Genomic DNA, 142,067 nt, shown 5'->3' on the forward strand with positions numbered 1-142,067 from the left:
AATCTGGCCTCAGGTGGTCTCCTGATGAGCTTCTGTGGGTCTGGAGGTTGTCAGACTGTGACCTTCTCTCTGCAATGAACAATGCTTCATCAAGTAGTTAACCCCTTCCATTTGTTGGGGGTTTTACTTCTGCAGAAGAGCTCAAAGATACTGTTCTGTGTATCCCTTGAGGCGGGGCCAGGACCCTGCCCCAAGGCTGCACTGTTGTTTCTTGACTGCCCCTCCCTTGTCTCTGCATCCCCTCCCTTCCCTGATTAGCAGCTGTTTGAACCTGCCCTTAGGAACGCAGGGAAGGTCATGGAGGCTGAATGAAGCCTATTTCCTACAAACAAGGAACAGAGACACGGAAGGGCTTCCATGCCCAGGAGCCCCATAGGGTCCTGCTCGGTTTCACTTTGGGGATTCTGAAAATGTTGGCACTAGACAACATTTGATGTTGTCAAATGATGTCTGCACAGCATTGCAAATATACTAAATTCCAGTTAATTGTACACTTTAAAAGGGTTTATCTTATACTTTGTGAATTTCACCTCAATAAAATAAAAAATAATGAAGTCAGAACAAGGAAAGCTACCAGGAATAAAGACAGACAATAGGTAATAATAAAAGAGTAACTTCACCAAAAAGACATAATAATCTTAAATGACTGTGCACTAAACGACAGAGCTTCAGAATATGTGAAGCAAAAACTAATAGAAGCTCGAAGAGAAATATACACATCCTCAGTTATATACAGAGATTTCAATACCCCTGTAGTATAAGTGCCTGACAATTCACTTTTTTAATTGTAGGTGCCTGACCTTAAGCTTTTCACTGCTAAGGCATCCATTTCAAAGACACATTGCCAGCTACACAGATAAAGAACGGGGCCACCCCACCCATGAAGTTCCCTTTTAGAACGCCCTGGGTCATTCAGATAACTGGCCCTTGAGTGACATTGCTTTTCCCTTCTCATACTTTTAATTCCTGCTCTTACTTTTATGTTCACTAATAAAGAGTGAACCCATGAAACCCTAGGCCCCCATTCTCAACCTCAATAAAGGTGGAACCCAAGGCCCTGCTCTCTCTCTCTCTGCCTGCATCTCTGTGTGCCCTGGATGTGCCAGTGCCCTCCAGGACCTGTGAGTAGTAAACCTTGTTTCTTCCGAGTTCCCTGCTGCTTGTTGCTGAGGTGCACCTTGCAATCGTAGTAAGAACCACAAGGGCCTGTCCGGCCACAAATCGGCCCTGGTGGAGGGTGGGGGGCAGTGTCTGTAGGGCCCAGGTGAGTGCCCTCAGGCATTCCTGGCCGATAGCATCACTGTCAGTCGGCTGAGACCAGTAACTAACAGTGTACAGAAAATCTGCAAGGATATAGATAACTTGGAGGACACCAGCAATCAACTTGACCTAGCTGACATTCATAAAACACTTTCTCCCGGTAACACTAGAGTACGTTTACTTTACAGCACACACTGAAGACTTGCCAGGAGAGACCGTATCCTGGCCACTAAGCAAGTCTTAATGAATTTTAAAACATTCAAATCATACAAAGTATATTGTCTGACTATAATGGAATTAAACTAGAAACCGGTGACAGAAAGAGATCTGGAACCTTCTCAAGTATTTAGGGACTAAATAACCCACTTCTTTTGTGGTTGTTGCCATCATATTCTTTATTTAAATAAAAAATTTTTTTGATTGCTGCTCATTTTTTTTTAATTTTAATTTTATTTAGAGTATAGTTGATTTACAATGTTAGTTTCAGGTGTACAGCAAAGCGATTCAGTTATACATACATATCTATTCTTTTTTAGATTCTTTTCCATTATAGGTTATTATAAGATATTGAGTATAGTTCCCTGTGCTATACAGTCGGTCCTTGTTAGTTATCTATCTTATATATAGTAGTGTGTTTGTGTTCATCCCAAGCTGCTGATTTATCGCCACCCCCCCCCCCCATGTTTCCCCTTTGGTAACGATAAGTTTGTTTTCAATATCTGTAAGTCTGTTTCTGTTTTGCAAACAAGTTCATTTGTTTCATCTTTTTAAAAAATTAGATTCCACATATGAGTGATATCATATGGTATTTGTCTTTCTCTGTCTGACTGACTTCACTTGGTATGATCATATCTAGGTCCATCCATGTAGCTGCAAATTGCATTATTTCATTCTTTTTTATGGCTGAGTAGTATTCCATTGTATATATGTACCACATCTTCTTTATCCGTTCATCTGTCGATGGACATTTAGGTTGCTTCCATGTCTTGGCTATTGTAAATAGTGCTGCAATGAACATTGTAAGTAACCCACTTCTAAATGACTTACTGGTGAAAGAAGAAATCAAAAGGGAAATTTAAAAGTATTTTGAATTGTATGAAAATAAAAACACATAATCTCAAAACTTGCTGGCTGCAGCTAAATTAGTAAACAAAGGAAAATTGATAGCACTTAACGCTTATATTACAAAAGAAGGACTCAAGTCAGTGACCCCAGATTACACCTTACAAAAATAGTAAAAGGAGAAAGTAATTGAATCCAAAATAAGCAGAAGAAAGAATATAATAAAGATAAGTAATCAATGAAAAAGAAAACCAAAAAAATAATAGAGGAAATAAAAATAACCACAAGGCGGTTCTTTGTAAAATCAGGGAAAAAAGAGAGAAGTCACAAATTACTAATAGAGAGGTTGAAGCCGAGCAGGACCCTGTGGGGTTCCTGGGTACAAGTCCTTTCTGTGTCCCCCTGATTCTTGTTTGTAGGAAACAGGCTTCCGTTCAGCCTCCACGACCTTCCCTGCGTTCCAAAGGTCAGGTTCAAACAGCTGCTAATCAGGGAAGGGAGGGGATGCAGAGACAAGGGAGGAGCAGTCAAGACACAATAGTGCAGCCTTGGGGCAGGGTCCTGGTTCTCCTCAAGGGATACACAGAACAATATGTCTCTGAAGTTCTTCTTCAGGAACTCAGGCCCCCTCCCAGGCGGAGGATGGAATGATGATGATGACCCTCCTGATTGCAGTCAACTAAAGCTTGGACTCTGTTGACCTTTGCCCCAATTCTATGCTGAATTCTCCTCTGCTCAAGCCGCCTCATGAATATGCATGTACTCTTAGCTTAAGACATCCCCAGTTTTTTGCTGTTTGGGTAGACACTGCTTTGGGAAGGATCCCCGGTGCTCTCCTTACTTGCTGCAAGTAATAGTAAATCCTTTCTTCTCCTGATCTTGGCTTGGTTGTGTTCGTTGGCTCGACACCCACCAAGAGGCAAACCCAGTTTTCAGGTAGCAAGGTGACATCACAACAGAATCAACAGATCCTGAAGAATAATAAGGGGGATTATATGAAATCATGCATGTGAAACTTTTGAAAATCGTAAAGCCCTGTAGAATTTAAAGAATCTTTCATTCAAGAGAAACAAAATAAATTTTAAAAATTTTATAAAAAACAATAAGGGAACGTTATGAGCAACTTTATGCCGATAAAGCTGACAATTTAGAGGAAATGGAGAAATTCCTTGAAAGACACAAACTACCAAAGCTCATTCAAGAAGAAATATGGGCTTCCCTGGTGGCGCAGTGGTTGAGAATCCGCCTGCCAATGCAGGGGACACGGGTTCGAGCCCTGGTCTGGGAAGATCCCACATGCCGCGGAGCAACTGAGCCCGTGAGCCACAACTACTGAGCCTGTGCGCCTGGAGCCTGTGCTCCGCAACAAGAGAGGCCACGATAGTGAGATGCCCGCGCACCGCGATGAAGAGCGGCCACCGCTTGCTGCAACTAGAGAAAGCCCTCACACAGAAATGAAGACCCAACACAGCCAAAAATAAAAATAAATAAATTTAAAAAAAAAAAAAAGAAGAAGAAATAGATAACCTGAGTAGTCATATCAGTATAGAAGAAATTATGGGAAAAAAACAAACTGAGAAAATAAGAGTCTACGGTAATAGTGTTAGGCTGGAGGTGAAATAAGCCTTATAGAAGGAGTTAACTGTTGGTATTTCTAATTTACAGATAAGGAAACTAAGGCTCATGAGTGCTAAGTAACTTTCTCGGAAATTTCACTTAGGAGGAAAATATCTGAGATTCATATGTAACTCCATCAGTCAACTCTTAAACTCAGGCTTCATCCACTAAACCAGGAGGCTGCAGACTTTTTCTCGAAAGGACCAGATATAAATATTTTAAGCTTTGCTGCCCATATTGTCTCTGTTGCAGCTACTGTCAGTATCGGACAAAGGAGCTTCAGACGACATGTAAATGAGCAAACAAAAGAAAGTGTATTTGTAGTTAAATGTCTTCCCACAAAGGAAACTTCAGGCCCAGATGGTCTCACTGGAGAATTTTAACTACCATTTAAGGAGGACATAACACTCATTCTGCACAGTTTTGCAACAAATGGAAGAGGGAATACCCACCCCCCAACTTATTCTACACGGCCGGCATTTCCCTGTTACTCAAACTAGACAGAGACTTAACAACAGAAAGAAAACTACAGACCAACATCTTTTACAATCACAGGTATAAAAAAATCTTAACAAAATTTGAGCAAGTTGAATCCAGTAATACATTGAAAAGGATACGACATAATGACGAAGTAGGATTTATCCTGGAATGAAAACCCATCAATGTAGTTCACCGTTCACCCAGGTCAGGCCAGTGAGATGGGAGGAGAAACCTTCTGGGAAGGGTTTCCTCGTTCCCAGCCGAGAGCTGGCGATGAGATGCTCCCTTGTTTCTCCGACCCGGCGTCTGGAGTGGCTGCGGCATCTTGGGTCTAGGCTGAGGGTGAAGCCACCGCGAAGGCAGCAGCAGACAGAAGGATCCTTGCTAATGTCATCAAGCTACTGAATCAGTGGGCTGAGAAGTCAGTCCTGTCCTGGGGTTTACAGTCATGGAAGATAATATGTTTCGTATTGCTCTTTTTTGAAGGCAACACAAACACTGGAGACAAGTAATAAAGAGCTCGAAAATCCCAATCTTTACTTGAAGTTAACAGAGAGAATTTTCAAAAAGACCTGAAAGGTGAGAAATCTAGGTATTCAGGCACATTGGGCTGTGGCCAGCCTCACCAGAAAGATTGAGAACATGGGTGGAAACACATCCCATTTCGAGTAACTGTGACCAAAACAGCCGTCAAAAATCCATCAAGAGAAAGAAGAAGTGCAGACACCACTAGAAGGTGCTCTGGAGGACAATCCTGTCTTCAGGGAAGCAGAAGCAGCCAGAGGACGGAGAGGAAGAGCGCACACTCGGGGCCCGGAGAGAAAGGCGAGGGGCAACTCGGGGCGCGACGTTACGACCGAGACCTCCTGGAAGGTGAACCCTTGTTCCAGTTCAACCCTTATTTGAAAACTGTTGCAAAAAGGAACAGGAGAGGGAAGGCACACCAAATTACCTGAAGAAGATAGAATAACGGACCACTTGAAGATCATAGTAAAAACCTCCAAGCTGAGAAGTCCACGCCGTAGCCAGAAAAATCGCCGTTGGGAAGGGGGAGGTAGGAACTTCAAGTCCTTCCTGAGCTCGCGGGGAAAAGGGTGAATTTTCACCGAGTAGCCGTCTTTCCGAAGCAGCTGGGTCTCTGCCCTCCCAGGGCGCCTTCTGGGCGCTGGGAGTCGCAGCCGTCGTGACGGTGCGCGTGGGGCTCTTTCGGAAAGGGAGCTGCCCCGTGGGGCTGGAGGGGAGGAGGCCCGCAGGCTCAGGGCTGAGGTGGGGCTTCGCGCGGTCCTGCGCCTCCCGTCTGGCCCGTCACGGGGCGTTGCAGGAGCCCCGACGCGGCTGGAGGCCTGTGAGAGGGCTCGTTGCTCAAGTCTCTCGGAGGCCCCGTGGGGCGCGCGCGGGGGCACGGGCTGCAGGAGAGGCTGCAGGGGAGGCTGGAGGGAGGGCGGGCCCGGCCGGTGCCGGTGCCGGTGCCGGTGCCGGGTGATGGGAGGCCGTCCAGCCCCCGAGCCGCGGGGGCAGCAGGGGCGGGCTCGCTGACCTGGGGGACTTGCTGCCTGGGCTGCTCTGTCTGGCAGGTGTGGCCCTTCTGTCCCCCTCCAGGTCCCCGGCCGTCGCTTTCCCACGCTCTGTGCGCCTTTGAGCTGAGCCCCTCCGGCGCATCCAAACTCAGCAGGATGGTCCCCGAGCCGGAAGAGGTGCCGGGGCCCCTGTGCGGGGCGGGACACGGGGCCGCTCCGGGTCCCCACGCCCCTGCACCGAGGCCCGCGGGGCGCTGCTGGGGCAGCTGCGGGTAGGGGTGGCAGGGCTTGGCCATGGCCGGCAGGTGCGCGGCCCCGGGGAGGGGCTGCCGTGCCCGGCTCGGCTCGCCGGCCTCCCGGAGGCTGACGGTGCCGTCAGACCCCAGCCCAGGCCGTAGCGCCCTCTGGCTGAGCAGCCTGTGTCCCTCCGGCAGAAGCTGCTCTGTCCACGGAGATGGAAGGTCCAGGCCGCACCAAGAGAGCCCTGGGCTTGGCCCCGCCGCTGGGGCGCGGAACAGACTTTCGGACCCTGGTTGGCCTCCTGGGGCTGGAGGCGGCGGCCTGCGGGTCTAGAGGCACGTCTGCACCAGGTCAGCGCTGCCCTGGGAGCCCGGGCTTCAGCGCACCGCGAGGCCCCTGGCCGTGCCTGGCACGGCCGCGTCAGGGCTCTGGCCGGCCTTTGCCCGTCTCTTCCTGTGGCCTCGGGAGCTTTGCCCTCCCCCCCGCCCCCGGGCAGCCGAGCCTCACGTGTCTGTGAGGGGCTCTGGGTGCTTCTCACCACCCTTGCTTCCCGCGCCCCGACCTCCCGTCTCTCTGATTCTGCTTCTCCCTTCTCGTCCCCCCCCCCGGCCCGTCCAGGGGATGCCGGCTCGGGAGCTAGTGCCATGCCCTGGTTCACTAATGTCTGTCCTTCAGCCGCAGCGTGCCAGGCCCGCCGGAGACGGACAGCCTCGGGAGGCCCCGCCCCGGAGGGGTCAGCTTCTGGCCGCGGCGGGCTGAGCGCTGTGAGATGGCTGGGGAAGCCGGGGACCCTCAGCGCCCCCAGTGGGAAGGAGAGCTTTCCGGGGGAGGCGGTGCTGGCTTTCACCATCAGCTGCAGGCCTTCAGCAGGACCCCAAGCAGAGAGCCCTGGGGTGAGGCCTGCAGGTGTGGCCGGGGGTCTGGCAGCTGCCGGCCTTAGCAAAGGCTGCGGCCCTCCGCTCCGTGCAGCCGGCTCTGAGAGGAGCGATGGGGTGGGGGCCGCAGCAGCCCCTCTGGTGCCTCTCTGAGCTTCTGCAGACAAACCAACATCTGTCACCTGCCCACAGCCCCTGCTCACGCTGTGAGCCCTGCCTCTCAGTGCTCCGAGCCCTGCACCAGCCTGGTTATCCGGATGAACTTACCCGGGTGGGGTTTGAAGCAAGACCTCCCGACCCAGGACAGTTCCGCTGTTCCCATCCCGGCAGTGATCCTCGAGTCTCGCCTGCAGGGGCCCTCAGGTGAAGGGCGACCTCTCTGTGAAGGGGCCCGTGTTGTTTGGGGCCGGCTGGGAGCTCCTCCCCTCCTGGGGGGCTGGGAGCAGCTGCTGCCATGGATCCCAGGGAGGGCAGGGCCCCGTCGCTGTGGCGCGAGCGGGCGGCCGTGCCTCTCACCTCGCCCCGACGGCCAGGCCAGGGAGAGGCGTCCCGAACGGGGGCGGGGAGGGTCCCCAGCAGGCCTGGGGGGAGGTGGCTCTTCCAGTTGAGAAAGTCTCCCCAAACTGGCAGAAATCCTGCCACTTACAACTTAGACTCACTAGCTCCTGGAGGTTGGGGCCGCTCACCACGACCTTCGTGTTGGGGTGGGATCGCGCCCTCCAGAAAGATCTGGTCAGGTCCTTACCCCCGATACCTGCCATCTTGACCTCGTTTGGAAGCGGGGTCCGAGTCTGGGAGGGTCCCAAGCACGGGAGCTTCTGTCCCCGTGGAGCCTGGGGGCATCGCCCTCCTGGTTCCTCCACTTGGGCGCTCTCTGACCACAGACCAGTGGGAGTTGATGCAGGGAGTTGATGCTCACGTGGGCGGCACCCAACACTGACTCCATTTCCAGCCCCTCTCCTCTCTCTGGGGGATGGGGCGAAAATTCCAAGCGTCTAATCACAGTTTGGTCTTTCTGGTGACCAGCCCCACCCAGGAGCCACCCAGCGTCACCTCATGAGAACAAAAGATGCTCCCAGTACTTTAATCACTTAGGAATTTACAAGGAGTTCAGGAGCTCTGTGTCAGGGACCAGGGACAGAGACCAGTGTATATGTTTTCTGTGATCTCACATCACTGCACTTGGTACTCGGAAGGTGCTTGGGAAATGAGCTGAGTGTTAGGCTTGGTCCCCTGCCTTTGGGCCTTTCGTGCTTAGTGGGTGGGACTGAATTGTGTCCCCCTCCCCCCCCCCCAAAATTCATAAATCGAAGCCCCACCTCCCAATGTGATGGTAATGGGGACTTTGGGAGTTAATTAGGGTTAGATGAGGTTGTGAGGGTGGGGCCCCGTGATGGGATTAGTGCCCTTATACGAAGGGGCACCGGAGAGCTTGCTTCCTCTCTCTCTCTCGTCCCTGTGAGGTCACAGCTAGAATGGGGCCATCTGCCAGCCAGGAAGAGAGCCCTCACCAGAATCTGAAGGAGCAGGACCTGGTCTCAGATGTCCAGCCCCTGGAACTGTGAGAAATAAATGTGTTGTTTATGTCACCCAGTTGTTGTTAAGTCACCCAGTTGATAGTAGTCTTTCGTGGCAGCCTGAGCTGAGACTGTATTTTGGGCACATGGCTGTCACTTGACCTTGTGTGTGGGGGCTGCTGCCCCCCGAGGGAGGGGCCTGCGCCTTCTTCCTTTCTGGGTCTTTCCCTCCCACGGACCCCTGAGGCTGGCCCCGGGCCATCAGTGGAGCACTGGGTGGCCTGCTCTCACCTGCCAGGAGTCCTCAAGCAGCGTCTATAGGGCAGCAGGGTCTCGGGGACGTCCCAGGCAAGGCCCCGCCACCCCACCCGTGACTTCTGCCCAAAGCCTCCGGGGAGGATGGTGGCCGTTCAGAGGCTCCTCCGCCTGCGTGTTCTGGCCCCGTTGGCCTCTCGAGCCTGGGACTTGGGTCGAGGTGGCCGTGGCCCTGGTCTCCCAGCTCTTAGGGCTGTGCCTGATGCTTCAGAGCCCTGTGGTTACAGCATGCACCCCTGGTCTGGGGCAGAGTCTGGCCTGGTCCTCAGGGTCAGCCGGCAGACCAGGCTCAAGTGTCCTGTCCCAGGGGACAAGAGCTGGTCAGGGACCAAGGAGGGGCAAGTCAGGCCTTGTGTGGAGAAGGGGCCTTAAGTGATGCTCAGAACACTTAACCACCAGGACGGCGGGCCCTGCACCCCCCAAGCGAGAGTCCTGTCATCCAACAAGCTCGCTGGGGGGGGCGTGGCAGGGTAGCCCGGGGTCGGGGGTGGGAGTTGGGGCGGGCCACAAGGGGCGGGACTTCAGCCACGTCCCATTGTCCTTCCAGAGAGTTGCTCAGGTCAAGAAGCGGATGGGTGGGGAGGGTCGCGGTGCAGAGCGGAGGACGGAGGGCTGGCAGCACTCGTCCAGGAGGGGCAGCCCCTGCGACCCGGCCGTGAGGGGACCAGCAGGGGTTGGGGGGGACGAGAGGTGCGATGGAGCACGTGGCCCCAGATTCTGCACAAGGTGTCTGGACACAGGGTGGAGGCTGGGGGCGGCAGGGGAGCCCTGAGCCGCTGGGTGGAGGGAGGTGTCGCAACCCGCTTCCCCTCCCCGGCCCTTCAGGCAGCGATTTAACCACAGGACATCCTGAGAAGACAGAGAAGGTGGCCCGTGAGCACCAGGGGGGCCCGCTGTCCACCCCTGCTTCCCCTCGGCGGTCGGGGTCACTGCCCCCCCAGCCAACGCAGCCGCCCTGGGGGGGCTCTTGGGACAATAGTGTTGCTGCCACAGAAGGAGCGGGGCTTCTGGCCAGAACCCCGGCGCTCCGCCAGGCCCCTCATAGTTTTAGGTGAAATTAAATGAAAAAGCAACAGGACCAGCAAAGGGCTCGGGCCCCCCTCCCAGAATGAAGGTGAGAGTTACCCCACCGGTTACGTAACCAGACCACCCGAGGTGCCCGCGGAGGACAGCAGGGTGGTGGAGGGTCGCAGGGGAGGGCGCACCCTATGAGCCGTGCCCCGTCCGCCACAGCACGCGGAGTTGAACGCGTTTCACCCGATGTTCATTTTCCTTCCTCTCTCTTCCCCCCACTGCAGTACAGGGTAGCGGTTCTCAAAGTTTCTGGTCACGGGGCCGCTTCAACACTCTTAAACATTGGTGAGGACCCCAAGGCGCTTTTTTGTGAGTCGTAGCAGCGTTTTCCATGGTAGACAGGAAAGCCGACGACTTTAAAAAATATTAATTCTTTTAAAAACAATAAGTCCATTACATGTTAACTTTTTTTTTTAATGAAAAATGACAAGAAACGTGGTGAGTAGAGGAGTGGCATTGTTCTTGCACATTTGCAAACCTTTAGCGCCTGGCCTGGTGGGAGGCGGCTGCGCCCCGGACCTGCGCCCGCGTCTCACCTGCTGCAGAGCGTCGTCTCGGCTGAAGAATGAGGAGGGTCTGCTTCCCCCAGAGGTGTCGTGGGGAGGGGGGTGCTTGTGGACCCTGGGGTCCTCGGACCAAACTTGGAGGCCTGCTGTGGTGGTAACTTTAATCCACACGTTCTAGAATATACGGAGAACATGCAGAAGGAGAGGAGTAGGCGGCCTGCATTAAGAGGAGGACGAAGGAATCGATGGAGCAGCTCTGAGTCGTCCCTCCTCCCTGGGGGAAGGCGGAGCCCCTGCTTGGCCGCGAGGCCAGCTGCGAGGCCAGCTGCGTCAGGCCAGACGGGAGCCGTGATTTTGAAGCGTAAGCTCGTGAGGAGGATGAGCGTCCGTTTTCGTCATTGGCCTTGGTCACCCAGCAGATGGACGCCCTTCCCTTCTGGGCAGATCCTCTCCGAGCGTGTTTTGGCCGAGTCCGGCCTCCTCGTCCTCCGAGCGCTGAGGGAACCAGCTCACCTCCCGCCTCAGTTCTGGGGTCTGCGGGGCAAATGCACACCTGAGGTTTGCCCATCACACCTCCCTCCTGGTACCTGAATCTTGACCTCATGGCAGAGACGCCTGGGGAATTCCTCATAGCAGCAGGGGCCACACTGGTGGCGTCTGTCCCTTTGGTGGCAGTGTCTCGCGGCTGGTGGTGGGGACCGGCTGCAGCATTGCACCAGGTGGCCCCTGAGGTGCGAACCTGCTGGGCTTTCCGGCAACACAACTTCCCTCTGTCCCCACGTGCCCGCTGAGCTCGGTGCCGGCCTTCCTGCCAGCGTGCGAGCTCCCCGGATGCTCCTGACAGCGTCCTGTCCGGCAGGCCTGGCGGGAGGCTCTGCTTCGTCCCTCACCAGCTGTGCCGCCAGGCCCGTCTAGACTCCGCTTCTTCCTTGTCTCCCAGTACCTCCTACCTGGCTGGTCCCCCTGAGCCCAGGCTGGACCTTTCCAGAGCATCCTGCAGGGCCCCCAGAGAAACCCTCGGAGTCCAGCACTGTCATAAACCCATCCCGGGCGGAGCCCCGGTGACCCTCCACGCTTTACAGAGGGGTGTGAATGCAGGCTCTTCCTCATCTCACCTCAAATCCCCTCCCCGCCCACCCCCAGAGTCCCTTCTAATTGTTATTACAATATTAAACAGTGAACTTTTTAAAACGGGGAAAATCATTCATGTTTTACCACAAATTTTGTGATTCCTTTCCAGCCTTCAAAACTATCTTGTAACATCTTTGCAGACTGTGCCTTTGTTCCTTGGGCTTGAATTGGCCACCCCCTGAGGTCGGGCTTGGCCTTGTGCTTGGGCCAGCGGAACAGTGCACTTGGCATACAAGAGCAGGGGCTATAGGGGTGCTTGCGGGATTGGCTTGGCCTCTTGTGCTTCTGCCTTGAGAAGGGACATGGCCCTGGGAGCCGGAACAGAATCAGGGATGCGGGACGCTTCGTGGGACACACCTGGACCACAGCCATGGCCCGGAGTGTAAGTGCCAAACGCCCCAGAGCGAGAATTTGTAATTGGTAGGCCGCTGAGATTTTTGAGGTTGTTTGGCAGTAAAAGCTGACTAAGCATCTTAACAGGAGAAACTAGAGTTTCTCTGTAACAGAGTTACAGAATTTGACCCATGCTAAATACTGTGGATAGTCAAGAGATGCAGCAGCAATTAAGTAAATCCCCAGGCACAGCTGAGACTGTATTAACTTTTACAGATGAAACAACTTTCTACAAGCTGTGACTCCCCCTGTTTCTACTTAGTGGACTTGAGGCAGGAAAGAGGCCTGATGGGATAAGCAAGCTTGTCATTGCATCCAAGCAGTGGCTCTCCAACACCGGGCCACCTGGGGGTAGGAAGAGAGGAGGTGGGCTGGGTGAGTGTGGGGAGGGACCCCCCCAGGTTAGGAGGGATCGTTTTAGGTGTCAGCAAGCCCCCGGCCTCAAACTGTTAACTAGGAGGGGCTGGTTATCCTCCTGCTGCCCCCAAACCTGCCCTTCAGTCCCTTCACCAACCTCCTCCTTTGCTCCCATATCCTACCCAAGCGTAAGCCAAGGTCTTTGAGGTATCGTTCGGGGGCGGAAACAAAGGCGGGCCTGAAGTTCCGGGCAGAGGTCACCCCGAGGCCAGTAGCACCCTCCCAGGCGCTCTGCATACCCTGCTCTGGGCCCGGCCCCTCCCCCAGGCAGGCTGCTAGGACGAGCACCACCTTCCCGTCAATTTTAATTGTGTGCTTTGTGCGTGCGGGCCGGGGCCACATTCGAGTTGCTTTCCGATGGATCTGCACATCCATGTCTGGCTCAGAGTAGGTCCTCGACAAATGTTTGCTGAGAAAGCAAATGAATGAATCCTTGCTCATGAAATGTCACACCCACTGCTGCTCAGGGCTGCCGCCCGCATCCTGACGGCTGGCAGAAGCTGACTGTGGGCACGTGGTGACCTCGGTGCAGTTCTCCGTGACTAAACTGAGCTGCGGCACCCTCAGGCTTCCAGGGACCCAGGTTCCCGTGGGCCGGCTTTGCTGCTAGCGTGTCCTCTCACCAGGTAAATTGTTTGCTTAATTCATATGGAGCGCAGCTGAGATCATTTTTACTAGGCTGCTAGTTAAGAGAAACGGGTTCCCTCCAGCCTTCTCCCCAGTAATAATATCAATACTCCTTTTAATTTTAACCTTCTTTTGGAAGTATTTATTTGTTCTCAGTCACAAGAACATTGCTCTCCCAGGATCTGGTTTTTGCCCTTCTGATTCCCTGCTACCACCAGTACCTAAAGCAAAATTTAAAAAATAACCTGAACTATTACTTCCCTGTCGCTGCCAGATCAAAAAGTTTGGACCTTAAAGTAATACTTGATCCTGCTGACCATGTCCGGTTAAGGCCGCTCTCTCCAGCTTTCCAATGACAAGCACAAACACCACTTTATATCATGGCCAACTAATATTCTAAGATTCTTAGAAATGGACAAACCACCTTCTTCTTTTGGTTGTTCCTGAAGAGAAGAATTCAAGGTGCTAAATAAGTGTCACTTTAGGGTCTGGTACCACACTGGAGCATGTCACGTGTTCCCAAAGGATGGTGGCTCCTTCCAAGAGAGACCTCCAAGCTGCGCAGACGGAATCATCTAACACCTGAATATGAAGATCCCTGGGACTTTCAATCCCCATATTCACGCCCAGAATTTTAATAAGACCCCATGCCAGGTACATATTCATGTTTTAAGCAATCTTTAACAACCTCTGCAGTAGGCATCTCTCTTCACATATAAACTTAAAAAAATACTTTAACATAATACACCGTACTGCACAGAACTAGAATTCAACACATTACAGTGCTAAAACAGTCATATAAATATCATATATGGATGGATTCACTGCATTAGAAAAATTCACCTATTAGGCTGTTAAAGACCAGTATCGGCAAAGCCCAAAGAAAAACCATTCTAACAGTAGCAACACTAAAAATAACAACTATGAGGCTTATATGCAAGTGGTGGGAAAGAGAATGCTTTACATTTGCTACTATGTCACAACAGGCACAATCTGAAATACAATTTTACATTAGCAGTGTATAAAAATACTTTTCAAAACAATACTTTTGATAGGTATAGTACCACTTTAAAATCCCCAGCTGTGTAGTCACTGCATCTGAGGACCTGCCTGAACAACCCTATTCACTGCTCGCGGCTGGCTCACGACACCAGCCTGGAGAACAAGCGCGTCACAGAGGCGCACCGCGCACACACAGCCGCACAGTAAAATAGCCTCCTACGTCTCTGGTGAGTGCTGATGAGTCACTGATAGGCAGCAACCTCAAACGAGGCATGAAATGATGTTTGGAGCCTGTTTTCAGTTCCAGGTTTGGCATGGATGAGCAAAGAGGTCAAAGGAAGGTGGATTTTGTGTGTATAGGGTTTCTCTTCCACTTGTGGACACGCCCCAGAAGACGAGTTTAATCTGGCATATCAATACTTAACTTGGGGGGTGGGGGAACATATTTCCCAGGGCTCTGGGTTATCACCACCCTGGCCTTCTTTCCAAACATCGGAGCGATTTTAGGCGCTTCTGACGCCGATGTTTCTTCAGCATCTTCATTATCTTCATGATGTAAATCATAGGAAATGTTCCCATATTCTCTTAAAAATGGGAAAATTTCGAGCAGAAACTGACAGAAATCTCTGCGAATACCAAACCACCAGTGGTTGCCCCCTTTCCGCCTAAACGTTGTGGCCATCAACGTGATTAGCGAAAGCCAAAGGGGGACGAATACGGAGATGAAGGAGAACGCGTTGTGGCCGTCCAGCCTGTGCACCAGCAGAACCTCGAAGGTGAGCAGGGGCACCACGATCGTTATCCAGCTGATGGCCATGGTCACGTGTGTTCTTCGCTGCTCGGCAACCACATCCAGGGAGCGCAGAAACAGGAGGGACCAGACGATGTAATACAGGACCACCAGGCAGAGGAACGACATGAGGATCCAGAGCGGCACAAACACCACCAGCCACGGCCAGTGGATGATCCGGTCCAGCCTCAGGGCGATGAAGATGAACTGCAGGATGTTGACGGAGCACAGGATCTCCAGCTCCAGGGACCGGTCGTGTCGGAAGCCCCACACGCAGGCGGCCACGGACACGGGGGACACGAAGAAGAGCGGCATGAAGACCAGCAGCCAGAAGTGGGTCCCCCGCTCCACCCTGTCGCAGACCAGGACCTCGAACATGAGCAGCAGCAGATGGATGCCCACGGCGATCAGCATGGCCTTGAACTCTACGCAGGCCTCCCCCTCCGTGCGGTAGCGCGGGTTCCGCGCCCAGACGCCCGCGCCCACCGAGGCGCCCGCGAGGACCAGGAGCTTCCACAGCCAGATGGGGGCGAACACGGCCCAGCAGCTCCACTGGATGACGCCGTCCAGGCGGAGGGGCAGCAGCACGGAGAAGAGCAGCAGGCAGGCGTAGATGAGAAACTTACTCGGGTTGAAGTCCTGGAACAGGCCCCTGGGGTTCATGGCGAGGCCGCTGCCCGCTCCCCGGCGGGCGCCGCGTCTGCGCCGTTCCCGGCTCGCCGCCTCCCCCGCCGGCCCGCGACGGTTCTCGGCGGGCAGCAGCCGGGAACCCGCCGGGAGCAGCTTCCGGCCCGCGGCGCCGAGGAGCCGGAACACGTGCGCGCGCGGTCACGTGGCTCGGCCGGAAGCGCGTTGGGCGGGGCGTCCGCGCCCGCCCGCCGTCCCCCGGCGCCCCGCGGGGTCGGCCGGCGCGGAGTCGGCGAGCGGGGTCCTCTGTCCGTCCCGCTGCCCGCCTTCACGCCGTACCCATTTGCAAAGCAGCTACTGCGTGTGGCGCCGGGAGGGTCGGGGCGGGCGACTCGGGCCGGGTGCCTGGCGCGCTGCTGACGCCGCGGCCGGCCCGTTGGCAGCGAGCGGGCCGCGACCTCGGGCGGACGCTTCCTGGCGGCGCCGGGAGCAGGGAGGTGGGAGTGACCTCACATCCTCCGGGCCGGGCCAGGGGCGGGGCCGAGGAGCGGTGGGCGCGGCCTGCCGCGGGTGCCCCACCCTCGCCCGCTGCCGACCCGGGGGCTCCTGCCCCCGCGGGGGAGGCTCGGCGCCGGGCGAGCGGAGGCGGGGAACGGTGTGGGCGCGAGGCCGGGCGCGCGTGGGGGTTTGCGAGCGGGGCAGTGGGTGCCGTGACTGAAAGCGCTGGGCGGGCGCGCGCACGTGAGGGGGCGGGTCTGTGCCTGTGCCGGGGCGGGGGGCCCCGTGTGTGCGACCTGCGCCCGGGGCGGGTTGCGGGGCTGTACTTGGAACGGACGGCTTCCGGGGCCGGGCCCCACCTGGCGGGGCGCCGGCAGTCGTCGGGCTGCCTGTGCGGTGGCCGAGGCAGAGTGCCGGGGCCGTCTCACCCCAAAGGTGGAGGGTGGGTGCCGGGAGGGCGCTAGACGCCGCAGGGCCCCGCGGCTGAGTTCGGGGCAGCGGCTGCTTCCCGGAAGCCCCGGCCACCCGGCAGCCTAGGAGCAGAATGGAGATTCCGATTCAGGCTCTCACCTTTAAGTCCCTGATACTCATTTTGACGTATGTGGCACAGCTGCAGTCTGACTCTCGCAGAACGCTGTCGGGACAAGGGCTTTGCGGCCGGAGATCAAGAAATCTGGCTTCCAGACCCTGCCAGCCAGCCGCTGAGAAACCTGGGCGCGTTCGCCCCGTGCTGTCTTGGCCTCAGGGTCCTGGCTGGTGAGTCGGGGGCCGGCCGGGTGGTCTCCAGGGGCCAGCAGCGCCGCAGCTCCCCCGCTCCCCAGCCGGGCAGGCGCTGGAGGCCCCCTGCCTTCTCCAGGCTCCCGTGCAGAGCCCTGCCCTCCAGCCCCCCTGCCATCTGCCAGCACAGTGCTGGGCTCCGACGGGGAGGCCGCCAGGGGGACGCAACAAGGAAAGGGTTCCCGAGAGACAGGTGGGGGCCACGGTCCAGTCTCGGGAGCTGGCTTCCCCCAGTCGGCATCCACATGGTGTTGGTGAGGCCCGGTGCGGGGGTGGACAGTCCCAGCCCTCGGAGCTCTCCCAAAGCTTCGCCACCCTCACCTCAGCCGGGGCAGTCGGGGCGGCCTCGGGGGCGGGACTCCCGGCCGAGTGAGCCCTGCCAGGCCTCAGGGTTCAGCCCCAATCTCAGACACATGTCTTCAGGGCCCCTAATTTGTGAGGAACCCCTTGGGAGTCATTGCGGGGAGACCGTTAGCTGAGTGGGGTGCCAGCCTCTCACCCTCAACCCCTTCCTTCTATCCTGAGTCGCTCTAACCTGTTTGCCTTGCATCTTGGATTTTCTTTTACTATTCCCTTTCAGAAAGGGATTTGTCAGCTAAAACAGAATTTTAAATTCCAAACCCCTCTACCAACCCAACTATGAAGTGGGCTAATAGAAGCACTTGGGACCGTTTTGAGGATGAGATGAATCAATACATGGAAAACACTTTGCATTTAAAGACACGTGAGATATCAGTGCTACCACAGTGGGGAAAGCAAAGCTTCCAGAGGGGAGGGGCCGGCTGGCAACTCCACAGGGAGATGGCGGCCGAGCCCGGTCCCCTGGACCCTGTGGGGACAGGCAGGAACCCTGTGCCAGATGACCTCAGGGCCTTTGCTGCCAGCGTTGCGGCAGAGATGGGAGTTTGGAGGGTGTTTTCTCCTCTGCAGCTGCTCAGGACAGGCGTCTCGTTCTCCTCATCCAGGAGGGGGATCTTGCGATGGCCCCTCACCATCTGATGTGTCCTTGCTGCCCCCCTCCTGAGAGAGGTCGGAGCCTGCTTCCAGGTTTGAGGTGGAGCCACAGGGAAAGGGCTGCTGTCTGCCGCCCCCTTAGCCGGCTTTCCTGGGCCCCCAGGCCTGGACCCTCTGTTCTGTACGTGGACCCCTCTCCTTTGCTGTTTTCCCTAATGCGGTCAGTCTCTCGGGGACCTGCTCTTGTCCTTTTAGTTTTTTGGCCGTGCCACGAGGCGTGCTGGATCCTAGTTCCCTGACCAGGGATCGAACCCAGGCCCCCTGCGGTGGAAGCATGGAGTCCTAACCACTGGACCACCAGGGAATTCTCTGCCCTTGTCTTCATGTTGACCGTTAAAGCTAACAGATTGTTTGCTCTGTGCCAGGTGCTGACGACCCAGCCACCCGTGAGGCTGGCACACACCCCAGAGCGTAAAGGCTTTCATTTACAGAGCGCGTGTGTGTGTGTCCGTGCCCGGGTCCCCCAGCGCAGGCCTGCCATGCTGAGTCAGCGTGGGGGCCCGAGATGTGTCCGCATCCCACCACCTCCCCGCTGCTGCAGCATCCTCAGCTGGCCTGGGAGGCCGCCCCGAGCCTGCTCTGGCCCCCCTGTGGTCCCCTGCCAGCCTCCCGCCCTTCCCCGGAGTGTGCCGTGCTGCTCTCTCAGTCCTCAGGGCTGGCCCGCTGCCCCAGCCCCCTCCCTCCCGGCCCCCCAAGACCCAGGGCTTCAGGCCCGGGACAAGCTTCTCAACCCCTGCTGGACTGAGACCCTCCGCTGACCTCCCTTCACATCGGGGCCTTGGTTCCTGGGGGACTCCGTTCACTGGATTGAGTCTGTGTGCCCATCTTTCTGCTCCTGAGATTGGAGTTTGGACCCCTGGCCAGCACTTAGGTCATAGCGAGTGCTTACGGAGTGCTGGTGAGTGACTGAGTGAGCTCATTTGCGCCTGCTCAGGACGGGGTTTCTCCGGCCCGGGATCAGCTCTGAGCACGCGGGGCCGGGAGCCAGGCCCAGTCCCCAGGCCAGCATCGCGGGCCCTGTGCCATCCCCTCCCGGGCCAGGGCCAGCTGACTTGAGAGAACTCACGTATTCGCTCTCAGTTTCTAGTTGTGGCCGGCACAGCTTGCTGCAAACGTCGCAGCACAACAGTGCCTGTGAGTCGGGAGTCTGGGCGTTGGGCGCTCAGCGGGTTCCCTGCTTGAGTCTCACAGGCCGGAATCGAGGGCTGCGGTCCCTTCTGGAGGCTCTGGTGGGAGTCGGCCTCCAGGTTCATTTAGCTTCTCTGAGTTCAGTTCCCTGGAATTGTGGGACTGAGGTTCCCATTCCCTTGCCAGCCGTCAGCTGAGGATGGCTCTCAGCCTCCCGCATTCCTGGTCGGTGACCCCTTCACAGCCACCGACGTTGGGTTGAGTCTTCCCACTGTTGAATCGCTCCGGCTAAGCCTCCTGCGGCCTCTCTGCTGCCTGCCTTTTCTGTTTTTAAGGACTCGTGTGATTGCGTTGGGCCCAGCTAGATGGTCAGTCCCCCTGCCCCGACCCTGAGCAGCTGGGACTAGGGCAGGAGTCTGGGTGGGACCACGGTCCCCTGGCCCCAGGAAGCAGGATCCCCCCGCTGAATGTCCTCCAAGTAGGTGGCTGGGGCAGCGGGGTGACCTGGACAGAGAGCCCAGGGACATCTTCCCTTTCAGGCCTGTTTGGCTTTGCTTCCATCGGCTTCTTCACAAGGAGGCCGCAGCCCACCTGGCCCTTCGTGTCACCCTCGGCGCCCCAGTGCCCCTTGTCCCCCATCCCCCAGGCTAGCGTGCAAATCCTGGCGCTGATGTCCCCAAGCTCCGTGACCTTGGCAAGCAGCCCAGCCTCCGGCCCCCATCTGTGACATGGAGATAACCTCACAAAATTGTGAGCGTAAACCAAACAATGTGCTCACTGATCCTGTCCCGTGGGCGGCTGTCGTTTCTGTCTTGGCCGTACAGGAGGCGTCCCTGCTTCGGGAAGCCTGTCCTCCCTGCCGTGCAGTCAGTCCCGCGGCTCACAGCACTCTCCTTGCTCGCCCGGCTGTCCCTGGCACCCGCTGCATCTCCCAAGGGCAGGGCCCCGTCTTTCATGTCCGTATCCGCAGTTTCTAGCACAGGCCTGTACACAGTAAACGTGTCCAGGAAAGAACAGGCGGGCAGGAAGGACGCAGCTGACGCGGCATCTTTTCCACGTGCTGAGCAGCGGGCCAGAACAGCTTGTGAGCCCAGAGGTGCTGGCTTTGCAGGGAGGAGTCTGGGCTCCCACGAGGACGCCCTGGAGCAGCCCAGCCCCTCGTACCTGCGCCGGGCTCAGTATTTCAAAGCTCTGTGTCATCTGAAGCTCGTGTGGTGGCAGAGGTGCGACTCTCATTTCACAGGTGGGGAAACTAGACGCGACCACAGTCTGCTGCTGAACTTGCGGCTGCAGACTTTCTTCTGAGCCCTGCTGTTGGCCCGGCTGGTAGCTCGGCCTGTGCGGTAGCTCAGTCCGGTGAGAATGGCCCCGCTGAAGACCCAGACTCTGGTTGGGACCCCTGGAGACTTAGGCTCACGTTTTAGCAGCTTTTCCTCAACGAGTGTATTCATTTAAGAAATACGTATCGAGCATCTGCCCCGTGCCCTGGGCCCCGTCCTGACATGGGATACAGCATTGCTCAGCTCCGACCGCTTCTCCCATGCAGGTCCCTTCCCAGTTCAGGAGTCACCTCCTCCAAGAAGCCCTCCCTGACCAGCCCCTCCTTAACGTACATCACCCTGTTCTGTTTCTCCTGTTTCCTATATGGTCACTAAATACATGCTCACTTTAGGAACATCCAGAAAATGAAGAGTTGTTTAGAGAGAGAGAAAACTCTGGTCTTACTTCACTACCTACAGAAAATGCATATTAACATTTTAGTGTAGTTCTTTCCAGGTGGTCACCTCTGCAAAGACAGGTCATTATCCACCTGCCATTTTATTCTGCTTTTTGGTTTGACACGAATTCTGTGACTCACTTATTTGCATGTCTCTGGATCATGCACCGAACAATTGATGGTGTCTTACAGGCGCCGTCAGCCTGTGTTGAAACCCAGCTCTTCCAAAGGGGTCCTGTTTGCTTCTGACGGTCACCTGGGGGCACTGCCAACTCCAGAAGACTTTGCATTAAATTTCAAATAAATTCGGTTACAGCATTTGCTCGAGGGGTTTTCAGACCACGTCTGTAGCGCAAACTCAAGACTCCAGCCTGCGTGAGTCCTGGCTTGTTCTTGGTGTGTTCCCTCCCCACACCCGGGGCCGAGGTCGACACGCCATTTCCGTCTGACAGGGCTGTTTATCATTCCCCTTCCGTGCAGGGAATAGCCCCTTGGAGTCCCAGCTTTACTTACATGCCTCGTACTAGCTACCCCATCCGGGGAATTCTTTTTCCTTCGTGGTGCATGAGACAGCGATGTGTCTTATAATCAACGGTGTCTTCAGTGTGATGAAATACCGTAAAGAGAAACGTGTCTCAGATTCCCGTAAACACGTCTTTATGAGCATCTATTTAACGGCTGCACATTACCTCCCAGGGTTGCCTGCCGTCCTCGCTGTGTCTTGGCGTAATTTCTGTTCTTTTCTGTGGTCTTTCTTACTCCACACAGCTTCCTCTGCACTCGGATGATTTCTTTTGGGTAATTCCTGGAAATCGAATTGCCAGACTGAAGAAATGAATATTCCAAAGACCCTTAACACATAAAGTCTAGAGTTTTTGGAGGCTGATGTTTTTTTCTTTCTTCTGTGTCATCTTTGCAGAAACAGAGTTGGTGCGAATCTGCCTATACTGGCAGCAGCTGGCCGAGTGCTTTCGGGCTGGGAAACTCCACAAAGGTGAAGAATTAACGTTAACGAGGCAAAAAGGCCGAAATCAAAGGTAGACTCAGGTGTCGGGCTGCATAAGGTTGAACGTCAACTGAAAAATAGGACTGGCTTGGACATGCGTGTGTGCGGTCAGTGGTTAACTGGGGTCGATCACAGTGACCTCCAAATGTTAGGAACCCATAAACTGAGCCCCGGGATAATTTAATTTGAGGCATCCGAATAGAGTTAAACCTTATTTATTTATTTTTGGCTGCGTTGGGTCTTCGTCGCTGCTTGTGGGCTTTCTCGAGTTGTGGCAAGCGGGGGCTACTCTTCGTTGCGGTGCACAGGCTTCTCATTGCGGTGGCTTCTCTTGTTGCGGAGCACGGGCTCTAGGCGCACGGGCTTCAGTAGTTGCGGCATGCAGGCTCAGTAGTTGTGGCGCACGGGCTTAGTTGCTCCGCGGCATGTGGGATCTTCCCAGACCAGGGCTCGAACCTGTGTCCCCTGCATTGGCAGGCGGATTCTTAACCACTGTGCCACCAGGGAAGTCCCAGGACTTAAACTTTATTAATTCAAACTTTTTTGTGTGGTTGTGGGTAGAAGCTTCCTGAATGATGGAATGTTCAACAAATGGTAGGCCACTCAAGCATCCACCGTTTGTACTTAAATTGGCACCACCAGGACTTCCCTGGTGTCCAGTGGTTAAGACTGCGCTCCCAGTGCAGGGGACCTGGGGTTGATCCCTGGTCCAGGAACTAGATCCCACATGCCGCAACTAAGGAGCCCGCGTGCTGCAACTAAGACCCGGTGCAACCAGAATAAAAATAAATAAATATTTAAATAAATAAATCGGCACACCTCGGTGTCTTCAACAGTTTGCACGTGTCGTCTGAGCGTTCTTCTTCAGTCTCATGTACGCTATTAATTTACTCGGCCAAAGAGTCCTCTGTGGTGCTGAGATAACCCTCACTCCTGCTCTCACCTGGATTTGTCGTAAATTGCGGGCTGGTGTGTCGTGGATGGATGCTGTCTTTACTGGGGCAGAAACAAGACTGTCAAATTTGGGTCACAATTTCACCCTGGGTGCCTCTCATTCTTTCACTGACTGGTGTGAAGTAGCAAACGATAATAAACAAACAAACCAGTAAATACAAGAAATGCCTCTGCCTGTCCTTCAGAGCCAGGCCCTGCAGTCACCCCAGGAACCGTAGGGGGCTCCTGCCTTTAGAAAGCTGTCAGTCTGGCGTGTGGGGCACAGGGGAACACGGGGTCACCAGGCGTGGTGTCCCTGCTGCACAGCTTCAGTGGCTTCTCGTTTCTCAGGACCAAAGCCGAGCGCCCGCCCTGCCCTTCAAGGCCTGGTGGACCAGCCTCCGCCAGTCTCTCTGGCCTCATCTGACCGCTTGGCCCGCGGCTGCCTCCGGGGCGTCGTGGGCTTGAGTGCCTGCGCAGATGCCTGCCCGGGGGACGTGGCACTGAGCCTGGCCCCGCACACGAGCTTCAGGCCGTCCGCGCGTCCCCCCGCTGTGGTCGCCTCTGGGACTGGTACATGCCAGGCCCGTGGCCTTGGCCCCAAGGACTGCTGACTCCGTCATACAGGCAGAGGGCACAGACGCGGCACACTGAGCCACCCAGAGAGCCGTCCAGAGGCCCCCGGGCTGAAAGGGACTAAAAGTCAGCTGAAAACGAGAGGAAAAGAAGCGCTGGGAGTACGCCGTAGGGTGAAGATTGGGAGATGGGGGCAGGAGGCTGGAACAGAGCCTGGAACTAGACCGATGCTGAGACGCCCCTGCGGCGGTGATCCCCAAACTTCCCGGCACCAGGGACCGGTTTCGTGGAAGACAGTTTTTCCACGGTGAGGGGGGCACGGGTGGTTCAGGCAGTGATGCGAGAGCCATGGGGAGCGATGGGGAGCGGCAAGTGAAGCTTCGCCCGCCCACCCGCCCGCCACTCACCGCCTGCTGTGCCGGCCGGCTGCTAACAGGCCATGGACCGGTACCGGTCCGCGGCCCGGAGGTCGGGGACCCCCCCACCCGGGGTATTTCAGGTGAGTCACGGAAGGGACCGCCTGGATTCAAATCCCAGCTCTGTCATTTAACCAGATGACCCAGCGCCTGTGAGGCTCGGTTTTCTCCTCTGTGAGATGGGGATGGTAATGTTGGCCTCATGGGATGGAGGTGGGATGACAGAGGTGTAGGGCTGGCACATCCGGTCGATGACCAGTATCTGTACACACTCCCCTACTTCCTCTCTCACTTAAAGGAGAACTTCAGTTCTGTTAGTTAAATAACTAACCCAGATGACTGGCAACTAAGTCACTTCTCCACCCTGGGCCCAGGTCTGCTTTACCAGTTAAGGGGCCAGGGCAGGACAGAAGTCTTCAAATTCAGGTCCCAACGCAGCACTGCTGGCTAAAGAGGCAGTTACCTGGACCTCAACCCAGACTCCCCAGGTCAGAGTCCTTGGGGGTAGCACCTGGAACCCAAACTTTTTTAAAGCTCCCCGGATGATTCCAGCCAGCAGCAGGCTCTCAGAACCCTCAGCCCAACGGCCCCTGAAACGCCGTCTTAGCCCTGAGGGTCTGTGTTTCTCTTCCCACCAAATGCCCCGTGCCGCCTCTGTGGGGGTCTGGCGTCCGTGCATCTGGTCCAGAGTTCACCTCCTGCTTTCATCAGAGATGGGACGGTTCCCCTGCTGCTGACTCAGGTGATGAGACCCCGAGGCGGGACCACTAAGTCTAGGACTAAATCTGTAGCCCCGCCCAGTGCCCGGCCCTGGAGGTGGTTCGAGGAGAGGAAACAGCCAACCTCTGAGCCCGGGGCTGCTTTCTCACCACGAAATATCTGAATCTAAACGGAAAATATACATCTTTAAGGCTGGAGATGCATTACAGAATCAGAACCGAGACCAAGCAATCCCTTCCTTCTCGTGTAGCAAAGAAAATGAAATTCTGCAGAGTTCCTGCTGGTCTTAGATTTTTCTCTTTTAAGAACCTAAAAATTACTTACCGTCGCTGAGGTTCGTTCCAAGTTGCCCCTAACAGCTGTAAACTTCCCGGCTTTATCTAGGGAGCCCTCAGGGCGGTGAATTACTGTTCACGTAATGAATTCCTATTGCAAATCCAGCATTAGCAGATTTCCCCCATGAAGACAGATAATTTCTTGAACTCCAAGTGCTTTTATGGAGCAGGGGGTTGAGGGAAAGAGGTTTTACTTTACAGTCTCTAAGTGGATGATTTAAAAAAGCTCAGTAAAATGGTTTTACTGGCCATCAGGGCCACCACAACAGATGTATCCGCAAAGGAAACGCCATCAATTACACGGTTGGGGTGCTGGGGTGTGTGGGGAGCGGAGGTACGAAGAACACCTGGGATGGTTTTTTTTAATTAACAAAAAATATGAACGCATTTGGAAGTAAATAGAAGGCCCAGTTTTCCCCTTTTGGGCTGAGAGGGTCTTCGGGAGCGAGAGGCAGGAAAACAGTTTTCACCGTTAAATATGATAACGATGACCATGGCAGTGACAGAGTAAGAAGAACTGAGGTTTATTCGCATGGGGAGTGGGGGTGCCCACATTCCGGGCGGACGCTGACCGAGTGTCTGACCGAGGCCCCGGCCGGGCTGTGCACCCGGGGTCCCTGCCCTTCGCTGCCCTGTCTGCACAGTAGCGCAGGGGGAAGACGGAGCGCGTCCACGCTAGCGCTAAGTGGGACACACAGCCAGGAAAAGCCCAGAGGGTTTCTGCCAAACAGCTGATGAGAAGTTGGTTGGTTGTTTGTTTTTCTTTCCTGCCATTTTATTACAGTGAAGTTTAACAGCAGAGAAAAGTCACATGACCTTGGTGGATCGAGAAGTTGGCTTTAAAGAATCATTTCCTAAATAATCAGTTTCTCACCATTAAAAAAAAAGTATGTTTTGACCTCGGGCGAATACAGAGGGCTGTGGATGAGAACCTCTTTTCTGACATAATAATACAGGCAGTGCCGGGGGGTGGGATTTTGGAAAGATGCTGGGAGGGGTCCTTGCCCCTCCCCCAGGGCCCCGGGTACTGGGAGGTCACGGCTGCCAGGAGCAGCGAGTTGGGTGAGGTTAGTGGCCGGGCAGGCACGGAGAGCTGGTTTTTCTCCTTTTCTTGTGAGCTTGGTCAGAACGTGAAACTCCCATGTCTGTCCTGGGTAGCGCAGATCCGAGCAGCAGACCCTGCCGGCTTCCCGTGAGCGAGGTTCTGCAGCGGCTGCTGCATTGTCCCCATCTTCCAGTGGAGAAGTCTGGATGGAATCACCCCTTCGTTTCCACCTGAACACGGGGACCAGAGGAGGTGGGGCGGGGAGAACAGGGCCTCAGACCCGGGCTGGGCCGGCCTCTCAGCACACGGAGCAGGCCCTGGCATCAAGCTGCGTCTCCTCCTCCCGGAAAGCAAACACCCTCAGCAGGGCTGGCGAAGGGCACGGTCTGGGGCCCTGCTTCTTCCAGCTCCTCGGCCCGCCGTTGTGTGGTCCCTGCGCTTGTCCCGCCCCGCCCCGTCTGCTGGCCCGGCTGCTTCCAGGCCTAGTGCCCTTGGGGCAGCTTCTCTCTGGCGGGGGTAGCGCTGTGAGCCTAAGGCTGGGTTTTCTGTGGGGCGGCCCTGGTCTGCATCCCACCTTTGCTGCGCCCTGGCTGCAAGACCTCAGGCACACAGCTCGGTCATCGCACCTCTGTTCTCTTTACTGTTAGATGGGGCGATGCGAGGACCCAGGAGGGCAGCTGTGGGACTGGCGGAGGGCAGGCTCACGAAGCGCTGGGCCAGTCCTGGCGTGTGGGAAGCCATGCCAAGGACTGTCGGCCGCCCTTCTGGTTAGAAAGCAGTCGTGCCGTCTTCAGCCTCCATCCACGGATTCCCTTGGACAGAGTCCGGGGCGCGCTGGCTGCCGGCTGCAATGCTTCCACTCCAGTCTGATCCCTTTCTCTCTTGGATTAGAAAGAGGTCTTGTAGAAGCCGTGTGCTGACCTCTGTCAAGGTCAGCATTTTGTATGCAGCTTTGGAGAAGGGAGTGGGATTTTATTGCCTCTTTGGTGGGAAAAATTACGTATTGTTTGGGTCCGTGCTCAACCCTGACGCCCTTGTGCGATGGGGACACTTCTGCAGCGGTGGATCCACCAGGGGGGCGGTGTGGGTGTGTGTGTGTGCTCACGCGCGGGGTTATCTTTTGTCCTCAGAGCCAGGACCCCGTCTCTAGGTGGCATTGGAGAGGGTGGGGGGCCGGGGTGCCCATGTCCCCACCCCTAAGGCTGGATTCAAGCTTTTGTTTTTTTTAATTTATTTTATTGAAGTGTAGTTGATTTACAGTGTCGTGTTAATTTCTGCTACACAGCAAAGTGATTCAGTTACACATATATATACATTCTTTTTCATGTTCTTTTCCATGATGGTTTATCACAGAATATTGAATAAAGTTCCCTGTGCTCTACAGGAGCCCCTTGTTGTTCATCCATTCTATAGATGACAATTTGCGTCTGCTGACCCCAAACTCCCACTCCATCCCTCCCCCGCCCCCTGACCCTTGGCAACCACAGGTCTGTTCTCTGTGTCTGTGAGTCTGTTTCTGTTTCGTAGATAAGTTCATTTGTGTCGTATTTTAGATTCCGCATATAAGTGATATCAATATGGTATTTGTCTTTCTCTGTCTGGCTTACTTCACTTAGTGTGATCATCTCTAGGTCCAACCATGTTGCTGCAAATGGCGTTATTTCATTCTTTTTTATGGCTGAGTAGTATTCTCAAGCTTTTATTTTGTCTGAACCCCTCATTTGGACGCAGCTGGATCCCTCTCTTACATAAATCATAGTGAACACGTACATGGCCTGTATGGTGAGCCGGGACACTTGCAGGCTGGGGAGCAGGTAGGATCGTCGTCCGCATCCGGACCCCCGAGGGTCCCGAGGCTCAGAGCGGACAGGACTTGCTCAGCTCAGACGCTGGGGCAGCAGGGCCAGTGGGCACAGGTGGGCCAGCTCCAGAGTCTCGGTGCACAGCCTCCTTCCACCCAGTGAGGAGAAAGTAGCGTTTGCTGAGCGCCTACTACGTTCCAAGCGTGATGTAGGAAAACGTGGCTGAAATCCCTGAGGCATTCCTTCCTCCCAGGAAGAGGGGCGGATGGGCAGCAGGCGGCTCTGCCCCCCTGGGCCTGACTCTGCCAGCCTGGAGCCGACGGGACGAGGCACTGTCGGGGCGGCGGGGCCGTCGCTGGAGGAGGGCAGAGCCGCGGGCAGCCTCGGCTCTCCCTGCAGGCAGACAACCCGGAACACAGCTGCGGGGCTGGCTGGGTGCCCGCCCGTCCCATAGGGCCTCCCTGAGCGTGGAAGCTGTCAGCCCGGCCCCCAGGGCTGCTCGCCCAGGCTCATCACACAGGTGGGCACAGCCCAGGTGCCTGACGGTTCCGGCTTCAGGGTCACGGGCTCGCCACCGGAGCCCCCGTGGGACACCCAGGAGCTCTGACTCGGCACTTTGGGTTGCAGAATCCCACAAGCAGTTAATGTGGGCTGGTGGGGAAATCCGTCTGCCGGTGGTTTGGGCAGACCTCCGATCTCTTGTGAGACGGAAGGTGCAGGGCGTGCGCTGGGGCTACGGCTTGGGGCTGCCGCCACCAAGGGGGACAGGGACCGCTTCCCCCCGCCGCCGTGCCCGCCTGCCAAGTGCGGTGGGTGAAGCCAGGCCGGGGCTCTCCCGGCAGCCGTGCCTCCCCCGTAAGTGCCCCCAGTCCCGCTTTTCTCGCGCCCCGAGCGACAGCTCCCTGCACCCCCAGGCAGTTCCTTGGCTGCCGCATCACATGGTCAAGGTGAGGGCCGAGGTGCCGCCCGCCGGACGCAGAGCCGGGAGCCTGGGCGGGCCCTGCGGGGCGGAGGCGGGGTGCCCTTGCTGCCCGGCCTCCTTGCGGCCGCAGGGCCTGGGGCTGTCCTCTGAAGGCTCTGGGACAAGCACAGGGAGGCTGACTTGCGGGATCCCAGATCGTAACGGGGGCCTCTGTGTCGGGAGCTCGTCTCCTGCGGGTGGGTTGGCGCCCTTCCTCGCTCGCTGGGCAGACGGTCCCTGTTTCCCCGTCACCCTCCGCGTGCTGCCCGGCTGCGGGGCTTCCGGGCATCGGCGGGAGTGGGGTGTGTGGCGAGCTTGCGAGGCCGGAGCTGGGGGCAGCTCGTGGGTGTGATCTCGCGGGGGTGGGGGGTGGGGGTGGGGACAGCGGTGAGCGGTCCTGAAGCGAGATCTGCGCTCCCGGAGCAGGAGTTGGAGCTGGGCGGCTGGGATGAAAACCAGGAATCCTAGCCGAGTCCGCCCGGGGCCGGAGGCTCGGAGCACCATGGCCCTGGCTCTTTCCCCCGTTTGAAAGCAAGAGTGTTTCAAGGAGGCAAAATCTGCAGAAACAGGTACGAAGTTTCTTATTAGAGACACAGCACAGCTATGGGAGAGCTCCACGCAGAGAAGCAGTTTATTAATTTGAGGCAGAAGCAGGGCGGAAATACACACCCAGAGAGAGAGGTGTGGGCGTCCTCTCTGCTGGGGAGGAGCTCAGGAAGGGGGCGATTTAAGTCCCTTCTGTAGGACAGGCCTTCTGGCCTTTGTTTACCTTTGGCCAGTTATCTCATTTCTTTTCTCACACCTGACTGGTCCCAGGAACCTCCCCACGTGCGTGCGCAACTTTTTGCTGCGAGGGATCCCGGCGCAGAGGCCTGTGGGTGCATGTGCACACTTATTACGGGGTGGGGCCCGGGTGGGGCTCCTCCCTCTTGACCCCCAAGGGGCCTTCGTGCGCGCGTGCAGGCAGGACGTTCTCCTTGACCTCAGGAGCGGGCGCCTCATCTCTCTACTTCAGCGGAGCTCAGCTTCTGCCACCAGCTTTGTCCTTGGAGTGCGTGGGTGAGACCCGAGCTTCAGCGTTGCTCCTCGTGACAAACCCCCGGTGTCCGGCCCAGGGGCCCATCCATCTCCTACCTCAGGCGGGTCTCAGAGAAAGAGGCCGCCGGGCCCCGCCGTTGCCCTGGCACGTGCCCGGGTGCAGGTGGGCGCCCCCCACACACACCTCGAAGGAACCCTGACCCCAGTCACAGCCCAGGGCAGAGGCTGAGGGAAGCTGAATCAAGGGGTCCCGAGCCTGGGCCCCCTGGAGGGGCAGAGGTGGGTCGGGGAAGGGCGGTGACGGTGGCTTTGCTCCACAGTCATCTCTGCGGGCTGAGATTCCGGGGTCTCTCCCGCTGGCCCCGCAGCCTCCCGGGCAGGGCTTTCCACGTCGGGGTGTCAGCGAGGGCGGCCCGTCCCTGAAACGCCACCTCCTGCTGGTCTGATGCTGTCCGCGGCCGCGGCCCGCAGGCTTCTTCCCGCCACCCCCGGCCTCTGCGCTGCTGGACTCCGCTGCGTGCAGCCCGTTTCCTCCGCGAAACGGCCACTCTCAGCCTTGCCGCCCCTCCAGGGCTTCCCCCGCCCCGGGCCTTTGTTTCTCTCAGCCCCGGCCCTTGTCCTTCTCTCTCACCCTCCTTCGTGTTGCCAGAACCCTCTTCGTTTCTGCTAGCCCGGTTCTCCACAGCCCCGAGTCCTGGGACGCATCTGGCCGCCTGCCTCACTCTGCCGTGCCGACTCTTTGCCCTGCAGTCGTCTGGAATCCTCTCTTCCTCCAGGTCCTCGGTTCCTTCCCTGCAAGATGGATGGGACAGTACCACGTCGGGGATTTGTCGTGAAGATTGTCTGCCATGACCTGCTTCTGTCCTTTCCTGGAAGGCAGCTGGGGGGTGGAGTTTGACGGAGGCGTAGACAGCGGGGAGCTCCGGGGGAGGGGCGCGAAGACTGGGGGAGCCGCAGGGCGTTCCTCGGGGGAGGCTGCCGGCCTGGGCCTGGCTGGGAGGCAGGGAGGTCACGGAAGGGGTCACGGGGTCAAGGCCAGGCCTTGAATTGTGTGTGGAGGGTCCGGGGGTTGGGGGGCGCCCCAGGGGAGGCTTCGGCGGAGACCCTGGCCCAGGCCTCCCTGCCCGCCCGCCCATCCTGGAATAAGAGGTGGAGAACTTGGACGCGCTCCGCAGAGATGTCTTGCGCGCGGCCTGGGTAAGGAAGATGGAGGGTCCTTCCTCAGGACCCCAGCCTTCCTTCCCCGGTGCCCTCCCACTTCCTCGGGTTGGACTCCAGTTCTACGCCGACACCCTGTCTGTCTGTCTGTCCGTCCGTCTGTCTGCCGGGCGCCGGCTCCTTTCTGGACTTCACTCTTCCGCTCCGTTTCCCTCCGCTGCTCCCTCAGCTTCAAGTGAGCAGAGCTTTGAGCACCAGCCACGTGGGGCCGAGGGGAGGGGGCACAGCCGGCCTCGCCTTCCCCGGCCCCCCTCCCTGTGCCCCACGAGGGCGCCACTAGCGTGTGGTCGCCACGTCGTTGTGCGATGAATGCTTATCGAGTGCAGGCATCTCCGGGTGTTCAGTGGGCGCCCAATGATGTCACCCCCCCCTATAGTTTAGATGCCAGGATTTGAGGGCGGGGGCAGGAGCGACAAGCCGTGGAGGAGGTGACCGACTCTACCCCGTCAGGTTATCTGTCCGCGTCTCAGCGCATTCCAGGAGGTCACATGCTGATGGGCGTGTGGCCCAGGTGACCTGTGACTGTAAAGGTTCGGGGCGGGAGGGACCACAGGAGACGCCGTGCCTCTGTTCCACGTTCTGAAATGTGCTGGCCCCCTTCTGAAATGGTTCACTTGTCTTATCACTGAGCTTGGCAGCCACTGGGGAATTTCTGGAGGGAGGAGGGGACCCTGGAAGGAAACCGCCCTTGGACCCATTGTTTCCTTAGAAGCCCAAACACAAAGAAAGGATGGAGTGGAGGTGGAGCTGCAGAGGGGCTTGTTTTTTCCCTTCAGATCCAGCCAGCCCCAGTCGGAAAAGGAAGGCTGTTATCCTTTTAGGCCAGTGCTTTGTTTCCTCTCCAGAGGGTCTGCATGCAGGTGGGATTTTGGCAGCTGGGGACGGGGGTGGGAGGAGGGGAGCTTCTGCATGAAATCATGGCCTGCAGGTGGGTGCAGCGAGTGGGACCCAGGTTGTCCTGCCGGGCTGCACGGCGCCCCTGGGATTCAGGTGTTAGCCTTCTCACGTGGGAGGAGAAGCTCAGAGAGGTGAGGGGGCTTGCCCGGGGTCACACAGCAGGTGGTGATGGGGCGTCCCCCTTGGTGGGAGAAGCAGCGGGATACACACAGGCCTGCCCTCCCCAGTCTCGTTGTGGATCATCCCAGGCCTTCCGTCCATCGGCGCTTCCCATGCCCACATGCCAGCCTCTGGTGGTGCCTTCTACTGTGTGTGCCACGGGGTCGGTGAGGGGCGGCTTCCAGGCATCAAGTGCGAGTGCTGGGGACTTTGGGAGACGGTGTCCTCACGGTGGGGTTCCCGGCCGCCACCGAGCCTGCCTCTGGGTGGGGCAGTGGGAGCCCAGCTCCAGGGGAAGAGGGACGGCCTCTCCTGGGGACCAGGAACAGGGGCGGAGTCAGTGCTGGAAGCTGGCTGGGCAGCGCGGCCGTGGGACCCTGACCCCGACAGTCACCGGGCGGTTCGTCCTCTGCCCTGTGGGGCTGGCGGGGAGAACCCGCGCCCCCTGCCTGCCCTCTGACCCGACCCCCAGAGGGCCTATCCTGAGCCTGCCCGAGAGGGTGGACTGAGGTGGCCCCAGCTGTAAATAATCCCCGGGGGCCACAGGCTCACGGTCCCCCGCAGGGAGAGAAACAGCCCGTTTGCCTCCCCGGGACCCAGAGGACCAGGGGAGGAAGCTCGGGACAGAATCGCGGGTCTGATACCCACGATTTGCCTGCGGGGAGCGGGGTCCAGAAGCAAGGGGACGGCCACCTCACAGCCCTTAGGATGGCTGCTATGAAAAAGCAGAAAATAAGTGTGGATGTGGATGTGAAGAGATTGGAACCCTTGCCCACTGTTGGTGGGAATGTAAAATGGTGCAGCCACTGCGGAAAACAGTGTGGAGGGCCCTCGAGAAGTTAAGAATAGAACTACTATATGGTTGCAATTCCACTTCTGGGTATATACCCTCAAGATTTGAAAGCAGGATCTCAAAGAGATATTTGCATGCCCATGTCCATAGCAGCATCATCCACAAGAGCCAAAAGGTGAAAGCACCCCCAAGTGTCCACTGATGGGTGAATGGATGACCAAAATGTTATATGTATACATACATATGACACATGCTATATGGATGAACCTTCAGGACGTTAAGTGACGTGAAACGAGCCAGTCACAAAAAGACAGATACTGTATGATTCCATTTATACAAGGCCCCTAGAGTAGTCAGATCCTCAGGGGCAGAAAGCAGAAGGCTGGTTGCCAGGGGCAGGCGGGGCGGGGGCCTGGGGAGTTACTGTTTAATGAGGACAGAGTTTCAGTTTTGCAAGATGAAAAGAGTTCAGAGATGGCGGGTGGTGATGGCTGCACAACCATGTGAATGTGCTCACTGCCACTGAACCGGGCACTTGAAAATGGTTGAGATGGTGACTTTTATGTTGTGTATTTTACCACAGTTTAAAAAATAATAATAAATGAATTCAAAGCAAAACAAAGTCAGGGAAACGGATGTGAACCAAAGGGCCCGTGCAGGCCAGGTTGGCGTCGCATTATTTAATCCCCAGCATCCTGCGTGAGCTGACTTTCTCCTGCAGGCGAGAACGCTGAGGCTCACGGCCTCCCCGGCGGTCCAGCGGTCGAGACTCCGCGCTTCCACTGCAGGGGGCGCGGGTTCCATCCCTGGTTGGGGAGCTAAGACCCCACGTCCCGCACGGTGCGGCCAAATAAGTAAAAGAATAAAAATACTTAGAAAACTGAGGCTCAGGGCCATGACACAGCTTGCCCGAGGGCCCTCAGCCAGGCTATGGCAGGCCGGGATTTAAGTCATCTTTGTGTTCCGGGTGAGAGCTGCTCCACTGTGTCATGCTGGGTTGTAGCGTCTGGCACTTGGTCTGCTGGGGCTCCTCATACCCCCAGGGCAGCAGAAGAGAACGTGTACTTGGTGGTGAAAATGTGTGCACAGATTAGAGAGGCCTGAGTCATGGGGAGGCTTCTTAGAGGAGGGGGTGGGATTGGATAAGGCCTGGAGGGGCACCTCCTCCCCCATCTCCCCACCAGGGGTAGGGCTGCCACACACCATCTCATTTGAGCCCCGCTGTCGTTGCTGGGGGGACGCTCTCATGCCTTGGTGGGGGGGTCCCTCTGTCTGGGCCGGCCACTCTGGCCTCCCTTCTGGGCAAGCCCTGCAGCTGGGGCTTTGACAACGTCGGTGGGTGTGGGCCACTGATATTTGTCCACCCAGAGATCCCTGGGCTTGGGCAGGGTTGTCAGATTTTGCAAATAAAAATACAAGAGGCCCAACTGAATCTGAATTTCAGGTCATCAGTGAATAATCTGTAGTATAAATATGCCCGCAGTGTTGCAGCTGTAGTCGATGCGGCCACCTTAGTAGTCTTGGCCTTTGTCCACTGAGGGAGGTGCTCTGGGTGTTCCAGGTCAGGGACCTGCCGGCATTGGTCATCAAGCCCAGGGCCCAGCCTGTCACAGCTCTGCTGAGACATACGCGGTGGCCTTGGGTCAAGCCGCTACCCAGTGTGAGTTGACCAGGCTGACAGCAGGGGCCCTAATCACCAGGCGTGAGTAAGATGGGCCGTGTGCTTGACCTGCTCTGTGTGCCACACGGAGCCTGCAGTGGGAGACTGGTGCTGTCAGCACGTTGGGGGCCTGTGCTCCCGACCTGGCACGCTGGTCCCTGCATGTGCCTTCCCCGCCTCCTGCTGTACCAGTACCTCCAGACACAGCCCTCTGGCCGCCACATACCTTCTCCTGTGTGTCTACCACCTCACATCGGCCTCACCACGCGTCTCCAGTTCATTGAATGCCACTGCCTTGTCCTGGAGCCTCCTAATCCTATTCTTCCAACCATTCCCTCATCCATCCACCCACCCACCCCTGCATGCATACGTCCACCCACCCACCCATGCATGCATCCACCCATCCATTCATCCATCCATCCATCCACCCACCCACTCATGCACGCATCCACCCATCCATTCATCCATCCATCCATCCATCTGCCCGCCCACCCATCCATCAGTCCATCCGTCCGTTAATTAACAAGTATTGAGGCTTACTATGGGTCAAACACTGTAGCAGGCACTTTGCATAACATCTCAGCTGTAGGCGGGATTAAAGGAATTAATATTTAAATGTGAGTGGCTGATGACAGTCATCAGATATGAACAAAAGGACCCAGTCTCCCGTGTTTCAGCAATAGGTCATCTGGGGAGAGATTCTCTAGCCTCGCCCTTTATTTTATTTTATTTTAAAATATTTATTTATTTAGCTGCGCCGGGCCTTAGTTGCAGCATGCGGGATCTAGTTCCCTGACCAGCGATCGAACCCAGGCCCCCTGCGTTGGGAGCGCAGAGCCTTAACCGCTGGACCACCAGGGAAGTCCCTAGCCTCGCCCTTTAGATGGCAGCCACTCCTCCAGGGAAACTCCTGGAGAAGGCTTAGGCTGTGATGAGATGGGAGGAGGAACACGGGGTGGGGCAGGAGTCTGAGGGGCCTCCAGAGCAGGGAGCTGAGCTGGCGCTGCCAAAGGCGTGGCCTCCGCCCTGTCCGGGTGCCCATCGGGAGGGGTAGAGCACAGGACCTGAGGAGCACTCTTCCCTGACAGCTGGTGCCTGGCAGAGACTTGAGACTCTCACAAGACAGAGAAGACCGAGGTCCAGAGAGGGGAGGTGACTTGTCCAAGGTCACACAGGCTTGCAGCCATGGGACTGGGATAAAGCGTGTGGACTCGTCAGGCACACCTGGTTTGAGGCCTGGTCTGCCTCTCAACCTCACTGACCTACCTGTGAATAGGAAATCACACCTCCCTCTTGGACTGTGCGACATGAGACATGCTGAGACGCCACTGTAAACTGCTCGGCCTGGGATGTGGCGAGGTGAGGCTGGGGGATGGGGTGGACCCCAGTCTCAGCTGAGAGGCTCCCTGTGGCCTCAAACCCACCCCTGCGGCCTCCTGAGTCTGGGCCTCATCTCCTACCTGTGTGAGGTGTGGGCAGGCAGGTGCGGCCGAGGTGCAGAGGGCAGGAAGTTGGCCTCCGGCCGGCTGGCCCTTGCCATCATGCTGTGGGCCTGTGCAGCCCCCTGGGGCCCGCCTCGCTTCCTGCGGTTTCCGGCCCTGAGTGTCCCGCTGGATGTGCCACCTGCGAGGGCTGTGGAAGGAGGTCGCCACCCCATCCTTCTGGGGCTTTCCCAGCGGGGACCCGGCCTCCGTGGGAACCTGCAGCTTTCCCAGCCCTGGGGGCCACGCTCACCTCATTGCCGCTTTAACCTTGTTCCTGTCTACCCAGCTTCTTCTTGGCTGTTGTAAAGAATTAAAACTCGACAGAAAAATGGATTCCGGGGAGGGAATCGTTCCCCAGCCCGTCCCAGAGATGTGCATTTTCGTGTTTTAGTGGTCTTTCTGCTGGAGGAGGGACTAGGGGCTGGGGGGCGGGGCTGACTTTACTGATGGTAGTTTTCCTTTCCTTCCAAAGCAGGGGTCCCCTGGCTCAGGGGTCCCTTATCCCCCACCGGCCACCCCACATTCCTCAGCCCTCTGACCCCTTAGCCTGCCCTGCTCTCTGGAGCGGACGCAGGGAAGAGATGGGCTGTCCATAAAAAAAGAAAAGCACAGTATAAAAAAAGGCTGCTCACGAGAAGAATCACGGAGCGGGGGAGGGGCAGAGTGACAGTGGCTGCGGGGCGGGGCAACCCAGCCGCTGGAGGGGGCGGGGCAGGGACGGAGGTGCAGCCCCCCCCATCTCCCAGCAGCAGGCAGGCGGGGAATGAGGCCTGGGGCGCCTGGTCAGTGCTGGGCGGCCCCCAGGAATGCTCTGGCTGCCCTAGGCCAAGAGCAGAGCCAGTTCAAGGCCAACCTCCGGCCGAGCTTGACCTCGGGCTCTCCGCCTTGGGCCTCTGTGCCCAGGGGCCTCATCTAGAGAGTGAGGAAGAGCCGCGGCCTGGGCTGCGCGGGGGCGGGAGAGAGCAGAGGCCAGTGCCCGCAGCACACCCAGCTCCTGGGGAGGAACTTTCCCGGCCCCTTCTGGGTTCTCCCGGCTGGCCTAAGAATTAACTAGACGCAGGGCAGATTTGCAGGGGAAGTCGACTGTAATTAGGTACGTACAGGGGCTCCCTAAGAACATGGGCCCAGCACAAGTCACGCAGGTGAGGCTTACGCGCCATCCAGGAGGAGAATGGGTGGGGTTGGCCTTCAAAGGGGACCAAGGCAATTTACAGGAGGATGAAAGAAGCAAGTGATCAAATGTTTGATAAACAGATGTTTGCTGGGCTGTGCAGGGACATTGGGACACGGAGCTGCTCTGTGATCACACGGGCCTTGCTAATTTCCCCCGTCGACCACCCCTCACTCATGTTATTATATTATGGTTTTCTGCAGTGATAGTTCTTCTTCCCGGAACAGGCCCTCCATTTAAATTCTGTAGGCGGTTAGTTAGGGGGAGGGTCGAAGTCTTTTGGGCCTTGATTGTTTTTAGCTCAAAATAACGTGCAAGCCAAAGAGACACATTTTGGGGTGGCAAAGTTCTCTCCCCTACACAGCCAGCACCACTTCTTTCCTCATCCCTCCTCCTAGCTCAAGTTTTTGTGTCCCCGTGTCCTTTGTGTCTGTCCGTCTGTCCACCTAGCTGCCCAGAGCTAGGCTCTGTGGGTCTCATGCATCTGCAGCTCAGGAGCACGGCTCGGCTGGGAGAGAGGAGGAGTGTCTTCCTGCTGTTAGAGGGGGCTGGCTTCCTGGGAGACCATGGCTAGTATTTCATGTTGGAGAGAGCTCAGGACAGAATCCAGACCCTCGGATCTCATTTTATCTCACCCTCGAGGGCTTTGCCGCTGTCACCCTGCAGGACTTTTGCTCTGGTTACCTGGAGGTCAGCACTGGATCTTGGTGGTGGTTACTGTGGAACCACGGAGCGTGTGTGTCCCCAGAGTGGGAAGGGGAGAGGGTGAGCTGGCACGTGGTGGGTTTAGCCATAATGATGAAGACTTACTACTTAATGACAAGACAGACTTGCCCTCACTTCTGGGGGACAACTCTTGGTAAGCTATGATGGCAGAAAGATAAGTGCAGCTGATTCAAGAATTCAAAATAGCAAGGAATCATTGTTTTCTAATGTGCGTCCCAAGTGGATTCGTCTCTTTTGCAAGAGGAAAGCTCCTCCACCTAATTAACGGGGCTTCTGCAGAGCAATTGCTGGAATGTCGTCTGGTTAGTTCCTGCTGCCTGGCTAGGTCTGTAGAGACCACATAGGAAGGTGGTAACGGCGAGAGAGAAGCTCTTGATCAAACAGTCTTTTTCAGTGACAGTAACTAAACTGAACACCAAAGGCAAGGTTTTGAACACGTTTAGGAATAAGTAAGCATCAGGCGCTTTTGCTGGTAGCTGCCAGCGAAAGGCTGCAAGGAAGGGGAGGCTTGGGGCTGTTTCCCAGGCTTTGGAGGAGGCTTCCAAGTGAGAACTCAGGAGTCAGAACCTTTTCCCGGGGAGGGATAAGTCACTCCATGCTACCTGTGTGAACGAAAGATCTCTGGTCCTCCCCTAAATACTTCCCCTAGCCTAAGACTTCAGGTTTTAGTTTTGGACGATGAAAATATTTTTTTTTTCTTTTTGGCCTCGCCATGCAGCATGCGGGATCTTAGCACCCCCGACTGGGGATTGAACCCGTGTCCCCTGCATTGGAAGCGCAGAGTCTTAACCACTGGACCGCCAGGGAAGTCCTGCACTGAGCCGTCTTTAGTCATTTATTCCTGTGTGTGCATGAGCCCGTGAGACCCGTTCCTGAGAACAGGAAGCACAGGGCACTGAGGGCTGGGGAAACAGAGCAGAAAGGTGACTGGAGCACTGGAGGTGCGCCCCGTCTAGTCTCGCTGTTTACAGTAGATTCTCCCCGCCGTCGGTAGGTAAGAATGGCTTTTTTCTGTCTATAGATCGGTGGCCCCCCTCTTTTTTCTAATCGAGGCGGTCACCAAGTATCAAATGCCCACAGGGATGTCGGAGCTTGTCAGACTCTAATAATACCACCTAAGGCTGTTCTGGCTGATGTTCTAGGAAATTGGCCAGCTCTCTGCTCCACACCCTCCCCCGTTCCGCCTGGCTTTTGAGCACCCGTCTCCCTGGAGTCAGGGCACCTCTGGGGGTCCCGACGTCTAGCCTTGCCTCTGCTTCCTCTGGGATTTGGCAGGAGGACCTTCTGTTTAGTCTTCAGTGCTTTTGCTCCCCTCCTTCTGCAAATCTCCCCGAACCTCCTGAGGGCAGATTTCCCTTCCAGCCTCTGGCCCTGCGGACCCCACTTTGCTTGGACCCCCGGAACAGCCTTCTAAGCTCCACGCCCACACCCGCCCCTTACAGCTCGACCTCCACACGATAGCGAGAGTGGTGTTTCTAAAACCTAAATCAAAGCCTGTCAGCCTGCAGACTTGAACCTCCTCAGTGGCTTCCTGTCACACTTGGAATACATTCCAATCTCCTCACCCTAACCTAGGAGCCCCCAGTGATCCAGATCCCACCTCCCTCTGCACCCTCTGGGGTCTCACCCGCCCGCCCCGCCCACGGCGCTCCGTCCACGCCTCCCGTCTGCTGTCGAGAGGACCAAGCTTTTCTCTGCGGCTTCTTCCTCTGCTCAGAAGGTTCTCTCCTTCCCCTCACTCCCAACCTTTCCTGACACTGATTCCTTTGTGTCCTTCAGGTCCTAGCTTAAATGTCGCCTCCTGAGAAAGACTTTTTTTAAAAAAAATTTTTAATTGGGGCATGGTTGCTTTACAATGTTGTGTTGGTTTCTGCTGTACACGAAGTGAATCAGCTATGTGTACACACATCCCCTCCCTCTTGGACCTCCCTCCCATCCCCCGCCCCCATCCCACCCATCTAAGTCGTCACAGAGCACGGAGCTGAGCGCCCTGTGCTGTACCGCAGGTTCCCACTAGCTCTCTGTTTTGCACATGGTAGTGTGTATATGAAGAGAGACCTTTCTTTGACCACCCAGTCTGAGGTCATCGGGAGTTCTCCGGTTGCTTGTCCGTCTACTGGTTCTCTCGTCTGAGTCGTCCGCCACCGCATCCCCAGCTTGGTACACGTTAGGGCCTGGCGTCAGTCAGAGGAGGCGAAGCTCTGCAGCCAGAACAAACAACTCCCGAATCTTAGCGCCTTCAAACCACGAACGTTTGTGTCTCAGCCACGGTCAGTGTCCATCTCAGGATGGCGGGGGTGGGGGTGAGAGGCGCTGGGCTCACTGCAGGCGCCGGGGCCGACGGCGTGGCCACCCTCCCAAACATTCTCAGCGGCCGCGCCACCGAGAAGGGTCTCGCACTGACACTCTCCTGCCCCCAAATGACTACGTGTCCCTTCTGCTTCCAGCTCATTGGGTAGAACTAGTCACATCGCCTCACTCAAGCACAGGGAGCTGAGAAGCTCAGGCCCCGCCAGTGCCCGGGAGAGAGAAGTGGAAATACTTGTCAGACAGCGCTCTGGACTCAGTTGATAGTTTTGAAAGAGGAGCATTTAGAATGCTTTTTCTACAGCTGCAGTGGGTGACAGTGACCATACAGGGGCCTGCTGGGGATCTCGTATCCCTGCTGTTCAGGCCCTTGGCTCTGTGGGCAGTCAGGGTTCCCTTAGGAGAAGCTCAGCAGACAGGGGTGTCCCCTGAGACCAGACAGGAGCAGTCCCAGAGGCTCTGTGGCCGGTCACCTCTCAGGGCTCACCCCCCACGGGACACGTTCCTGGGCTGTGGCCTCTGTGAGACAGCCCTTCCAAAAGGGTCCTGCTGGTCCTCTCCGAATCCACCACGCTCAGCTGGGGCCTGGTGTGTCCAGGAGCCGAGCAGATGTTCCTACTGGCCGAGTCCCAGGGGAATCCCTCCGAGTCCTGGGAGCTAAAGGAGGGGAGGCGGGGGCGGGGGGGTGGAATGGGGTAAGAGAGTTAGGGCAGCATTTCTCAGAAAGCCCACTGCCTCCATTCTGCATGACATTCTGTTGCTAGTCACAGGAATGGCACTTACGCACCCAGGAAAGGTAAGGAAACCGCCTGTGGCCACTGTGGACCCTAGGGATGTGGGCACAGGAAGCGCTGGTCATCTCCACAGCCCTGATCCTGTTCCCTAAACTCTCCATTTCAGCTGGCCGGGCTGCGGGGAGCCGCTCCGCTGTCTAAACGTGCATCTGGTCAAACGACAACATCACAGCAGGTCGTTGCCACCGGGCTGCACACAGCAACTGGCTGCACGACAGCGGTGCGCACACCCCAGACACCACGGGCCTCGGGACGAAATGCTGTCCCCGAGGTGGTTACGAGGGGCTTGAGTGCGCATCTTGGCCTCTGGCGGCAATCACGGTTGAAGCTAACATTTGTTAAGCGCTCATCAAGTTCCTAGCACTGTACCTACCAAGAGCTCTACAGGTAATTGCATTTAAATCTTCACACCTGCAGGGCACAGGTGCTGCTCCTATGGGATGGCTGGGGAAACTGAGGCCCGCGGAGGCTAAGCAACTTCCTAACCACTGCTAGTTCTGTGAATCTGTGCTTCCTGATTCTAAACCTGTGCACATCATTGTTACTCCATAGGAAAAAGTTTGCACCTGATTCCCCTTCTAGGTTATAAATACTAGAGAGCTGACTTTTTAAAAAAAATTTTTTACCTTAAAGTTTATTTTATTGGAAGTATAGTTGATTTACAATGTGTTAATTTCTGCTGTACAGCCAAACAGTGATTCAAGTTATACATATACATATATATACATTCTTTTTCATATTCTTTTCCATTGTGATTTAACAGGATATTGAATATAGTTCCCCGTGCTCTGCAGTAGGACCTTGTTGTGTATCTATTCTCTGTATAATAGTTTGCATCTGCTAACCCCAACTCCCAGCCCACCCCTCCCCCACACCCTCCCCCTTGGCAACCACAAGTCTCTTCTCCACCTGGCTGTGAGTCTGTTTCGTAGATAAGTTCATTTGTATCGTATTTTAGATTCCACACATAAGTGATATCATATGATATTTGTCTTTCTCTCTGAGTTACTTCACTTAGTGTGATCATCTCTAGGTCCATAGAGAGCCTCCTTTTCTGAGAAGCCTCCTACCTTCTCTCTTATAGCACCTGGCAGAGTTTCTGTCATATAATTAGCAGGCAATATAAGCCTTTAATGCGTACGAGAAGCGTAAAACAGAACACTTAGGATAGTAGGGTAACACTAGGATATTCTGGTGACATGTTTTTTGTTAAGCCCGTTGCTTAAGACTAAGTTAAAGCTTCTGTGCTTTTTGATACAGCTCTTGGTAGAGGGCCTGATTCTGTTAGTTGCTTATACATAGCAATGTAATCAAGGCACAAAGCCTCTCATATACCACACACAGCACCCTGATGTATAATTATCAACAAGGAAAGGATTAATTACACGGTGCTAGTTGCTGTGGATATCAAATTGAACAAGAGATAGTTTTCATCCCTAGAGATATAGAGGCGGGCATTTAAACAACTTATTGCCATACAGTGTGTGAGGGACGTGCCATGAGGTTTGTGTAGGGATCAGTGGGGCCATAAATCCTGCGGAGGCGAAGTGGAATGAGGGTAGGACTCAGCTCTAAGAAGAGGCAGTTAGGAAAATCAACCCAAACCCTATTTGGATCGAAATTACAAGTTCCCGAGCCTTATGGGTGAAAACCCCGTCGGCCACGAGTTTACCCACTGAACTTCCGACATCGAGGCTTCCGCTGGGGTGAGGATTCCGGCCCTCATACGTGACCTGGGCCAAGTCACTGCGAGGCCTTGGCAACCCCATTACTGCTAATGGGGTGTCATCAGCCTGGCGAGTGGTGGCGGCAGGCGGAGGTCCCGCCTCGGGGAGCCCCGGGCCGGCGTCCAGACAGCCGCCTGGAGGCATCGTGATTTGCCTCGGTTTCTCCACATCAGGCCCGCCTTTCCCTTTTGCTTTCCAGGGCTCTGGCCTCGCCCTGACCTAAGCCCACAGCGGGAGCACCCCTGCCCGCCACGCCCAGAGTCCCCAGACCTGCTCGGATTCCCTCACTGGAGCAGTGGTCACGTGCAGCGCGTCAGCTGCCGACAGGAGGAAGTGGAGGTGGGCGTGGCCTGCGTGCCGAGCCCGCCCCTCCCGCCAGAGGCGGCTTCTCATTGGCGAAGCTTCCTCCTCACCCCGCCCAAGGCTGGGAAGCTCCGCTTCGGATTGGCTAGTAGGCTCCCGATGGGCGAGGCCTCCGGGGGACGGGCGGGAGCGGACAGCAGGGCGCGCTCTCGAGGGGCGGGGTTGCCTAGGCGACGCCGGGCGCGCGCTCGGGGGGGTGGGGAAGCGAGCTGGCGGCTCAATGACAAATCGGCGGGTCAGGGCTGGGGTCCGGCCGCCACTGGAGGCGTAGGAGCGGGCGGGGCGGGTCTAAGGGCGGGGGCCGGTGCGGACTGCTAGGCGGCGCGGGACGGGTCGCAGGTAAGGGTGTCCGTGCCCCGGCGGGGCCCTGCGGGCGAGGTGGGTGGGGCGCGCGCGGGGGAGCGGGGGCGCGCCCCGGGCCGGGTGGCCCCTGGCTCCGGCTCCGCGCAGGGCTGTGGCCGGAGGGCGACCTGGGGGCGGCGGCCCCGCTCGAGCCGGGTTGGGGGGGGGGTCCTCCCAGACCCGCTTGGGGCGGAGGAGATGGGGGCGGCGCCCCAGCCGCCCCCCGAGTCCGCCGCTCCTTCCCTTGTCCCGCAAGTGGCCTCTGCCGCCACTTCCTGCCTTTCGGGCCTCCAGCCGAGGAGGGTCCACTTCCTCAGGCCCTTAGTCGCCGCTGTGGTCAGGGTGAGGCTGTGAATGTCGCGCAAACTTCTTAGCGCCTCAGGAGCTTGGCCGGGGACGCCCGGGGGCCGCGCTTCGGAAGTTGCGCGGTCTGCTGCGTGTTGGGGTTGCTGCCGTCCTGGGGCTGAGCGCAAAGTTGTCCCCACCGCCCAGCTCCCTTCCGCGAGGGGCTGGCGCTGGGGCGGCTTCTCCCGGGGCGCACCCGGACCGGCCCGTGCGCCTCGTCTCGCCCCCGGTAGGTCTAGGAGGTCGTGTCCGTGGTGGGTCCAGACGCTGGTGCCGAGACAGCTGCGCCCAGGCTGCTCGTGGGAGCAGCGTCCGTTCTGTGCTCGTTTTCGGGTGAATTCTGGAAACGTTGGAACTTTGATGTTGCCTTCAGGTGAGTCTTCCGGGGAGAGGCTCTTGTGTCCCGCGCACTCGTTTAGAATTGCCATTGGGAGAGACTTGGCTGATGGCTCGTTGGAGTTATCTGTGACTGGGTTTCGTTCCTTGTAGAACAGTGAACGTTCTGCTTTGTCCCGGTTTCCTAACCTCATTTTTAACTTTTTTGGTTAGGTTTTGAGGATGGATAGTGGGCACTGATTGTCAGAGGGGATGGTGTATCCTTCAGGCGGGTAAATGACCCATATTTTAAGAAGAGCAGCAAGATTCTCGGATGTCAAAGTTGGAAACAATCTCAGGCAGTGTTCCGTCAACCTGGAACAGTATGATTGGAATGTCGACGTTCTCAGATGCGGGGTGAGCGGGAAAGGTAGCCTTGGATATTGGGAAGGACAGGAGGGCAAGGTGCGAAGACCAGGTTCTGAAACTTCACTCGTGGCGTGATCTTGAGCACAGCTTTGCACTTCTCTGTGCCGCGGAGTCCACAGCTGTAAAAAGGTGATAGTCGTTATCTTCCTTGTTAGGGTTCAACGGAGTAAGGAACGCTGGAGGCGTCCTTTGTGGCGGTGGGGGTTAGGGTTAGGGGTGGGAATAAGGCCAGGGACACACATCCCTCGTGTGTGGCTTCAGTTGCTACAGCTCGTCTTTCTCCTGCCCCATCTGGGTCTTCCCTTCCTTTTCTATTCATGTTATTTCCCATTGGAAACAGTGACTCTTGTGACCCGAGGTGTCAGCAAGATTTCCCTGTGCCCAAGGAGTAGAACCTTTCCCAGGGTTTCGTGTGGAAAAAAGTGGGGGAATAACTTACTAGATGTCTTTTGGGAATACGGGACTGGACACATAAAGACAGGAAAACAAGAATAGGGCCGCAAATGGGATCTCAGTGGGTCTTGGTAGAAGGTGGAAGAGGTGGAAAAGTTCTGATTTCTTGCCTTAATTCTTCAAGGTTCTTGCCTTGGTGGAAGATGGCTTGAGATTCTGGAAATGTTTAGACCACAGGGTTGAGATAATTCTTTGGGCTGCATCACCCAATCCCACGATAAGTCTTTGCATTCAGTTACTAAATTCTTACCCACCTAGAAACATAATTGGAGCCTCTTTCTGAAAGCTAAATGTGGAGACAGTGTAACGACCTAGAGCAACAGCCCCGGGAGGTCCTGGCAGCTCTTCTGAGGCTTCCGGTGCAACCTGTCTCAGGGTGGTAGCAAGAGTCCCACTTGTCACTGGCTCCAAATCCAGCTTGTCCTTGACTTACTGAGGTTACGTCCCGATAGACCCACCATAGGTTGAAAATATCGTAGGTCAAAGATGCATTTAATACGCTTAACCTGCTGAACCCCATCGCTTAGCCTGGCCCACCTTAGACCTGCTCAGAGCATCCCCATTGCCTCCAGTTGGGCAGAATCACCCAAAACAAAGCCTGTCCTATAATAAAGTGTTGAATATCTCAGGTAGCTTATTGCATTCTGTACTCAGAGTGGAAAACAGACCGGCTCTGTGGGTATGGAGGGTACGGACTGGTCCTGTCTGAGCTCTTCCCCCTTGTGATCCTGTGGCTGATGGGGGCTGTGGTCCAGCATCACAGAGAGGAATTTTTTTTTTTTTTTTTTTTGTTATTGAAGTATAGTTGGTTTACAATGTTGTGTTAGTTTCAGGTGTACAGCAAAGTGAAACATATGTGTGTGTATATGTTTTTCAGAATCTTTTCCATTGTAGGTTATTACAAGATATTGAGTAGACTTCCCTGTGCTGTACAGTAGGTCCTTGTTGTTCACCTGTTTTGTATAGAGTAGTGCGTATACGTTAATCCCAAACTCCCGAATTTACCTCCCCCTGCCTCTCATCCCCCGCCTGCTATCCCCTTTGGTAACCATGAATTTGTTTTCTATGTCTCTGGGTCTGTTTCTATCTTGTAAATAAGTTCATTTGTATCATTTTTAAAAAAGACTCCACATATAAGTGGTATCATATGATATTTGTCTTTCTCTGACTAACTTCACTTAGTATGAGAATCTCTAGGGCCATCCATGTTGCTGCAAATGGCATTATTTCATTCTTTTTTAAGGCTGAGTAATATGCATTGTATATATGGACCACATCTTCTTTATCCATTCATCTATTGATGGACACTTAGGTTGCTTCTTGGCTACTGGAGTAAATAGTGCTGCTATGAACATAAGGTGCAAGTATCTTTTTGAATTATCGTTTTCTCCGGATATATGCCCAGGAGTGGGATTGCAGGATCATATGGCAACTCTATTTTCAGTTTTTTAAGGAACCTCCATACGGTTCTCCATAATGGCTGCACCAACTTACATTCCCACCAACAGTGTAGGAGGGTTCCCTTTTCTCTGCACCCTCTCCAGCATTTATTATTTGTAGACTTTTTGATGATGGCCATTCTGACCGGTGTGAGGTGGTACCTCATTGTAGCTTTGATTTGCGTTTCTCTAATAATTAGCGATGTCGAGCATCTTGTCACGTGCCTATTGGCCATCTGTACGTCTTCTTTGGAGACGTGTCTATTTAGGTCTCTGTCCACGCAAGAGGGTATCTTACCGCATATTGCTAGCCCAGGAAAAGATCAAAATCCAAAATTTGAAGTAGGTTTCTACTGAATGCGTATCTCTTTTACACCATCATAAAGTTGAAAAATCGTGGGTCACATCCTAAGTTGGGGGCTGCCTGTACAGAACATACAGCCCGTTGGATGTTTTTCTAAAGTGAATGCATGTTGCTGAGGAGTCTGAATGAAAGGGACCTGAGTACCAGAGAAATGGAGCCCTTCCCGCATCATGCAGAGGGGGCCTGGGTGGGCGAGGAGGAGGAGGGAACCTGATACTTACTGAGCATCAGCTGTCTGCTCGCACAGACTCCCTGATCTAACCAATACCAGATAAGTATCTGGCCTTGGAGATTTGACCATGAGCTGTGTCCTTTAGCTCCTCAGTTCTTTTGGTTCCTAGGAATACAAATATGGGTGTGCACGTGTACATATTGGATGTTCCAAAAAGTAGAGGGGCCAAGCAGACACGAGGGCAGGGCATGTGAGCTTTTGGGTGGGTGAGAGTGGAAAGAAAGACGAAGAGAATGTGGATGCTGAGTGTCAAAGAGGGAAGGTACGTGTGGTTCCTATGGCAACTGCAAAATACCAGCCGGGTCTCAATTTCAAGTTTATGTTACTCTAAAAAAAAAAAGTAAGTGCTTATCATTTTCCTGAGTGTTCTCTGTCATGGTTGTAGACCAATCTTTGGGGAGTTTTTGCCTTTTAAAAAATCGAAGTCTAAATGCAGAAACAGGTGCCATTAATAGATAATGGCTAATACATTGTTGTCTTTGTTGCTTTTGTCAGTGCTTCGTGGGCAATATGTATACAGTATGATTTAGGCCCACTAGATTGGGAATCGACATACAAAATATTGAGTTAGGTCTCATCCAAATTAAAACATTCCAAGCTATGTAATTTTGCTTAGTATATGGCATGAGTTGAAGGAAATAGAGTAGTTTGGTGCTGTGTGGCTGCCTGCCTCAAAAGTTTGTCTGTCTGTCTTTTGAGTGAATTTTCTACTGCTGTGTAATAAATTGGCCCAGACTTAGCAGCTTGAAACAACAGACATTTATGATCACATAGTTTCTGAAGTTCAGGATCTGGGAGCAGCTCGGCTGGGTGCTCTGGTTCAGAGTTTCTCCCGAGGTTGTGATCACTGCCCCGAGATGGGGGACTCACATGCCTGTGGCCTGGGGGCCTCAGTCCTCACCACGTGGCCGCTCCACAGAGCTCTGCACAACCTGGGCACTCACCTTCTCCCCGGGGCAAGTGACACGAGAGGGAGAGAGAGGGAGAGGGAGAGGGAGAGGGAGAGGGAGAGAGAGAGAGAGGATGATCCCGATGGAAACTGCCGTGTCCTGGGATCTCCTCTTGGAAGCCATGTGCCATCCCTTCTGCCAGCACATGGGCCAGCCTGGTGCAGTGTGGGAGTGGGCTGCCCTGGGGAAGCCTGAGGGCCACTGGCATTCTTGGAGGCTAACTACCACAGTTTCCTTTTGAAGGTTTTGTTTCATATGCTTCCTGAAGTTTGTACCATAGGAGATTAAAATGCAGCTGGAGTTTTTACTATTCTAGAAACTTTTCATATTATACTTGAAACGTCATGTTCTTTCTCTGCTCCTTCATTGTCAGATGCTAGGATTAATTAGCCAAATATGCAGTAGCTTTGGAAATTAGAAATTAAAATCTCGCTAGTCCCTAAACAAAATGGAACAGCTGAGTTTTTTTTAAACCCTGGAACAAATTGGTAAAAAATTATTGCCAAAATGATCTCCCTGATGAACAGCTTAAAGTCAGTCATTAATCATCTGTGTATTTTTAAAAAATAAAACTCACTGGCAAAGTAGCTGAAAAAATCTTGGAGAATCTGGGTGATGGACACAAGGCTGTTTATTAAACGCTTCTTCCTGTCTTTACGTATGTGTGAAACTTTCCACAGTAAAAAGTTTTTTTGAAAAAGAGGGAGGGAGAAAAGAGGCATAATCACAGGAAAAAGTTTTCTAGAGCCCTGATGCTAAGACCAATAAATAAACTATGGCATTCCGGGGGAAAAAAAAAAGCCTCTCCTCCAATTACCATAAAGCTTTGGACAATATTTCTCTGCTTAGCAATTCTTCATTTCTCTTTTGAAACCCTAATACATTTAGCTTCTAGATGAAATCTTTCTGGAGGGTCCATACGTGGAGAGAAGAATTTAGGGATCCTGAGACGGAAGCCTGAGTCAGTGACCTCCAGGTTTCTTTCCGTCTCTAAAAATTCTATGATTCTAGTACTTTCATGTAACAGATATCCTTTGACTCAAGCATATTTATAACAAGAGGCTTCATAAATCATGTTAAATTGTAACTTCAGCAAATGAAGTCTTCTGAGAATCGCTTCTGTTCATTCCAGCCCAGTTCAAGGCTGTTGGACTCATCAGGAGGCCAAGTGGAAAAGTCAGCACAATTTGCCGTTCCTCTCTTCCTATTTTTGGCTCTTTTCCCATCCGCTGCCCCAGTTTATGAGCTAGTGTCTTACTTTCCTTTATCCTGCCATTTATCCTCTCCCGTTGTCCCCTCCTTCCTCCTGCCAGTCAAAACAGGAAAAGATGGGTGGCCAGTCAGCCATTGTGGAGTAGCTGATCCCATCGTTAGGACTGGATTTCAGCCAGCGTGGTACCTCTCCTCACCCTTGCATATTAGGCCTTTTTTAAATCTCAAATTGCATATGTTCGTTCTGTAAAGTCTGCCTTTTTTTTAACTTCTAAAGGGGTTCTACACCCGACTCCAAGGTGGGGTGGGATGAGGGCACACCACTGAGAAACCCTCTGCCACCAGCGGGGCGTCCTTCATTTCAACCCGACCGTGACACTCTCTACCCAGGGGTAGCGCCAGACTCCACAGCTCAAGGGCTCAGTCCCGCAGGACTGGCGCCGCTTCAGACACCAGTCGCGGGTCCAGGTCGTCACCTGTGCTTCCGACCAAGCGGCTACAGATCGGAGGTCCCCGTGACACCCTGATTGGGTTTCAGGTGCCAGGTCGTCGCCTGCACTCCTGACCAACTGGCTATAAACCAGAGGTTCTCACCACCCCCTGCTTGGGTTCAGCTAATTTGCGGGAGTGGCTCACGGAACTCAGGAAGCCCATTTACTCACTGGATGACCAGCTTGTTACAAAGGATGTGAATCAACAGCCAGGTGAAGGGGTGCACAGGGTGAGGTCCCAAACACAGGCGCACGTGTCCTTGTGGAGTTTGGGGCCCCCCACGGTGGCACGTGCCACCGCGCGCTCTGGTTCTCCCACCTGGAAACTCTCCTCAGCGCCTTCTTTTCGGTTCTTACGGAGGCGCCGTCACACAAGCGTGGCTGATTCAATCACTGGCCATTGGTGACTGATTCAACCTCTAGCCCCTCCCTCCTCCCCAGAAATCAGGGGGTGGGGCTGAAAGTTCCAGCCCTCTTTTCAAGGCTGGTTCCCCCGGCGTCCTCAGGTGCTTCCCCCGAGTCCCCTCATCGGCTTAACCCAGTTGTGGTGGGAAGGGGCTTGTTGTGAACAAGACGCTCACGTCACCTTTATGGCTCTGAATCGTTTTCTGGAACTGAGGGCAAGTGACCAAACATAACAAAAGGTGCTCCCCTTGCTCTTATCATTCAGGAGGTTCCAAGGGTTCTGGGAGCCGTGGGCCAGAAGCTGTGGACAAAGACCAAAGACGTATGAGAACTATAATTAGGTCATCTGAATGACCGCATATATATTTCTCATAACTCACAGTATCATAACCTCCTAACTGGTGTAAAGCCTGTCCACCATCCCCGTGTCCACTGTCATTCCCTTAGGCCAGGCCTGCTGCATCTGCCCCGTCTGCTCTGGGCCGCTCTGCTTTTCCACGCTGTAGCTACCATGATCTTTTCAACTTGCAAGTCTAATTTTGTCACCCATTTGCTTGTAACACTTGGAAGGCTTTTCCGTGCACTCAGCAGAAAGTCTAAAATCCTTAAACTACTGGGCCTACTGGCCCTTACTTTCCTCTCTACCTCCATCTCATGCCAGGCTCCGCCTCTTTCTTTCTGCTCCAGGCAGCCACGTGGATCTTTCTTCAGTTGCCTGAGCGTACCGTGCTTCCTCTTGCTTCGAGTCTTCCTAAAAGCCAGATGAGGAAAGGGTAGAGCGCGTGGAAGGGGTCCTGGGCAGGACAGTACTTGGCCTGTGCTGGGAGCTGAAGGAAGGCACACTGGCTGGGGGAAGGCCGGTGCAGGGTCTTGGGGCGACGGTGGGTGGAGGGTTTGGGTTTCATTCATGGTGAACACACGTCCACTTGTAGGGGCTTTTGTTTGCAGCAGGGGCTGTGTGGAGAAGAGGCTGTGGACAGGCTGAAGTGGCGATGAGAGGCCAGTTAGCAGGTTGTGGCTGGTCAGTGGTTGGTGGCTGGCTCTGGGCTCTGGAAGCAGATGGCTTTGGAGTGGGACTTGGAGGTGGAATCAGTAGAACTGGTCGTGAATTGAGGCGGCGGAGGGGCAAGAGGGGTCACAGGTGACTCCTGGGTTTCTGGTGGTAGTGATGAGTATGGCTGGCTATGGGAATCATGGAGAAGGAGCAGCTTTTAAGGGGGGAAGAATCTAGAGTTCTCTTCTGGGAACGTTAAGCTGGAGATTCTTGTGAGACACCCGAGCGGGGAGAGGTGGCCCAAGGCAGAGGAGGTGAAGGAGCCAGGAGGTCAGGAGAGCGCCCTGGGCTGCGTCCTGAGAGTTTGGGGGCTACAGATAAAGCTGCTGAGACGGATGAGATCCCCGCAGGGGAGAGTGGGGAGGTGAGGGGGAAGGCTGAGCTCTGAGGAGGACTGACACGGGAAGCCAGGTAGAGGAGAAGGACCTGACGGGACCCCCTGCCAGGGGAGCAGCAGGGCCCGGGGGGCCGTGTCTGCAGGGAGATGCAGAGGGCTCTTTGCTTGGCCCTCTAGGCGCCTTCCCCTTGCTGGGCACACTTCTCTCTCAGCGGCTGCACCCTCGTGTTTGAGAGGACCGGAGAGGAGAAAGAGAACTTTAGCTGGAGTCTGCAGCATGGAGTTTATCGGTGACCTTGACGGGACGGTCTCGCTGAACTTGTGCTGGGGGAGGGTGCAGGGTCAGAGCGGATTCGGACGGAGGGAAGAAGCACAAGGCCCTGCTGCTCAGAGGGGCTCTGTGGTGGGAGCAGTGTCTGGGCTGCGCTGGCAGAACTGAATCCTGGGCTCCACCCCAGACCTGCCGAGTCAGAATGCGCGTCTGAACAAGATTCCCAGGGAATCTGCCCGAGAGGCACTGGCACAGGTAGCCAGGCCCACAGAGGAATTGTGTCACTGGCCAGAGGGGCGTACATGTTGAGGACGAAGGTTAAACAGAACCGTCTCTATGCTGTGGGGGAGGATCCCGTAGGGAGGCGAAGGCTGACTCGAGATGCAGGGAAACGAGGGTGACGGCAGAGGGCCGCTCTGGGGCGAGGGGGCAGCACGGAGTCCGGAGCCTGCGTGGAGGGCTGGCCTGCAGGAGCCCGGGAGGAGGTGGGCGTGGATGTGGGCGGCTGGGGATTGGGAGGCAGAGCAATGGGGCGGCGTGCCCGGTGGCCTCTGTTTGGGGAAGATGAGGTAAGGCACTGGGGCAGAGCGAGCGTGGGGAGGGCCTGGGGAGCCTCCCAGGGAGATTTCTAGGAAGCGGGGAGTGCATGCCCGTTCCGCTTTGTGACCCTAAACGCCCGGCCTGTGACGTTTCCTGAGGCTGGTTGCGTGGCTTGCTTTCCCGCTCCGGCAGCGGGAAGGGTGGTGAGCGGGAGGGAGAGGCTGCGGGGTCTCTGCCGGGGAAGGAGGGGCGTGGGCCCGCGGGGGAAGGTGCTGGAGGCCAGGGCTCTCGTGTCCAGAGGCGGAGAGTGACGGCGGGCCGGCACGGGAGCCGGTGAGCTAGCGGAGTGGAGGCCGGGGCTGGCCCGTTGGAGGACACGACTCTGATGGCAGTGCCCTGCCGTGGCTTAGCTTCGGCTCCTCGGCCAGTTTCCTTCTCAAGACTTGCTAGAATATCAGGGTGATACTCCAAAGGCGAAGCGCTTACTCAGAGCCAGGTATCGCGATAGGGGTTTTCTCGTTTCTTGATAATGACTCGGAGGATACAGATCTCCTGTGTATTTTATGCATCACACGGAGGCTGAGAAAGGCAACTTAACCAAGGTCGTTAGCTCCCTAATGGCAGGCTCCAGACTTCAAGTTGAGCGGCTTTTTCTCCTGATCCACACTGCAGTTGGTATATAGCTACTTTTTAAAAAGTTGTGGTGAAATATACATGACATAAAATTTACCATTTTGACCTTTTTTGCGTGTACAGTTCAGTGGCGTTAAGTACATGCACGTTGTTGTGCGGTCATCACCACTGTCCAGACTCCTAAGCACTTGCATCATCCCATCTGGAACTCGGGGCCCATTGGACACTAAGCCCATCCTCCTGGCCCTGGCCCCCGGCCCCCGGCCCCCGCTGGTCTGCTTCTCATCTCTATGACTCTGACTGTGCCAGGGCCCTCGGATAAGTGGAATCACAAGGGGTTTGTCTTTTGTGGGAGCTTATTCCACTCAGCCTAATGTCTTCAAGCTTCATCCATGTTGTAGCATATGTCAGAATTTCATTCCTTTTTAAGGCTCAGTAATACTCTACTGTATGATGGGCCACATTTTGTTTTCCATTCATCCATCGATGGACACTTGGGTTGCTTCCACGTTTTAGCTATTGTGAATAATGCTGCTCTGAACACGGGTGTACAGATATCTATTCAGGTCCCTGCTCTCCGTTCTTTGGGGTGTATGACAACTGCTCTTTGTTGTACGTTTCCTCTCAGGTCTGTGTTTTATTGATAGAGCTTGTGCTCGAGTTGCCTCTGCATTTCTGTCTCTTGATGAGCTCTCTGATCCACGAATTCCAGGACTTCGCACCACGTTTGAAGGTCTCTCCCAGCCCAGCCCAGCCCACTATTGGAGCAGCACAGTGTCCAGCTCAGGGTGGGGATGCTGAGGCAGGACGGCTGGGTGGCCACTCCCAGCCCTGCCACCGACCAGTTAAGTGACCTTCCAGGTCACATAGCTCTGTCTGCGTGCATGTGATGTGCTAGCAGATAATGCAGAAGTGGTGGTAGCGCGTCTCTAAACAGGATCTTTTTTGGGTTAGTCATTCGGGACGGGGCCGTGTACGCGCTAGTTCCAGACTTGCCCTTCAGCCGTCGGGAAGTGAAGCAGCTCCCTGTCTCCACGGCGGCCTGTGCAGGTGGAAGGAGCTCAGGTCTAAATTGGTGGCCCTCTCCAAGGCCAGGGAGATCCCCAGATTCCCGGCGGGGTGAGGGCCTGGTGGGAGAGGTCTTTATTTCAGAAATAATCACACGTTCTTAAACAACCAGAGCTTGCCAATTACCCTCCACCATTTCTTATTGCTTAGCTTGTAGTTCAGCAGAGTCATCCTTCAAGGGAATACACTTCTCAGAGTTTACCAGTTACCACTTGTCCTTTTGAGGCCTCCCAACCCAGACGGAGAACCAGACGGAGAACTTGCTTTTCTTATCCACCACGGACTGAGCATCTCCTAAGTGCCAGGCACACGGCACACAGGATGAATGGGCAGCTCTCGGTGTCTCTGCGGGACAGACCTCATGCAGTGCAGCCGTGGGTGGTGTTGACAGGCCTGGGAGCCTGCGTAGACTGGGAGGGTCAGCTAAGCTGGGCGGCGGGCTGTCCAGGAAGGTGGGGGAGGAGATATTCAGGCGGCCACTCCATCAGGAGGAAGGAACATGTGCCCAGAGGTACAGACCAGAGGCAGGTGCTTATGAGGAGTAACTCAGAGCTTTCTGGCTTTGTGTTAGTTAATTGAGTTTGTTTGCGTTTAAGGTTGGGTTCCCCCCCCCCCTTTGGTGGGAGAACGGATAAAGAGATATGCTTTAGGGAACAGAAACACCTAAAACAAATTTCCTTAGGCACACGGGAGCACTAAGTTGTTTTGCAGATCTAATTTCAGAAGAAAAAAAAAACAGCAAAACCTTGGAAAGGAACTTAGATCATTTAATTCAACTTCCTTATTTTCATAGACATGGAAACTGAGTCATACCTGCATGGGAAGATAAAAATGTTCTATTCCCGGTGCTGGGGGCAGTAGCAGCTGCACACAGGGAGGGCGCCCTGGAGTTTCCTTCTCTGAGTCAGTACACGTGGGAAAGGCTGAGACTACAGAGAGAAACTGAGCGCTCTGATGACTGCAGTTGTTTCCTGCTAGGACCGGCACTCCTGGAGTCCCCGTTTCGTGAAAAGCAGTAAGAACGTGCAAATTTACCAGCTAGAGAACTCCATACCGAGTATCTTTGTTTGCTAGAAAGATTTGCGGGAGGGCTCAGCCGCGGCCCCCGTGAGTCTGTGGCTGTGGAGACCCCTGGCTGGGTGACCAGCAGCCCCTGGAGCTCAGGTGCTCAGAGCAGCTGTCCTGCCCTTCCCGTCACCTGGCCGTCCAGGTTCAGCTGTCCCCTGCAGGGGCCTGGGCTCCCTTCCGAGAGGCAGATCGGGTACGAGACGGCCAGTCAGAAAGGTCGCTGCCAACCAGATAGCAATCAGATGACCATAAGTGCTCATTTAAAGCAGTGGGTGAAATGATGAGACTCTTAAAGAGTATTGAAATAACAACCTTAAGAGATTAAAATTCTTTAGTGACAAATTCTCAAACCTTAAAAAATATAAACTAATGTTATCCGCTTGTCAAACTTTGCTTTTGAAATAAGGAAGTAGTGGCTTAACAGTTTTTAGGCTTTTGACCATAAGTACCTGAAATAAGATATGAATGAATCCCCAAGTGTCAAGTTTACGCCATGCGCTAGATTTCACACCACAGTGTGGGTAAAATCCATGTTATTTAGGTTGCAGCATGATTTATGTGATGATAAAAGGGAAATATCCCTACAGTGGCAGGATACAAGAAGGAAAGGCAGCTCTGGGGCCTGCCCTCAGGGAGCTTCAGTTATTGTGGAATGAATAGCAAAAAGCAAGTAAGTAGGAAATAAGAAAAGAACTGCAGGCTGGGGTCAGGGCAGTGAGAGGCGCAAAGGGCAGAGGTGGGGGATGCGAGGGCTGCCTGAGGCCGGGTGGTCCAGGAGGCCTCCCTGAGGACGTGATGTGAATGTGGAAGCCCACAGGACAAGGAATCGAGTCTGAGCGTTGACTGCGAGAGGCCTGAGGTTGGGAGGGGGGCGATGGTTGGGGCAGAGTAGCGGGCCACGAGGTTGGAGAGGGGAGACCCACGACGGGAGAGCAAGTTCTGGTCCTGGCGGCATCGTCCTGGTCCCTGGACATCGGCTGTGTGAGCCGATCGGTGACTTTTCTGCTTAAGCTACTTTCACTTGGGGCTTCTGTCACTGTGGACAAGAGTCCTAGACATACAAGGGGCAGAGCAGTGGGCTTCCCTGGAAGCTCCTTCGGCTGTATGTAGAGTTCACGCTTTATTCATTCAGGAGGAAGTGCTTCTGTGTCGTGTATTTCCCCCCCGGCCCTGCCTGGGTCTCAGTCCCTGGACTTGAGTTGTTTGTGTACTTTCGAAGCCAGGTGTGCTGTCACCTGGTGCCCTCAGTGGGAAGGGACAGAAGTGTCAGGTAAGCAGCCTCACACCCAGAGGGTTTTTTTTCTAATTGAAGTAGAGTTGATTTACAATGTCATGTTAGTTTCAGGTGTAGAGCAAAGTGATTGAGATCTATATCTATATATTCTTTTTCAGATTCTTTTCCATTATAGGTTATTATGAGATAACCTATAGCTCCCTGTGCTGTACACACACATGGTAAATGTCTATGCTTTCCCAAGAGAAACAACCTTTAAAAAATTTTCTTTCTCGTTTACTCGGGGCTCCCCTATTTCTGAAGACTTTAAAACTTCAGTGTGAATATATGGAGATGGCTGTAGTACTTGAATTTGCCGAACAGAAGTTAAATAGAAGAGTCTATGATGACTAAGACTCTCTAGTTAGGAGGTGAATATGAAGAGGAAAAGCATTCACTTGATGGGCTGAATGAAAAATAAAGAGATCGTCTCTAGGGATGACATCAGAGAGTTAAGCAGTGATACTTCTCATCTCCATCGAGATACTAGAAACTCAGGAAAATAATTTTGAATCAGTTTGTGAAAAGTGAATCAATTTTCTTAAGATAGCAATGAACTATGGCCCTTGCAAAAACAAAGGTGATAGAACAGTGTTATCTGTGAGACTGTCAGCTAATAGTCATTAGAAAATAAGAATTCCAGCTGAAGTTAGATTCATGGTTCCAGCCAGATGAGTATTCTAATTGCTATGGAATTAAGGTGATAACTGATTCACTTTGTTATAAAGCAGAAACGAACACACCATTATAAAGCAATTATACTCCAATAAAGATGTTAAAAAAAAAAAAAAGAATTAAGGTGAGAAAATGGCTCCCATCTTAGTTAATTCATTCAATTAATATTTAAATATGTTTTCTGTGATAGGTAATGGGTGAAATTGTGGTAAACAAAATACAGACTCTGTTCTCAAAGAACTCAAAATTTAATGGGATGGTTTTCAATCTAGGTGTGAATTGGAATCACCTGGACAGCCTGAGCACCTAGGTTTCCATGTGCCTAAATTGGAATCTCTAGGGGAGTGGGACCCAGGCACCTATATCTTTGTCCTCATTATTTTAAAAAACTTTTTAATGTGGAAAATTTCAAATATATATAAAAGTACAGAGACTAATATAATCAACTACCTTGTATCTACCAGTCAGCTTCAACAGTTTATGATCAGTTTATGGGTAATCTGATTTCATCTACATCCCTACTTCCTCTCTTCCCCCTTGATAACTTTGAAACAAATCCCATATATCATTTAGCTTCTTTTGTAATGAGGTTAAATGTAGTCACTTGAAATTTTTTTAAAGAATAATTCCTTAATATTATCAAATTCAGCCAGTGTTCAGAATTCCCCAGTTTTCTTGTGTGTGTGTGTTTGTTCAAACTGGGATCCATATAAGGCATGTATTTCAGTCAGTTGATATGGCTCTTAGGTGTCATAATTTACAGGTTCCCTCTCCATCTTTCTTTTCTCTTGCACTTTATTTGTTGAAGAAACTGGGTGGCTTATTCCATAGAGCTTCCTACAGTCTCTGTGTTGCTGATGGTGTGTCCGTGTGGTATGTTCAGCATATTCCTCTGTCTCCTGCACCTCTGGTAAGTCAGTAGTTAGATTTAGAAGCTTTTTGTCAAGACTACATCATTGATAATTATGTGTCTTTTTCAAGGTGTCAGGTTGTCTCTTTTTGTAATGTTAGCAGCCATTGATACTAGATTTCTTAACTCATGAGGAGTTGCAAAATGGTGATAGCCCCAATTCCATCATTCCTTGATTAGTTAGAATATTTTGTAAAGGGAAACTTTGCTTCATCTATTATTTGGTCACCAGTTAGTACAGTTTATATAGGAGAAGCAAGATACCTTTTTAATTCTTTCCCTTAATTTACCAATTTTTTTTTTTTTTTTTTGGAGAATACTGGGGGCATTGTACATGAGGTTGGAAAATGGCCTCTCAAAGATTTAATTTACCAATTTTTAAAATAATGAGTTGTTTCACTAGTCCTCCAAAGGTGACGAATAGGTGCTTTTTTAGTTTCATTGTGAACAAATTAGATGTGTTTCGATCCATTGCAGTTATTATCTTTATTGATCTTAAATTGTCCATCTTTGACCCGTCTCTTCAACTTGGCTTCTGAGCATGTGTGTGTGCCTGTGCTTGCACAGGTGTGCATTTAAAAATTCTTATTTTTGTAGCTAACAGCATTTATTGCTAAACTACAAAAAGAACCTCTGGGGAGGGCTGCCACTTTAATTGCTTACCTTCTAGAATCAGTGTTCACAATAGAACAGTCAGGAGACATTTCCTTAATGGAACGTGGATGAGAAATGTGCCATAGTACATGTTATGGAAAATTATTTAAAATGTGTCCTCATTTTTATTTCTTAAAACTCTTCCCTCATCGTTCATTCATTCTTTACACGTTCTCTGGGCATTTCTAGGTCTCTGATTCACTGCAGGCCCTGGAGGCACACATAGGAATAAGACACTACCTACCTATCTGTCCAGGGAGTGCGTGTGAGACTGTTTACTAATAACCACAAGTTTGTGTTTTGTCATTAAAAGGATAGGGATGTAGGGGTTCAGTGCTGTCAGTTCCTATTCTCACACACATGCACACTCATATATATAGTCATTTTGTCACAACGATGTATAATTTGGTGTTAGGTGCTAGGAAATAGGAAGGCTGCATGTCGACTTTCAGTGTTTAGGGAAATGATGTCCCCTGAGTAGACAGTGTCACTGCGCTTTTCTTTGTCATTATTCAGCATTTACAGCCGCTGCAGTCTGTTTGCTGTGTTCCTTCATATTTGAGAGTGCTGTTTTTTTGGGGGCAGGGTCCTTCATGACCTAATTTAGATCGGATTGTTCCTGATTTGGATCGTAACAGGAAGTGGTATGAACAGTTGGGATTTGTCTTGACACTTAGAATAGTGCTGCTTGTTAAAATGCAGAGTCTGATTCATAAATAATCTATGGAGACACTTTAAGACCATGAAAAGTATCCTGTTCCTCATCTAAATCTCCCCTTTAGCTTTAGCATCTTACTAATGATTCTTGCCTGAACCAGTCTTTACTCTGATAGTTGCAAAATGTTGGGGTTTTTTCCGCTTTCCCTCCCTGTACGTTTATCAGTCAGCCTTTGGTGTTCTGCTCTAAGCAGGAGCCCTCCTGTCTCCCTTTGTTTGTTTACTATTTACTATAGGTATGGATTCATGAATACCTTGTTTTTCAGTGGTTTGTTTTCATTACTGTCCTTAATTATTTTGGTGCTTAGATTGTCCCAGATTTAGGATTGTCTTCCATTTTGATTATTTAAAGGACTAGAAACTTGAATAATATTCTGAGAGACTTAAATATTATTATTATGGCCTATTAGTAATATCCAGGTTACCACCTTCAAGTCATATTATCTGGAGAAAAAGTGCTAAATGCAATTCTTTGCACGTGTACAGTGTTTGATTGTTTCCCGTGTGCTTTTGTGTACCACGTTACCCAGGACAGATGAATTTTATGAGGACTGAAGAGTACTTTTCTTCTACATTTTCAAATTCTCGTTTGATTTTCATGACAACCCTCTGATACAGACAAGGTTGACTCTACCTACTGATTTGTTCTCTCCCAGCTTAAGTTTAACAAGAGACTAATGACTGTATTAGCCCATGGGATTGGGGGGCAGTAGAAGCCACACACACTTGTGTGGTTTATGTATACATACCGTGATTTGCGTTCAGAATGTTACTTCTCAGGGGAATGTGTGTGCTTGTATTTGAATCAGTGCTAAGTGGTAGAGAGCCCCCTCTAATATTAGTGTGTCCTATAGAAATTACGTAGGAAAACCATTTCCCAGCTCTTTTGTCTCCTTGCCAAGCTACCTAAATGAAGCTGTCTTGGTTTTGTGTACGGGAGGGAACGTGTTCGTTCTTCCCTGTGCCTTACAGTTAGGTCGGGCTGGGGGACCCACCTGCAGTGGCTCCCTGCTTTCTCTAGGATAGATTTCTTCAGACAGCACTTTAGGCTCATTTTTAGGTGAACAATCTGTCTTTTGAGATGTAATGCTCTGTCACTTCCCCACCCCGTCCCTGCACTTCCATGTCACGTGACACCAGACCCGCCAGCACGCTTCATGCCTCTGTTGCTTTGCACGCCTTCCGTTATGCGTGGGAAGCTTCGCTCTCTCAGCCCCTCTGCTGAGTGAACTTGGACTCCATGTCGAAGCCTTTCTGGATCTTCTTTTCCCAGAGTTCATCATGCTTTCCATCAGACCTTGTAGCATCTTTATCACTGCATGTGGGCAGTTCTATTTCCATGCTTTGTTTATACCTCTTTCCTTAGGAGATTGCGTTTTCTAAGGGCAGAGATGCACAGCTTAGCACAGAGTAGTGTTTAAATGTTTTTTTTGGACAAAAACGAAGCCCACTGTAGAGCTTTCCGGTCGGTAGGTAGAGATGTATTAAAGGGTGTCTGTTGGTGTGTTTCCCAAGTCCCCGGTAAAAAACTTCCGACTGTAAGGTGTGAGCCTGCCAGAACTTGGCGTTATGGGCCCCGATTCCCCTTGTTGGAAGGTCTGTGTTGTGGCTTTTGTGTACTGGCAATGAACCCAAAGAGTTCGTGGAAGAGATTAAGAGGTTTGCAAGCCCCTCGGAGGTGGTTCTGGGAGAAGTATAATTGCTTTGTAAACAGTGGACGTCTGCTGAAGTTAGGGATGGCATGTACTGATGTCTACAGTTTCCGTGGAAACACATCAAAAAGTAAGATGGATTGATGGGTGGGTCAGGGGAGGCCCGATGACTGGGTTTGCGATAAAGCAAATGGAGTAACATGTTGATTGTAGAATCCAGGGCTGCGAATATGGGTTCACTGTGCAACTCTTCCTACTTTTCTGAAAACTTGGAACTTTTGCTAATAAAATGTTTGGGGAAGGGATAGCTGTGTTATTTTTTAAGAACATGTTTATGGGCGAGGCACATCTGTTATAAACATTAAATCATCGACGTGACTTCCTGAGCCTCACTGACTTGTTTTCTTCCTGGTATTTCTCCTCCTCTGTAGCCACCTCCTTCACATCTCAGTTCTCCCTGTAAGAACATCCCCTGACCTGCTCTGATCTAGATGTCCCTCCTCTGTGACCCCAGAGCCCTTGGATACTTCTGCCGTAGAATTTGTCAGCCATACTATAATCGTCGACTAATCTTCTGTAACTAATCACTGGACTTTGAGTCTCTGGAGTGCAAAGACTGTTTCTGGAATGCTTTCAGTACAAGTAACAATAGACTCAGAATGGTTTAAACAAATAGGGGTTTATCATCTCCGGTTACAGGAGTCTGGAGGTTGGCGTTTGCAGTTTCCGGGATTGGTCCAGGCTGACTCTCCTGCCTTGCCCCTCATCGTGTCAAGTGTTCTCGGGTTATACATACTGGAAAGAGCCACCATGGTTATTTCAGTTTTTGAGCTTTGAGCACAGATACTTTGGCAAATATCTGTGGATTTGTTGAACAGTCTTCAATCCATTTATTGTGGTTTCTTCTAGAGAAACTGACTTTGTGTTTTGAAAATAACAGCTCAGAGTTAGATGTCTACATGTGTTTGAAAGCACCCCTGCCCCTAATCTGGAAAAGGATTTCTCCATTTTCATACAACTATAATAATTCATGGAAGCAAGGCTGCTTCGGAGAAATCGTGTGATGGGTTGATGGTCTGGAGTTTCCAGCCTCAGGCACTGACCTCGGCCCTATGGTGAGCAGCTGTGGACCAGAAATTAGGCCCAAAGCAGCTTCACCTTCCTGAGCCTTTGGGGGAGGCCGGCTCCTCATCCCACTTACCCTATTTTAGTCACAATTCAAATGTGCTTAATTATCTAGTTAATTGCTTAGAACGCTTATTAAAAAGCATGTCATTAGAAAAGGGAGAGTGGACGGAGGGTCCAGCTTGAGGGGAGCCAGCAGACATGTGATCCCACCCAGAGCAGCCGGTCACACGACTGGTTTCCATAGTGATGATGGTCCTTGAATCATCCAGAAAAGCTATGAGTATGATCAGTCTTCACTGCTTAAGAAGACAGATAGCTATACTACGTGAAAAATAACATGCAAAACTACATAAATATGACCTCAGAAAGGTCTTAAATATAGGAATATATGGATTAAAATATAAGAATATACAGATTAAATTATGGGCAGGAAGTAACGCTGTAATAGCGAATATCTCTGGGTGACGGGATTTTTCTCTTTTTTTTTGAGATAGTTTTGTGTATTTTCTAAATTTTCTACTGAGCACCAAAGGGGGGTCAGAATATGTCACCCCAAAAGATGCCACTTTGACGTAAGGATTATTTTGAGCCGAAGGCAACTGAAAAGTAACAGACACAAAGAAAAGTTCTACCTTCCCGTCTCCACCAGGAAGGGCGGGGCGATCCTGAATCACCCAGAGGAGGCCCCCGGGGAATCGAGGTAACGCCCCTTCCTCACAGCCCGCACCCTGCGTCAGTTTCCCCCTCCCAGAAGTGCAAGGCCCCCTCCCTTGTCTTGTCACTTCCCTGCAACATCCGTTGTTCTTTGGTTAAGAGGCTCTGTGAGCCCGAGTCCCACCACCCCGTGGAGCCACCCCCACCGCGCTCTCCTGCGTGGATGCGAGATGCACCTGTTCAGAAGTCTCTGTTTGTTTTTCTCTCCATCTGTCTCTCGTCAGTCTGATTTTCAGGGCCCCGGCCGATGAACTAAGATGGGTTTGTTTTCCCTCCCCTGCATTGTTATTACTTTTCATTTTAAATACTTAAAAAAGGATTGTAGACCTTCAGAGTGATTCTTGTTCAACTCTTGGCCTCCTGATAATGCAGTTTCCCCACATTTTGCCTCTGCCTCTGTTAAAAATGATCAAATAATACTTTTTATAGTGACTGTCTGAAAAGTCCTCGTTACGGACGCCAACTCTCCTGGTGGTTGTTTCCTTAGGTGTTTCATAGGTCGGGGCTGTGGGTCCCTATTTGTGGGCTTTGGTTGTAGGAATCCTGAGCCGTCTTCACTGCGTCCCCCCGCAGAGGTTGTAGTCTAGCACCCTGAGCAGCCTGGGGTTACTTTCTGTGTCGCTTCCTGGCTTTGGGGGAGTGCTGCGGTCGCAGCTTCGGGGCACACTTTACTGCGGCCAGGGCTCAGGCGGACATGCTTCCGTGCTGTCCTCCCCTGTTGGTGCTGTAGGGGGGCAGGTACCGTCCCGGAATAGGTCTCTTTGGCATGTTAATAGTTTTAAGCTGGTTATTTTCCGGGAAACAGCAGGCGTAGAAGAAACTCTGAAAACCAAGTAGGAGTCACCTTTTTGTAAGAGACAGGGACATTTACCAGGGGAATCTCCACATGCAAGGGCGTCCCCCTCGCTGTACCAGGAACACGAGGACGACCGAATCTCTAGCAGCTCCTACGGGCGGAGAAGGTAAGGACTTCAAGAACCTTCCCCTTGTTTACCCGGCCTTCCCTGGTCACCTCTCATAACCGACTCTCCCCATCTTCAACATCCTCTTCTGCCGTTAGGCAAGGACGGGATCTAAGGTGAGGGCTTCGGCCGTTTGAACAAGGTACTCAGGTTGTCTGGGTCTCTCCCAGGTCCACATGTCACTGGACTTTGCTGGATTTTCTCCTGTTAATCTGTTTCATGTCAGTTTAATTCTTAGAGCAGAAAGAAGAGCCTGGAAGGGCAGAGGGAATGTCTTCCTCCTCAACAGTGGGCCGATGTTTTGCTCGTCCATTCTTTTTTTTTTTTTTTTTTTAATAAATTTATTTATTTATTTTATTTTTGGCTGCGTTGGGTCTTCTTCGTTGCTGGGCGTGGGCTTCTCATTGCGGTGGCTTCTCTTGTTGCGGAGCACGGGCTCAGTAGTTGTGGCTCGTGGGCTCAGTAGTTGTTGCACACGGGCTTCAGTAGTTGTGGCTCACGGCCTCTAGAGCTCAGGCTCAGTAGTTGTGGCGCACGGGCTTCATTGCTCCGCAGCATGTGGGATATCCTCCCGGACCAGGGCTCGAACCTGTGTCCCCTGCGTTGGCAGGCGGGTTCTTAACCACTGCGCCGCCAGGGAAGTCCTGCTCGTCCATTCTTTACCTGAAGGTGCATTCCTTCGAGGCTCTTGTTGTCTCTGAGGGACAGACCTGTGTGTGTGTTAAATCCTAAGTTACCCAGAGCAGCAACCACCTTAGGACCACAGAAATATCAGCTCTGATTTTTTTTCTCCCCAGCATTGGGATTTTTTTTTGAGCCCAGCTGTGCATTTCATAGAAGTTCTCAACCTTGGAGGTCTATTGTCATCACCTGGGAAGCTTTTAGATGTTCTCATGCCCAGGCTCCGATCCCAGGCATCCTAGACCAAACTCCATCAGAATCTCTGGGGAGGTTTTTAAAGCTCCCCAGGGCTCCCCTTGTGCCACCGAGGATGGGAACCACTGATTTAAAATGATGTTGTTTTCTGTTATGCAGTGGTGTGTGTGTGTGTATTTATTTTTTTTCTACTGGCGGTATTTTCAAGTTACTTTGTCAGAAATAGGTGCCCACCGTGTCTAATTAGAAAAAAAATTCTCTTAAAATGAGATAGGAAGGAAACCAGCCTTTTTAAGTTCCTGTTATATGCTAGGCACAGGGCTTCGATCTTTCACGTGTTATCTCATTTAATACTCAGAAAAATCCTGCAGGGTGGGTGGTGGTTTACTTGTGTCTGCAAATAAGAAAACTGGCTTAGAGAAACCGAATAACTAGTGTCCAGGTCCCGCATTTCACGAATGGCAGAGCCAGACTTGGGCCCGTGACATGCCCGAGCCCATGCCCTTTTTCCTTACGCTGTGGCATCTGTGAGAGAGATTTTCCATAAAAATCGTTTAAAATAAAAATTGGCACTTGGGTTATGCCGGAGCATATGGTAGTTCTATTTTCAGTTTTTTAAGGAACCTCCATACTGTTCTCCATAGTGGCTGCAACCACTTAACATTCCCACCAACAGTGTAGGAGGGTTCCCTTTTCTCCACACCCTCTGCAGCATTTATTGTTTGTAGAATTTTTGATGGCCGTTTCTGGCTGGTGTGAGGTGATACCTCATTGTAGTTTTAATTTGCATTTCTCTAATAATTAGTGATGTTGAGCATTTTTTCATGTGTTTGTTGGCCATCTGTATGTCTTCTTTGGAGAAAGGTCTAGTTAGGTCTTCTGCCCATTTTTGGACTGGGTTGGTTGTTTTCTTTTGATATTGAGTTGTATGAGCTGTTTGTAAATTTTGGAAATTAATCCCTTGTCGGTTGCTTCATTTTCATATATTTTCTCCCATTCTGTAAGGGAGAAAATTCTTTCTGTTTTGTTTATGGTTTCCTTTGCTGTGCAAAAGCTTGTCAGTTTAATTAGATGCCAAGTTTCAGGTACCTGTTAAATGTGTTTTTTCAGAATACTTTCTCTTCCCACACCGCCGAGGTTGCTCTGTTCTACTCACTTTATCTCACTCTGATGAGGCTAAACTGATTTTGACTAATAGATTGTTGTTTTGGAAAAGTCTGACTCATTTTAGTTCTTAATGTAAATCAACGTGGAATAAATAATTTAGTTGTCTTTCTTTTAACTGTCCTGTGTCGTGAAGGGATGCTGATTATTAAAAGCAGGTTTACTCACCCCTTTTCAGAGCCCCCCTTGGTCCCCTGGGAGGGCCGTGTGGGTGTGTTGCGGGGGCTGGGGGGGGAGTGAGGGCACAGAGACGCTGGGGCCCTGAGCGGCTCCCGTGGCACAGGTGGCGCGGGGTCGCTGCGTGCCTCGCCCGCCCCATGCGGCTCTGCTGAGGACCTGTGGGTTTGCTGGTGGACCGTCCTCCCCCCCACCTCCAGTGATGGGGCGTCGGGTGCGCACGCCCGTTTCTTCTCTCCGTCTCACCTTCCCTCGGGTCGGCTCAGCTCTGGTTTGTGGCTCGGCAGCGCTTGGGGGGCTTCATCTCTGCCTCGAGCCTGGAAGAATGACCTCTCTGGTGGAACGTCTGGGTTAGGCTTTTCTGGAGGGTTTTCATTTGATGTCCTTTGGGTGGAAACCAAACCGCCTCTGAGTCTGTCTTCTTCCTTGGCAGCTCTTCGTCCGGGTCCTCTGGCCGCGTTTCGCAGAAAACCAGCGGGATGGCTGCAAACAAGAGCAAGAGCCAGAGCTCCCTGGCCCTCCACAAGGTCATCATGGTCGGCAGCGGAGGGGTGGGCAAGTCGGCCCTGACCTTGCAGTTCATGTACGATGAGGTAAGACACGCCTCCCCGTCGGCCTGCTGTCGCCGCGTCCCTCCTCCAGCTGCGTCCCTGTGCCCGTTCCCTGGGGCTCATCGGGGTCATGGGGCAAGCTGTGCTACGGTGGCTTCTGAGTAGCTTTCCAGGGGGTTCCAGCCAGGGTAAGAGCTGCACTGCTGATGTTAGGCGAGTCGTTTCAGCTCAGGCAGGGACACGCGGGGTCCCTGCTCGCATCGTTTCCGTCATTATATTACGACAGGAGCTGGGGGCAGGTGTCGAAAGGGCGGGCCAGATGCTTAGCTGCGACAGCCAGCTCGTACAGGCACTGAAGGGGACAGCTGAGGCGGGCCAGATGCTTAGCTGCGACAGCCAGCTCGTACAGGCACTGAAGGGGACAGCTGAGCTGCCCTAAGAGCGCCATCTCTTCTCCTTGCTCCGGTTCCCCCGGTTCAAGCTAAAGCCCCAAGCTTGCATCACTTCCTGGGGGTAATGGCGCTGCTGCCGAGTCCAGCGCGACGGCACAGGCTTGACTCCTGTGGAAACAGGTGTCCCTGCTTGACGGCCGATGGCTGGTGGTGCAGCAGCGTGTCCAGACCAGAGCTGGAGCCTCGGGGCCTCTCGCTGGCACCCTGTTTGCGCGGCTCGTGCCTTCCAGAATTTGCGGCAGAGGACGCCGTCACCACGATCAGCTACGATGACCCTCTCTTTCCACCAGGCTCTGCCCCGTCCAGCTTCCTGCCACACAGGGTGTGCTGCAGTGGCCGCGACATTTTGGGATGTGGCCAAGGGAAGCCGACTTAAGGATGCAGTTAGCAGAGGCCGTGGCCTTGTGATGGGGGCGCAGGGAGGGCTGTGTCCAAGGCGCCCGGCACGGCAAGTGAGTGGGCAGCGGCTCCAAAGGCGGTGTCAGAGGCCGGTCTGGAAGGTTCTTCCAGGCCTTACGGCTCCTTACGGGGAAGACGGATACAGGGCCTAAATTTGCCATTAGTCCCCAAACCGTCCTTACTAGGAATGTCACCTAGTCGTGAAGCCGAAGAAACCTTGCTAAACCGTCATGAAAGAGAAACTCGGACCAGCTGTGCTAGAGGAAGGACTGAATTCTTTTTCAATTCTCTATAGGCAACATTGGCTCGGCCAAAAAGTGCGTCCGGGTTTTTCCAGACCATCTTGCAGTGCCCGGAACGAACTTTTTGGCCAACCCAGTGCTTCAGGATCCCTGGCATCTGACAAGATAGTTCAAACGCATACAGCCAACAGAGTAGGACGGTATTGCAGAGGTGTGTCAGCAGTTAACGAGCAAGACTGTTATTCTGCCGGATTTGGGGTGCGAGTGGTATTTGTAGTATTGCCGTGGAAGAAATCCCCACACGGACATCCGTCACCTCCCGTTTCCAGGAGTCTGGCCCGGCTGAGCGTGGTGCCGCCCAGGGTCTCAGGCTGTGGGGAGGGTGCCCGGCCTCCTGCGAGCCCGCGGGCTGCTGGCGGGTGCAGGACGGGGCCCTGGCTGCTGGAGGTCGCCCCCAGTTCTCCGCCGCGTGGCCCTTTCTGTAGACAGCTCTTCCCATGGCCGCTTGCTTCTCCCCGGCCAGCAGGGAAGTGTCTGGTAGCTAAGACGGATCCTTCCACACAGGAACGTGGTCACGGCGTCGTGTCATCACTCTGCTGTGTGCTGTTGGTTGCAAGCCAGCCTCAGGGCCTTGTGCGCTCAAGCGGAGAATGCCGTACAAGGGCGTGACCCATCGAGGGGCCCCCGAGGGTTGGGTTCACCAGAGTATTTGTGTATTTTAAAAACTGTGTAATGAACTATAATTTCTTTCCTCCTTCTAGATAATCATTTTTGTATTTACCATTATATGTGTACTCTTGTATTCTTTTCTTAGAAGAGGGCCCTGCAGTGAATAAGCTTAAGACCAAAACCAAAACCTCCAGACCATCTCCCCCTGGGTCACACCCCACTGCATCTTATCATGAGAAACTTTTTGTTTGTATGTTTCTGCATGACCAGTTTCTTTTTTTTTCTTTTTTAATTGAAGTATAGTATAGTTGATTTACAATGTTGTGCTAATTTCTGCTGTACAGCAAAGTGATTCAGTCATACATATGTATACATTCTTTTTTTATATTCTTTTCCATTACGGTTCATCACCGGATATTGAGTAGAGTTCCCTGTGCTCTACAGTAGGACCTTGCTGTTTATCCGTCCTATATACAATAGTTTACGTCTACTAATCCCAAACTCGAAGTCCATCCCTCCCCCACCCTCCCTCCCCCTTGGCAAGTCTGTTCTCTGTGTCCGCAAGGGTGTTTCTGTTTCATAGACACGCTCATTTGTGTCATATTTTAGATTCCACATAAGAGCGATATCATGTGGTATTTGTCTTTCTCTTTCTGACTGACTTCACTTAGTATGAGAACCTAGGTCCACCCATGTTGCTGCAGATGGCATTATTTCATTCTTTTTTATGGTTATTGTAAATAGTGCTGCTATGAACACAGGGGTGCATGTATCTTTTTGAACTAGAGTTTTCTCTGCATATATGCCCGGGAGTGGGATTGCTGGGTCATATGGCGGCTCTATTTTTAGTTTTTTAAGGAACCTCCGTACTGTTCTCCACAGTGGCTGCACCAGTCTACGCTCCCACCAACAGTGTAGGAGGGTTCCCGTTTCTCCACACCCTCTCCAGCATTTGTATACTTTTGTTTTGGAGGGTTGTTTTTCTTTATTTTATACTAGGGGCCAAAGTGGGGAAATCTAGCAGAATCTGTTTAATTTACACCAAACGTTTTTGCATAAAAGAAGAGAGGCAAGTTACAAAATCTGCCTTGGAAGTCTTTATTTGTTTTTCCTTAAAAATGTGATTTGCTTCCTAAAGATTCCTTATTTTCCTTCTATAACAGAGGCTGGGGAGGAAGCAACAGCGAGGAGAGGAATTAAAACGCGGGAGACGGGGTTAGAAGAGCAGGTGTTAACGGAGACGAGGGGGGGTTCTGTGTGTCCTCCCCCCACCGCTGAGTAACGGGCAGCGTCTGGGGACATTTGGGGCCGTCACAACGGGGGCGTGCGACTGGCCCCCAGTGGGTGGAGGCCGGGGTTGCTGCCGAACGTGCTGCAGGGCGCCGGAGGGCCCCACACGGGAGAGTCGTCCAGCCCGGAAGGTCTGTCGCGCTGCTGTCTGGGGGGCGGCCTGGCCGGAGTCACGTCAGGGGAGGGGCGCTGCTCTACCACGCGGTGACAGAGGGGCCCCGGGTGCCAAATCTGAGAGCACGTTCGGACCCCGAGCCCGACTCCGCCATGAGGTTGGAGCCGTCCTGCCCAGCCTGGTGGCTGACGCCGCAGGAGACCAGGGCAGTCTAGACGGCATGTTTCACTTTCCCTGCGTATGTTTCTGTGTGTACAGCAAGAGGGAGGGGAAGAGATGCGGCAGAATCAAGAGCTTTTTCTCTTCTTCCTAGTTTCTGCAGAGAACCAAGGGGAAGCTGTGCCTGGCCTTAGTCTGTTTCCCCCTGGCTAACGTATGTGGGGACCAGAAAGCAGCAGTTGTTGAAGGAACGGTAAAATAAAAGCACAGCAGCAGAAGAAGAGATGGAGTGCTTGCGTCCATCCCCCTAACAGTGCTGCCTGCTAGAACCTTCTGTGATGCAGGGCGTGTTCTGTATCTGTGCTGTCCAACACCTGTGGCCGCTGAGCCCCTGCTGCCCGGCTAGTGGCTGCGAGGTTGAAGGGTCTGCCTCTAGAATCACAGTTTCGGAGCTTGAAGAGACCTTAGGGGTGACGGCCAAGCCCGGCTGATCGCAGACTCCCCCGGGGCTCCTTTGCCAAATCCCTCTGGAGCTGGAGCCGGGTCGTGCTTTTCCTGAAGCTCTGCCAGCAGTTCCGAGGAGCGGCCAGGAGTGGCTCCCCCTGTCCGGGAGGCCAGAGAAAAGGAAACTGAGGCCCGTGCTCGGAGATGCAGGTCGGCTGACGCCTCCCGAGCCATTCGGACCCTTTGTTCTTGGTCCAGTGCTTTGCCCTTCGTTTAAAAAAAACTTTTAGCTTCTGTGGTGGAATTTCCAGGAAAGCTGGATCACGGAAGCAGCCACAGCCTCGGAAGTCTTTATTTTTGTCTAAGTTCTGACTTGGAAAGATGGGCAGGGACTGCAGTGAGGCAGAGGGAGAGCTTGCCCTTGCGACCCCTGGCCGGACGCACTCGAAGACTTCTTAGCTGCCTGCCTGTGCCGGTGAGGTGAGGCTGGCCGCGGGCCGGTTCGGGCGGCAGCCACGCTCGCAAGCAAGGCGTGAGAGGCTGCGCTTAGACCGCGTGTCTGGGCGTCTGCGGCGGGGTCACGGCAGCCCTGCAAGCCAGCGCGGTGGCTCCTGCTAGCAGGGAATGGAGACGTCAAGGCTGTGATCTAAGCTCCCACAGTGAGCGCCCTTCCCCGGCGCGGACGCCCCTCCCCGCTGCCGTATGCGGGACGTTCTGACTTCCAGCGTCAAAGGAGCGGGTGGGACTCTTGCTGCTTCATCCTTGGAAGTGCAGGAACAGGCAACCGAGGTGCTTTAGGGTGTATGCAGACGTTCGCACTGGGTGTTGGGGTGGTTTTCTTGGGGGGGGTCATGTATTTGTCTCTCTGGAAGGACATTAACAGGAGGACACTGCTGTGAAGCATAGGCAAATTTTCATCTTTTCTCTATTTTAAGATTGTTATATGAATGTAAGAGACTCTTGAGTTTTATTTATTTTTCAAATTAATTAATTCATGTATTTTTGGCTGCGTTGGGTCTCCGTTGCTGCGCGTGGGCTTTCTCTAGTTGCGGTGAGCGGGGGCTACTCTTCGTTGCCCTGCGGGGGCTTCTCATTGCAGTGGCTCCTCTTGTTGCGGAGCACGGGCTCTAGGCACGTGGGCTCAGTAGTTGTGGCTCACGGGCTCTAGAGCGCAGGCTCAGTAGTTGTGGCACGCAGGCTCAGTAGTTGTGGCTCGTGGGCTCTAGAGCGCAGGCTCAGTAGTTGTGGTGCACGGGCTTAGCTGCTCCGTGGCATGTGGGAACTTCCTGGACCAGGGCTCGAACCCGTGTCGCCTGCATTGGCAGACGGATTCTTAATCACTGCGCCACCAGGGAAGTACCCTCTTTAGTTTTAGTATTAGGTTATCTTTAGATTTAAAATCATTTGAATTAGTAGCTATTGATTGACAACACAAGGTCCTTTAAAGGGTCCATAAGTTCATATCGATATTTTCAACTCGATTTTTAAATTTTTTAAAAATTTAAATGCTAGCTTTATGAGGAATTCACGCACCATGAAATTCACCCTTTTAAAGTGAACCATTCAGTGATTTTTAGTGTATTCACGCAGATGTGCGGCCATCACCACAATGCAATCGTAGAACATTTGTATCACCCCAAAAAGAAGAGCCCTGCACGGCAGCAGCCGTTCCTCATTAGCACCTCCCCCCACCGGCCCCGGGCCTGGCAACTGCTTTCTGTTTTCTGTGGATGTGCTGTTTGGACATTTTACATACGTGGAATCAGACAGTGTGTGACCTTTATGTCTGGCTTCTCTCACTGAGCATCACGTTTTTTTTTTGTTTTTTGTTTTTTTAAAATTTTTATTTATTTATTTATTTAGTTTTGGCTGTGTTGGGTCTTCGTTTCTGTGCGAGGGCTTTCTCTAGTTGTGGCAAGTGGGGGCCACTCTTCATTGCGGTGCGCAGGCCTCTCACCGTCGCGGCCTCTCGTTGCGGAGCACAGGCTCCAGGCGCGCAGGCTCAGCAATTAGAGCATCACGTTTTGAAAGTTCATCCATGTTATAGCTGTGTCAGTGCTTCGTGCTTTTAAAAAAATTGAGCTGTAACTCACATACCATAAAATTGAGCCTTGTAAGTGTACAATTCAGTGGTTTTTAGTATATTCACAGAATTGTGCAGCCATCACCACTACTTCCAGAACATTCTCATCCCCCAGAAAGACACCCCTCACCCACTGGCGGTCCCTCTCCACCCCCTTCCCCCAGCCACCACGAATCTGCTTTCTGTTTCCATAGATTCGTCTCTTCTGGATGTTTCATGTAAATAGACTCATATATTATGTGATATTTTGTGTCTGGCTTCTTTTACCAACCATAATTTGTCAAGGTTCATCCACGTTGTAGCATGAATCCGTACTTCCTTACTTTTTACGACTGAATCATACTCCAGTGTCTGGATATGTCACGTTTCCTGTATCCATTTGTCAACTGATAGATATTTGGATTGTTTCTACCTTTGGCCATAATGAGCAATGTTGCTGTGAACATTCATCTACAAGTTTTTGTGTAGACATGTCAGATTCTCTTGGGTGTGTACCTAAGTGAGAAATTTCCTGGATTATATGGTAACTCTGTGTTTAACTTTTTGGGAACTACACAAAAGGCCGTGTTTCCATGGCAGCTGCACCGTTTTACAACGTATGACAGGTCTAGTTTCTCCGCAATCTCGCCAATGCTTGTTATTGTCTATCTTTTTGATTACAGCATCCTAATGGGTGTAAAACGGCATCTCATGGTTTTGATTGGCATTTGCCTAATGACTAGTGACGTTGAGCATCTTTTCATGTGCTTATTGGCCATTTGTATATCTTCTTTGGAGAAATGTCTGTTCAGATCCTTTGTCTATTTTTTCTTCATTTGTTTTTTTCTTTGCCTATTTTTAAATTGGCATTTAATTTCATTTAATTTTAAAATTGTCTTTTTATTGTTGAGTTTTAAGAGTTATTTATATATTCTGGGTACAAGTTCCTTATTAGATACATGCTTTTCAGATATTTTCTGCTATTCTGTGGATTGTCTTTTGACTTTCTTGGTGGTGTCCTTTGAGGCATGAAATTTTTAAATTTTGATAAAGTCCAGTTTATTTTTTCCTTTTGTTGCTTGTGCTTTTGGTGTCATATCTAAGAATGCATTGCTAAATCCAGGGTCATGAAGATTTCCGCCTTACGTTTCCTTCTAAGAGTTTATAGTTTCAGCTCTTGCATTTAAGTCTTTGATCCATTTTGAGTTAATTTTCGTATGTGATGTGAAGTAGGGATCCAACTTCATTCTTTCACATGTGGAGATATCCAGTTATACCAGCATGAATTCAAGTTTAATAGTACATTGCTATCATTAACTTTTTTTCCTGAATATCTCGACTTATACTATCATTAAAATAATTACTTATTTTATGTATAATGCAATATAAAGAAAATAGTTTTGAAATATTCATATCATTGCTACTAAATAATATAACCACTGAGGGAAGTTTAACATTTCTTTGAATTTTTTTGTCCTTAGTCTCTTTTAATGGGATGTATTCTATCCAAATATTCTTTTTTAGAGTCTCTTGAATTAATTCTTTCTCTGTCGGGTTACATTACCAATCTAATATTCATTTACATTCACTTGCTTCAGTTTTCCTGTTTAACAGCTTTTAAATTTGTTTTGTTTTGTCTTCCCAGGGTGTGTTTTCCCTCATTTTTTGTAGCTGCATAGCATTGCATTCTGTGGATCCCTGTCCTGGGCATTTGGGTGCTTTTTCATCTTTTGCTGCTACACGTGGTGCCACAGTGGATAACCTTGTATGTTGCTGTGCAGGTGTGTCTGTAGATTAGATTCCTAGGGGGAGGACTGCTTCTCTCACTCGATTAGGTGTCGCCATGTTGGTCTCCGTACAGACTGTACTGCTGTCTCCTGCCATTAGCAATGTGCAAGAGGTGTGTTGTCACACTTTGGGACTTTTGCCAGTCTGGTAGGTGAAAAATGGTATCTCCACGTAGTTACCATTTTCTTTATTAGTGAGGATGAACATCTTTTCATATGTTTAACATCATATGTGTTTATTTTTCTGTGAATTGTTTATGTCTGTTGCCACTTTTTCCCATCGGCTTGTTGATCTTTTTTCCCTCCCTGTTTCTAGTTAATATATAGTTCTCTATGATATGGGTTTAAATACTTTTTCCCTGCTCGTCATTTGTCTTTGTTTATAGTGTGTTGTGTCATACAGAAGTTTTAAAACTTTTTATGTAGTCTAATTTATCAATTTTTTCTTACATGGCTTCTGGATTTTGAGTCATAGTTAAAAAGGCCTTCCCTACTTCAAGGTAATAAAGGGATTTCACCCATGTTTTCTTCTAGTACTTGAGGGTTTTATTTTTAACATTTAATCTTTGACCCATTTGGAGATTTTCATGTTGTATTTTTATTTAAGCCTCTGAGTACCTCTTGACCAGTTACTTTTCAGAGGAGTTTTATAATTCTGTTGATTATGAATAAGAGCTCCTGTTTCTTACCCTTGCCAGTGTTTAACTGTAATTTTATACTGACAAGAATATTGCCAAGCGTTCTGCTCTCTGCTTGGTCTCTTCTCATCTGTAAAATGGGAATATCTGTTCTTATTGTTTAAAAACAAAATAACAAATGGTGGAATTGGAAGCAACAAAGAAGTACTACCTAAGGAGTTATCTCTATCCTTAGTGCCTTACACGTGGTGTGATAATTATCAGCACTCAGTAAAGCCTCAGTTGATGATAAGCAAAGCACCCATATATTGAAATTTATTTTTTGGCAGCTCTTCTTTCTCTTAGAACTTGGTTAACTACTAATCGTGTCGTCTATTTGCTCAGTTCGTGGAGGACTATGAACCTACCAAGGCTGACAGTTACAGGAAGAAAGTGGTCCTGGACGGGGAGGAAGTCCAGATAGACATCCTGGACACGGCCGGACAGGAGGACTACGCGGCCATTCGCGACAACTACTTCCGGAGCGGGGAGGGCTTCCTCCTTGTGTTCTCCATCACTGAGCACGAGTCATTCACAGCGACTGCCGAGTTCAGGTGCGTCCCAGGGGGCCCTCTGCCTTCTGTTCTTGGCAGCCTTGGAAGGAGGTTGGGGCTGAGCGGAGTACGTCTCGGGACGAAATCTCTCTGAAGAGCTTGCTGGGGCTTTCTGGATCTTGGCACTTTACAGCTCGTCATTTGTTATGCTCTCTTTGGGCTTCTTAGGTTTGTAACTTCCACATATAAATGATCTTAAGGATCTGTTGTTCCTAGAGAGGACGAAGCCATTCCATACAGTCAAGAGCCGGTGGTTTTGTTTTCATGTAAATCCCGGGAGACAGGGGTTGTTAAGCGTTAACTATCTTTATCTTTTTCCCAATTTTGCTAGAAAAGCAACAGTTCTGCTCTACTTTGAGGCTTCTGAAACCTCAGATGTCGGGAGAGTGGACGCCTTGGGTCAGAGTGACCGTGTGCTGCTCCCTTGGGGACATTAGCTCAGTGGGGCAGAAAGCACCGGCTTCAGGGTCACATAGACCTGGGGGGTCTGAGTCCCCACCCTGTCACAGTACTGTGACCCAGGGCAAGTGTCCTTAGCGTTCTGTCTCTTTACCTGAAAATGCTCGTGTTGATGAGATGAAATAAAATGACGCGTTAGACTTAGATTTCCTAAGGAGAGCCCTTCATGGTGTGGCGGCCCCAGGCCCTTCTCACTGTGTGGGCACAAGGTGATGCTCCCAGGGGGTCTAGCGGGAAGGGTCTCTCTTCCCCATCCCTGTCCCAGCTCCCTTACACACTTGTGCGTTTTCATCCCCCTCCTTATAAACAGATCCATCCAGGTGACTTTTTGTTTATTTTTTGGCCACACTGCGTGGTGTGCGGGATCTTAGATCCCCAACCAGGGATCCAACCCATGCAGTGAGAGTGCCGAGTCCCAAGCGCTGGACCGCCAGGGAAGTCCCCAGGTGACTTTTTATTCTAAGAACCAGAACTAGAGTCTAATAGGGAACTAAAAAGGAAGGAAACAACCAGTAATCTTTTCTCATCCTTTAGCAAGTTCTGGTCAGAAGTGAAGGTCATCAGCCGAAGGTGAGAACGAGGAAGGTAAACATCCCCCCGAGATGTGGAAGGAGCATCAGTGGGCGGTGGGGGGGGGGTGGGCAGCGCTCAGGAGCGGCCTCTGGGGAGACGGGCAGAGCAAGGCGAGAGGAGTCAGGCGGAGCCTCAGTTGTTGTCTTGGTGGCCCCAAGCCTCCGGGGGGCGGATGACGCAGTTCTCGGCAACTGTGGCGTGTGTGTTGTGAGCTGTTAACCGGCTAGGAATCCCTGTGAGAAACCCTGTTACTTGTAGCTCTTCCTGCTGTACCGAGAAGCTTCTGTAAGTGGCTATAGTCCACGTGTTCACAGTTGGCTTTGCATCAACACGATCCTGCTGTGATGCCTTCTTGAGGACCGAACAGGACGGATGCACTCACCGCCCTATTTTCTTCCCTTTCCTGAGCCTTGGGTTTCCCATCGGCCCGTGAGTCACCATAAAGGAAGCGCTGGCTGTGCCCCCAGTCACTGCACACACACACACACACACACACACACACACACACACACACACACACACACACACACACACACACACACACACACACACACACACACACACACACACACTCGTGTCTCCTTACTTCCTCCTGGGAGGAGGGTTTTGGTTGTTATGAAAGAAGAGAAAGGACAGGTGATGACCTAAAAGAAAAAGGAAGGGGAAGTTCGTGCTTGTGGCTTGAACTCTGGGCAGTTCGATAAAAGCCCCAGGCCGCCCCGGTTTCCCACGGCGCTGGAAGCAGACGGATGTGGGTAGATCCTCGGAGCCCTTACGCTTAAACTCAGTTGCTTCATGCCTGTTAGCAGTTTTAAAACAGCATTTCTGCACTTATCTTCCAAACGGAAAGGCTCCAACATAAAACAAAATGTCAATACACCCTCTCTTCCTTGAAACCTTTAGGCTTGTTACAAGAGACCAGAGCTTGGTACTCCTGTTTCTCGTTCAATATGTTTATCGATGAGGTGATTAGTCACGCCTCTGCAAGACTAATGAGCCAGAATGTGATCAGTTTTTACTGTTCACCATGTTTACTGATCACTAACTTCTAAGCATAGCGCGCGCTCTTTGACCCCTGTGAAATGCAGGGTGTGGCAAAGCTCCTCAGAGACAGGTTTCAAGCATCTGCTTATTTTTCATTTTGCTTAAAGGCGGGGATAAATCAGGAGCTTGGGATTAACAGACACACAGTCTGCATACAAAGTAGAGAACCAACAAGGACCTGCTGTACAGCACAGCCAACTCTATTCGCTATCTTGTAATAACCGATAAGGGAGAAGAATCTGAAAAAGAAGGGATACATGTATATGTGTAACTGAGTCGCTGTGCTGCACACCTGAAACTAACATGACACTGTAAGTCCACTAGACCCCAACTGTAAAAAATTGATATCTGGTAGTGAAACCGACTGTATGGGAAAAAATTTAAACGTTTTTATTATTATGAAATGTCATCCCGTATTATGTAAAAGTGCAGATCCCCACCAAATATGTTTTTGAAGGGGTCTCTTTTGGGAATGTGTGGGAATACAGAAGTAGGCAGGTTCCCCCTGGTTCAAAATAATGGAAGCGGAATATTTAATTTCTTGAATACTCTGTTTTTCCAAAATGATTTTAGGTAGCTGATTATTTTTAGTAGAGGTAAACTTTAATGTGCTACAGGTAGTTATTTTAGAGAAGATGTTTTGGAAGTACTTTTCCATAGACCTTGTAGTATTTCATTTTTTCCCCCCCCACTTTGTAGTAGAAAAATAATGCACGTTGAAGTAGGGCTCCTGCCTCACAGACCTGGGCAGGGGCAGGGTGCACAGATGCAGACACAGTTGAAGCAGGAGTGGCAGAAAACCATACTTACCTTTACTGTGAGCGTCCCTCTAATGTTGCTTTGCTTTTCTGTAATATTCTACTTGACTGAGGAAAAAGAATCATCGGTTTTTGTCCCACTGCATTGATTTCACGGTCTGCTAACAGACCATAAGAAAACCCCTGGGTTTCATGGCTTTTATTCTCACAAAGAAATCAGACTTTTTTTTTTCCCCAGGGGCATTATTAAGCGTTTTGTATATGAAGATACTTCTTTCATCTGGTTTCTACCACAGAGGGTCCCAGGTTTCTCCTTTGTTTTGTTTTTTGGCCGAAGCATAAATTGGGGATGTTGTTGAAATGCAGAACCCTGGGCTCCTGCCCAAGTATCTGCTCCTGGGCCCAGAAACCTGCGTTGTTTTTTTTTTTTTTTTTAAGAACTTTTCTCCCGTTTTACTGTTCATTATATTTATTGATTTTTTGGCCACACCGCGCGGCCTGCGGGATCGTAGTTCCCCCACCGGGGATGGAACCCGGACCCCCTGCATTGGGAGCGCGGAGGCCTAACCGCTGGACCGGCGCGAGGGAAGCCCCCAGACCCGCGTCGGTAGTGGGCGCCCGGGTCCCCGGGGCGCAGCAAGCTGGGAGCAGAGCCGGCAGGCGCTGGCTGGCCACGGGCGGGAGGGGCGCTCCCTGGGGACGGGCCTGGGCCAGCGGCCCGCCTGTGGGGGGGACCGGCGCCCGGCCTGGCCTGCTCAGCCGCCTTCTTCTTGACCTGTCGCCCAGGGAACAGATCCTCCGCGTTAAGGCGGAAGAAGATAAAGTCCCGCTGCTGGTTGCGGGGAACAAGTCCGACCTGCAGGAGCGGAGGCAGGTGCCACTGGAGGAGGCCAGGGCCAAGGCCGAGGAGTGGGGCGTGCAGTACGTGGAGACCTCGGCCAAGACGCGGGCCAACGTGGACAAGGTGGGCCCCGCTCCCCAACTGCCGGTCCTGGGGAGCTGGGGGGGCGCCTCCCGGGGGTCCGGGCGTCCGCACGAGCGGCTCGGGGAGGGTGCGGCCCCCCGGAGCCGGGTCAGGTGCGCGCCGTCGGGCGGGCGAGGCGCGGCCTCCGCAGACGCTGCCCTCTCGGCCTCCGCGGCCCGTGTCCCCCAGGGGCGGGGCCGGCGCCTCAGGGGGCCCTTGACTTTGCCCTCGCTGGCGGGTTGGGTAGATTTGTTCTCTTCACCTCCCTGGCCACCGGCAGGGCCAAGGGGTCCAGCCTTTATAACTTCGTCTCTGCGTCCAGGGATCCCTCCCCTCTTCCCCAGCCCCAGCGTAGTTTTTCGTTCAAATCTCTTGAGGCGAAGGAAAGGATGACCTTGACAGTGATGAACGCCGACGGTTTGAAAACCCACCTTCCAGTGATTGCGATTGTGAGGCCTTCTTTTAAAAAGCTGGAGTTCACAGCGGTGGCCCCAGAGCTAAAATCGACCACCTAAAAGCTGAGGTCCTCTCTCTGCCGTCACGGCCTGGGTTCCCGTAAGGCCGATGCGCGTCACTTTGCAGCCACGCCGTGGACTCGTCTGCTCCGTCTGTGCAGCACCTGAATCCCTCACATCCCTCCTCCTTTCTCCTTTGCTTCTCACCTGAGGAGGAAGGGATTTGAAACCAGGTGTCACTTCAGCTTGCAGGGTTGCTGGAAGGACGCTGGTGTTGGAAGGCGCCCGCTTTGGAAGCCTCTCCAACGACGTCAGTCTGTTAAGCTGCATCTGCCGTGCGAAGCAGGTTCCCACGGCAGCTCCTTTTTCTCTGATTGTTATCTCAGCTCTTACGTTGATTCTTGAGCATTTCCAAATCTTTCCGTTTCTACCAAATTGTTTTCTAGCTGTAGAATTAGAAAACACACAGGAAGTCCAGTCACGCACTTCATTTTTTAAAAATCAGGAAGACTTTCCGGGCTTGGAACTGCCGACCTGGGGGGCGGGAGCTGTCACTCCGGCTTGTCACCTCCCCTTCCTGGCCGGGACCGGCCGGACCTGCCAAACGGGAACCAGCAGAAGCTGAGGCCAGGCAGCGTTGTGTTCACTGTGAACAGTTCCCAGGAAAGGAGGTTGTCGATGAGACTGGCGATGAACAGCTTGGGCATCATTTGAAGCTGGACACACGCCCTTCCCCTCCCTCCGCCTGCCTTCTGCTGCTAGGACAAGGAAAAACCGGCGACATTCGAAGCTGTTCAAGGCCCCTGTTATGGGGGAGGGGGCGCTTTCCTGAGAGGCTGGAGGAAAGGGGTGCTTAGGTCAGCCTGATGCAGTCGGGGGGGTCCTTTCCTGCGCCCTGAGCTAGTGGTGAGGGCTCGTGGAGTCCCCCACTCAGAAAGCTCAGTCTCGCCTTCCTCTAGAAAGTAACAGGAGCCTGTTCTGCGCAAACGTCCGAAGGTCAGAGGCTACGCTCAATCTCACACTTTCCGTCTTCTCTGTGAGAAATCGCAAATCTTTCTTTGTAGGAGGCGTATTTCGGCTGCTGGCATGTAGTCAGTACCCGGGCATGGTTGCTGGTAGCAGAGGGCAAAACCCAGACCACTGTGACAACTGATAGCACGCTGGCATTCAAAGGACACGTCTCATCAGCTCTTGATGAGGCCCCTTGCAGCTGGCATCACGGGAGTGGGGCAGGGAGGGGCAGACGTGGGGAGGGTGGCACCCCCCTCCGCCCCCCGCGTCGGGGGCCCCGTCGTTTGTTCAAGCTGCATCCCCTCCTCCTCCCCGCCCACCGCGTCCCCCAGTCTGCCGTCGGAGTCAGGCTGCGAAGCCGCCCTGCGTGATGGCACTCGTGCCTGTAGGGTCAGGGGAGGACTCACCAGCTCGGTGGAATGTGGCAGGGCCCCGAGGCACTCTCCTCCCTTCCCTGTCCCGGTGGTTGGAAGCCAGGACGCCTGCTGACTGTCGTCACTCTCGGTGTCTGTAAGTTTCACAAACTGTTGTCGGTCTGTCCTGTGATGTTTCATCCTTCATCACACTTATCCCCAGAACAGGTTTCATCAGTGTGAAATAAGCTGCTGAATCGTAGTAACGGTATGACGCTGCTGCCCTTAGCTTGACCCATTATATGATGTGAGCAGAGAGGTTTCCTTTGTGGAATTAGAATACGTTTCTAATGTTAGTTCTCATCTGCTCTAGACCTTTTGTTTTTTGGGTTTTTTTAAAAATTAATTAATTTTTATTTTTGGCTGCGTTGGGTCTTCGTTGCGGTGCGTGGGCTTCTCATTGCGGTGGCTTCTCTTGTTGTGGAGCGTGGGCTCTAGGCGTGTGGGCTTTGGTAGTTGTGGCACGCGGGCTTAGTTGCTCTGTGGCATGTGGGATCTTCCCGGACCAGGGCTTGAACCCGGGTCCCCTGCATTGGCAGGCGGACTCTTAACCACCACGCCACCAGGGACGCCCTAGACCTTTTTTTTTTTTTTTTTTTAATATATTTTTCTTAATCATATTTGCTTATTTATTTATTTATTTATGGCTGTGTTGGGTCTTCGTTTCTGTGCGAGGGCCCTCTCTAGTTGCGGCAAGTGGGGGCCACTCTTCATCGCGGTGCGCGGGGCCTCTCACTATCGTGGCCTCTCTTGTTGCGGAGCACAGGCTCCAGATGCGCAGGCTCAGCAGTTGTGGCTCACAGGCCCAGTTGCTCCGCGGCATGTGGGATCTTCCCAGACCAGGGCTCGAACCCCTGTCCCCTGCATTGGCAGGCAGACTCTCAACCACTGTGCCACCAGGGAAGCCCGACCTTTTGTTTTTGATGGCCCGTGGTTTTTAAGAATACATTTGGCTTTATAAACTGTAACTACATATCCTGCTTGGTCGAATTGCTTCATTAAATCATTAAATGGCTTTTTCTTCCTTGTTCTTTTCACCCCTTCCTCCCCACCCCAGGTGTTCTTTGACCTCATGAGAGAAATCAGAGCAAAGAAGATGTCAGAAAACAAAGACAAGAATGGCAAGAAAAGCAGCAAGAACAAGAAAAGTTTTAAAGAAAGATGTTGCTTACTGTGAAGGCCGAGGTGCTGGACCAAGTCGGTCGCCACTAAGGAGAGAGGGCAGGTTCCTCAAGCCAAGACTCCAGTCGACCTCTCGGCCTGTTCCCTGCTCTCCCCAACCTCATTCACACACGCTTCTATAAATGGGGAAAATATTTGTGAACCGGTGGCTGGCAGAAGAAATAAGCCCTTGACTGTGCAGTGGGACGGCTCCTCTGTCGGGAGGTTTCAGAGTTTCCTCCTTCTCCTTCCTAAAATAAGCCATGTATGTAGTGCTACAGGCAGGCGTTAGCCAAGTGTTAATTAAGAAGGACTGTCCTAGCTTCTTATTTTTTCCCCAGTTTTGTAACATTAGCGTCTTTCGTTTTGAAATAAAAGTGTCTTGTTTTATTAGCTCTTGGGAGGCGAGGGTGGGGTGAGGCTCCCCCCACCCTTGTCAGCTCAACAGTAGTTCTCAGAAACATCCACTAGGTTCTAATGACGCTGGAAAATTCGGAGATTGTTTTGGGTCTCTTGGCCATACCCTGTGGATCTGAAGCAGAGCTAAAAAAACAAAGTTGAATGGGGCCAAACAGATCAACACCAAGCTCAGAAATCCTTCTCAATATGAAATACGAAGGTTGTGCTCTTCATAGTTAAATAGCAGCCAGTTACGGTCTGTGTTGGCTGCTTTTCTCCTGTGGCATCCTGATTTCTGTGTAGGAGCTTCGTTTTTAATAAGCGACATGAAGACTCAAGAGCAATATACTGTATAAATGATATACTTTTCTAATCAGAATTTTTAAAAGAAGTCCTTTGGCTAAATCCTCTCCTAATTGCCACTCGTAGGGTCAGGCCCCTCCTTCTCCACCTGTAACCCATGCTCTGTCCTGACCCGCTCCTCCCTGCAGAGGTTGAGAGGACCTTTTCTTTTGTTTCTTTCAGTGTAGCCCAAGTTCTTCTGAAGAACGTGATGACTTAAGATTGTGTTCTAAAATCATGAAGCCAGAGCCTGTGCCAGACACCTGCTACCTCTCATAGAATTGCTCAGTAAATTCAGAAGAAGTGGAGAAGCCACTGCCCCTTTACCTCTGAGAATTGGCTGCTGTTTCTAATATAAATTTGTTTCTGAGACAGCCATCTAGTTAGTTAGAAAAAGATTTTTATGGATGAGATATTGTCTTTCTTGTATCAATATTCTGAATTCAGCAGTCAGAAAATTTTTCATGAGGAAAGGAGGACAGCGATAAAAACCTAGTACTCAGCATATTTTTTCCCCATTTTTCAGAAGTGATATTTCACGTATAGGTGCCAAAAGTGAATTGGGGTGGGGAGAACGGGAACCCTTGGAATTTATGGTTATTACAGAAATTGTAGAAATTATGATCTGACTGGAAAACAAACAATCTTGTATCACCTCCCAAAGAATCATGGGCTTTTTTTCAATTAAAAAACAAATTTACAGTTTTTCAGAATTTCAGCCTTCTTATTTTATCCTTTTGTCATACATGTGAAACGTAAGTATTAAAGAAATGAACAGGCATTCATTATCGTTCTTGTTAGATGTTCTGCAAACTTTTATTTCAATTAATTTTTTGAATTGGGCTGGGGAAATAAATTTATAAGTATAAACAGTAATTGTAACTTCATCTTTCCTTTGGAAGAGAGAGACGACTACTCTTCTTAAAATTTAAAAAGTTGAAGGTAATCACACTCTTGCATTTTTTGAAACAACCTTTTTCTTGTCCTCCTAGTTCGCCACCTGTTTGATATATCAGTTCTGGTCAAGAGTAGGTAGGTTTGGAATACATACAAATAAATTAAGGATGGTATGAATTGTTCCATGCTATGGAAGTTATTCTTAGTATATGCCATTAGTGTATTTCTGAAATTATATTTAACTGGATAGCAATCAGAAATGGATCTTCCTGACAAAATGATTTATAGAGATGAGATTCTTTTCCGTAGAAAAATAAGGAAGCAATGTTCTTTATAAATTTGAAACATACTACCTTGCTAAATGACTAGATATTGTGTCCATAGCCTAGCATTATTTTTCCGAAGTCTTCCTTCTAGAAATATTTGAGCACCTACTTGGTGTCAGGCTCTATTCCAAGTGCTGGGATATTGTGTTGAACAAGATAGGCCAGAGCTCTATTCTCCTGGAGCTTATGCTTTAGTGAGGAAAGAGACAAATAATTGAAAATATCATAGCAAGTGCCTTGATGATCATAAAACTGGGTAATAGGATAGGAAATGTTTCTGGGCCATAGAGCTGATTTCAATTGGGTGGTCAACAGGCTTCTGAAAGGGAGTGACATTTAAGCTGAGACCTGAAGGAGCCACATGGCTGCAGTGTGATGAGTGGCAGAGCAGTAGAGAAAGACCTAACAGGCTATAGATTCAAAAAGTGATGCAGAGGAAAAATACCTGGACGTATAATTCCCTACAAGTGCCCTAGTTCATCAAATATCAGACACCACTGATGATAAGACATCCCCATAATTTACGTACCACTAAGGAAAAACCTGCCAAATTATGTGAATCCATCCTGACACCAATGACATGAATATGTGGGGAAAAAAATAGATGCTGTAGATTAGGTGAATTATGATATATAAATTTAAACGAAATGAAATTGGGGTATAAGATTCACCTATGTTGGTCTAAACACTATATTATAATAAAATAGTATAGAAGCTTAACAGTGGATAAGTATTAACAGTGGGAAAGTACCCCACGGTGTAGGCGGGGCTGAGGGCAGTGCCAACAACAGTGTACCTTGTGAGCCTGCACAACGGGTGACAGGTGGCACCACAGAGCACACTCACAGGTGGACAGCTCCAGTGGAGGAGTCCTCATCCTCTCCCAGTGGGAGTGCCCCAATTCCTCCTACCTTGCACCGCATCTCAGAAACGCAGCTCAGAAATGGGCTGGGGCTTCTACTCCAGCAGCTAGGAAGCAGACCCCACCCCTGACAGGGCTGCGACAGTCACAGAGCAAATAGGAGGTCCTGGTTAACATCCGGTGCAGGCTCTGGTCACAACACCAGTCACACCCCTATCAAGGTGGTAACAGCACACGCTGAGGAAAGAGGCAACAGGCACCCACACTAAAAGCAGCCCTGGCGCCAAGATGCTCCCACATAAAAATAGCCCTCCAAGACCACAGTAGATGATTGTTTCTCCTAAACTCAGAGAGCAAGAGAAATACAAGTAAAATGAAGCAGCACAGGAACCACTCCCAGTTAAAAGATCAAGAGAACACCCCTGAAAAACAATGAAATGGAGTCTAATAGACACCAAGTTCAAAAAGGAGATAATGAAAATACTTAAGGAATTAAGAAAGGCTATTGACAGAAATGCAGATTACTGTAAAAAACTAGAAGGAGTAGCCAAGAAAAATTAGAAACCTCATTTGCTGAGATGAAAGCTGAGCTCAAGGCAGTGAACAGAAGAATGAATAATGCAGAAGAACAAATAAGTGATCTGGAAGATAGAATAGTGGAAATAACCCAACCAGGACAGCAGACAGAAAGCCAAATGAAAAAAAAAAAAAAAAAAAGAAAGCAATCTCAGAGACTTACTTATGGGATAATATAAAGTGTGCCAATCTACGCATAATAAGGATTCCAGAAGGAGAAGAAAGAGAAAAGGGGATTCAAAATGTATTTGAAGAAATTATAGCTGAAAACTTCCCAAACCTAAAGAAGGAACCATATCCAGATACAGGAAGCACAGAGGGTCCCAAAAAAGATGAACACTACAGACCTACACCAAGACATCATATAATTAAAATGGCAAAAGTTAAAGAGGATTCTGAAGGCAGCAAGAGAAAAAGAGTTAATTACCAGGGAACCCCCATACGGCTATCAGCTGATTTCTCTACAGAAATGCTGCAGGCCAGGAGGGAGATGCAAAATATGTTCAAAGTCCTAAGGGAAAAATCCGCAACGTAGGAAACTCTACCCAGCAAGATTATTATTTAGAATAGAAGGAGAGAGAAAGAATTTCTCAGACAAGCAAAAACTAAAAGAATACAGCAATACTAAGGAAGGTCTTCTCTAAATATAAAAGAAGCAAGAAGCCATAGGAAAGAGGAAATCACAATTGGAAAGTAAATCACTTATATAAGCCAGTATACAGATTAAAAGGAAAAAAAAAAATTCTTATGAAAGCAATGATAGGCACAATGAACAGCAAAAGGATAAACATGAAGATGTAAAGGAGGACATCAAAATCACAAAATGTGGAGGAGGAGAGTAAGAAAACGTAGATTTTTTTTTTTTTTTAAGAATGTGATTGAACCTATATGACTATAGATTGAACCTATATGACTAATCATCTAAAGCAAGCAGATACAGGAAGTGGTTAACTTCCTTGAAAGTTGTAAACAACTTTTCAACAAAGTTGTAAACAACTTTTCAATTTTACTTGAAAAACAGGGTAACCACAAATCAAAAAATATAATAGATTCGCAAACACCAAAAAGAAGAGAACACAAGCATAATACAAAAGGAACACATCAAACCACAAAAGGAGAAAAAGAAAAAGGAACAAAAAAGAAACACAGAATCAACTGGAAAACAAGGCTGAAATGCCAATAAATAAATACATATTTATCAATAATTAGCTTAAATGTCAATGGGCTAAATGCTTCAATCAAGAGACAGAGAGTGGCACATTGGATAATAAAACAAGAGCCTACAATATGCTGTCTACAAGAGACCCACTTTAGGGTAAGGGACACACACAGACTGAAAGTGAGGGAGTGGAAAAAAGATACCTCCTGCAAACAGAAATGACAAGAAAGCGGGGATCACAATACTCATATCAGACAAAACAGACTTTAAAACAAAGGCCATAAAGAAAGATAAAGGACACTATATAATGACAAAAGGAGCAATACAAGAAGAGGATTTTACACTCAACATATATGCACCTAACATAGGAGCACCCAAATACATAAATACTAACAGACATAAAGGGAGCAATTGACAGGAATACAATAGTAGTAGGAGACTAACACCACACTTACATCAATGGACAGATCTTCCAGACAGAGAATCGATAAGGCAACAGAGATCCTAAATGATACAATAGAACAGTCAGACTTAATTGATATTTTCAGGACATTACATCTCTCCCCCCCCCAAACCAGAATATACATTATTTTCAAGTGCACATGGAACATTCTCTAGGACTGACCATATACTAGGGCACAAAACAAATCTTGATGAATTTAAGAATACAGAAATTATTTCAAGCATCTTTTCTGACCGCAATGGGATGAAACTACAGATCAACCTCAGAAAAAGAAAAGAGACAAAAACGATTACATGGAAACTAAACAACATGCTATTAAAAAAAAAAAAAAAGGGTCAATGAGGAAATCAAAGGAAAATTTAAAATACCTCGAGACAAGTGACAATGAAAACACAACCATACAAAATCTATAGGATGCAGCAAAAGCATTTCTTAGAGGGAAGTTCATAGCAATACAACCCTTCCTCAAGAAACAAGAAAAATCTCAAACGACCTAACCTACCACCTAAAAGAATTAGAAAAAGAAGAACAAACAAAACCTAAAGTCGGCAGAAGGAAGGAAATAATCAAATCAGAGAGAAAATAAATAAAATAAAGATTTTAAAAACAATAGAAAAAAATCAATAAAACCAAGAGCTGGTTCTTTGAAAAGGTAAACAAAATTGACAAACCTATGGCCAGGCTCACCAAGAAGAAAAGACAGAGAACCCAAATAAAATAAGAAATGAAAAAGGAGTAACATCAATCGATACTGCAGAAATACAAAATACCATAAGAGAATAATATAAACAATTATATGCCAACACATTTGACAACTTAGAAGAAATGGAAAAGTTTCTAGAAACATACAGCCCACCTAAATTGAATCAAGAAGAAATAGATAATTTGAAGAGACCAATCACTAGAAGTGAAATAGAATCTGTTAAAAAACAAACAAACAAACAAAAAAACCCAAAGAAACTCCCTACAAACAAAAGTCCAGGACCAGATGGCTTCACAGGTGAATTCTACCAAACATACAAAGAAGAATTTATACCGATCCTTCTCAAACTCTTCCAAAAGGTTGAAGAGGAAGGAACATTCCCAAAGACATTCTGTGAGGCCACCAGCACCCTAATACCAAAACCAGACAAAGATACCACCAAAAAAGAAAATTACAGGCCAATATCTTTGATGAATATGGATGCAGAAATTCTCAACAGAATAGTAGCAAATCGAAACCAACAACACATAAAAAAGATCATACACCACAACCAAATTGGATTCATCCCAAGTTCACAAGGATGGTTCAACATATGCAAATCAATTAGTGTGATATACTACAGCAACAAAGGACAAAAAGCACATGATCATCTCAATAGATGCAGAAAAAGCATTTGACAAAATTCAACATCGATTCATGATAGAAACTCTTACCAAAGTGGGTATAGGGGGAACATATCTCAACATCATAAAAGCTATTTATAACGAACCAACAGCCAATACAATACTGAAAAGCTGAAAGCCTTTCCACTAAAATTTGAAACAGGACAAGGATGCTCACTCTCACCACTTCAATTGAACATAGTATTGGAAGTCCTTGCCACAGCAATCAGACAAGAAAAAGAAAGAAAAGGTATCCAAGTTGGAAGGGAAGAGGTAAAATTGTCATTATATGCAGATGACATGAAACTATTTATAGAAAACCCTAAAGACTCCACACAAAAGCTACTAGAACTGATAAATGAATTCAGCAAGGTAGCAGGATACAAGATTAACATAGAGAAATTGGTTGCATTTCTTTAAACTGACAGTGAAATATCAGAAAGGGAATTCAAAAACAACAACAACAAAAAAAAACCTTTTAAAATCACACCCCCCAAAAAAGATACTTAGGAATAAACCTGACCAAGGAGGTGAAAGACTTTTATGCTGAGAACTATAAAACATTAATAAAGAAAACTGAAGATGATTCAAAGAAATGGAAAGATATCCCTTGGTCTTGGATTGGAAGAATTAATCTTGTTAAAATGGTCAAAGCAATCGACAGACTTAATGCAATTCCTATCAAATTACCCATGACGTTTTTCACAGAACTAGAACAAATCCTTCTAAAATTTATATGGACGTATAAAGGACCCAAAATTGCCACAGTAATCCTGAGGAAAAAGAACAAAGCAGGAGGCATAACCCTCCCAGACTTCAGACAATACTGCAAAGCTACAGTAATCAAAACTGCATGGTATTGGTACAAAAACAGACATATGGATCACTGGAACAGAATAGAGAGCCCAAAAATAACCCCCTACACCTATGGTCAATTCTTTGACAAAGGAGGAAGAATATACAATGAAAAAGAGACAGTCTCTTCAGCAAGTCGTGCTGGGAGAGCTGGACAGCCTCATGTAAATCAATGAAGTTAGATCACACCCTCACACCATACACAAAAATAAACTCAAAATGGCTTAAAGAATTAAACATAAGACATGACACCATAAAACTCCTAGAAGAGAGCAGAGGCAAAAATTCTCTCACATAAATTGTACCTGTTTTCTTAGGTCAGTCTCCCAAGGCAATAGAAACAAAAGCAAAAATAAACAAATGGGACTTACACTTACAAGCTTTAATACAGCAAGGGAAACCATAAACAAAATGAAAAGACAACCTACAGACTAGGAGAAAATATTTGCAAATGATGTGACCAACAGGGGCTTAATTTCCAAATATACAAACAGCTCATACTCAAAAAACCAAACATCCCAATCGAAAAATGGACAGATGACATAAATAGACATTTCTCCAAAGAAGACATACAGATGGCCAACAGGCACATGAAAAGATGCTCAACATGGCTAATTATTAGAGAAATGCAAATCAAAAGTACAATGAGGGATCACTTCACACTGGTCGGAATGGCCATCACTAAAAAATACACAAATAACAAATGCTGGAGAGGGTGTGAGAAAAGGGAAACTTCCTACACTGTTGGTGGGAATGTAAGTTGGTGCAGCCACTATGGAAAACAGTATGGAGTCTCCTCAAAAAACTCAAAATGGAGTTACCATATGATCCAGCAATCCCACTCCTGGGCATATATCTGGACAAAACTCTAATTCAAAAAGATACATGCACCCTTATGTTCATAGAAGCATTATTTACAATAGCCAAGACATGGAAGCAACCTAAATGTCCAAGAACAAATGAATGGATAAAGAAGATGTGGTATATATATATATATATATACAGTGGAATACTACTCAACCATAAAAAAGAACGAAATAATGCCATTTGCAGCAACTTGGATGGACCTAGAGATTATCGTACTAAGTGAAGTAAGTCAGAGAAAGACAAATATCATATGGTATCACTTACATGTGGAATCTAAAATACGACACAAATGAACTTACCTATGAAACAGAAACAGACTCACAGACATAGAGAACAGACTTGTGGTTGCCAAGGGGGAGCTGGGTGGGGGAGGGATGGATTGGGAGTTTGGGATTAGCAGATCCAAATTATTATATATAGGATGGATAAACAACAAGGTCCTACTGTATAACACAGGGAACTATATTCAATATCCTGTGATAAACTGTAATGGGAAAGAATATGAAAAAGAATGTATATATATGTATAACTGAGTCACTCTGCTGTATACCAGAAACTGATACAACATTGTAAATCAACTATATGTCAATTTAAAAAAAGAAAAAACAGTGGGAAAGTACTAACATATACAGTTAATGTTAGTAGTAGTAACCTTGACTTTGGTATTTTTTTTAATTCATTAAAATTATTTAATCAAAATTATAAGCGCATGTGCTGGAAATTCTAATGGTCTAGAAGGGCTTGTAATGGAAACTCTTTACTTTTTGCTCTTTCCCACTCCAGCTCTGTTCCTTGAAAGTCACATTTAACCATTTCTATTCTCACATTAGTGGTTAGATAACTCCTGTATTTCTAGATACTATTATTGCCTGGTAGGAGGGGAGCACTCACAATATAAGCATACCCCATACCACACAGGTGGGCGACCCACACACTGGAGAATAATCATATTGCAGAAGTTCTCCCACAGGAGTGAGCGCTCTGAGCCCCACGCCAGGCTCCCCAGCCTAGAGGTCTGGCATCGGGAGGAGGAGCCCCCAGAATATTTGGCTCTGAAGGCCAGAGGGGGTTGTAAGCTGGTGGTGGATGTAGCGGGGACCTATGTGAACCCGGGCTGGAGGCAGATGTCTCGTGTCCTTGGCAGCGAAACCTGGCCCCACCCCATAGTCTGCAGGCTCCAGTGCTGGGATGCCTCAGGCCACACAACCAATGGGGCTGGAACGCACCCTCACCCATCAGCAGACAGGCTGCCTAAAGACTTCTAGTGCCCACAGCCACCTCTAGACATGCCCAACCCCACCTACCAGTAGGCAGGCACCAGCCCCTCCCACCAGGAAGCCTGCACAAGCCTCTTGAGCAGCCTCACCCACCAGGGGGCAGACACCAGAAGCAAGGAAACTATGATCCTGCAGCCTGCTGAACTGAGTCTGCAAACACAGGTCAGAACCTACCCTGGGACCAGCTGGTCCTTGGGTGACAAGAGGGGAGTGTACTGCTGGGATACATAGGACATCACCTACAGAGAGCCACTTCAAGGTTGAGAAATGTAACTAAGCTACTACATACATAAAAATATAAATAGAAATTTAAACAAAATGAGACAGCAAAGGAATACGTCTCAGGAAGGAACAAGATAAAACACCAGAAGAACAACTAAGTGAAGTGGAGATAGGCAGTCTACTAAGAAAGAGTTCAGAGTAATGATCATAAAGATGATCCAAGAACGTGGGAAAAGAATGGACACACAGACTGAGAAGTTACAAGAAGTTTTTAGCAAAGAGTTAGAAAATATAAAGAACAACCAAACAGAGTTGAACGATACAATAACTGAAATGAAAAATACATGAGAAGGAATCAATAGCAGAATAAATGAGGCAGAAGAATGAATCAGTGAGCTGGAAGGCAGAGCAGTGAAAATCACTGCCACAGAACAGAATAAAGAGAAAAGAATGAAAAGAAATGAGGACAGTTTAAGAGGCCACTGGGACAACATCAAACACACCAACATTCACATTATAGGGGTCTCAGAAGGAGAAGAGAGAGAGAAAGGGCCTGAGAAAATATTTGAAGAGGTAATAGCTGAAAACGTCTTGAACATAGGAAAGGAAACAATCATCGAAGTCCAGGAAGTGCAGAGCCCCATACAAGATTATCCCAAGGAGGAACATGCCAAGACACATAGTAATTGAACTGACAAAAACTAAAGATAAAGAGAAAATATTAAAAGCAACAAGAGAAAAGCAACAAATAACATACAAGGGAATCCTCATAAGGTTATCAGCTGATTTTTCAGCAGAAGCTCTGCAGGCCAGAGGGAGTGGCATGAAATATTTAAAGTGAAAGGGAAAAACCTACCACTAAAAATACTCTACGCAGCAAGGCTCTCATTCAGATTTGACAGAGAAATCAAAAGCTTTACATACAAGTGCTAAAAGAATTCAGCACCACCAAACCAGCTTTACAACAAATGCTGAAGGAAATTCTCTAGGCAGAAAAGAAAGGGCTACAACTAGAAACCAGAAAATTATGAAATGGGAAAGCTCACCAGTAAAGGCAAACATACAGTAAAGTTAGGAAATCATCCACACACAAATATGATATCAAAACCAGTAATCATGAGAGGAGGAGAGTACAAATGCAGGATATTTGAATGCATTTGAAATTAAGAGATCAGCAACTTAAAACAATCATGTATATATGTAAATGGTTACATCAAAACCTCATGGTAACCACAAAAAAAATCTATAATACATATATACACAGAAAAAGGAAAAAAGAATCAAAACACAAAACTAAAGACAGTCATCAAATCACAAGAGAACTAAGAGGAAAGGAAGAAAAAAGACCAACAAAACAGATCCAAAACAATTTATAAAATGTCAATAAGAACATGCATATTAGTAATTACCTTAAATGTAAATGGATTTAATGCTCCAAGCAAAAGACACAGACTGGCTGAATGGATACAAAAACAATACCTGTATATATGTTGTCTACAAGAGAACCACTTCAGATTTAGAGACATATACAGACTGAAAGTGAGGGGAAGGAAAAAGGTATTCCATGCAAATAGAAATCAAAAGAAAGCTGGAGTAGCAATAGTCAGACAAAATAGTCTTTAAAATAAAGACTGTTACAAGAGACAAAGAAGGACACTACATAATGATCAAGGGGTCAATCCAAGAAGAAGATAAAACAATTGAAAATACATATGCACCCAACACAGGAGCACCTCAATACATAAGGCAAATGTTAACAGCCATAAAAGGAGAAATTGACAGTAACACAATAGTAGTGGGGGACTTTAACACCCAACTTACACCAATGGACAGATCATCTAGACAGAAAAGCAGTAAGGAAACACAGGCCTTAAATGACACATTAGACCAGATGAACTTAATTGATATTTATAGAGTGTGCCACCCAAAAGCAGCAGAATACACATTCTTTTCAAGTGCACATGAAACATTCTTCAGGATAGATCACATGCTGGGCCACAAAGCAAGCCTTGATAAATTTAGGAAAACTGAAATCATATCAAGCATCTTTTCTGACCACAACGCTATGAAATTAGAAATCAAATACAAGCAAAAAAATGCAAAAAACACAGACACATGGAGGCTAAACAATATGCTACTAAACAATCAAAGGATCACTGAATAAATCAAAGAGGAAATTTAAAAAATACCTAGAGAAAAACGAGAATGAAAACACAGGGATACCAAACCTGTGGGACACAGCAAAAGCAGTTCTAAGAGGGAAGTTTATAGCAATACAAGCTTACCTCAGGAAATAAGAAAAATCTCAAACAATGTTAAGTTACACCTAAAGCAACTAGATAAAGAAGGACAAGCAAAACTCAAAGTTGGTAGAAGGAAAGAAGTCATAAAAATCAGAACAGATAAGTGAAATAGAGACTAAGAAAACAATAGAAAATATCAATGAAACTAAAAGTTGGTTCTTTGAAAAGATAAACAAAATTGATAAACTTTTAGCCAGACTCATCAAGAAAAAAAGGGAGAGGGCCCAAATCAATAAAATAAGGGGTCTTCCCTGGTGGTCCGGTGGTTAAGACTCCATGCTTGCACTGCTGGGGGCACAGGTTCGATCCCTTTTCAGGGAACTAAGATCCCACATGCTTCATGGTGTGGCCAAAAAATAAATAAAAATAAAATAAAACAAAACAAAACAAGACAAAATAACAAATGAAAAAGGAGAAGTTACAACTGACACCACAGAAATACAAAGGACCATAAGGGACTACTATAAGCAACAATATGCCAATAAAATGGACAACCTAGAAGAAATGAACAAATTCTTCGTAAGGCATAATCTCCCAAGACTGAACCAAGAAGAAATAGAAAATATGAACAGACCAGTTACAAGTACTGAAATTGAGTCTCTGATTACAAAACTGTGAACAAACAAAAGGCCAGGACCAGACGGCCTCACCTGGAAACTCTATCAAACACTTAGAGAAGAGTTAACACCTACCCTTCTGAAACTATTCCAAAAAATTGCAGAGGAAGGAACATTTTCAAACTCATTCTACGTTTGGTAGAATTTACCTGTGAAGCCATCTAGTCCTGGACTTTTGTTTGTAGGAAGGTTTTGTTGTTGTTGTTGTTTTGTGGGGGGGGAGGGTTGTTGTGTTTTTTTTTTTTGTTTTTGGTTTTTTTTTTACAGATTCTATTTCACTTCTAGTGATTGGTCTGTTCAAATTATCTATTTTTTCTTGATTCAGTTTTGGATGGGCTGTATGTTTCTAGAAACTTGTCCATTTCTTCTAGGTTGTCAAATTTGTTGGCATATGAATATTCATAGTATTCTCTTAAGGTTTTTTGTATTTCTACGGTATCAGTTGATGTTACTCCTTTTTCATTTCTTATTTTGTTTAATTGGGTTCTCTCTCTTTTCTTCTTGGTGAGCCTGGCCAAAGGTGTGTCAATTTTGTTTACCCTTTCAAAGAACCAGCCCTTGATTTTATTGATTTTTTTCTATTTTTTTAAATGTCTATTTTATTTATTTCCTCTCTGATTTTGATTATTTCCTTCCTTCTGCTGACTTTAGCTTTTGTTGGTTCTTCTTTTTCTAATTCTTTTAGGTAGTAGGTTAGGGTATTTGAGATTTTTCCTTTTTTTGAGGAAGGCCTGTATGGCTATGAACTTCCCTCTAAGAACTCCTTTTGCTGCATCCCGTAGATTTTGTAAGGTTGTGTTTTCATTGTCATTTGTCTCAAGGTATTTTTTAAAATTTCCTCCTGGATTTCACTGTTGACGCATTGGTTTTTTTTATTAGCATGTTGTTTAGTCTCCATGTAATCAGTTTTTTCTCATTTTTTTTTTCCTGTGTTTGACTTCTAGTTTCATGCCGCTGTTGTCAGAAAAGATGCTTGAAATAATTTCTAGACTCTTAAATTTGTTGAGGCTTTTTTTCTGCCCCAGTATGTGGTCAGTCCTCGAGAATGTTCCATCTGCACTTGAAAAGAATGTGTATGCTGCTTTGTTTTCGTTTGGGGTTTTTTTTTGTTTTTGGTTTTTTTTGGAGGTAATGTCCTGAAAAGATAAATTAAGTCTAACTGTTCTATTGTATCATTTAGGATCTCTGTTGCCTTATTGATTTTCTGTGTAGACGATCTGTCCATTGATGTCTGGGGGTGTTAAAACCTCCTATGTTATTGTATTCCTGTCAATTTCTCTGCTAGTATTTGTTTTATGTATTTGGGTACCCCTATATGGGGTGCATATATGTTGATGAGTATAACATCCTCTTCTTGTATTGATCCTTTTATCGTTATAGAGTGTCCTTCTTTATCTTTCCTTATGGCCCATGTTTTAAAGTCTATTTTGTCTAATATGAATATTATGACCCCTGATTTTTCGTCCTTTCCATTTGCATGAAATATCTTTTCCATCCCCTTACTTTCAATCTATGTGTGTCTATTGCCCTAAAATGGGTCTCTTATAGGCAGCATATAGTGGGCACTTGTTTTATTATCCAATCTGCCACTCTCTCTTTTATTTATTTTTAAATTAATTTTTATTGGAGTATAGTTGATTTACAATGTTGTATTAGTTTCCGCTGTATATGTCTTTTAATTGGAGCATTTAGTCCACTGACATTTATGATAGTTATTGATAATTTATTGACATTTTAAACCTTGCTTTCTAGTTGATTCTGTATTTCTTCTTTGTTCCTTTCTTTTTGTTTTTCCTTTTGTGGTTTGATGATTTCCTCTTATTTCATGCTGTGTTCTCGTCTTTTTCGTTTTTTGTGAATCTATTTTATGTTTTTTACTTGTGGTTACCTTGTTTTTCAAGTATGTTAACGCCTTCCTATATCTACTTGCTTTAGACTGATAGTCATTTAGGCTCAAACACAGTCTAAAAAAAAAAATCTTACTATCCTCCCCCCCATTTCACAATTTTGATGTCCTCTGCTACATCTTCATGTTTATTATTTTGCTGTTCATTGTGGTTATCCTTGCTTTCACAAAATGTTTATTTTAGTTAAAAAAAAGTTTTAATCTGTATACTAGCTTATTTAAATGATTTACTTTCTGATTCTGATATTGTTTTTCCTATAGCTTCTTGCTTCTTTTCTTTTGTTTTTAATTAATTAATTAATTTGTTATTTATTTTTGGCTGTGTTGGGTCTTTGTTGCTGCGTGCAGGCTTTCTCTAGTTGCAGCGAGCGGGGGCTACTCTTAGTTGCGGTGAGCAGGCTTCTCATTACAGCATCTTCTCTTGTTGCAGAGCATGGGCTCTAGGCACATGGGCTTCAGTAGTTGTGGCTCGTGGGCTCTAGAGCACAAGCACAGTAGTTGTGGCTTAGTTGCTCTATGGCATGTGGGATCTTCCCAGACCAGGGCTCAAACCCGTGTCCCCTGCATTGGCAGGCAAATTCTTAACCACTGCGCCACCAGGGAAGTCCCTTCTTTTCTATTGAGAGAAGACCTTTCAATATTTCCTTTAGGATAGGTTTAGTATTGCTGTATTCTTCTAGTTTTTGCTTGTCTGAGAAATTCTTTCTCTCTCCTTCTATTCTAATTGATTATCTTTCTGGGTAGAGAATCCTAGGTTGCAGATTCTTCCCTTTCAGGACTTTGAATATGTCTTGCCACTCTATTCTGGCCTGCAGAATTTCTGTACAGAAATCAGTTGATAGCATTATGGGGGTTCCCTGGTGATTAACTCTTTGTTTTTCTCTTGCTGCGTTTAGAATCGTCTTTAACTTTCGTCATTTTAATTATAATATGTCTTGGTGTAGTCCGTTTGTATTCATCTTGTTTCGGACCCTCTGTGCCTCCTGTATCTGGATATCTGTTTCCTTCTTTAGGTGTGGGAAGTTTTCAGCCATAATTTCTTCAAATACATTTTGATCCCTTTTTCTCTTTCTTCTCCTCTGGAATCCCTATTATGTGTAGACCGGCACGCTTTATATTATCCCGTAGGTCACTTATTGTGCTTTAATTTTTTTTTCATTTGGCTTTCTGTCTGCTGTTCTGGTTGGGTGATTTCCATTTTTTCTATCTTCCAGGTCACTTATTTGTTCTTCTGCGTTATTCATTCTGCTCTTCGTTGCCTTTAGCTCAGCTTTTGTCTCAGGAAATGAATTTTCTAATTTTTCTTGGCTCCTCCTTATAGTTTCTAGTTCCTTTTTACATTAATTTGCATTTCTATCGATAGCCTTTCTTTATTCCTTCAGTATTTTCATTATCGTCTCCTTTTGGAACTTGGTGTCTATCAGACTAAAGAGGTCTGTTTCATTGTTTGTTCTTTCAGGGAAATTCTCTTGATCTGTTAATTGGGAGTGCTTCCTCTGCTTCCTCATTTTACTCATATTTCTCCTACTCTGTGACTTTAAGAGAAACAACTATCTACTGTGGTCTTGGAGGGCTATTTTTACGTGAGAGCATCCCTGTGTATCTTGCATGGTTTTAATATTCTTGGTGCGAGGACTCTTTTTAGTGTGGATGCCTGCCTCATCTTCCCTCAGCGTGTGCTGGCCATTATCCCCTTGATAGGGGGTGTGCAGATGCAGTGGCTGGTGCCCACCCCCGGAGTCTGTGGCAGCGGCGTGGAACCCATATTTAGAGTCAGTAAAAATATTTAGTTTTTTAACCTTCCCTAATTGCAAAGCTCTCATTCATGCTATTAGCTTGGGCTTCTGGGCTGATCCTGGAGTGGCAGGGCCTTGGCTTCTATGACTTCACCTAGGCTAACTGGCATACCCTGCCTTTCAGGTTCCCATGTCTATATTACTCCTCCTGTTGGTAAACCATTTGACCTCTGGGTTGTCAAGAGGTTCATCTAACAGATCAGACCTGCTGTAGTAATTTTGTGCTATGGTCTCTGTCCACTGTTGGAATAGGTCTCCATTCTTGACAGCTGGAAGCAGATCTGCAGAGTTCAGGGCTTGACACACTTTTAAGGGAATATCAGGGGTGTCCATTAAGAGGGCCTGACATCTTCTTAACCTTCCCCCAGTCAACCAATGATGTCCTTTGACCACCAGCATAGACTGTACCTGATGAAGGGTTAATTCATCTAAGTGTTGTCCCAGGATGAGCTTGGAAGCTCATTAACCAATGGGGCTGTGGCTGCTACTGCCCACGGGCAGCTTGGTCATCCCAGGGCTACTGAGTCCAGCTGTGTTGAGAAGTAAGCCACTGGTCACTGATCTGGTCCCAGCTTTCGGGTCAGGACTCCTGGTGCCCTCCCTGACCTCTGGTGAACGTGTAGGGTGAAGGGCTTGTCCAAATTTGGAAGCCCCCGTGCTGGTGCTCTACTCAACTCTGTCTTTAGAATCTCAAAGGCCCACTGCTGGTCCCTATTCCACTGAAGGGGTTCCCTTTCTCCTCCCTTTAGAGTCTCATATAGAGGTTTGGCTATAAGGCCACAATTTGGGATCCAGATAGGGCAGAACCCAGCCATCCCGAGAAAGCCTTGGAGTTGCCTCTGTGGTTGGAGATGGTAATGCACTCATTGCGGTTTTTCCCTCTGTGGCCAAGGCTCGAGCCCCTGGGGTCAAAACAAATCCTAAATACTGAACCCATTGCTGTGAGATCTGAGCCTTAGATGGGAAGACTTTCTATCCCCTTTCTGCCAGAAAATTAGGATTTTAACAGTATTTTGATCTGAATCTTGCTTTTTCTCACTACTTATCAATAAGTTATCAACATATTATAGCAAGGGTTCTCTCCTCAGGGCTCAGTTCCCTCAGCTTCCTTGACAACATGTTTCCAGAAAGATGGGGGCTGTCCTAAAAATCCTGCAGAAACACTGCCTCAGTATATTGGGGAGCCTTCAGCATGTCAAGGTCCCTCCGTTCAAAGGCAAAAAGGTATTGAGAGTCTGGATGAAGGGGAATTCAGAAGAATGCATCTCTGAGGTACAAAGCAGAGAAATACCGAGCGCTCCCCAGCACTTTGGTGAGGAGGGTATGTGGTTTGGCACCAGTGGGTGGATAGGGATGACGGCCTCATTCAGTGCTCTCAAGTCTTGCACAAACCCACACTCCCCGTTAGGCTTCTGAGCAGGGAGCACCGGCGTGTTGGAAGGGGATCGGCAGGGCCTGATGAGTCCATGTTTTAGGAATTTGCTGAGCAGCTGTTGGATCCCCTCATGGCCTCAGGCTTATAAAAGATACTGTCTCTTCCAGGGATATTTTTCCTTCATCGTATTTCTATTGGGGGAATACCTTTTGCCCTTCCTGGCACCGAGGTATCCCCAACTGCACAACCTACTTGTTCTCTCATTTCCTGGGGGATGTCTTGGGGAATATTTGGATGACCAGCAGGTGGGTCATCTGGGGCTACTAATAGATGCATTCTCTGTTTGAATTCTTTACCTCCTTGGATTTTTATCCTGTCCTAAGAACATACTAGCTCCTAATTTATTTAGCAAATCTCTTCCATGGAGGGGGACAGGGCATTGTGGCATATACAAAAAGGATAATAATAATAATGGGCCGGACTCCGCAGGCAATGGGAGAAGTAAATCGCCTTCCCATCAACTCCCATCACAGGACAGTCACGGTTGGGGAGGGGGCCGCCCGGCCAAGTCACAACAGAGCAGGTGACTCCAGTGTCCACAAGAAACTCAGTTCTCCGACCTGCCACATCGAGGGTGAAGTGAGGCTCCACTGGAGAAGTGAGGACAGACAAAGTGGGATCTGGAGCCGGGCAGGCACTCGGGCCATCAGTCGGTGTGCGGCAGTCTCTCATCCGAGATATTCACAGGGAACTGGGGCCGGGTGGGGCTGCCCCTCGGGCGTCTCACAGGGGGGCACTCAGGACTTTCCCCCTTCCAGTGCCTCCCCTGCCTGCTGACAAAAGGAACGTTGGCTCGGGCCCAGGCGGCTTCTTGGTGGTCTGTCCAGCCTTCTCAGCCCTCCGGGGTTCCACTCAAGGTGGCAGGTGAATCAGAGAAGCCAGAAGCTGCGTTTTCTTTATTAGCCTCTTTATCCTTATTGGCCTCCTCCATTAAGTCTCAGTCATTATTGTCAACTGGAAACAAAAGCACAACGTGAGAGGTGTGAGTTGTTTTATTTGGGGCAAATTGAGGACTATAGCCCAGGAGACAGACAGACTTTCAGCCAGCTCCGAGAAGCTGCTCCCGAGGGGTAGGAGGAAGGTCAGGATGTATGTGAGTTTGGTGAGGGGGGTACATGCCACCCAGTCAAGCACAAACTTTTACAGAAGGCTGCTGCTTGTCACGAGAAGCAGACATCACCACTTATGATTTTAGTGCTTTTCCAGATACGAGGAGAAACAGGAATTGGGGTCATAAAATCTTGTCCTGAAAATATCTAACTATCTGCAGGCCTGTTCTGCCAGTTTTTCCCAGAGCACAGAGAGCCTCATTTCTGCTCCCCACCCTGAGCTCCTTTCAGGGGGTGTTGAAGGTCACCAGCTGCAGCAGCTTGATCCTTGCAGAGGTGGATGGCAAGTGCCAATGTTTAGCTGGCAGCGCCCCCTCATGCTCATAAACTCGACCATGGTTTGGGAGGCGTTTCATGGCCATTTCATCCCATGGTGCTAGGAAGGCTCATTCCCAGGTCTGGCGAAGATATCGCCGATAGGCCACTCAGTGTGCTACTACTGGACTAGGCCTTATCAACAGTAACCAGAGGTCCCTGGACCACCTGTCTTACTAGTCTGTTATGGTCCAGGAAAAAATGCCCTCTTGCATCTTCCCATGTCTAGAGTTGCACTATTACAATCATTGATCTCATACAGAACCATATAGTTGATCAACCGCTTCAAGTCTCTTAGTCATCATTATTTTTGTTGGAGGCTCAGTCACACATTTGGTAATATAAGAAACAATAATCTTGTGAAACAGGCAAAATACAAATAATATAGCTGATAACATTAATAGAGTTATAAGTAAATATTTAAGCCAAGAACTTCCCACGGCAAACCAGTTTTTGAAGAGGTCGTCAAGACTCAGGACTTGAGGCAGAAATCCGATTTTGCATATGGTTCATTAAATGTGTTATATTAGGGGATTCAGGTATGAAATCGGTATGAAAACACAGCATTCGGTTTTAATTATGGCACAGGTGCCTCCCTGAGATGCTGTAAAGATGTCAAGGGCCATGCCGTTTTGTAGTACCACTCTTCTCATCATAGAGACCTCAAAATTCAGTAGGCTAATAGCCCGGTTACAATCATTTAAAGCCTGTTGAGTGAATTTTGTTAAGGCTTCAATATGGCTGATTATATTCTCCAATCCTATTGAAGGCGCAAAAATAGCTGCTAAGTGGTCATACCAGCGGAATACAGATCTCTTGACGCATAGGGCTCATACCAGTGGTAAATTGGCTGGGGTCATCTCTAAATTGTTACGTATATGACCTTGAACCCATGGGAATCCCAGGGTACATCTTCCTATCCATCCCGGTGGAAGCCAAGGCCATAAATTAGTACTGCAAATCCACTGAGTTCCATTCATGTGACCCAGTGAATCTCTGGTTGTCTGACCCAGTCGATTCCATACAAATCCTTATCTCTAAGGGTAATAATATGTAGGCATTGTTCATAAGGCACCCAGCCTAATTTCCTAATGTTACTAGGCTGATCATTCTTAGTATGATTTAATTGTTCCCAACATAGAGAAGCCTTTAAACTTAAATAGCCTGGTGTTAACCACATAAATCCATCCCATAATTGTTGGAGGTTTTCTTCTACTAAATGGGAGGTTACAGTTTTTGATTGAGACTTAGACTGTTGTTCTAACTGAGCTTGAGTGACCATAAAAGGAAGTTCATTTTTTTGGCCAGGGTCAGAGCAGGTATTATTAATTGGCCAGGTGAGGGGATTCCCACCTAGTAATATCAATAGTAGCCAGAACAGGACTGAAATTTCTTTCTTCTAAAATAAATTTCCTAAGAGTCAACCAATTAGAGCCTTGGAGGGGAGAAATCCACCAAGGTAACCCAGAAGTACTGGACACAGGTAACTGGCCACAAACCCAACAACTGGATTGATTTTTAAAACTAGCATAGGATCATGCCTACGATAGAAAAACATTTGATTCACAGGCAAAGGTACGAGAAGTCAAAAAAACACTATAAATGATCATACGAGTCAGGTCCAGCATCTTGGGTAAGCTGTCTACTTCTGATGTCGTCTTCTAATCCTGGTGGGAGCGTAGTTTCTCCTCTGTGTGAGCATCGTTTTAAGGTGAGTTTGAGGTCAGCAGTCCTCGCTGTAGACCGGTCCGGTGCAGGGGTCCTTTTTAAGTGGGAAATATGAATCCAAGAGTCAATTCCCTTTAGTTTTGCTGCACGTGAGCTAGTTAAGAGTACCTGGTGAGGGCCTTTCCATCTGGGTTGTAGTGAGCCCTTTAAATGATGTCTTTTCCAATATACATAATCTTCAGGTTGTAAATCGTGGGATAGCTGATCTTCATCCAAAGATAGATTACTATGATAGCCTTCAGAAACAAGCTTAGAATGCTCTTTTAGGAGCTTGATTGAGCTTTTACAATAATGTAACATGTCCCCTTTTAACAACATAGATTCATACAATCCTTCACCTAGTCTCACTGGTCTGCCAGTTATAATTTCAAAAGGAGACAAATGATGTTTCCCAAAGGGAGTAGATCTTAGGTTGAGAAGGACCAATAGAAGGGCCTTCCGCCAGGGTAAGGAATAAACATCTACAGTTTAGCCAATTGGGTTTTAATTGTTCCATTTGTTCTTTCTGCTAACCCGGAGAACTGGGGGTGGTAAGCACAAAGGAAATGCTGCATAATTGGCCAGATTTTGCAAATTTCCTTGACAACTTGTCCAGTAAAGTGGGTTCCCCTATCACTATGTATTTCTGAAGGGACTCCCCAAGTGGGAATCGCCCTTTCTAATATTAATTTGCCTACTGACTGCGCAGTGGCCCTTCTGCATGGGAATGCCTCAAGCCAACGTGAAAACATGCAAATCATAACAAGTACGTACTGGTAACCTTGAGAGGGGGGCATTTGGGTAAAATCCATCTGCCAAATTTCAAAAGGGCCAGCAGGTAATGGAAAGCTTCCCTGAGAACTGTATAATGGCTTTCCTGGGTCGTATTTTGGACATGTGGCGCATCTAGAATAAACTTTCCGAGCTATAGTGAAGGAAGGCTTCCAAAAATATTATTTACCCCACAATACCATCTTATCCGGGTTCCAGTGAGTCAACTCATGAATATATTGTAAAATGGGGTGTTGAGCTCCAAAAGGAAGGATAGGCTTCCCATTTGGGCCTAGCCGGAGCCCTTTACTGGAGTCAAACCTTCCTCCTTTTTGTTTCGAAGTATCCTTTTCTCCTTTTGGTGCCGTCCCCTGAAAATTTAATGGGGTGTCAGTAAGGTTACTGGGAGGCTGAAAAGAGAAAACAGCTGTTAGTTGACTGTTATCCTTCTGTAGAGCTGCTGTCTTGGTGGCGTGCTAAGGAGTTGCCTTTTGCTTCTGTGGAGTCAGGCTTTGAATGACCTGATACTTTAATGATAGTTAGTGCACTTGGTAGCAGAATTGAATCCAATAATTCTGTAACTTATCTCCCTTTTTAAAAAATTTTTATTGATTGATTTTATTTTTGGCTGTGTTGGGTCTTTGTTGCTGCTCACGGGCTTCTCATTGCGGTGGCTTCCCTTGTTGCAGAGCACGGACTCGTGGCGCGCGGGCTCAGTAGTTGTGGTGCAAGGGCTTAGCTGCTCCGCGGCATGTGGGATCTTCCCGGACCAGGGCTCGAACCCACGTCCCTGCATTGGCAGGCGGATTCTCAACCACTGCACCACCAAAGAAGTCCCATATAGTGGCTGAGCTATTAAATAAAAATTAGGAATCCAATTCCTACAGTAGCCTGCAAGGCCCAAAAATCCCCTTAATTGCCTTTTTGTCTTTGGGACAGGGAAGATTAGAATGACTTTCACTCTATCCAGATCAATTAAAAGTCCTTCTTTAGCTATCCTATGTCCTAAATATTTCACACTAGTCTTACAGAATTGCAATTTCTCTTTGGACACTTCATGTCCCTTTAAGCCTAGCTTCTGAGGTAAATACAGGGTGTCCTGCTGGCTCTTTATCAAGGAATTTGAACACAGCAGCAAATCGTCTACATGTTGTATCAAAATTGACTTGAGGAAAATCCAGATCATCTAGATCGGCTTTTAATATCTGGGAGAAGGAAGCGGGGCTTTCGGTATAGCCTGTGGCATATTTGGTATAGCCTGTGGCACGTATATTACCGTTCATTCCAAGTAAAGGCCAAAAATACTGGTCATCTGGATGTACAGGGATGCTAAAAAACGCACTACAGAGACTGTCACAGAAAACAGGTCACTGCTTTTAGGGATATAGGACGGTAAGGAACGGGGGTTTGACACTAAAGAATGACGGAATAATAACAGCATTGATAAATCTGAAGTCCTGTACCAAACTCCAACCCTTGCCATCGGGTTTTTTAACTGGCAGAATGGGAATTTTACAAGGGCTGGTGCAAGGCACAATAAGCCCTTCCTCAATGTAAGCTGATATTAAAGGTTTTATTCCTTCTATGGCCTCCTGCCTTAATGGATATTGACGAATACTGGGCAGGGGCTTATCCTTACCTATAGTAATTTTGATGGGGGATGCAGAATGTATTCTTCCAATGTCAGTAGAATCAAGTGCCCATAATTCTTTAGGTGTTAAGCCTAGCAATTTGTCTTCTTCAGTGTCAGGCTCATCATGAGTCATGAACATTATATGATGAAGGAAGTCTGATTGATCCTTTAGATCTAGAAATATTTCTCCTTTAGGAGTAAAGGAAATACGGGCTTCATAAGCTTCTAATAGGTCTCTACCTATCAGGTGAACAGGCGCACTTTCTACTAGAAAAAATGGAGTGTCTTCCTTTAAGTTCCCCTAAGTAGAATTCTAAAGGTAATGATTTAAGAGCCTTAGTGTGCATTAGAAACCCCTACTGTCTGTATCGAGGTATTACGCCGAGGGAGAGAGTGTTTAATTTTGGTGGGGTTCAAAACTGAAAAGGTGGCCCCTGTATGTATTAGAGCTTTATGGTTTCTCCTTGTATAATCATTTATACTTCTCCCAGGGTGTTAGAGGGGAGAAAGTAAAAGACTCCCCACATTCCCTCGGAGCAGCCCTATTCTTGTTTAACTCAAAATTCCGGTCTAAAATCCAGTTTTCCTTCTAGGTTTCTCCTTAACTTGCAGTTCACTTTGTGATGCCCTGGTTTTCTAAAGTAAAAGCAAACTTTGGGTTTCTCTACCAGTTGGGGATTAAACAGGGGTCGGTTAACCTTTGACTGGCATTGAGTACTTAATTGGCGCAATTGAAGGTTCATAATTTTCGTAGATACCCCCTTTTCTTTTTTTTTTTTTATGGTCTTGAAAAGGTGGTCAGCCAGTGTAACAAGGGTGTTGGTATGTAACGTGGACCAACCTAGATTGTGTCTTTTGACTAGAGTAGATAAATCCTCATCTAAGCCTTCTAAAAAGGTGGAGTTAAGCAAAGCATCATTTTGGTGGTTAGAGAATGGTTCAGGTGTCAAGCCAGAATAGTGCTTAAAAGTGTTTTACAAACCTTTCCTAATAGTCCAGAATTGATTCATCCAATCTTTGCTTCACTGTTGAATCTCTGTCCAGTCTACGGTTTTTGGGGAAAAGCTCTAGGATCAGTTCAAGTAATTTCTGAGCTAATTCCTTACATTCAATGAGAGCCTGTGGTTCAAAGTCCATAAAGGAGCGTTTCCATCCTGCTTTCCTTATCCCTTCCCTTGCTTTGTGTTCAGAAACTAACAGCTGTATTTATTGATATAGATCTGAAAACCTGGGCTCATAGGTCCGAATGGTCCACTGAAATTCCTTAGCAAATCCCAACGGATCCTGACTTGGATCGGGAAATTCCTTAGCTGAGGCTCTAAGTTCTGTTTGGGTCCAGGGTGTGTACACAAGCACTGAGGACGGTTCATTTCTCCCTGTAATAGGTTTCTCCTTAAAGGGAGCTATAATCACTTCTGATTTTTTATCCTCTTTGCTGGGGAAGAGGGAGCAGCAGGAGACAGAAGAAGAGAAGAGCTGGAAGAGGAAAGGAGATGATGGTGTCTGGGCCGGGCAGTTCAGATAGAAGAGGACACGTGGGAGGGCAGAGGGAAAGACTGAGTCAGAGCTAGTGGCCTCTTTTTAGTTGCGATATAGTTTCAAGCAATTTCTTCTTGGTTTCCTGCAAAGAAATTACTCCGTCATTTCCTCTTTTAGAAGCTTCTAAATACCAGTCAAAGTAAGCATTCCATTCAGTCTGTTTGATCTTTTTTTTTTTTTTTTTGTGGGGGGGAGTATCGGAGTATAATTGCTTTACAATACTGTGTTAGTTGCTGCTGTACAACAAAGTAAATCAGCTATGTGTATACACATCTCCCCTCCCTCTTGGACCTCCCTCCCATCCCCCCCATCCCACCCATCTGGGTCGTCACAGAGCACCGAGCTGAGCTCCCTGTGCTATACAGCAGGTTCCCACTAGGTCTCTATTTTACATATGGTAGTGTATTTATGTCAAACCTAATCTCCCAATTCGTCCCACCCTCGCCTTCCCCCTGCCCCCACCCTGTGCCCACACATCTGTTCTCTACATCTGCACCTCTATTCCTGCCCTGGAAATAGGTTCATCTGTACGATTTTTCCAGATTCCACATACATGCATTAATATACGATATTTGTTTTTCTCTTTCCGACTTACTTCACTCTGTATGACAGACTCTAAGTAAGCCCATCCACGTCTCTACAAATGACCCAATTTTGTTCCTTTTTATGGCTGAGTAATATTCCATTGTATATATGTACCACATCTTTTTTATCCATTCATCTGTCGATGGACACTTAGGTTGCTTCCATGTCCTGGCTATTGTAAATAGAGCTGCAGTGAACATTGTGGTACATGACTTTTTTTGAATTATGGTTTTCTCAGGGTATATGCCCAGTAGTGGGATTGCTGGGTCATATGGTAGCTCTATTTTTATTTAAGGAACCTCCATACTGTTCTCCACAATGGCCCTGTCAATTTACATTCCCACCAACAGTGTAAGAGGGTTACCTTTTCTCCACACCCTCTCCACCATTTATTCTTTGTAGATTTTTAGATGATGGCCATTCTGACCGGTGTGAGGTGATACCTCATTGTAGTTTTGATTTGCATTTCTCTAAAAAGTAGTGATGTTGAGCATCTTTTCATGTGCCTCTTGGCATTTGTATGTCCTCTTTGGAGAAATGTCTATTAAGTCTTCCACCCATTTTTTGATTGGGTTGTTTGTTTTTCGATATTGAGCTGTTTGTATATTTTGGAGATTAATCTTTTGTGTGTTGCTTCATTTGCAAATATTTTCTCCCATTCTGAGGGTTGTCTTTTCGTCTTGTTTACAGTTTCCTTTGCTGTGCAGAAGCTTTTAAGTTTCATTAGGTCACATTTGCTTATTTTTGTTTTTATTTTCATTACTCTAGGAGGTGGATCAGAAAACATCTTGCTGTAATTTATGTCAAAGAGTGTTCTGCCTATGTTTTCCGCTAAGAGTTTTATAGTGTCCAGTCTTACATTTAGGTCTTTAATCCATTTTGAGTTTATTTTTGTGTATGGTGTTAGGGAGTGTTCTAATTTCATTCTTTTACATGTAGCCGTCCAGGTTTACCAGCACCACTTATTGAAGAGGATGTCTTCTCTCCATTGTATATCCTTGCCTCCTTTGTCATAGATTAGGTGACCATAGGTACGTGGGTTTATCTTTGGGCTTTCTATCCTGTTCCATTGATCTATATTTCTGATTTTATGCCAGTACCATACTGTCTTGATTACTGTAGCTTTGTAGTATAGTTTGAACTTGGGGAGCTTGATTCCTCCAGCTCCATTTTTCTTTCTCAAGATTGCTCTGGCTATTCAGGGTCTTTCGTGTTTCCATACAAAGCGTAAAATTTTTGGTTCTAATTCTGTGAAGAATGCCATTGGTAATTTGATAGGGATTGCACTGAATCTGTAGGCTTTCAGTAGTATAGTCATTCTTCCAATCCAAAAACATGACATATCTCTCCATCTGTTTGTGTCATCTTTGATTTCTTTCATCAGTGTCTTATAGTTTACTGCGTACAGGTCTTTTGCCTCCTTAGGTAGGTTTATTCCTAGGTATTTTATTCTTTTTGTTGCAGTGGTAAATGGGATTGTTTCCTTAATTTCTCTTTCTGATCTTTGTTGTTAGTGTATAGGAATGCAAGAGATTTCTGTGTATTAATTTTGTATCCTGAAGCTTTACCAAATTCACTGATTAGCTCTAGTAGTTGTCTGGTGGCATCTTTAGGATTTTCTATGTATAGTATCATGTCATCTGCAAACAGCAACAGTTTTACTTCTTTTTTTCCAATTTGTATTCCTTTTATTTCTTTTTCTTCTCTGATTGCCATGGCTAGGACTTCCAAAACTATGCTGAATAATAGTGGTGAGAGTGGACATCCTTGTCTTGTTCCTGATCTTAGAGGAAATGCTTTCAGTTTTTCACCATTGAGAATGATGTTTGCTATGGGTTTGTCAGATATGGCCTTTATTATGTTGAGGTAGGTTCCCTCTATGCCCACTTTCTGGAGAGTTTTTATCATAAATAGTGTTGAATTTTGTCAAAAGCTTTTTCTGCACCTTTGGAGATGATCATATGGTTTTTCTTCTTCAGTTTGTTAATATGGTGTATCCCATTGATTGATTTACGTATACTGAAGAATCCTTGCATCCCTGGGATAAATCCCACTTGATCATGATGTATGATCCTTTTAATGTGTTGTTGGATTGTGTTTGCTAGTATTTTGTTGAGGATTTTTGCATCTATGCTCAGCAGTGATATTGGTCTATAATTTTCTTTCTTTGTAGTATCTTTGTCTGGTTTTGGTATCAGGGTGATCGTGGCCTCATAGAATGAGTTTGGGAGTGTTCCTTCCTCTGCAATTTTTTGGAAGAGTTTGAGAAGGATGGGTATTAGCTCTTCTCTAAACGTTTGATAGAATTCATCTGTGAAGCCATCTGGTCCTGGACTTCTGTTTGTTGGAAGATTTTTAATCAGCTTCAATTTAATTACATGTGATTGGTATGTTTATATTTTCCATTTCTTCCTGGTTCAGTCTTGGAAGGTTGTACCTTTCCAAGAATTTGTCCATTTCTTCCAGGCTGTCCATTTTATTGGCATATAGTTGCTTGTAGTAGTCTCTTATGATCCTTTGTATTTCTGCGGTGTCAGTTGTGATTTCTCCTTTTTCATTTCTAATTTTATTGATTTGAGTCCTCTCCCTTTTTCTCTTGATGAGTCTGGCTAAAGATTTATCAATGTTGTTTATCTTCTCAAAGAACTAAGTTTTAGTTTTACTCATCTTTGCTATTGTTTTCTTCATTTCTATTTCATTTATTTCTGCTCTGATCTTTACGATTTCTTTTCTTCTACTGAATTTGGGTTTTCTTTTTTCTTCTTTCTATAGTTGTTCTAGGTGTAAGGTTAGATTGTTTATTTGAGATTTTTCTTGTTTCTTGCGGTAGGATTGTATTGCTATATACTTCCCTGCTTAGCACTGCTTTTGCGGCATCCCATAGGTTTTGGGCTGTTGTGTTTTCATTGTCATTTGTTTCTATGTATTTTTAAATCTCCTCTTTGACTTCTTCAGTGATCTCTTGGTTATTGCACACTGTTTAGCCTCCATGTGTTTGTGGGGTTTTCCTGTAATTAATTTCTAATCTCATAGCATTGTGGTCAGAAAAGATGCTTGATACGATTTCAATTTTCTTAAATTTTCTGAGGCTTGACTTGTGACCCAAGATGTGATCTATCTTGGAGAATGTTCCGTGTGCACTTGAGAAGAAAGTGTATTCTGCTGCTTTTGGGTGGAGTGTCTTATAAATATCAATTAATCTATCTGGTCTATTGTGTCATTTAAAGCTTGTGTTTCCTTATTTATTTCTGCCTGGATTACCTGTCCATTGGTTAAGTGGGGTGTTAAAGTCCCCCACTATTATTGTGTTACTGTTGATTCCCCCTTTTATGGCTGTTAGCATTTGTCTTATGTATTGAGGTGCTCCTATGTTGGGTGCATAAATATTTATAATGTAATCCATTTACATTAAAGGTAACTGTCAATATGTATATTCCTATTACCATTTTCTTAATTGTTTTGGGTTTGTTTTTGTGGGTATTTTTCTTCTCTTGTTTCCCACCTAGAGACGTTCCTTTAGCATTTGTTTGTAAAGCTGGTTTGGTGGTGTTGAATTCTCTTAGCTTTTGCTTGTCTGTAAAGCTTTTGATTTCTCCATCACATCTGAATGAGATCCTTGCTGGGTAGAGTAATCTTGGTTGTAGGTTTTTCCTTTTCATCACTTTAAATATACCCTGCCACTCCCTTCTGGCTTGCAGGGTTTCTGCTGAAAAATCAGCTGATAACCTTACAAGGATTCCCTTGTATATGTTACTTATTGCTTTTCCCCAGCTGCTTTTAATATTTTTTTCTTTGAATGTGAATTTTTGTTAGTTTGATAAATATGTGTCTTGGTGTGTTTCTCCGAGGGTCTATCCTGTATGGGACTCTCTGCACTTCCTGGACTTGGGTGGCTATTTCCTTTCCCATGTTAGGGAAGTTTTCAACTATAATCTCTTCAAATATTCTTTCAGACCCTTTCTCTTTCTCTTCTTCTTCTGGGACCCCTATAATTCGAATGTTGGTGCATTTAATGTTGTCCCAGAGGTGTTGGCGACTGTCTTCAATTCTTTTCATTCTTTTTTCTCTATTCTGCTCCTCGGCAGTTATTTCCACCATTCTATCTTCCAGCTCACTTATTTGTTCTTCTGCCACAGGTATTGTGCTGTTGATTCCTTCTAGTGTATTTTTCATTTCAGTTATTGTGTTGTTCATCTCTGTTTGTTTGTTCTTTAGTTCTTCTAGGTCCTTGTTAAACATTTCTTATATTTTCTTGATCCGTGCCTCCATTCTATTTCCGAGATTTTGGAAAATCTCAGTCACCTGAGAAAGTCGTCACTGACCAGGAGGAGTCTTGTCCCTTTTCTTCAAAGCAAAAGCTCTCATGTAATATCTTCACTTTTATCCTGACAAATTCTACTAAGGCAGCCAAATTCAGGAAAAGCATCAGATCAGCCTCTTACTTAACCACTCAGCCCAGACAACTCCGTCTCCTACAACTGAGCAAACCCTGGTATCTCTCAGCTCAACATCGCTAATTATTAGAGAACTGCAAATCAAAACTACAGTGAGGTACCACCTCACACTGGTCAGAAAGGCCATCATGAAAAAGTCTACAAATAACAAATGCTGGAGAGGGCGTGGAGAAAAGGGAACCCTCCTATACTGTTGGTGGGAATGTAAGTTGTTGCAGCCACTCTGGAGAACAGTATGGAGGTTCCTCAGAAAACTCAAAATAGAGTTGCCATATGATCCAGCTATCCAATTCCTGGGCATATATGCACACAAAACTATAATTCAAAAAGATACATACACCCTATGTTCATAGCAGCACTATTCACAATAGCCAAGATACGGAAGCAACCTAAATGTCCATCGACAGACGGATGGATAAAGAAGATGTGGTACATACGTACAATGGAATATTATGTAGCAATAAAAGAGAAGGAAATAATTCCATTTGCAGCAACATGGATGGACCTAGAGATTATCAAAATAAGTGAAGTAAGTCAGAAAGAGACAAATATCATATAATATCACTCATATGTGGAATTTAAAATATGACACAAATGAACTTATCTACATAACACTCACAGACGTAGAGAACAGACTTGTGGTTGCCAAGGTGGGGCTGGGGGAGGAGTGGACTGGGAGTTCGGGACTAGCAGATGCAAACTATTATACACAGGATGGATAAACAACAAGGTCCTACTGCAGAGCACAGATAAACCAAAATGGAAAAGAATACCAGAAGAATATGCATATGTATAACTGAATCAGTTTGCTGTACAGCAGAAACTAACACAACATTCTGAATCCACTATATGTCAATTGAAAAAGAAACAATTCCTCAGTTTGCACTTCCAAAGTCCCTGCAGAGAGGTAACAGGCCCTCTTTTATAGCCAGAATCACACAGGGGCTCACAACGGCCCTAGGGACAGACTACAAACTACACACTTGCTGGCACTGCCAGTCTTCAGGGAAGGTGGAGAAAATGAACCATCCGTTAAAGAAAACCTTAGCAAAGCTCTGCCCAGATACTCATGCACCCTGGACCAGCTTGCTTCCTATTGCACTCCTCAGGGTCCGGGTAGCCCCCAGGGATGGTCTGAGACTCAGCCCATTTGAAATGACCTATGGGAGGCCTTTGCTTTCTACTGACATTCTACTGGATGAGGACGCAAACCAGGCCCTGAGATATATTATCAATCTAGGACAAGTTCAGAAGGCAAGCTAGGACTATGCCCCCAAGACACTGCTGGCTCCCATTAAAAATACAGAGGAAGGAGCAGTTCCTTCACAAATAAACCCCGGGGACCACGTTCTTCTTAAAACCTGGAAAAAAGAGACCCCTGAAGCCCAAATATTGCCAAAATCCCCTAGAAGGGGATTTTAGTCACCACCTCTGTTGTCAAATTGCATGGGATATCTCATTGGGTACGTTGACCAGACTAAAGCTTTCACCTCCAAAAATCCCGCAGGTCACAAGAGAAGAACAATACACCTGTGAGCCAGTGAGACACCTGAGATACCTATGCAAAAGACAGGCACTATTGACAGATAAGTATTAACATGCTGTAGTGGGTTGGACTCCTATGGGCCATTCTTTTTTTTTTTGGCTGCGTTGGGTCTTCGTTGCTGCACACAGGCTTTTCTCTAGTTGCGGCGAGTGGGGGCTACTCTTTGTTGCGGTGCGCGGGCTTCTCATCGTGGTGGCTTCTCTTGCTGCGGTGCACGGGCTCTAGGCACGCGGGCTTCAGTAGTTGTGGCATATGGGTTCAGTAGTTGTGGCTTGCAGGCTCTAGAGCGCAGGCTCAGTAGTTGTGGCGCACAAGCTCAGTAGTTGTGGCACGCGGGCTCAGTAGTTGTGGCTCGCAGGCTTAGTTGCTCCATGGCATGTGGGATCTTCCTGGACCACGGCTTGAACCCGTGTCCCCTGCATTAGCAGGTGGAGTCTTAACCGCCGCGCCACCAGGGAAGTCCCCTAAGTACCATTCTTGCTGTCGTCCTCATGCTTGCATTCTACCGGTTTGCTCAGCCACCCCTGCCAGAGAAGCAGCTCCTTTGTCTGTGCAGGGTTTAAGGGAAACATCCACCATGGCCATGCTCCTCCTATTGACTCTGTCCACCTTACTAGTCCCTGTAACCAGGGGACAATGTCAAGAAAACTCATTTATCAACATTTCCAGAATCATGTCCGAAGGGGAACATTGAAAAGAATGCTGGGTATTCCATCATCACCCCCAGATGGCTACTGGCCCTCCTCTTGCATTTCCCCTGAACCTGCTGGTTCCAGTGGTGATTAATGATCTAACTCGGGGACAACTGCCACCCCCTCGACCTCTGCTGGTCACTCTTGCACCTTCCAGAGGTTATTCCAATGCTTTAACCAGACTCCCCCCTTCAACTGGACCCGAGGTGTGGGGTAAACACACACCTGTGATAAGTTGCCCCAACGGCATTTGTGTCACAGGCCCCGAGAACCCTCCGAGGTATAATTACAGCAGATATCCTGCCTCTTACACAGGGATAAACTGTACCTACAATTTTACCCACTGGTGCCGTTTCAAGCTATGGCCCTGTCCTCCTAAACAACACGGAAGGGGAATGTGAGTGGTGGGAAGGAAATACCCCATCCACCTGGTCAATCCAATTCAACCCACCTGTGGGATTCCGGGCAAATAGTGATCTGGCCTATGGAGTACGGCCCTCTGATGATGCCAGCAGGATCATATGTGAGCACCCTGTTACAAATGTTGTAGGGATTTATACGCTTAATTATCAACGTCACGGTCTGCTGTCCCCTCGTTGTTCAAGTACCAGCAACAGGTATGTCCTTCAAGGACTGTCCACTCTTAACAACGGTGAGACAGACATTCAGGTCTGCACCCCCGAAGGGTTTGTTTTCCTCTGCAGACACCCAAACCATCCTATGTTGTGGAATTATGGCCAGGCCCTGTCCTTTTCCAACCAAGCTATTTTCTTTCTTTTTTAATTAATTAATTAATTTATTTTTGGCTGCGTTGGGTCTTTGTTGCTGTGCGCGGGCTTCTCATTGCGGCGGCTTCTCTTGTTGTGGAGCATGGGCTCTAGGCGCGCAGGCTTCAGTAGCTGTGGCACCCAGGCTCAGTAGTTGTGGCTCACGGGCTCTAGAGCGCAGCCTCAGTAGTTATGGCACACGGGCTTAGTTGCTCCGCGGCATGTGGGATCTTCCCGGACCAGGGCTCGAACCCGTGTCCCCTGCACTGGCAGGCGGACTCTTAACCACTGCGCCACCAGGGAAGCCCCTCTATAAGTGCATTGATAATGCCCACTTCATAGGAGAGTGCACTGCAGGGGCCAGAGGGATAAGAGGGATTTTCACCTGCAGCAGGACCGCTCGCGCTCACCACCGGGGCCGGAGAGCGCTAGGCATGACCTTAGAGGCGCAGGGCTGCCCACAGGACCGGCAGCTCCGAGGGGAGGCTTTCCCTATCATGAAGCAACACTGAGAAATCTCATCAGACCGCTTGGCTCTATGACGGAACAGACGAGACAAGCCTTCCCGGGACTTAAGGCCTCTCTTGTCTCTTGGGCTGATGTAGTTCTTGACAATCATCTAGCTCTTGACTACCTTCTGACAGAGCAAGGTGGAGTTTGTGCGATAACTAATGCTTCCTGCTGCACCTGGATCAATGCCACAGGACAGGTAGACGTTAATATTAAGGAAATATACACCCAGGCAGAAGGGCTTCACAATGTTGGCAAGGGCGACATCACCTCCACTGTCTGGTCCATAGTTAGGGAAGCCCTCGCAAAGTTAAACTGGTTCCTTCCCTTTCTAGGCCCTTTAATGGCTACTGTTGTTCTTCTCCTTTTGCGCCCTTGTCTGTTTAACCTTTTGGTTCAGTTTGTGTCTTCTAGGCTCCAACAGTTTCAAGTGAGGCTCATGATGGCTCAAGGAATTCAACCCATTCCAGCGGAGGGTGGCCCAGGTCCCTACAGGTCCTTGGAACAGCCAGTGAGGGACTTCTACGCCACTAGGGTAGGCTAGGGTTTGCGACCCCTGTCCAGGAGGAAGAAGTTTCAGAAGAAGAAGAGAACTCTGGTCCCTTAACCCTTAAGAATAAGGGGTATAGAATCCCGCAAGGGGGAATGAGACAGGCTGGGACCTAAAACCTGGGACCCTTTGCCACAGTGCTGGCACCTGGGCAAACATCTCCTTGAGTAACAAAATACAAAGAAACTATAAGGGACTAAAAATAACTGCCTGCATGCGCAGTCAGGGCAAATTATGGACAACAAGATACAAAAAGGCCAAAAACGCAACTGTCACTTCTGAGGAGCCTGGAGCAAAAACAGGGTCCTGTGCACGATCCCTGCATGCAGCACCACCAAGGGCGTTGGGGGGCAGAGCACCCAAGCCACCCCTCTGCCGGACACCCGGACCCGCCTTCATCCTCACCGCTCTTAGGGAACCAGCTCACCTCCCCGCTCAGGGAGCCAGCAAGGCCACCTGTTATTTGTTTTTGCTCCCTCTCCCTGCAGCATGAGTCCTAACAAAGCCTTACCTGAATTCCTCGTCCGCCTCTTACCAATTTCTATTGATTAAAGAGTCCGAGAACCTGGGTCGGTTAACATTAGTTTCAGGTGTAGAGCACAGCGATTCAGTTATACGTGTATCCATTCTTTTTCAGATTCTTTCCCCATACAGGTTATTACAGAGTACTGAGTAGAGTTCCCCGTGCTGTACAGTAGGTCCTTGTTGGTTATCTGCTTTATATAGAGTAGTGTGTGTATATGTTAATCCCAGCCTCCTAATGTATCCCTCCCCCTTGGTAACCATAAGTTTGTTCTCTATGTCTGTGAGTCTGTTTCTGTTTTGTAAAGAAGTTCGTTTGTATCATTAGATTCCACGTATAAGCGAAGAAATCGTTATTTTCAACCTATGGTAAAAAGGTGGAAGTACGGACTCTGACTTACCTTCCCCGGTCGCCTGTTGGTTGCAGTGAGATGCTAAGACAGGAGCGGGTCTTGCCCCCGAAGCTTCTTTGTTTCAGCACAACAGAAAATGTATCAACAGCTCCAGGCCTGCTCCTCAGCTCGTCCCAGGGCTTTCCCGTGCCCCAGAGGGCTTGGTCGTCATCGAAGTGCTGGCTGCTGTGCCCTGTTGTGGAAACTCAGGGGAGTGGAGCTTCCCGAAGGGCTCTGATAACCACAGCCCTTCCCAAATGCAATTGGTCAACTCATGCTTTGTGAGTCGAGTTCTTTATTAGGGCTATATTGCTTTACGTATGCATGCAGATTTTTTTCCTGCAGAGATGTTTCATTGCGTTGGTGTAGGAAATACCTTTTTTTTTTTTTTTTTTGTCTTTAATGGTTAAAACACCTTACTTACCTCAGGCCCAGGGGAGGGAGCCTCATGTTCCAGAAACCAGCGCCCCTGGCCCTCTGCTTCCGTTTCTGCCAGGCTGTTGGGGATGAAGTCACCAGTGACCCTCCTGCAAAATCAGGGGGCCTTCTTCAGTCTTTAGCGCGTTTGCTAATATTTCGCTGACTTAGCTTTCTCCTCTCACCTCCGACTGTTCTGGGTTTCGCTCCTTTACTGGCTTCACTCTCGCCCTCTCTTTTTATTTAAAAAACAATCAGGTTTATTGAAGAAGAATATGCAAACAATAAAATACCTTTCTAAAGGTATTTATCTGATCATCTCTGCACCCTGGATGCTGTGTTTCTGCAGGATGCCCCCCAGACCTGCCGTCCCGCTGCCCTCAGCCTCCCTCCTGTGGGCTTCCCCCCCCCCCCCCCACCCCGGCCAGTCTGGGCTCCAAGCCTCCCACCGGCAAGCTCGTCCCGCCCCGCCAGCGCCAGGGGCTCTCCTTGACCTTCCTCACGTGTTACTCGTTGCGTCTCCGCGTGCTCTTCATCCCTATTGGGTGGGCCCGGAGGCCACGCCTTTCAACTCTCTGGCCTCCCATGGTTGTTGGCTCAGTGCAGGATCCTAAGTGTTTGCTCAACTGAGTTAAAAGGCTCAAATGCCGAGTCAGATGGCCTCGGTGAAGCACTTCATTAAAGTTCCTTCATAAAGCGGTGGCTCTTCTAAGTCCCCGTAGCAAGCGGCAAAGTGAAATAAGAGCTGAGAGCAATTATCCTAGAAAGTCTTGCAAGCATGGATTGATATCTCTCCGAACCCAGATCTGAAGCCTGATGTGTTTCCCGCGTCCGCAGAAACGGAAGGGGGGCGTGGCAGGGGTGGGCGGCTGCTGTCGCCTTGCCTTCCCCCGCCGGGGCCACTGTGCTGCTGGGCCAGCCTTCCCGGCCTTTCCCGCCCTCTTCTTAGTGCGGTCTGCTGGCTCTCCTCCGTCTCCCCGTTAGCCCCCAAGTGTAGAAGTTTTCAATGTTTACTTTTAATTCCCCTCTTCCCCTTCCCTCCTATTTCCCCCGCTGATCTCACACTCTTCGGGGATAACCGGTCCTGGGTGGTCTGGTGGCCTCCCCCTCAGGTCCCTCCGTGCTCCGGTCCGGTGTGTGCACCCCGCGCCCCGCCAGGTTGCACCCCTGCCCGTTGTCTGCGGAAGTGATCCACAGGTGAGCTAGCCGGCCTTGCCAGCAGCTGATGAACCGCCTTCCACAGGCATGCACCTCACTGACCGCCACGGTGCGTCCGGGCTGTGGGAAGGCAGAGGGGCCCGACGCAGCCGCCGACTCTTCCTGCACACCTCTCCTCCGTGGGAGCCCCCAGCAGGGCGCCCAGCGGCCCCGCATCCTGGCCTCTGACGCCCTCTCCGCACGCCCCGTGGCTCGGCGCTCTCACGCCCCCCGAGCCTCCGGCGGCTGGGGGCGGGGACGTTGCCGGGCCTTGGAATCAGACACACTTGCGATTGAATGTTGACGTCGTGACTTGGGTGCGTCTGTAGAATGGAGATGGTGACAGAGGCGACTGTAAAGGTCAGTACTTTGCAAAGCGCCCCCCGCCCCGCGCCCGGCGGCCAGCCTCTTCTCGTGCCATTCATCTGCCGGGAACCTTCTTCTCCTCTAATTTCTGATAAAGTTCTACCCATCCTTTCAGGACCATCGCCCTATAAAGATGCTCCTCCCTTTCAGGGGACGTTGCCCCCCACAGGGAGCGGCAACCTGAGTCCTTCACGGCCATCAGAAGGCTTTCGTGGTCCCGTGCGTGCTCTGGATGCTGCCTCTCTTTCCTTAATCTCCGTCGTACTTTCCTGGGATTCTCCTGTCACCTGACTTCACTGGGCCCCTCTTTCCCTCTGGGGCAGGGTCAGGTCTCCCCTGCTTCCTTGGAGCACCTGGTCAGCGCCTTCGACACAGAAGCCGCATCAGGCCTTTGTCTTTTGAAGGGGACACCAGCGCCGCAGGTTCTTTTATACGAAATTGATTAAAACTGTGGCAGGGAGCCACGGGATCCATTTCCCGGCTGCTCTTCGTAAACATTTTCTAGCAATCTTTCTGTTTGGTGGGATAAAGGAACTTTATATATCAAGTAGGTTCCAGTCACTCAGCTGTGACCGGAAAGTAGTTTTCTTTTTTTTTTTTCTCTTTGCAAGGTACCTTCACAGCTCTTGACTTTATTTACTTATTTATTTTTTAAAGACTTGATGAAAGTTCATAATAATGCAGTTGACAAGAAAGTTAGTTATTTCTGAGATATACATTTTAAAGTAATAACTAGGATTATTACTTATAACATTATACCAGAACATATAAGATTTTTAGAAATTTCATGTAATGTCTGAAACATTTATATTAACATATTTCCATACATATTTCCATACAAATACAAGATTTTTAGAAATTTCGTGTAATGTCTGAAACATTTATATTAACATATTTCCATACAAATAACCCAGTGAAAGTTTAGTATTAGTTGTTTTGTTTGTTTTTTATACTGCAGGTTCTTATTAGGCATCAATTTTATATACATCAGTGTATACATGTCAATCCCAATCGCCCAATTCAGCACACCACCATCCCCACCTCACCGCAGTTTTCCCCCCTTGGTGTCCATATGTCCATTCTCTACATCTGTGTCTCAACTTCTGCCCTGCAAACTGGCTCATCTGTACCATTTTTCTAGGTTCCACATACATGCATTAATATACGATATTTGTTTTTCTCTTTCTGACTTACTTCACTCTGTATGACAGTCTCTAGATCCATCCACGTCTCAACAAATGACTCAATTTCGTTCCTTTTTATGGCTGAGTAATATTCCATTGTATATATGTACCACAACTTCTTTATCCATTCGTCTGCTGATGGGCATTTAGGTTGCTTCCATGACCTGGCTATTGTAAATAGTGCTGCAGTGAACATTCGGGTGCATGTGTCTTTTTGAATTACGGTTTTCTCTGGGTATATGCCCAGTAGTGGGATTGCTGGGTCATATGGTAATTCTATTTTTAGTTTTTTAAGGAACCTCCATATTGTTCTCCATAGTGGCTGTATCAATTTACATTCCCACCAACAGTGCAAGAGGGTTCCCTTTTCTCCACCCCCTCTCCAGCATTTGTTGTTTGTAGATTTTCTGATGATGCCCATTCTAACAGGGGTGAGGTGATACCTCATTGTAGTTTTGATTTGCATTTCTCTAATAATTAGTGATGTTGAGCATCTTTTCATGTGCTTCGTGGCCGTCTGTATGTCTTCTTTGGAGAAATGTCTATTTAGGTCTTCTGCCCATTTTTGGATTGGGGTGTTTGTTTCCTTGATATTGAGCTGAATGAGCTGTTTATATATTTTGGAGATTAATCCTTTGTCCGTTGATTCATTTGCAAATATTTTCTCCCATTCTGAGGGTTGACTTTTCGTCTTGTTTATGGTTTCCTTTGCTGTGCAAAAGCTTTGAAGTTTCATTAGGTCCCACTTGTTTATTTTTGTTTTTATTTCCATTACTCTAGGAGGTGGATCAAAAAAGATCTTGCTGTGATTTATGTCAAAGAGTGTTCTTCCTATGTTTTCCTCTAAGAGTTTTATAGTGTCCAGTCTTATATTTAGGTCTCTAATCCATTTTGAGTTTATTTTGGTGTATGGTGTTAGGGAGTATTCTAATTTCATTCTTTTACATGTAGCTGTCCAGTTTTCCCAGCACCACTTATTGAAGAGACTGTCTTTTCTCCATTGTATATCTTTGCCTCCTTTGTCATAGATTAGTTGACCATAGGTGCGTGGGTTAATCTCTGGGCTTTCTATCTTGTTCCATTGATCTATGTTTCTGTTTTTGTGCCAGTACCATATTGTCTTGATTACTGTAGCTTTGTAGTAGAGTCTGAAGTCAGGGAGTCTGATTCCTCCAGCTCCATTTTTTTGCCTCAAGACTGCTTTGGCTATTCGGGGTCTTTTGTGTCTCCATACAAATTTTAAGATGATCTGTTCTAGCTCCGTAAAAAATGCCATTGGTAATTTGATAGGGATTGCATTGAATCCGTAGATTGCTTTGGGTAGTATACTCATTTTCACAATGTTGATTCTTCCAATCCAAGAACATGGTATATCTCTCCATCTGTTGGTATCATCTTTAATTTCTTTCATCAGTGTCTTATAGTTTTCTGCATACAGGTCTTTTGTCTCCCTAGGTAGGTTTATTCCTAAGTATTTTATTCTTTTTGTTGCAATGGTAAATGGGAGTGTTTCCATAATTTCTCTTTCAGATTTTTCATCATTAGTGTATAGGAATGCAAGAGATTTCTGTGCATTAATTTTGTATCCTGCAACTTTACCATATTCATTAACTAGCTCTAGCAGTTTTCTGGTGGCAGTTTTAGGATTCTCTGTGTATAGTATCATGTCATCCGCAAACAGTGACAGTTTTACTTCTTCTTTTCCAATTTGTATTCCTTTTATTTCTTTTTCTTCTCTGATTGCCGTGGCTAGGACTTCCAGAACTATGTTTAATGATAGTGGTGAGAGTGGACATCCTTGTCTCGTTCCTGATCTTAGAGGAAATGCTTTCAGTTTTTCACCATTGAGAATGATGTTTGCTGTGGGTTTGTCAGATATGGCCTTTATTATGTTGAGGTAGGTTCCCTCTATGCCCACTTTCTGGAGAGTTTTTATCAGAAATGGGTGTTGAATTTTGTCAGAAGCTTTTTCTGCATCTATTGAGATGATCATATGGTTTTTATTCTTCAGTTTGTTAATATGGTGTATCACATTGATTGATTTGCGTATATTGAAGAATCCTTGCATCCCTGGGATAAATCCCACTTGATCGTGGTGTATGATCCTTTTAATGTGTTGTTGGATTCTGTTTGCTAGTATTTTGTTGAGGATTTTTGCATCTATATTCATCAGTGATATTGGTCTGTAATTTTCTTTTTTTGTAGTGTCTTTGTCTGGTTTTGGTATCAGGGTGATGGTGGCCTCATAGAACGAGTTTGGGAGTGTTCCTTCCTCTGCAATTTTTTGGAAGAGTTTGAGAAGGATGGGTGTTAGCTCTTCTCTAAATGTTTGATAGAATTCACCTGTGAAGCCATCCGGTCCTGGACTTTTGTTTGTTGGAAGATTTTTAATCACAGTTTCAATTTCATTACTTGTGATTGGTCTGTTCATATTTTCTGTTTCTTCCTGATTCAGTGTTGGAAGGTTATACCTTTCTAAGCATTTGTCCATTTCTTCCAGGTTGTCCATTTTATTGGCATAAAGTTGCTTGTAGTAGTCTCTTAGGATGCTTTGTATTTCTGCGGTGTCTGTTGTAATTTCTCCTTTTTCATTTCTGATTTTATTGATTTGAGTCCTCTCCCTCTTTTTCTTGATGAGTCTGGCTAATGGCTTATCAATTTTGTTTATCTTCTCAAAGAACCAACTTTTAGTTTTATTGATCTTTGCTATTGTTTTCTTTGTTTCGATTTCATTTATTTCTGCTCTGATCTTTATGATTTCTTTCCTTCTGCTAACTTTGGGTTTTGTTTGTTCTTCTTTCTCTAGTTTCTTTAGGTGTAAGGTTAGATTGTTTACTTGAGATTTTTCTTGTTTCTTTAGGTAGGCTTGTATAGCTATAAACTTCCCTCTTAGAACCGCTTTTGCTGCATCCCATAGGTTTTGGGTCGTCGTGTTTTCATTGTCATTTGTCTCTAGGTATTTTTTTATTTCCTCTTTGATTTCTTCAGTGATCTCTTGGTTATTTAGTAACGTATTGTTTAGCCTCCATGTGTTTGTCTTTTTTACGTTTTTTTCCCTGTAATTCATTTCTAATCTCATAGCGTTGTGGTCAGAAAAGATGCTTGATATGATTTCAATTTTCTTAAATTTACTGAGGCTTGATTTGTGACCCAAGATGTGACCTATCCTGGAGAATGTTCCGTGCGCACTTGAGAAGAACGTGTAATCTGCTGTTTTTGGATGGAATGTCCTATATATATCAATTAAATCTATCTGGTCTATTGTGTCATTTAAAGCTTCTGTTTCCTTATTTATTTTCATTTTGTATGATCTGTCCATTGGTGTAAGTGAAGTGTTAAAGTCCCCCACTATTATTGTGTTACTGTCGAGTTCCTCTTTTATAGCTGTTAGCAGTTGCCTTATGTATTGAGGTGCTCCTATGTTGGGTGCATATATATTTATAATTGTTATATCTTCTTCTTGGATTGATCCCTGGATCATTATGTAGTGTCCTTCCTTGTCTCTTGTAACATTCTTTATTTTAAAGTCTATTTTATCTGATATGAGTATAGCTACTCCAGCTTTCTTTTGACTTCCATTTGCATGGAATATCTTTTTCCATCCCCTCACTTTCAGTCTGTATGTGTCCCTAGGTCTAAAGTGGGTCTCTTGTAGACAGCATATATATGGGTCTTGTTTTTGTATCCATTCAGCCAGTCTATGTCTTTTGGTTGGGGCATTTAATCCATTCACGTTTAAGGTAATTATCGATATGTATGTTCCTATGACCATTTTCTTAGTTGTTTTGGGTTTGTTTTTGTAGGTCCTTTTCTTCTCTTGTGTTTCCCACTTAGAGAAGTTCCTTTAGCATTTGTTGTAGAGCTGGTTTGGTGGTGCTGAATTCTCTTAGCTTTTGCTTGTCTGTAAAGCTTTTGATTTCTCCATCCAATCTAAATGAGATCCTTGCCGGGTAGAGTAATCTTGGTTGTAGGTTCTTCCCTTTCATCACTTTAAGTATATCATGCCACTCCCTTCTGGCTTGCAGAGTTTCTGCTGAGAAATCAGCTGTTAACCTTATGGGAGTTCCCTTGTATGTTATTTGTCGTTTTTCCCTTGCTGCTTTCAATAATTTTTCTTTGTCTTTAATTTTTGCCACTTTGATTACTATGTGTCTCGGCGTGTTTCTCCTTGGGTTTATCCTGTATGGGACTCTCTGCGCTTCCTGGACTTGGGTGGCTATTTCCTTTCCCATGTTAGGGAAGTTTTCGACTATAATCTCTTCAAATATTTTCTCTGGTCCTTTCTCTCTCTCTTCTCCTTCTGGGACCCCTATAATGCGAATGCTGTTGCGTTTAATGTTGTCCCAGAGGTCTCTTAGGCTGTCTTCATTTCTTTTCGTTCTTTTTTCTTTAGTCTGTTCCGCAGCAGTGAATTCCACCATTCTGTCTTCCAGGTCACTTATCCGTTCTTCTGCCTCAGTTATTCTGCTATTGATTCCTTCTAGTTTAGTTTTCATTTCAGTTATTGTATTGGTCATCTCTGTTTGTTTGTTCTTTAATTCTTCTAGGTCTTTGTTAATCATTTCTTGCATCTTCTCAATCTTTGCCTCCATTCTTATTCCGAGGTCCTGGATCATCTTCACTATCATTATTCTGAATTCTTTTTCTGGAAGGTTGCCTATCTCCACTTCATTTAGTTGTTTTTCTGGGGTTTTTTCTTGTTCCTTCATCTGGTACATAGCCCTCTGCCTTTTCATCTTCTCTATCTTTCTGTAACTGTGGTTTTTGGTCCACAGGCTGCAGGATTGTAGTTTTTCTTGCTTCTGTTGTCTGCCCTCTGGTGGTTGAGGCTATCTAAGAGGCTTGATGGGAGGCTCTGTTGGTGGGTAGAGCTGACTGTTGCTGTGGCGGTCAGAGCTCAGTAAAACCTTAATCCACTTGACTGTTGATGGGTGGGGCTGGGTTCCCTCCCTGTTGCTGTGGCGGTCAGAGCTCAGTAAAACCTTAATCCACTTGACTGTTGATGGGTGGGTCTGGGTTCCCTCCCTGTTGCTGTGGCGGTCAGAGCTCAGTAAAACCTTAATCCACTTGACTGTTGATGGGTGGGGCTGGGTTCCCTCCCTGTTGGTTGTTTTGCCTGAGGCAACCCAACACTGGAGCCTACCCGTGCTCTTTGGTGGGGTTAATGGCAGACTCTGGGAGGGCTCACGCCAAGGAGAACTTCCCAGAACCTCTGCTGCCAGTGTCCTTATCCCCACGGTGAAACAGAGCCACCACCCGCCTCTGCAGGAGACCCCCCAACACCAGCAGGTAGGTCTGGTTCAGTCTCCCCCAGGGTCACTGCTCCTTCCCCTGGGTCCCGATGTGCACACTACTTTGTGTGTGCCCTCCAAGAGTGGAGTCTCTGTTTCCCCAGTCCTGTCAAAGTCCTGCAATCGATTCCCACTAGGCTTCAAAGTCTGATTCTCTAGGAATTCCTCCTCCCGTAGCCGGACCCCCAGGTTGGGAAGCCTGACGTGGGGCTCAGAACCTTCACTCCAGTGGGTGGACTTCTGTGGTATAAGTGTTCGCCAGTCTGTGAGCCACCCACCCAGCAGTTATGGGATTTGATTTTACTCTGATTGCGCCCCTCCTACCGTCTCACTGTGGCTTCTCCTCTGTCCTTGGACGTGGGGTATCCTCCTTGGTGAAGTCCAGGGTCTTCCTGTCAATGATTGTCCAGCAGCCAGTTGTGATTCTGGTGCTCTCGCAAGAGGGAGTGAGAGCACGTCCTTCTACTCCGCCATCTTGGTTAATCCTCCGCTCTTGACTTTATAATCTCTGAAAAAAAATCCGGAAAGTAGTTTTCAAAGGTGAAATTTCTGGAAATTCCCTGGTGGTCCAGTGGTTACAACTCCACGCTTTCACTGCTGAGGGCATGGGTTCAATCCCTGGTCGGGGAAATAAGATCCCCTAAGCTGTGCGATGCGGCCAAAAAAAGTGAAAATTTTAAGTCCTTTCCGAAATCTGTGTGTAATGTACACGTCTAACCCTAAGAGTAAACTAGCAGAGTACCTGCACACACAAGGTGCGCAAGACGGAATATGTGAACCTCACAGACTGTGTCAACCTGGAGCTCACAGTAGTTATTTGTGGGTGTGGCATCTTTATTGCTTTCTACATTGATTACTAGACTTTGTGGTTACCTGATCCAGAGGGAGGTGGGCTTGCCCTGTGGTTCCTCGATTGCAGTCGAAGGCTCGAGCCCCTTCCCTAAGCTTTGGGTCCAGGATTTAATCCTGGCTGAGCTGCTGGGCCCAGGGCACCCCGAGTGTGTTGGCTACTGAAAATGTGTCTGTGTTGGTTACCGAAAATGCGTCTCTAGGCGGCGGTGCAAAGAATATTTCAGTATATTTCAGGGGCCCTGGGTTTATAAGCACACAGTGCAGCAAACAACTAAAGCTCAATGTTACTGTGCAAGATCGTTATGAACTTTGTTTCTGAGCTAAATCAGGGAGAGAAGAATTTGGTAGAACTTCTGTTTAAGAAAAGGAACTAAGTTGTTGTTGTTGTTTTTCTACACTCTACCTTTTCAACAGGAAAACAAGTGCCGTTCTTCTTCCACCAAAGAAAACAATCAAGTCAGAAAATGAGCATAAGACTGATCTGATCAATTCTGAACTTCCAGTGTAGACATCTGGCCATGGGGAAAATGGCATAAGGGGATAAGTTAAAGTTTTAATTTTAGAGAGGCTATATGCTGATATATACAGATCCTCTGGATGGTTTTTGTAGAACTGGAGCCTTGGCTTTGTTTTGTTTGTTTTTTTGCTTGTTTGTTTTATTTAAAGTACAGTTGGTTTACAATATTATAAATCAGCATAGTGATTCAGTACTTTTATAGATTATACTCCATTGAAAGTAATTATAAGATAATGTCTATAATTCCTTGTGCTATACAGTATATACTTTTTGCTCATCTGGAGCCTTGGTTTTTTTTTTTTTTTTTTTTAGGTATTTTTTATAGTGGGTAATGTGAAGACTTCAGATGAAATAGATTGAGAAACTGATTGGAAATTGAATGCAAACTAAGACCACTTGACTGTTACTGAAATGAATAGCCCAGTTTGCTTTTTTTTTTTTAAAGAAATTCACGTTCTTTTATTTATTTATGACTGTGTTGAGTCTTCGTTTCTGTGCGAGGGCTTTCTCTAGTTGCGGCAAGTGGGGACCACTCTTCATCGCGGTGCGCGGGCCTCTCACCGTCGCAGCCTCTCTTGTTGCGGAGCACAGGCTCCAGACGCGCAGGCTCAGTAATTGTGGCTCACGGGCCCAGTTGCTCCGTGGCATGTGGGATCTTCCCAGACCAGGGCTCGAACCCGTGTCCCCTGCATTGGCAGGCAGATTCTCAACCACTGCGCCACCAGGGAAGCCCTGGAGCCTTGGTTTTAATAGACATTTCTTTCAAATTCTCTTATTGCAAAATAACAGTCATTCTTGGGGAGGAGGATTTTTTTCAAAAATAAGAGTCATTTAAAAACATGCCTTTTAACCCTTTTATTAGTGGTAAGTGTAAGCTACAGTTTTTTGCTAAGCCCCAGCAGCAATCATATCCTACGGTTAAATCTCAGAAAATTTGCCATATTTATATTGAATGTTCAATAAATTACAATGAAGTATAAATAATGCCTTTGAAGAAACATATACACTGTGATATACCTGTTGTCTGTATTTATGTTGTTTCAAATGTTCATCAGAGAGTCTTAGAGCAGTTTTGAAATTGAAAATTACATAGACTTTAAAACATGTATACAATATATTTTATTCACTGTGACATTAGCTGAGGATTTTAGCAACAATAAAAAGGTATATTTAATATTTACCATGCAGTTCTGTGGCCATTTATTCTGTTGCAATTTCTAGAAGCCCCTTATATCATTAAGAGCTGTTTCTAGGCAGTAGAGTGAGTTACTGCATCTTTTCCCACTGAGAACACCCGGTGCTTCCTGGTCCAACAATGCCAGCAAGGACCACTAGAGGTCACTCTTCTGCCTCCCCTGGCAGGTGTGCCCCAGGTGCTCCCAGACACGCTTGTTTGCATCCAGAGGCTTCTAAATGTCCACCAGGTGGTACAGCCCAGCAGTGAATGTGCGTGGGGGGGAACAGGGCTTCAGGGACCACGGTGGCCTCTCCTCCCTGGACGGAGAGCCCAGCAGGCTCCTGGGTAGGTTAGGGAGAGTCAGTTATGCGACAAGTATTTATGCACTTGTGGAAACTCCCAGGCCAGGTGGGTGCTAAAGTGGGTGATGGTAGGGTTTCACAGTTCAATAAAACCAGCCTTGCCTTTAGTCGGCCTGCACACTCCTGGTGCTGTGGCAGTGGGTGCTGTGGCAGTCATCTCATGGGCACAGGGCATCACTTCAGCCAACATCCTCCTTGTGCCAAGCTCTGGGCTAAGCGCTGGGGATGGAGAATGGGACAGGGCACAGCCCTGACCTCAGGGAGCTTCCAGGTTGCTGGGGGGACAGGAGCAGGTCGTGCTGTGCCATCCAGGGCAGCGATGTGCCAGCCGTGTGCATCTGGGGTTAGGGAGAATGGCGGAGGGGTGTGCGATCCAGTCTGGAAAGGGAAGGAAGGCTTCCTGGAGGAGGAGATGAGTTTTGAAGGACGAAAAAGGAGAGAACTGGGCAAGACAGAGGGAGAAGAGGAGCAAAAAGTCAAGAGGAGCAGGGGAGCAGCCAGCTGTGTGCAGGGAACTCCAGAAGCTTCCATCTTCCTGAAGGGAAATGGGAAGGCCAGGTGGTGCAGGCCCTGGGGGTCACACTGTGGAGCGGGGACTCAATCCATCGTTTGAAGTGCCTCTGGGGAGAGACCCGTCGGATCAGGTTTGGAGTGGACCACCTGGGGGCCGTGGCAATGCGAGGATGTCCAAGAAAACTCTGGTCACATCCCTCCTTGACCTCCTGCTGCCTGCGGGACCTCGTCCTTAAGGGCAGGACCACAGACAGTGTCAGGCCGAGTTGTACGGATTGTTTATATTTAGGGGGCAGCTTGTGCGAAGAACGTGGGTTTTGAGTAGAGCAGCTTCAGGTCTTGGCTTGGCAGCAAAGCTCTGTGTCCTTTGACGAGTGACAAAATCTCTCTGAGCATCATTTCTCACCTCCAAAATGGGGATCATGACGCTTTTCCGGGTCTTTGGAAGGATTTAATGACTGTGTGTGTATAAATATACAGAGAGAGCTCAGGTTATAGCAGACGCTGGGTACACGATGATACTCATCTCCATTAGCAATATTTTAGAAGGAGTATAAGAGAGGAGAGAGTGAGATCGATTAGCCTCTTGCAGTTGACTTGCTGAGCTATTTGAAGATGAGAGTTTGAACTAGGGCAGTGGCCAAGGAGAAACAGAGAAGGGTTTGGAGCTGCGATATTTTTGAGAGGTAAAATCAGAAAGACTTTGTGATGGATACATGTGAAGGAGGAGGAATCCACAGTGGCTTCCAGGTTTCTGCTGTGAGTGTTCGGAAGGCTGATGAGACAGCAACCACAGGGAGATGAATAGATTTCTGGGGAGACATGGAATAAGTTGGGGGAGAGCGTGCACATGGGGAGCCAGTCCGTTTAGAACCGGAACCATGTCCAGAATGCCTCGCTCTGGTGGACAGCCTGTCTGAGTCCCCTCGAGGACACCTGGTGCCCCCTTCCCTGCTGGCAGCTCCCCTCTGGCTCAGACCCTCTGTGCCTATGTTCGCTGCATCTGCTCTGTGGCTGCCGGCCCTGACTGCTTCTTTGTGCATCTCCGGTCCTGTCTGTAGGATTGGACGGCTTGGATTGGTGGGTATATTATTATCTATTGCTGTACAAACATAATGGCTTAAAGACATGTACAGTAAGCCCCCTACATACAAACGAGTTCCATTCTGAGAGCATGTTCGTATGTCCAATTTGTTCGTTAAGTCCAACAAAGTTAGCCTAGGTACCCAGCTAACACAATTGGCTATATACTGCTGCTTTTACACTTGCTTCCGGATGTCCTGGGCTTGAAATAAAGGTACTGTACTACTGTACTCTGTACAGTCCTGTACAGTAAAGTACACAAAAGCACAGCCACTTGTAGAGGATGCATGCACGTGACAACGTATGCCAGACGTGTGAACATATGTAGGGGACTTACTGTATTTACTATCTCACAAATTCTGGGGGTCAGGGTCTGGGCACGGCTTAGCAGTGTAACGTCCTAACAGGAATGACATGCCATCGAGTTGGCCACATTCTGTTGGTTAGAAGCAAGTCCCGTCTGTACTTGAAGGGAGAGAACCTTTGTGTGAACACAGAAGGTGGTGGTGCTGGGGTCACCTTGGGCCCCAGTGCAGGGTAGACCTCATGGGCCAGGATGGCTTCCTTTGGGTCAGGCTTCAGTTCTCAGCTCGACTGCTGGGGCCAGAAACAGGCAGGGTCACCTGGCGCAGAGCATGGTGGCCTCGGCACAGTAACTGCCTCTTCACACTTGTTCCAAAGGGTCACTGGCGTTATAGACTTAAGGCATCATGGCCTGTAGCCTGAGACTCAGAGAAGGGCAGGAATTTCCTCGAGCTCACATAGCGGTAAAAATCCGGGACGCAAAATCTGTAAGCTCCTCGAGAGATTCCCTTCCTCTAGTTAAGTAGGTACTGTGGCTGCTTTGTTTCATGACCTACGTTGCCATTTCGGGGATGAAGCTTTCCTCATTGTCCAGCTCCTCAGAATTGGAAACAGCACGAGTACTGGTTTTTCTATATCGGTTTTAACACATGTTACATTTCATTTTCAGCCACTTACATTAAATCTAATTTTCAGTCCGAAGCTACAGAAAGTTTTGACATATGCAATTAACCATCGTTTGACAAAAATAGGGAACGCATTGCATACGAGAACTTTGTCTCTCTAATTCAGAGGGAAGATCTCCTTTCCTTTTTGTGCTTTGACTTTCTCGTCTGGACGGAAGGGAGGCAGCTTGCCTGATCCTAAGCCCTGAGCATCCGGGCTGCTCACCTCTGGGCTCCTGGTGAGGATCAAAGGGCTAGAGCGTGTGAAGGCGCTGGCCGCCCAAACGCCAACCAGGGCTGCGGTGATGCCACAAAGGGCTTCGTCGAGATGCTGCAGCTATTTTAAAATTTACCATTGTGATTGAAGTGTAGTTGCTTTACAACATTGTGTTAGTTTCAGGTGTACAGCAAAGTGATTCAGTTACACACGTACATGTACATACATATACATATATATATATATATACTTTTTCAGATTCTTTTCCCTTATAGTTTATTTGAAACTATTAAGTAGAATTCCCTGTGCTGTACAGTAGGTCCTTGTTGTGTATCTATTTTATATATAGTAGTGTGTATCTGTTAATCCCAAACTCCTAATTTATCCCTCCCTCCTGCCTTTCCCCTTTGGTAACCATAAGTTTGTTCTCCATGTCTGTGAGTCTATTTCTCTTTTGTATATAAGTTCATTTGTATCTTTTTGTAAAGATTCCACATATAAGTGATATTGTATGATATTTGTCTTTCTCTGTCTGACTTACTTCACTTAGTATGATCATCTCTAGGTCCATCCATGTTGCTGCAAATGGCATTATTTCATTCTTTTTTATGGCTGAGTAATATTCCATTGTGTGTGTGCGTGTGTGTGTGTGTGTGTATATATATATATATATATATATATATATATATATATGATACATTCTTTATCCATTCATCTGTTGATGGACACTTAGGTTGCTTCCATGTCCTGGCTATTGTAACTAGTGCTGCTATGAACACTGGGGTGCATGTATCTTTTTGAATTATGGTTTTCTCCAGATATATGCCCAGGAGTGGAATTGCAGGATCATATGGTAATTCTATTTTTACTTTTTTAAGGAACCTCCATACTGTTCGGCATAGTGGCCGCACCAGTTTACATTCCCACCAACAGTGTAGTAGGGTCCACTTTTCTCCACACCCTCTATGATGATGCAGCTATTTTACATGGTGTTTCTTCTCCAGGATTCTAGACTGACTTGTTCACACTTCTGTTTGTACATGACCTTCTGTTTGTACATGTATGGAAACCTATTCCATAAAGAGAGATTCTAACATAACCCACTAAGCGCTGGAGCAGAGGTCCAGCTAGACCATTCAGAGGTGTTATAACAAATGCTGGGTGTCTGCATTCCTGACTGGGCACTGGAGTGAGGCTTCTGCATCCCTTTCCTCCTCTGCTTCACGTCTGTGACTCGAGCCCTTTTGCACCAGACCCTAAAGGGCACTTTTACTCACGTGCCGGGGAGTCACTCGTCCCAACCTGACTTCCAGTCGACACCTGACTGAATGTTCACCTGATGGGGATCATATTCCTCCAAAAATACTGCACAAAATACTGGTTCTCAGAAATGCCAATGGGCTTTTCAGCAAAGAAGGGCTGTGGCCAAGCGTGTCCGTGAGACTCCGCACGTGGGCCTCCGCCTTGTGTGGGTTCGAAGTGCTCATAGTCACTTTATTTTTAATCCAGTGTTTTCTGGACTTATTTCGACAGGTGTTTTCTGGACTTATTTCCACAGGAAGCACTCCTTCTTAGAATGTAAAAAACCTTGAACAAAACACATTAACACCCTGTAGAGCAGAACCGTAGCCTTGCAAATGCTTTATATACATGCACAGAAATGCTTTCTCTTGAACCTCAGCTCAGAAAGACCCTAGAGCTGGAGGCTGCTGCCCAAATCCATTGTATGAAATCATTAAATTTAATTTAATGAATGTGATTTAATTGTGTTATACTGCTTTAAAAAGATACATATGCTGCTCTAATAAACTTCTCATGCGGCACGTTTTGGGGCTTGTTGGGAACTTAAGAACGAGCTTTCGTCTTTCAGTTCACGATCACATAAACGGAGCCAGAGATTCCTAACTTGGAGGCTGTGTTGCGGCCCCCTGGCCTCTCCCCTTGACCATCCATGAACAGAGCCCCGCAGCCGCTTTATGCCACTGCCTGGGGTTCCGTCGCCCGCCTGCACTGATCCTGGGGTTTTCCAGGCACTTGGTCACCATGTACTTGCCATGATTAAAAAAATTTTTAATTTATTTTTTGAAGTATAGTTGATTTACAATGTTGTGTTAATTTCTGCTGTACAGCAAAGTGACTCAGTTATACATATATATATATACATTCTTTTTCATAGTCTTTTCCATTATGGTTTATCACAGGATAGTGAATATAGTTCCCTGTGCTCTACAGTAGGACCTAGTTGTTTATCCATGCCATGATTTATTTTTTATTAAAGTTATCTGAGAAGTGAGTTTGATCAAAGAGAAGGTGTGTTTAAAAGCATCAGATAAGACAAGTTTGAAAAACGACTCATTTTTTTTTTTTTTTTTTTTAATTTTTGGTCACGCTGCGCTGCTTGTGGGATCTTAGTTCCCTGAACTGGCGCCCTCGGGAGTGAAAGCGAAGGGTCCTAAGCACTGGACCTCCAGGGAATTCCCGAAAAAGGACTCATCTTAAACAGCCAGCGCTTTCTGTCCCCCTCTTTCAGTCCATCGGTCTGTTTTCTGATAATAAATAACGAAACAATACTATACGTTTGAAGAATGTTTCATCTTTTCAGAGCGCATCCACATTCGTTGGATGTGGGATCCTCCTAGCAGCCCTCCAGGGCATGGGTGCCTGGGTGCAGTGACCCCGCGCAGCCAGCAGTGAAGTTCCAGGTGGCGCTGGGGCCTCCCGGCTCCCAGAGCTGCTCAGGTCAGAGGAGGCTGCGGGCCGACCTGGACCAACAGGCGAGGGAGGGTCTGAAGGGGTTCCTCCCCTCCCCCTCCTTGCTGTCTCCCCCAAATAAAGGGAGAGGTGGATTCCTTCCTGACCACATCGCGGCGGGGGCTTCCCCCAGTATAAAACTTCTGGGTGCTTCTCATAATACAGTCCGCCCCGCCCTCCCCCCCATTTCTATTTCTGTGCGCAGAAGACGGACATCTCCTGAGTCCTGAGCGGCACCAAGGCCCAAGCTGTCCTTTTCGAGTAAACGGTTAGCGCCACCTAGCGGCCAGCGGAGAGTCCACGTCACCAAGAGACCCAGGGGCTGGTCTTTCCCCCCTTTCCAGCCGAGGGTAGCGTCTGATAACACTTTATGAACTGATTCCCCGGGAGAGCACTCGCCTGAATCACTCCCTTGAAAAAGGTCCAAATGCAGTTGTTTAGTTTAATGACCTGCATGACTATGGGCTTTGGATGCTGTGTGTGTGCCAAGAAAAGGGGTGAACAGTACACAACCCCTTGAGGGGAACGTTCCTTTGGAGAGCAGAGCAGACAACATAAGCCCCAGTGTTCCGGAGGGCCCGTGGTTGCAGTTGCATTTCTACGGCATTAATCAGTCTGTCCTGTGATGGACAGGAATGCCGTTCCCACGCTGAGTTTTGTTTGCTGGGAAAAGGTTTAGAAAGTAAAGGGAAGCCCCAGCCCTTCACCAGGATCTCAGCAAACTCTTCCTCCGCGTGAAAGGGGAGCAGGAGGGGAGGCGTGCTCGCCTCGGGGAAGCCTCCATTGTCTTTGTCCAAAGAGCACCCAGACCTGGAGTGTAAGATGCACCCTGCTGGCAGTCACTGGTAGCCCGGCTTCAGAAGCTGCCGTGCGTGCCGTGTCGGCTGTGATCAAGCACGACGGCCTTTGAGGTCGTCCAGAAAGGCTGACCTCAGAGGTCTGAGCATGACCTATGAGCTGGACCCCGTGGGGCTCTTCTGCTTGGCTGGGTGGGAGGTCACGGGAAACCTTGCATGATGTGCACTTCATTCTTGTTCTACATTAGAGCCACGTGTGTGTGACTTAGAGCCCCAAAGTGCAGGGGGCTTGCCCTGGGATGCGGTCTTACTTCCAGACCCTGCCGCTCAGCCTTGCCTTTCGTAGTTCGGGACTTAGCAGGCAGAAGAAGCCCACCCGCACGTCACGAAGTTGGGGCCATATGCTGCCTTGCATTTCAAAGCAGACTTTTAATAGCAGTCTCCCGTTACCTGCTCGCTCGCTCACCACCCACTTTCACACCTCCTCTCCCTTTTGCTCCAGGGCTGCTCCCTCTGCGCACCCTCAGTTACAGACCCTCGCTGGGCCTGAGCATCGAAAGGCACCCCTTGGCTTCTCCAGGCATGAATGCGGGTGCGAAGTCAGCCCGAGTGCCTGCTCCGCCCTCCTCCCCTCCTCAGCCGTCTCCTCCAGCCCTCCTCTCTCCCCACCTGTGAGCGATGGGTCCCTGGACTAGCTCCAAAGCACCTTCTTCCATCCATTGATTGGGGTTTTATTTCTAAGAAGAAAGCCAAGCGCATTTTTAACTGCTGCAACCAGATGGAGTGAGCTCTTCTGAGGCAACGTGGCGGTCATAAAACGCAGCGGGCTGACGGGGCCTCGCCGATGAGGGGCCCTGGGGCTCCCCGCCTGCTCTCACCACCCTTGCAGGATGCCTTGGCTGGGTGGGGGAAGCAATAACCCCCGGGCAGTGTTTCCCTGACTTTTTCTGTCCTTAAACAACTGACCGAAGTCCACACCTTTCCGGTCTCCAAGCCTTTCCACCTCCATCTGGAAGCTTCTTCACGCCTCGGGCCTCACGGTGATTCTTTCTTCCTGGTGACCCTCGCTGTAGGCACCCACTTCCTGCCCCCATAACGCACGCGCACGCACACACCTGCACGCGCACGGAGTAACATAGCTTGTTTCTCCATCATTAAGTCATCTCCTTTGAGCCATAATCCTTTCCTTCCTGCCCTCCAGCCCGGCTTCTGGAACGGACTCTCGTTCTCTCTGCTGTGAGCTGACAGCACCCTCTACCCCGAGAGCACCGCAGGGTCAGGGCCGGCCCTCCGGGATGGACGCTGCAGGCGTCCTCACTGCCCGCCTGGCCTGGCCCTGGGGACCAGTCCCCGGTCGGGCTGGCTTTCCTCATCTGCTCTCAGGTGTGCCGGTGCTTGATGGCCTCCACTGCCCCTCGGTCCTGCCTTTTACGCTAACGCGGCCCTCCCCCAGGCAGAGCCAGACGCGGTTCCCCTGCTGGCACAGGCCCGGGACATGCGCGCACCGCGGCCTGATCGTCTTATGGGGCGATGTTCGCTCAAGTTCGCCCCCCGCCCCTGAGCTCCTCTGCAGGGCCTGCCTTCGTGCTCCGTGAGTGTCTGGGGGGTGGAACGGAGGTGAGCACAGTGACCCGAGTGGGGGGGACGAATAACCACGGCCGCTGAGGTGCCGAGGGCAGCAGGTCATCTCCAGCGACCCTCACAGCAGCCGCGGGCGTGGCTTGTACTGTCACCGTTTCAGGGAGGCATGAGCTGGGGTAACCTGCCTGGGTGCCCACGGGCCTCTGTGCCGAGCGTCCTGCGGGCGGTGGGACGGGGTGAGGTCGGGGCAGGGCAGCCCTCGAGCCGGGCGGGCGGGCGGGAGCAGCCACGAGGCGCACGGCAGCTGCGGGGTCCGGGCCGGGGGTCGTCCAGAGAGTGCGTCCAGGAGGCAGGAAGGCGGCTGGGGAAGGGATCCAGAGGGATCTCAGCGGCGGGCGAGGAAGGGCCTCAGGACGGCAGTGCCTCTGACTTGGGCGTTGGATGGGTGGGTCCCCTGGCCAGAGAGGGGGACAGGAGATAAGCCCTGCCTGGGGTCGTGGTGTGGGAGGACCGGCGCGCTCCGCAGGTGTGGGGAGTTTGAGGGGCCCCGGTCCGCCTGAGGGAGGGGTCGGACGGCGGGGGCTCCTGGGCCATGGGCGGTGGGAGGAGCCACATCACAGCAGCACGTGGGGAGGGGCGGGCAGCCGGGAGGCCGAGCGGGGGGCTGAGGTAGGGCTGCCTCAGCTCAGCTGCCGGGGCCCCTCTGTGGGGGTGGCTGTGAAGGCCTCCCCCCAGCCCCCCAGCGCCCCAGCCAGCCGTCTTCCCCGTGGCTGTTCCTCAACCCCTTCTGGGGCAGGGGTGGTGCCTCTTCTCTCCGCATCCCGCGGCCCGGAGCCCAGGGCAGCCCAGGTGCCCTTACCGCGCCTCCCTGGCCGATCTAGTGCTGCCCTGGACCCCACTTTCAGAAACGCATGCTTCCCCAAGAGCCCCTCTCTACTCCCAAAGGGACGGGAGGGTAGGGCGTCTTTCGTTTTCTCTGAACCAGGGGTCAGCAGACGTTTTCTGCGAAGGGCCAGGTAGTAAATTATTCTGTTGTTTGCTGTCCAGACTCTGCCCCAATGTCTCGGGGAGCAAAAGCAGCCCTGGACGATGTGGAAAGGAATGAGTGGGACGGTGTTTCAACAAAACCTCATTTAGAAGAACAGGTGGCGGGCCGGGGCAGGCGGGCATGGGCTGCGGTTTGCTGTTCTTGCTCAGAACCATTCCTCCGCCTTGTGCTGGGCAGAAACCAAACTCTCCAGGACCAGCAAGGCTGGGGGTGGGAGGTGGGGGAGGGTGGGGAAGGGGCAGGGGAGGAGAGGGAGGGGCAGCTCTTAGAGCAGGTGCCCGCGCCCCTCACTGTGCGGTTCCCAGTCCGGGGCTCTGTGAGCCCCGCGTCAAGCGCTGGCTTCCCTGTGAACTTGCCCCATTGTCCCCCCACCCCCATAGTAATTCAACCTTCCCTTCCAGGGCCTGCCTTTCCAGGGCCTGCCTTGAACAGAGCGTCAGCCGGTGCCCTCTCATCCTCCTCCACCGAGAAAGCCGTCTGCAGTTACAGTAGGCGGCGAGGAAAGACTTAATCCCGCAATTCAGTAAACACGTGGCGCGCGCCCCTGTGAGCTGGGCACGTGCGGGGCGCTGGTGGCACCAGGACGCCCGCCGCCCCTCCCGGTCCCCAGGCGTCGAGCGGAGGACCTTCCTGGGCTTGGAGCCCCAGACTTGCTCTCATTTATGTCGCCTTCCCTCGGTTTGAAATCAAACGCATGCAGCCCCTGTTCCTTCTTCTCCAGCGACACCCGCTGCCCACCACCCAGAGCCTTTGAGCCTGTAATAGGCTGGCCCTGCCTGGCAGGTGACACTCCCACGGGGGGCGAAGGGCCCCTCCCAGCCCCATCACCAAATCTCTTCCCTACTGACCCTCACAAGGGAGTTGAAACGCCCTCTCCCTCAGCAGTGCGGTTAAAGCTCGCGTCCAGGTGGCCCCTGGGAAACGCAACAAAGATGGTGACGGCTTACTAAGTACGGACTAAGCGTCGGCCCCTGGGGAAGCATCACCCACTCACCTCCCGCGCAGTCGCTGTGAAGGTGGAAGAGGAGACACTGGAGCTCATGGGGTTAAACGCTTGGCACAAGGCAGGGGCCGGGGTGGGTTTGAACCCAGGTCTGCGGAGTCCAAGCTCGCTGCTCTCTGCCAGGCACCCTGCCGTTGGCTCCACCCACACAGGGTGGCCTTACCTCGCCAGGAGCAGAAAACGGGACTGCGGGTCAGGTGACTCCTCAGGTGGGATGGTGTGCGTGTGTATGGGGGGGAGGGGAGTAAAACACTCAGGGCAGGAGGCCGTGGGCATCAGTCCTGGAGGGGCCCTGGCAGCATCTCAGGGTCACTCGGGGCTCTGGGGAGCTGGGAGGAGTGTCATGACCAGTAGGGAGCGGGTCGGGGAGGGATGGGGCGTGTCTGTCTCCTTGGGCTCCGTCCCCTGCCATCTCTCCGACCCCTTGTCCAGTAACCCGGGCCTGAAAGGCATGGGCTCCATGCCAAGCCCCGACGTTGGCACATACCCTCCACACCGCCCTGGAGGAGCTTATTATGATTGTGTTTGAAAGGAGGCTGAGAAATCAGAGCAAAGATGGGAAACTTTGTTTCCGTATAGATTGGGAGGGGCACGTGGAAACAGAAGGGCGAAACAAAGGCTGATTGATTTTGTGTTTATCGTGGACCTGGAGAGATGGGATGCAGGCGGGTGTGTGGTCACCTGGGGGATGGGCGAGCAGGGTGCCTCTCTGGAGCCGGTTCAACGTGAGCCCGGGCTGTGCAGCACCTCTAAGGTCCACCCCTCTGGGAGAGGGTTCCCCAGCCCCTCAGGGTTGGAGACATGGGCTCCCTGCTCCTTTGAGCACCTCGAGGCTGGGAATTGTCCCCCTGAGGTCTGTAGGCTGGTGACCAGGGTGTAGGGAGTAGAGGGTGCTGGGAGCGGATGGGATGGAGAGCAGGGGATCGGACACTTGAGAGCGATGGCCTGGACCCGGCTTGGTCCTCCGACGTGGTCTCACTAGGATGGTGACCCGCAGCCCCGACAACTTAGACGCTTTACATACGTTATCGTTTCACTGGGTCCTAGTCACTGTTCCCAATTTGTAGCAGGAGAAACGGAGTCACAGAAGAGTTAGCAAGTCATCCAGAGTCACAGAGTCCGTGAGCACAGCACGGCTGGGCCCACCTCCTCCAGCTGTGACCTCCTAGGGGGCAGGGCTCGGCCTGGCCTGGCGTCTGGTTCCCACTGGGCGCTGTGTGAACGTTCACCGATTCGGCAGCGCCAGCAGGACTGGAAGTGTTTCCTACTGCCTTTGCTGGTCTTTACTGAAGAAGGGGCATCGTGTTTCCGGTCCCGGTGATTGCTTCCGTGGAGTTCAAAGCCATCAGGGGGGTTAGCGGTTTCCCGGACCTGCCCTTTCCAGCCTCATGAGATGCCCCGGGGCTGCCGAAACTCTCAGGCTGCCTGACTGCAGCTCTGACCCAGCCTCCTTGATTTTCCCTTTGCGGGCCTTTGCTGGGGCTGTAGGAATGGTGGGTGGAGGGTGTTTCTGGTTGAACTTTTCAGACCAACGTCAGGGACAGCTGAAGTGTGGCCGGAAGGGAGGGCCGCGGCCTGCCTCCAGAGCCCACCTCCTCTGGCCCGGGGCAGCGGGGCCCATCACTCATTGGCCCTTGCCGGGCAGGCGTTGTTAATGCCAGATGACTAAAGCAGAAGGGTTAGGCTGCGGGGCAAGTAGGGGATGAATGGGCTTCTGTTCTCTACCCTGACCATGTGTTGGACGCAAATAAACACCTCACTCTCCTCCTGTAAACACACCTCAAGCAGGTAGACACTTGTCTGCTCACCTCTCTCTCATGGGAGAGATGCCCTTCTCATGCCCTGGCATCGCTGGCCTCTTTGCTGCTTAAAGGACACTGCAACCTCAAACCAACTCCCTGTGTTCCTTCCAGAGGGGATGAAATGAGCCGTCAGCAGGGCCCGATCCCTTACCGGCGCCTGGCAAGGCCCCGGGAAGGCAGGCCCCCATTGTGCAACACCCAAGCACAGCCTAGCATTTTTCCCAGATGCCTCTGGGCCTCAGCTGTATTCTTCCTCTCTCCCCACCCCTCTCTCCCCACAGTTACAGATTTTGCAAGATCCGTACAACACAGGGCCACGCTTCCACCTCTCCCGGCTCATCTCCCCCGTGTTTCTTTTGCTCTTTGGTGCTGATGGGTTTCAACAACTCTGTATGACAAAGCTGCTAGATGAAAGTAACAGGTTATTAACCGTACTCACATGGCCACCACTGTGGGCACACGAGCACCTATGTTTTCCCAGAGTGGGAAAGGGTGGAGCCACATAACCTTCTCAGAACAGGCCTGGGAAGTTTTTTTGTTTTTTAATGGAAGACAGTATCTTTGTTTGTAAGGAAGGGAAGGTGTGAAGGAGCCTAGTGTTCTCGAGCCACTTCCTAGAACAAGAACCAAAGGTAAAATCTTGAGGTTGCCCTGAGATCCACTGATCTTCAGAAGGCCTTCTTATACACGTGCCTTTCTTGCTGTCGTAGGAGTGATGGGCCAGCGGGACTCCTCTGGAAGTGTCCGCTGGGGTGAAGATGGGGCAATGCCCAGTGATGGCTGCGACCCTAGGCTTCGAGGGACCATCTGCAACGCCAGTGTTAGGGCTTTCGCTCCTTTGAATCATGAAAGACGTTTTTTGGCAAATACCGTACATTTTCAATGCCAATCAACAACCAGCTAGAGCTGGCCCCGTCCTGTTGCAGAGACACGTGGAAAAGGCCTTGTGTCCACACGTTAGAAATATAGGATGGGCTGGGGAACGTGATGTACTCAACATCTTCAGAGTTTTCGCAAAAGTTTTGCTGAGAGGACCCAAGCGCGAGGGGCTGTTCATTTCCCATCACCTACGGTGACCACTCGCGACCCAGACCCTGGAATCTTCTCTCCTTTATTTGAGCCCTCGCCTGGTGGTGGAAATGGCTATGTTTCCATAAAAACCCGTGTCCTTTTCCTCCTGGGCCCCCCCACCAGATGACTTGTTCTAGCTTCCTGTTGGGTGTGGCTATGGGCCTGGTCCTGAGCAGGGAGGTGTGGGAGGGATGTTGCCTGCTTCCAGGCCTGCCCCTGTCGCTCCCCCCACTGCCCCCCACAGGCCCGCTGCCCTCCAGAGGATGGAGCAGACGCCAGAGGGCAGGAGCCTGGGGTCCTGAAAGACCACGTGCAGAGCCTCAGGCTCTCAATGAGTGAGAAATAAACTTCCATTGGGTTCAGCCCCTGAGGTTTGGGGACTTGCTTGTTTCATCGACAGAGGAATGGATAAAGAAGATGTGGTACATATATACAATGGAATACTACCTAGCCATAGAAAAAGAATGAAATAATACCATTTGCAGCAACGTGGATGGACCTATAGATTGTCATGCTAAGTGAAGTCAGAGAAGGACAAATATAGTATGGTATCACTTACATGCGGAATCTAAAAAAATGATACAAATGAACTCATTTACGAAACAGAAATAGACCCACAGACATAGAAAGCAAACTTATGGTTACCAAAGGGGAAGGGGGTGGGGAAGATAAATTGGGAGATTGGGATTGACACATACACACTGCACTATATAAAACAGATCACCAACAAGGACCTACTGTACAGCACAGGGAACTCTACTCAATATTCTATAATAACCTATATGGGAAAAGAATCTGAAAAAGAATATATATGTATAACGGAACCACTTTGCTGTACACCTGAAAGTAACACAAGATTGCAAATCAGCTGTACTCCAGTGAAGAGAAACAGATGATACCCCGGTCCTGAGCGTCCCTCAGGACGCCCTCCACGCCACCTGTGGGCCTCTCCCAGGACCACTGACCACACGTAAAGTAGAACTCGGCCTGCGGCTGCTGCTAAAGCTTCCTGGAAGCCTTGCACCCCTGACAATAGCACCCGCCTCTCCCTCTGACCCCACAGCCTGCTGTTTTTGGGGGGTGCTGGGGTGACAGGTCAAAGGCAGCAGCTGCCCACCCCTCGTCATGTTGGTGGAGGCTCGCCGGGGGTCCAGCCCTTGCTGTCTTTGCTTACTGAGGGCTTTCACAGCGGCCAGTTGGCTTCCGCCCGGCCCCTCCCCTCCCACCCAGCCCACCGCTTTCCTGCCATCCGGCCCCTGGAGCTGGGCTGCACGAGGCTCTCCTGGACGCGGCACCCTGAGCGGGGA

At 49.4% G+C, this 142,067-nt stretch overlaps 2 protein-coding genes across 6 annotated transcripts; one reads left to right on the forward strand and one right to left on the reverse strand.

Annotated features, from left to right (window-relative positions):
- Nucleotides 1–13,144: 13,144 nt before the first annotated feature.
- LOC137757788 (transmembrane protein 185B) lies at nt 13,145–15,924 on the reverse strand. The gene has a single exon (XM_068534381.1). It carries the CDS (start codon nt 15,484–15,486, stop codon nt 14,434–14,436), a length of 1,053 nt encoding a protein of 350 aa, XP_068390482.1. The 5' UTR covers nt 15,487–15,924; the 3' UTR covers nt 13,145–14,433.
- A 469-nt stretch (nt 15,925–16,393) lies between these two features.
- LOC137757786 (ras-related protein Ral-B) lies at nt 16,394–83,250 on the forward strand. 5 transcript variants are annotated; one of them, XM_068534375.1, is made up of 6 exons: nt 16,456–16,704; nt 21,504–21,621; nt 65,999–66,158; nt 74,758–74,966; nt 78,587–78,764; nt 81,701–83,250. In XM_068534375.1, exons 1-6 carry the CDS (start codon nt 16,548–16,550, stop codon nt 81,818–81,820), a joined length of 942 nt encoding a protein of 313 aa, XP_068390476.1. In that variant the 5' UTR covers nt 16,456–16,547; the 3' UTR covers nt 81,821–83,250. The 5 variants fall into 5 exon arrangements, with proteins under 5 accessions (XP_068390477.1, XP_068390476.1, XP_068390479.1 ...); XM_068534377.1 differs by lacking the exons at nt 16,456–16,704; nt 21,504–21,621 and adding exons at nt 43,754–43,775; nt 63,192–63,348; XM_068534376.1 differs by lacking the exon at nt 21,504–21,621 and having other exon boundaries at nt 16,394–16,704.
- The last annotated feature ends 58,817 nt before the right edge of the window (nt 83,251–142,067 follow it).

The sequence above is a fragment of the Eschrichtius robustus genome, unplaced genomic scaffold (genome assembly GCF_028021215.1).
Source record: "Eschrichtius robustus isolate mEscRob2 unplaced genomic scaffold, mEscRob2.pri scaffold_403, whole genome shotgun sequence".
In the NCBI taxonomy this organism is placed as follows: Eukaryota; Metazoa; Chordata; class Mammalia; order Artiodactyla; family Eschrichtiidae; genus Eschrichtius; species Eschrichtius robustus.

What these genes read in the sequence shown, in the direction of transcription:
- LOC137757786 (XM_068534375.1), top strand. Translation starts at nt 16,548, where the DNA reads ATGTGGCACAGCTGCAGTCTGACTCTCGCAGAACGCTGTCGGGACAAG. An exon ending in CAAAAAGGCCGAAATCAAAG is followed by an intron (nt 21,622 to 65,998) that starts GTAGACTCAGGT and finishes CTTCCTTGGCAG; the next exon opens with CTCTTCGTCCGGGTCCTCTG. An exon ending in CGCGGGCCAACGTGGACAAG is followed by an intron (nt 78,765 to 81,700) that starts GTGGGCCCCGCT and finishes TCCCCACCCCAG; the next exon opens with GTGTTCTTTGACCTCATGAG.
- LOC137757788 (XM_068534381.1), bottom strand. Translation starts at nt 15,486, where the DNA reads ATGAACCCCAGGGGCCTGTTCCAGGACTTCAACCCGAGTAAGTTTCTC.